This window comes from Moschus berezovskii, chromosome 9, assembly GCF_049115385.1.
Source record: "Moschus berezovskii isolate FMDL1 chromosome 9, NW_MosBer_1.0, whole genome shotgun sequence".
Classification (NCBI taxonomy): Eukaryota; Metazoa; Chordata; class Mammalia; order Artiodactyla; family Moschidae; genus Moschus; species Moschus berezovskii.
Window position 1 is genome coordinate 69,066,946 of NC_142468.1, and position 119,311 is coordinate 69,186,256.

General features: G+C 41.5%; 2 protein-coding genes and 1 non-coding gene across 7 annotated transcripts; 2 read left to right on the forward strand and 1 right to left on the reverse strand.

The window, feature by feature from the left end:
* Window positions 1-3,492: 3,492 nt before the first annotated feature.
* Window positions 3,493-7,782, forward strand: SRP14 (signal recognition particle 14). The gene is made up of 5 exons (XM_055436991.2): window positions 3,493-3,601; window positions 3,750-3,822; window positions 4,495-4,607; window positions 5,829-5,861; window positions 7,093-7,782. The coding sequence occupies exons 1-5, from the start codon at window positions 3,578-3,580 to the stop codon at window positions 7,180-7,182; spliced, it is 333 nt and encodes a 110-aa protein (XP_055292966.1). The 5' UTR covers window positions 3,493-3,577; the 3' UTR covers window positions 7,183-7,782.
* Window positions 7,783-7,920: 138 nt separating this feature from the next.
* On the reverse strand, window positions 7,921-118,457 carry EIF2AK4 (eukaryotic translation initiation factor 2 alpha kinase 4). 5 transcript variants are annotated; one of them, XM_055436987.2, is made up of 40 exons: window positions 104,682-104,794; window positions 103,615-103,715; window positions 102,610-102,698; window positions 101,517-101,619; window positions 92,584-92,736; window positions 89,920-90,000; window positions 88,314-88,462; window positions 77,955-78,070; window positions 74,739-74,896; window positions 73,039-73,574; window positions 66,593-66,699; window positions 65,844-66,001; window positions 61,743-62,170; window positions 61,129-61,198; window positions 58,927-59,010; window positions 56,778-56,900; window positions 55,404-55,508; window positions 53,206-53,263; window positions 52,384-52,463; window positions 48,548-48,649; window positions 47,130-47,183; window positions 44,162-44,398; window positions 42,218-42,293; window positions 41,553-41,674; window positions 38,686-38,735; window positions 37,585-37,753; window positions 35,557-35,673; window positions 33,778-33,843; window positions 29,018-29,188; window positions 28,457-28,591; window positions 24,963-25,070; window positions 24,275-24,403; window positions 22,733-22,819; window positions 16,054-16,166; window positions 13,099-13,157; window positions 12,110-12,207; window positions 10,821-10,889; window positions 10,098-10,142; window positions 8,626-8,744; window positions 7,921-8,163 (listed from the first exon to the last, which is right to left on the reverse strand). In XM_055436987.2, the coding sequence occupies exons 5-40, from the start codon at window positions 92,731-92,733 to the stop codon at window positions 8,106-8,108; spliced, it is 4,587 nt and encodes a 1,528-aa protein (XP_055292962.2). In that variant the 5' UTR covers window positions 92,734-92,736; window positions 101,517-101,619; window positions 102,610-102,698; window positions 103,615-103,715; window positions 104,682-104,794; the 3' UTR covers window positions 7,921-8,105. The 5 variants fall into 5 exon arrangements, 4 of the variants coding, with proteins under 4 accessions (XP_055292962.2, XP_055292961.2, XP_055292965.2 ...); XM_055436986.2 differs by lacking the exons at window positions 102,610-102,698; window positions 103,615-103,715 and adding an exon at window positions 118,230-118,456; XM_055436990.2 differs by lacking the exon at window positions 102,610-102,698.
* Window positions 98,919-99,022, forward strand: LOC129563680 (U6 spliceosomal RNA). The gene has a single exon (XR_008687418.1). It is a non-coding gene; the product is annotated as a U6 spliceosomal RNA (small nuclear RNA).
* Window positions 118,458-119,311: the final 854 nt, after the last annotated feature.

Genomic DNA, 119,311 nt, shown 5'->3' on the forward strand with positions numbered 1-119,311 from the left:
GACTGAGCAGCTGAAGTGAACTGAACTGAAGGGTCTTAAAGATAGTATTTTACAAACTCTTTAAAACCCCTATGAACTGAGTGTCATTATCACTATTTTGCTGATGAAGAGATTTAGACCTTGAGAGGTTGCCTGAGGTCACATAATTAATAAGTAGCAGAGATGGCAATTGAACCCAGACCCATTCAACTACAAAACAGGTGCTGTTAATCACTTCCCATAGAAAAAGCCCAAAGAACATTTTGTTGGTAGTTGAATTGTACTGGGCCACATGTGTTGCTAAAACTGGCAGACTATGGTATTTCTTTTACTAAGAGTGGCTTGTTCTGTCTCAGGATGGCTTGCATGATTGTTGATTCTTGAGTGGAACTGAGGTGTGACTGAGCCCATGGGAAGCAGTGAGATGTGTACACCTTGATGGCTAATCCCGACAAGGCCTCGGATGAATCATGGCCTCTAGGCTCTGTGCTCCTTGAGCACAGGGCGCTTTCCTTCACTCTGGTGTCACCAACACGAAGCCCATACCTCTAAAAAACATTTCTCAATGTTCAATGAATAATAGAGGGTCAGAGCAGAAGCATCATCATTTAGGCCAACCTTTGGATCACACAAGTCTGTAACTAGTTTCACTTAAATTCATGACCATAAATATCAAGTGAGCCCTCACATTCCTTGGCAATCTACAATACATCTTAAATATGTCTCTGATGATTTCAGTTTCTTCCAAATGTCCAGCACCTTGAAGACCTTGTGTAGCAGATATATGCTGGCTTTCAGTTCTCCAGGATCTGAACCTATTTGTAATCCTCCATTGTGTGGGTCTTGGTGAAAGGCAAGGAAGATAAAAGGGTCAGAGAGTCACTCCCTCATCTACCCCAGACCTAGGGCTCAAGCATTGTTGTTGTTTATTTGCTAGGTCATGTCCAACTCTTTTGTGACCCCAAGGACTGTAGTGTGCCAAGCTCTTGTGACCATGGGATTTCCCAGGCAAAAATACTTTGAGTAAGTTGCCATTTCCTTCTCTTGGGGATCTTTCAGACAGAGGGGTTGAACCCAAGTCCCATGCATTGGCAGGTGGGTTCTTTACCACTGAGCCAGGAGGGAAACCTGGGCTCAAACATATAATCTATAATTGGCCAATCTGGTGCTTACAACCAGGACTCTGATTTCTGAGCTAGTGACAGCAAGGCCCAGGGATCTTTAGAGGCTATTCATAGTGGTGGGCATTGCAGAGTGGTCTTGTGCTGGGCAGCTTTATCGGAAGGGTTTTCACCAAACTGTTCTAGTACCATGGGCCTATGAAGATGCCTTCCCAGTTTTCAGTTATAACTTTTACCTTTTCACGGAACTCCAAACTTGTGTATGTAGCTGCTTACTTAATAGTTCCACTTGGATATGTAATAGGAATCTCAGATATTACAAGACCAAAATAACCCCTTTCTTCTTCTCACAAAACTTTTTACCTCTCACGTTTTTCCTGTCTTGGGAAATGGCATCACCATCACCCAGCTCTCAAATTAAAAGCCTGAAGTCATCCCTGATTCTTCTTTTCTTCTTAATGTTCACAGCCAATTGTGTCTGAGTCCTAGTGACTCTACTCTTGAAGTATACACTAATCTGACTGCAAATGTTGCAAGCACCTGGAGTTTTATAATAACCTCTGGGGTCACCCCATCGCTCCCCCAAGTTATTTATGTCCCAATACCTGGAACTTGTGAATATGTTATCTTACATGTTTAAAGGACTTTGTGATTAAAGATCTCTTGACATGGGGAGATTATCCTGGATTATCTAGGACGGCCGAATATAACCACAGGGTCTTTATAAAAGGGAGGCAAAAGGATCAAAGTCAGTGGTAGGAGATGTGACAATGGAAATAAGGGGTTATAATGAAGTGAGGAAGGGATGCCATGGGCCAAGGAATGCAAGTGGCTTCTAGAAGGGCAAGGAAACAGATTTTTCCCCTGAAGCTTCCAGATGGAATGTAGCCCTGCAGACACATTGATTTTAGACTTCTGACCTCCAGACCTGTAAAACACTAAGTTTGTGCAGATTTGTTACGCAGCAATAGGAAGCTAATGCAACTGTCTAATTGGTCTCCCTATTTCCTGCTTTGTCTCCACAGTAGCTTCTTTACACCAAGACCAAAGATCTTTAAAAAATGTAAAATAGATTATCACTGGTCTGTTTAAAACTTTCTTAACAAGAAGCTTTTCTTTGTATTTGGAACAAAATCCAAATTTGTTGTAAGCACAGGCCCTGTATGAGCTGGTCAGTGGCTGCCTCTCCCAGTTCTCCATATTCCCTCACCCCTTCTTCCACATCCACTCCACCCCCACACCCCAAGCCTTAGGAACACATGTCAACTTGTTTCCCCTTTGGGGTCTTTGTTCTAGCCATTCTCTGTGTCTGAAACACTCTATTCCTAGATTTTTGAATGGCTGGTTCCTTTAGTTTTAAGCTCAAAGTTCTCCTCAGAGAGATTTCCCTGACTCCAACCTAAAGTAGTACCTTCATCAGTACTGAATCATCCTGTTTAGTTGTCTTCACAGCCATCATTATCTGAAGCTATACTTCTTTATTATTTCCTTCCTTCTCCTTTAACCCGAGTTTCAGGAAACCAGGAATTTGTCTTTTATCCTGCAGTAGCTCCAACTCCAACCACAGTGCCTGGCACAGGCTAAGAGACCCTCAGTGAAAACCCATTGCATGATTTCATACTTGACTTTATCAAGGGCTTAAGGTTCAAGCTGGCAACAGCAGGGCTGGACCTAGACCCCAGGTCTCCTGACTGCACTGAGGCGAAACTAAGACCTGGCTCCGGGCCTTCCCGCTAGAGCTGGGGCCACCGAGCCTGGTCAGAGAAGCGGAATCGTTCAGAGGACCCCCTTGAGAACGTAATACAATGGCAATGATAAAAACGACAAGAGTTAACGTTTATTGAGCAGGCTCTATGAGCCGCGCACTGTTGTGTTTAATATTAGCTCATTTACTCTTTAAAGCCACACTGTGAAGTGGATACCATTATTATAGGTTGAGGAAACTGAAGCACTGCACTGTTAGGTAACTTGCCCAACACTCAGCTGAATGTACACAGCTATAAAGTTAAAGTCGCTCTGTCGTGTCCGACTCTTTTCATGGACTTGCCCATGGAATTAATTCTCCAGGCCAGAATACTGGAGTGGGTAGCTTTTCCTTCCGCCCTGGGATCTTCCCAACCCTGGGATCGAACCCAGGTCTCAGGCATTGCAGGCAGATTCACTACCAGCTGAGCCATAACTATACATTTCCATCAAATCCTTCCGCGCTCTCACTCCCTTCCGCTGCTTGGATGATGGGATTGCTTGTCTGTGAACTCGGGCACACTCCGAAGCCCCTCGGCGTCTTCGCTCTCCCGGAACACAAGGGGGCGTCCCTGAGCGCGGGCGCGAGGTGGGTGGGGCGGGGAAACGGTGGAAGCAGGGATTGGGTGAAAGGACAAGAAACCTAACAGCGGAAGTCCCGCCCAGGCCGGCGGAAACTTCCGGCTCCTGCGGCTCGGGGCTTGTGCTGACGGAGCGGAGCCAGCAGCGCCGGGATGGTGCTGCTGGAGAGTGAACAGGTACAGCCAGAGCTGGCCTGCTGAGGGACCGATGCTGTTTGGGGCTTAGCTCGGGACCTCTGTCTCGTTCTTCGGGAGGGGCAGGGACTTGACGAGGCGGGAAGGGGGTTTGTGGTTGCCTAACGGGGCCGGGCTTGTTGTGTTCCAGTTCCTGACGGAGCTGACTAGGCTCTTCCAGAAGTGCCGGTTGTCGGGCAGCGTGTTCATCACCCTGAAGAAGTGTAAGCGGCTGTGGACGCGGCAAGGCCGGAAGGGGGCTGGGAGGCCGAGCGAAACCCCGGCCCGGGTGCCCAGTGACTGGGAGCCTCAGGCAGAATCTTTCTGCTGCGTATCCTCTGCTTCCCCTACCTTCCTTCACCTTATACTGGGCCATTCAGAGCTGAGGTGCCAGAGCTGGTGCGGCCCCCAGCACTTAGCCACCTAAGTCAGTTGCGGTTCCAGTGGGCCCCAGTCATGTCAGGGCTGTCCTTGTCAAGGATTCCAAGCCGCGCCATGATTAGTTGAGTCACTGGAAAAGAATCTGATGCTGGGAAGGATTGGGGACGGGAGGAGACGGGGGCGACAGAGAATGAGATGGCTGGATGGCATCACCGACTCGATGGACATGAGTTTGAGTGAACTCCGGGAGTTGGTGATGGACAGGGAGGCCTGGCCCTGTGCTTCATGGGGTCGCGGAGAGTCGGACATGACTGAGCAACTGAACTGAACGTGCTTTGATATTACAATGTTCCCTTCGTGGGAGTAGCAGGTAGGTTCCTAAGGTGTTGCCAAGCCATCTATGATAGCAGATAATGTGGTTAACAGAACTAGATCAGTGGAGGTGGATTATCCCTTCCCCACTTATTACCTGTTAAGTCTGTGGCTGTGTTCACCAAGGTGTGTTTTTCATGCAGATGATGGCCGAACTAAACCCATTCCAAGGAAGGGTTCTGTGGAGGGCTTTGAGCCCTCAGACAACAAATGTCTGTTAAGAGCTACTGATGGGAAAAAGAAGATCAGCACCGTGGTAAGTTGGATTCCTAATACTCCTGTTTTGGAGTTTAAAGACTTGAACTTAACTGAGGATGGGTTATGTCTGTACCAGGTTTTGGTTTTTTTTTGTAAGTTACTAAATAAAGTCTAGTGTGTAGTTCCCCAGCTATTTTGAAATCAAGATCTTTTATTACCTTGGTAATAGAAGGCCAAAGAGCAAAATTAAAAAGAAGAAGGTATAAGTCAAACACTTGTTAGAAAAAAATATTAGCATATGGGTCCTTACTCAGAGGAGCACTGTAAGGAGCAGCTGGCACATTTGAGTCCTTATTCCCTTACTGTGCTGGGGCTTCAGTGAACAGTTTCTTGGTACCAGATGCTTTTTACTTTTAAGCTGATCATTCCTTTATCGTTGTGGTTCAGGTACCAAACATGTATTATATCAGGCTTTGAATTTGAGTATGTAGCCTGGCATGCTACAATCCATGGTGTTGCAAAGAGTCAGACACTACTGAGCGTATGGCACATTGATTAAGTTTCTAGTGTTTCCTTTCAAAGTGGAAGTTGAATATGGCAAAGCAAGAAGACTTCTTGGATCAAATGAATACTTCTTTATTCTACGGGGGCAGAACCAGGCTGCCCTCTAATCAGTATAGGATATTCATGAAAATGTGGGCCATAATTAGTTGATTAATCTTCCATTACCAGTTATCTTGAGCAGATCTTTACAGTAAAGCAAGCATTTATGTGGCTTTAAAAAATAAAGTTGGGTGTCATGAAATACGGAAAACTAAGGAATCTTCAGACATAAAATTTCTCTTGTGGTAGCTTGCAGTTTGCTTACGTGGGCCTGAATTAATGGAAGGTAGGTTTAAAATAAGATGGGGAAGGTGTAATTTAAATGTATCTTGCACAGAAGGTTAAGTTCTTTGACATCTCTTAGACTCCTTAGAAAAAGTCAGTGCAGTGTGTTTAACAGATTTCAGCAGAGGTGAGAAGCATCAGCTCTTAACCAGCCCATCTTTCCCATCTTGGTACAATTCTCAAAGTGCAGAGCTACTTTACTTGTTCCTCAGGCAGAGGAAAGTGGAGTAGAAAAATAACTTTTAGGAGAAAAATGGCTTTCCCATTCCTGCAGTGGGGAAGAAATATTTTTAAAGATTAGGATGTCTTCATGAGGCTCTTGAGGTTTACTGGGTGAGGCAGATGATTTTTTTGTGGTAACAGGGGTGATCTTTTCCCCCTTATTTTCTAGGTGAGCTCCAAAGAAGTGAATAAGTTTCAGATGGTGAGTTTCTGGTGTTCTCTGTGTCCCATTTCTTGAGGCAAGAGTCAGCCTAATGTTTTAACGCTGGGTTGGGTTAAGATTGTGGTTTAAGTTCACTGCATTCCTGCTTTCCTGTGATACTGTGTTTTACCAATAGTTTACAAGTAAAAGCTGCCAAGCTACAAATTTTACTTCAACACTGACATTGTGTTTTTAGCTAAATTTTGTTTTCTTAGGCTTCATATATGCTGTACTTACAGTAGTTATGTAAGTCGCCTTCAGTCTTCCATTTTTGCTTAAAAACGTAAAAAATGTGCAGCTCACTAGTGGGTGTTGCAGAAGCTGCTATAACGTGAGGGTGTTTGCCTTACACCATATTCCTTAGGATACAGGTGTCCCACAGTATTCTATACTTTATCAGTCAGGCTTTCTGATTTTGGCAACCCTCAATCCATTATGGTAAATGGACACTACATTTCTATTGAACTTGAACTTTCTAGTCACTTGCTTTATATGTATTTTATGCTGTGTAAGCAACAGTTTTTAAAAAATGAAAACAGTTAATCATGAGCACTGGACACAACCCTGATTTTTCTTAGTTGTTTTTACCCCCTCACATCCCCAAGAAATCTGAAATGTGTTGTTTTCTGAAGAATCACCATTGATCACCAAAAATAAAAATGGAAAGAATAGCCTTTATTCATTAAATACCAGTATTGTGCGGGCATTTGGAGATTAGTCTGTAGCTGCTTAGAGAGTGATCTATGGACCAGAAGTATTGGCATCACCTGGGAGCCTGTTGGAGTCTTGGGTTCCACCTGACAGAATTAGCACAGAATGAGGAAATTATAGCCCATAAAAATTTATGGATTTACCCAAGGCCACCCAGCTATTTCAGAGAAGGCAATGGCAAGCCACTCCAGTACTGTTGCCTAGAAAATCCCATGGACAGAGGAGCGTGGTGGGCTACAGTCCATGGGGTCGCTACTAGTCGGACAAGACTGAGCGACTTCACTTTCACTTTGCACTTTCACACATTGGAGAAGGAATTGGCAACCCACTCCAGTGTTCTTGCCTGGAGAATCCCAGGGATGGCGGAGCCTGGTGGGCTGCCGTCTATGGGGTTGCACAGAGTCGGACACGACTGTAGCGATTTAGCAGCAGCAGTAGCAGCAGCAATCCATTACGCAAGTAGGGCAGATGCTCCACCAATTTGCAGCTCCGCACTAAGGTCACGCTCTGTGTCTTTTAGGCTTATTCAAACCTATTGCGAGCTAACATGGACGGGCTGAAGAAGAGGGACAAAAAGAGCAAGAGCAAGAAGAGCAAAGCAGCGCAGTGAAGGGCACCAGCTTCCCGCTGTCACCACTAACTGCTGCAGTGCTTTTTTTTCCTTTGGTTTTAATTTGTGGCCACAAAGCTGGGTTTCTGATTCCCTTGTAATGACTGTTTTCATGTGAGATTAGGGTCATTTTTGGATGGAAGAAGGGCTGCAGTGTTTACAGGGTAGTTACAAGAAGCCAGTTTATCTTAGATCTGGCTAAGTGGTTTGTGTTGGACAGTTGTATATTCCTGGATAATAGTTTACAGACTCTGTAGCCATCGGTAAAGAGCAGTGTATTATTTAACCTGTATTTATCAGCACTGACCAACTTTTATTCTTTTTCCTACCCCATAAAAAGTTTCTGGCCATAGCTCCTCATTCTGGAATGATGTGATTATGAATAGGCTTGAGGCCCTGTCTTTTGGTTTATTGGAACTGAAACCTGACAATTTTATTAAAAGTTGTGTTATTTCATGGGTTTCCCAGCTGGCTGTATAATTTTATCATTTTAGTTCCTTTAGCAAATTTGAATGAGTTTCATAGCCAAATAAGAGTTTGCTTAACCAGACTAAGGATAAACTTACTAGAGAATCATCAAGAATAAAGATTCCAAGCTAATATATTTGATTTCTTTATTCCCTTTACTTTGGACATTTTCCTGTGCTTGGTATATAGGGTGAAGAGAAGAACAAAGCTGTTTTCTTGTGTTCTAGCTCCATAAACCCAGTAGTGTTAATAGATTTGCAATTAAAAAGCAACAGATATATGAAAACATTTATTCAAAAGATAAATTTATAATATATTACACATGAAAAACCTACAAAGCTCAGCTTTGTAGGACAGCTTAGAATGTAAAGCTAATTTAAAATTACAGTGAATGTACAATGTTTTGTAGTATAAGGTCCTGTCTGTTTGAACAATGTAATGATAGTTCTTTATGATTAAAATAAGATTCTGTAGTAGTCATCTCTGTAGCTGTACAGGAAGAGCACAGACACCCTGCAAGAGGAGGGAGAAGACAGGATCAGTATAATGGCTAAATTAGAACGGGGCTGATAATTCATTTTTAGAACACAATGTAGGAGTTCTGTGTAATCAAAAACAAGATGGAAGACTAGTCACTAAAAACATTTTAGTGTTTGAAAACATGAACTGGCATTCTGACAAGGGGACATAAAACATAGGAGTTACCCGGGTGATTAAAATGATAACTGGGATAGCTTCTACTGAGATCACTGTGTTGTTATTGATAAGATCATGACTGTGATTCACAGTCCTGACATGTATTTACTGGTCATAGCAACTTGTTAGTCATCTAACCTCAACAAGACAATAACATATTTGTCACTCTAAAACCCCTTCTTGGGGAAAAACTCCTAAAAACAAACAACACCCCCCATCGCCTCCCCAGCTTGGGTTTTAACCTATACTGAAACCCGCAATGCCTAAGTGATAACTTACTTTTTTTCTACTTTGATGTTATAAATCTCATCACAGACTAATTTGAGGTATCTTTGCTTTGGCAGGCGTGACAGCAGCTGCTTCACAGTTGTGTTAAATGCCTGTTCATCAGCATCCCACTAGGAAAAAATATAGATAAGACTTAACAGGTACTAGGGTTTATTAATTGGCTTTTCCTGGGTCACTAATGAGGTGTCAATGCCATCCCCTCTCTAAGTACACCGAAGAGATCAGTTACAGGGGGAGAGAACTAATGGGGAGTCTGCTAGGGTTCTTCCTTTGAAGAACTGAATTTCTTTATAAAACCAGCTTACTAGATCCTGCCTAAGAATCCTGCAGCCCCAGTGTGTTAATGTGACTACACCAGTTACTTCTGCCAACTGTTGACTTCAGGTGAGATGGAGATGCCACCTCTGATGTGCACCCGTTTGAGTGGCTCATGAAGCAGTAAATTACCAGTATCATGCTATATGCTTATTTGCCAGACAGGAGAATACCAGTGGGGATGGAGGACAGGGGAGGGGGAAGTTAGCTTAAAAGAGAAGCTACAGGTTATATTGTACAGCACAAGGGATATAATCAATATTTTATATAAATGGAGAATAACCTTAAAATATAGCATGAAATGTCAGTTCTGGGGCAAAGTTCATTTTTCATCTAACTTAATCTGACTAAACACTCTGGATAGACAAAAGTATTCTTTGGTTAGATATGCTGCAAAAATCACATGTAGTTATTCTTACAGTTAAATATTCTTTTTTTTTTTTACAGTTAAATATTCTTATAGCAAAGATAAATATTAAATTTTTTTAAAAGTTCACTTAGGCTGTTTGATAATAAAGGTACGTACCTATTTAAAAAAAAGCGTATAAAAAAGGACCTACATTCAATTTTTACAGAAAGATCTTCCATATAGTTTTAGTTCTGCATGAGTTTCCCTAGTTGGAATGAACGTTTGTTTGAAGCAGCACAGTATAGTGGGTGAGAACGTAGATTCCACTAGTGTGTCTAGGTTCAAATCTTGGGTCTGCAACTCCCTAGTCGGGTGACTTTGAGTAAGATGTTTAACCTCTCTGCTTCCATTCTCCATAAAATGTAAAATAAGGATCTGTAAAAAGGTAATGGTATGTATCCCTTGGGGTTGTTATGATTAAACGAGTTAACATTCCTAAAGTGCTTAGAACAAGGCCTGCTAGAGCTCCACACACAGTAAAAACCCTAAGTGTGTGTTAAAAACATCTCTGAAATGTAAAAAAAAAAAAACAAAACAACACTAGAAAAGTGTGATTCCCTCAAAATCTGCCTTAGTAATACATATCACATAAAAGAAACAATGCTCCTAAATTCCTGGGACTGCTAGAAAAATACCTCATATCATAAAGAAAATAATGCCACTTTCAACTTTCTTTTGGCAAATCAACAGCAAACTTGGATTTTAAAGACTATAGTGCAGAAGAGTTCATCTTGCTTACCTCTAAAGACAGAAACTGTAAGATTGTTTCTTTGGGTAGATCCACCTGTTGATACACAAAAATGTACATCATGTCAGGGATCCTAAGCAGCACATACTGACTTGTGACTGGTGTCACTTTGGATGGAGCAGCATGAATGGGATGCTTCCGTGCTGCTTATTGAATTTGGCAGTGATGTGATCTCAGCACTCAGAACTAACACATCACACCACAAAGCTTTGGCAGCACTACCTGTAAAGGCCTGCAAAGTGAAAGAGTGAAAGTCGCTCAGTTGTGTCCGGTTCTTCTCGACCCCATGGACTATACAATCCATGGAATTCTCCAGGCCAGAATATTGGAGTGGGTAGCCATTCCCTTCTCCAGGGGATCTTCCCAACCCAAGGATCAAACCCAGGTCTCCCACATTGCGGGCGGATTCTTTACCAACTGAGCCATGAGGGAACCCCAAAAATACTGGAGTGGGTAGCCTATCCCTTCTACAGTGGATCTTCCCGACCCAGGAATCGAACCGGCGTCTCCATTGCAGGCAAAGTCTTTACCAACTGAACTATCAGGGAAGCCTGAAACATTTAGAAAAATGATTTTCGTTTTCAGTCCCCCTCTTCTCAATCTTTCAGAGGAAGAAACTAGGAGAAACAGGCCTGTATCCCAATTCTGTTGACAGTGAGCAAAAATTTGATGGTGTGAACAAAAGCCATCAGAAAGTTAAAGACAGTGACTTACAGCCAAAATTTCAATTTCGCTGCTTTTCTGATGTAAGTTAGCAAGGGAGGTCTGAAGTCGGGTTTGTACCTAACAAGAAGGAAAGTGTGTTAGAATTCAGAACCTGTCCAATCAAGCCATCTTTCTTGCCATTTCAGTTCTTATTCTAGGAAACAATCACAGGTGACAAACCAAAGCCTAAATGGGATCCCAAGTATTATATAAGGACTTGCTCTTCATCCACCTCAGTAAGATGAGTGTCTAGTGTATTATGACCTCAGGGAAAATGAGATTTTATAGCCTACCTTGATCATTTGTTTACTAATCCACTTATTTCTTTATAATTTTGAACTGACATGTAATAAAAGCTCAGTACTGTAAAACAGTGCATGCAGGAGCAGGGAGATTTTAGTATTAAGCTAAATTTAAGGGGACAGTGACAGCATTGAGAACATGGAACTGAAATATGGTAGATATGAAAAATGAGTTTCCACCCAACACACCGAGAAACAGCCAGGAAAGCTAACAAAATGAAGTAATGTGATCTTTTGTGTTTCAGTCTAATTACATTCCTAAATAATGGCTACCCTCTCATACCCTACTCCCAAATGAGGCCAGTGTCCTAACTCTGCTCATTAGCTTTGTCTACACTGTCCTTCCCTCTGTCCTTTCCATTTGGAAAACCCTCATCTTCCCTTTCTGCCTACTGAAATCCTTCAGGGATCACCTCCACGAAGCCTTTCTTGATCATCCATACAAACACTGATCTTTCTCCCCCACGTCTGTAGCATACTCTAACACTCATTCAGTATACTTAATTCAGCATCCTAGTACTGATTTTATTCTATTCTCCAACTATACGTTTGTTTCTAAGGTTATAAAATCTTTGAGGACTGGGGCCATGTCACGTGTTTCCCATTTTACCTGGCACTTAGCACAGAATCAGGCAAATAACAGATACCAAAAACATGTATGCAGTGAGAAATCTGCTACCCATCTTGTGGTAGATCTCTTCTGCTTTGTTATGTACAACAAAACCAAATGGGATCAGAAACCTTTTGTTTGGACTCAGTAATTCTGACAACAGCTGCTCCTGGGTGCCCACAGTCTACACTGAGGCCTCTTTGGAGGACAAACGGGGCAGAATCTTGGCACCTGAGATGCTTTGTGTTGGTGAAATTTTCAGAGGTCACCAAGTTCAGGAATTGGGAAGAAAAACACTTCCAGCAAACTGGTCCTTCGTTCCCTTTCTTGTTTTCTTCCTCCTTTGTGGCTCATGTTAGAAAGCCGAGAGCACTCTGACCACGTACCTGCGTCTCATACCGCCTTCTGGTGCTGGCTGACAGCTTTTCGGGGGCGACCACACTGACAATGGGAACAACCGTTGCTCCATGGATTTCAAACAAACCTGAAACAGAGTTTTAGCAGTTATGGCCTTATCTGGTTCCACTTTCTGTTACACACCACAGAGCTGGCAGAGATGATTAGAATCCACTTGGGGGTGATTCTATGGACTGGATTATGTCTAAGCCTTGTTTTCTGTCTCTGCAACTGTCTGCACTTGACCAGAAACCCAGAACCCCACTTATCCCCTCGTAGTTCTGACACTTCTGTCAGGATTACCAGCCTTCCCTCCTTCAGTGGGAGGTGACAAAGGCACAGGGAGTCAATATGAGTCAAACCTCATGAACCTAAGGAAAAAAAAGGCAAGCTTAACATTTCCCAAACTATAATTCTTTAAATTCCTCTAAGTATTTGAAATCTGACGGTGGCAGAAAGCCTGCTAACAGAAATGAACCCCAAAGACTTAATTCTCTTAAAAGTCAAGTAATGTCTTCTCGTGGACTTCACTGGGACATTTCTTTTTCACTTTGGTGGACAAATGTAGTAAAACTAATGGTTTAACTATCACCACTGTTTCCTCTTGGCTTTCATGAAAACAGATGTACATAGTGTCTCCAGGGCATTTCAAAATACTTTTCTTCAATCTTCTATATGGGGAAAATTTATCCACATTTGATCTACATAATAAACTGAATCAAAGGAAGATTAAACCACTTGTAAAAATAAGACAGACATATCAGGACCAGCAGAGTCACCAAACTCCCAGTGGTTTTATCATTTTCTAGAATGTAAGTTTCATAGGGATTAATTCTTTTTGGTATAACTAATTGTACATATGTTACTTTAAGAGGATATTACTGATGCAGTGAGTTAGCCACAGTTCTAAGTATTTAGAGCAAACATATTCACACACACATAAGCATTATTATGTTTAAGTTACAATTAGTAATTATACCTGAAGCATTAGAAAATGATCCCTTCAGATTTTGTACTGTAAGATTATCGGAAGCTTCTCTAAAAACAAGCAAACAAAAACAATTAGAATAAATAGTTGCTAAGACAAAAGCAACACATAATTTATAGTGAGCTAAACTTAGAGGCCTTCTATTAAATATACTGATATTTAATAAATATTGGTTATTAGTAGAGGAAAACAAAATTTGCACTTAATTATGCTTCTGATTAAGAGCAAATAATTATAAAGGATGTCACTTCAAATTAACATTCTTAGAGACAACATTCTGATTTATTCAGCTGGATTTGGAATACTGGCTCAACATAAGAAGCTAATTTCAATGAAATACAATGGGTGTTCTTTCTGCTGTCCTCACAATACAAGGAAACATTAGCAATGCCCCACGTTCATTATGGATGCAACCTTGGTGATCACCCACAAGAGAACATTTAGTAAATGAGATTCTTTCAGAAGCTGTGAATGGATGTTCTTTCAAAGACTGAATTAATTTATAGCCTTTGAGAGACATAATAGCACTCTATCTTGGGAAAACAGGGAAATAATCATTCACATGGAAGAAAGATTTTAAGCCCTTCCCTGCTAAAACTAAATCCCATCTGGCCTGTTAAGTGTTTTAATAATGTTTATTAAGTACTGTACTATTACTAATAGTCACTAATAATTAGTTGACTATTTTTTGTTTTCTCTTCTTAAGCTCTGCCTTTGATTTGGATTCTTAATCCGATTATCTAGAGACTTCAAGAACATTATATATATACACACATACACATATATACCCTTAGAAAAAGCCTGACAGTGAATTTATTCAAGCTAGGTGGCGATGGGCGGGGTGGGGCCAGGGCCAGGGAAGGCCATGCAAGCAAGAACATTGATTTTATATAAGCTAGGATTTCTCAGCCTGACATCTGAGTCAGATAATCTGGAGGTGGGGAGTCAGTCCTCTTCACTATAGGAAGTTTAACAGCAGCCCTGGTGTTTACTGGACTTCCCTGGTGGCTCAGTTGGTAAAGAATCCACCTGCAATGCAGGAGACCAGGTTCAATCCCTTGGTTGGGAAGAGATCGCCTGGAGAAGAAAATGGCAACTCACTCCAATATTCTTGCGTGGCAAATCTCATGGACAGAGGAGCCTGGCTAGTCCATGGGGTCACACAAGTCAGACATGACTTAAAAGACTAAACCACCACTACCCTGGTGTTTACTAGAAAACAGTGGTAGATAACAACCAAAAATGTCTGCAAATATTGCCAAATGTCCCCTGAAGGGCAAAACTGCTGACTGAGAATTACTGATGTAAGTCAAAAACAGTATTTAAAAAAAAAAAATTATTTATGGCTGTGTTAGACGTCAGTTGCAGCGTGCAGGCTGCACAGCACGTGGGCTCTGTAGTTGTGGCACGTGGACTTAGCTGCCCTGTGGCATGCAGGCTCTCAGTTCCCTGACCAGGGACTGAACCAGTGTCCCCTGCACTGCAAGGAGGATTCTCAACCACTGGACCACCAGGGAAGTCCCCCAGTAGAGTACTTTTTTTCTAAGCATAAATAAAAGACTTACAAAAATATAGAAAAGCAAGGGAAATGATCCTTTGTAATCCCACTAATCAGAAATAACTATAATGAAAAATTTGGTTCATTTCAGACCAACTATATATTTTGGTTGCAACAAAAATGGGATCATATCTTATTTGTGGACATCCTTCCTTATAATAAACTCAGCTTTATTAGAAAAATAATTTTTAAACGCTGCACACTATTTCACTGTATTTACTATAATTTGAGCAATCTTCTATCACTGAATTGCTGTGATATTATAAGTGAGGTTCCCAAAGTGTGGTTCAGAGACCCTGGAGGTCCCTGAGATCCTTTCACAGGGTATTTGCAAGGTCAAAAGTATTTTCACAATAATCGTAACATGTTAATTATCCTTTTATTTGTATCCTTTCATTAATGTGTAATGGAATTTTCCAGAGACTACATGATGTATATTATAAGAGACTGAATGCTGAAACAGACAATATAAGACAATAAAGTAATAATAATAATAAAACAATATAGTTTCTTCTACTTCTGCATTAGAGATTACAAAAATTAAAAAAACAATATCTGCAAAAAATGTAAAACAATGCTACCTTTCTTACTAAATTTATTTTGTTTTGGAAAATAGTTATTTCCATTAAAACTGTTATTTAGGTTTGCATGTAATGAATTTATTATTGTTATTTTAGAATAAGTATTTTTAAAATGTTTACATTTTAGTTTCTAACATAGAAATATTGATAGATATAAACCACATAAATGAAACTCTTAGGGGGTCCTCAAATAATTTTTAAGGGTATGAAGTGGTTCTGAGACCAAAATGTTTGAGAACTGCTGTTATAAACAATGTTTGTTGATAGACATCTTTGTACTATCTCTATGGAATAATTTTATTGTAAATTCCTGAAGTGGAATTTCTGGGTCTTTTTTTTTTTTTTAGTTTTAAGGCTTTTAACTTTGTTAAATTCCTATGCAGATGGTTGAACCAATTCGCACTGCTATGATGAGTGAGAACTTTCCCCAGAACGTTATTATTTTCCAGAATATTAGATCTTTCCAAACCAGTGACAAAACACTACTGCAGTTCACTGATTAACAGACCAAATGAGATAACGGCAGCTACACGTGGTTCCTCAGGCTTTTCAAAATGATAAAATAATCTTTGACGTGTTATGAAGGACAAATGCTGAGAGTAAGTTATGACTAGTTTTATATAATTAAACTACTGAGTTATTCAGAAGCTGTACTATGGTTCATTAAAAGTTACCCTGGGGAAAAAAAAAGTTATCCTGACCTGTCTTCATCTCCCCAAAGGATCAAATTGACATTTAAAATAAATGTATGAAAATTCTACATTGGCAGTTGCAGCTGGTTTTCTGGTCTTTTGTTTACTAAGTTACCTGGTAGTCCTCTCATCACTGACTTTAGTCCTCAGTTTCTGTACAACGTGGTCCACGAGATCAGACTCCAGCACACGTTTCTCTGTTTGCCTGTCCTTCTCAAAAGACTTAACCTTAAAAAGAATGAAACAGACCCATCATTTCTGAAGCCAACAGGCTGAAGAGTACCATAGTAAGACTCTTCAGTCAACAGTTTAGGTTGGTGGCTCTTAACCAGGGGTGATTTTGCTCCCTACAGGGCATCTGGCAGTAATTAGAGACATCTGTGGTTGTGACAGCTGTGGGGGGTGCTGCTGGCATCTGGGGGGTAGATGCTAGGGATGCAGCTCAGCATCCTACAACGGACAGGACAGCAGCCCCACAAAGAAGCATCTGGCCGAGAATGTCAAAATGTGGCTGCTAAGAAACCCTGTCCAGATTTGAACAGCTTATTATAGACGACAGAATTTAAAAAAAAAAAAAAGGCCAAGACAAACCAGCTTCTATTTCATTTGATTCTTTCACATGTTTCCCCCCCCTTAAACATCCTCGGGTCAGTCACCAAGATTTCTACAACTCCTCCCCGTCCTTTCCAAACCCTAGTCCTGTCATCCCACTTTTATGGCGCCCGTCTGTTCATCTTCACTCCCACGGCCAGTGCCCTGCCTTGGCTTGGGATAGTCTGATATTCTGCCCTCAGCTTTCCCCAGCTTCAGTCATCCCTTACTCCGTTCCATGTTACATCTCCCTGCAGGTTAATTTTTCTTATATACTCTGGTATTCCCTACTGTCCAAAAACATCCACCGGCTCCTCACTAGCTGCTAAATCCAGTTTGAATTCCCTGGTTGGGCATTTTGGCTCTCTATGATCCAGCTAGAACCATATTCTCCTGCTCAAGTGCCCCTCTGCACAATTCTGCTTCGCTCCAAATAGTTCTTTGCTGGCCTGCGTCTATCTTTGGGACCACCTACTGAAAGAACTGCCATTACCATTGTTATTCCCTTGCTTAAAAAGCCTTTTTAGTATCCTGCCCATCCATGGGGGTCCAGCATTAACTGCACCTCCACTCTGAAGACTTTTCTGCTACCTCTGTAGTAATCTCTCAGGTTGAGGAATCCTCAAAGAATTTTCTTGTAGGACTCATGGCATTGAGCATTTTCTAGCTCATAATTATGCATAAATGTCTTCTGTTCCCTACCAGATTATAGGATCCTTGACAGCAGGACCTGTGGCTTATATGTCCCTGTATCCCTCATGGCCCTAAATTCAATCCCTTCCACACTGTGAATGCTTAATATGCACTTGCTGAATGGGTGAACATAGTGATGTCCTGCCCTTCAAATATAAAGATGATGCTATTTTATATTTATAAATATACATATATATATGCTGCCACTAACAGAGGCAGAAGAGTCAAAAGAGCTGGATGAGCTGAAACAATGTACTGAAGTGAACAAGGTCACATTTAACAGAGACAAATATGAGGTCCTGTCATCAAGCCCTCACTGCAGAAGACTGGTCAGATATGGTGACAACTGTGGGAAGGCCAATGGGTTTCAGTTGATGACGAATTCAGGAGGACCAAAAGAACTACATATAAAGTTAGTTTACTTATAGGCTGTTTTAGGAGCAATGTTATCTCGGTTGAGGGAGTTTACAGACCCTCCTTGTTTAGTCAGAATATGCTGAGAGCACTTGTAGAATTCTAGTATCACATTTAAGGACAGACACTGACAAAGTTAAATGTGTCTGCTGCTGCTGCTGCTGCTAAGTCACCTCAGTCGTGTCCGACTCTTTGTGAAAAATGTGTCTAGAGGAGGTTAACTAGGAGGGCGAAGGATCTGGAAAACCACTTTATGAGGAAGGGCTTAAGTAACTGGAATGTTTAAGCCAGAAAAGAGGACACTTAAAGTGGTCCACTGCATGGCGGTGGTCTCCTAAAATTCACGCGAAGGTAGTTAAGAGAAAGAGGAAGAATTAGACTTGTTATTCTGACCATTCTAGAGGCAGAACTAGGATCAATGAATGTAAATTTGGGGAAGCAGATTTTGATTCAAGATTTTAAAATTTGCTGATCATTATGCAGTGGGTTATGATGCTGAAATTATCCAGCAGAGGCTAGACGGTCATGTCTTGGTAATATTACAGGAGCAGTCACTGCTGTGGAAGAGGTATGATCAGTAGGGCTAGGGTCATTTATGATTTTGTGACTTATCCAGCAGGCTAGCAGTGGAGACTTACAAACATTCCCATGAAGAATTAACTACTGTAAGAACTACCTTCCTGCCTTAAATGACTAGAAAACCAGACAAAATATATAAATACTGTTCTTCAGGCACTGGATAACAAGCAGTGGGGAACTGTTATCCTGAAAGGAGGGGAATGAAGTGAGCCTTTGAGGGCCCCAGATAACTGTGCTGAGGAAGTCTGCAGACTGCAGTGCAGGGAGAGGGAACCTAACCAGAGGCCAGGTGTCTTGCTGAGCTGGGGAGACAGACTAGAGCTTAGGTCGGCCAGGATGCCTAGAAACTGTGCGGCAGAGGACTGAAGAGGAGAGAGTTACACCCAGAGAAAGATTTCTGAAGCTCTGCAGAGAAATCCACTCACATCTTTGGCAGAGAACTGATCTGTGCATGGGAGAGAGAGAACTATCCAAGGCTGGGGAAACAACCAGCAGAAATGAGTAGGCATAATAGTTCCTGAAATCCACAGGGATGGGAATAGTTCTTGTTCTTACGGAGTGGAGAGACCTCATAATACGTGGAACCTAAGGCAGAATCCTCCAAAGGGCATGGCCTTAGGAGTAGGGCTAAATTCAGTTCAGTTCAGTCGCTCAGTCATGTCCGACTCTCCGCGACCCCATGAATCACAGCACACCAGGCCTCCCTGTCCATCACCAACTCCCGGAGTTCACTCAAACTCATGTCCACAGAGTCGGTGATGCCATCCAGCCATCTCATTCTCGGTTGTCCCCTTCTCCTCCCGCCCCCAACCTTTCCCAGCATCAGAGCCTTTTCCAGTGAGTCAACTCGTCGCATGAGGTGGCCAAAGTATTGGAGTTTCAGCTTTAGCATCAGTCCTTCCAATGAACACCCAGGATCGATCTCCCTCAGAATGGACTGGTTGGATCTCCTTGCAGTCCAAGGGACTCTCAAGAGTCTTCTCCAACACCACAGTTCAAAAGCATCAATTCTTCGGTGATCAGCTTTCTTCACAGTCCAACTCTCACATCCATACATGACCACGGGAAAAACCAAAGCCTTGACTAGACGGACCTTGGTTGGCAAACTAATGTTTCTGCTTTTTAATATATTATCAAGGTTGGTCATAACTTTCCTTCCAAGGAGTAAGCGTCTTTTAATTTCATGGCTGTAATCAGCATCTGCAGTGATTTTGGAGCCCCCAAAAATAAAGTCTGACACTGTTTCCACTGTTTTTCCATCTATTTCCCATGAAGTGATGGGACCAGATGCCATGATCTTAGTTTTCTGAATGTTGAGCTTCAAGCCAACCTTTTCACTCTCCTCTTTCACTTTCATCAAGAGGCTTTTGAGTTCCTCTTCACTTTCTGCCATAAGGGTCTAGACTAAAGGCTGCCCTAACAAAACTTAAAGGCTGGAAAGGATGAAGCAACAGTCAAGGATATTAACTACATCCCAGAACAAAGTCCAGCAGTATGTAAAGGAACATAAGGGTAATTCTGTCTAGTGGTTAGGACTGGGAGCTTTCATTGCCGTGGCCTGGGGTTCAATCCCCATTCAGGAACTAAGATCCTGAAAGCTGTGCAGTACAGCCAAAAAAAAGGGGGGGGGGAACGTAATAAAACACAGTACAAAAAAATGTAAACCTCATAATGTCTAATAACTACTCACAAGTTAACAGGCATAAAAAGAGGAAGGAAAATATGATTCCATAACCAGGAGAAATTCAGACCAAAATGTCAAGATGATGGAATTAAAAATGACTATTATAAAGAATATAAAGGAAATAAGAACTATGATGACGGAAGAAACGGAAGACATTTTTTAAAAAAGACACAAATGTAACTTATACAGATGATAAAACTTCAATACCTGAAATAGGAAATGCACTGGATGGGATTAATAGCAGATAAGATATTGCAGAAAAGATCAGTGAATGATCCAGAATAAAGCACATACAGAGAGAAAAAGCAAACAAAACCCACGAAAGAACAGCCTCAATGAGCTGTGCTGCTGCTGCTAAGTCACTTCAGTCGTGTCCAACTGTGCGACTCCACAGACAGCAGCCCACCAGGCTCCCCCGTCCCTAGGATTCTCCAGGCAAGAACAGTGGAGTGGGATGCCATTTCCTTCTCCAATGCATGAAAGTGAAAAGTGAAAGTGAAGTCGCTCCGTCGTGTCCGACTCTTAGTAACCCCCATGGACTGCAGCCTACCAGGCTCCTCTATCCATGGGATTTTCCAGGCAAGAGTACTGGAGTGGGTTATTGTCTTCTCCCAATGAGCTGTGGGACAATATCAAATGATTAACCTTCTGTAATCAGAGTCCCAGAAGGAAAAGGGACAGAGAAACATTTGAGGAAATAATGTCTGAATAATTTCCAAATTTTATGAAAACTGTAACTCTACAGTTCAAAGAAGCTCTGTGAATACCAACCATTAGAACATAAAGCATGACACCAAGGCACATCATATTCAAATTGCAGAAATCTAGTGACAGGAGAAAATCTTAAAAAGGCGCCAGAAGATAAAAAGATAAATTACAGACAGAGGATCAAAGCAGACTTCTAAACAGAAACTATCAGGTCAGAAGACAGTAAAACAAGACAATGTTCAAAGTGCAAAAAGAAAAACATAAATCATGAATCATATATCATGCACAAATATCTCTCAAAAACGAAGGTAAAGACTTTCTCAGACTAGTAACCGTTGAGAGAATTCATCACTTGCAGACCTGCACTAATCAGAAATAATAAATTCTCAGGCAGAAGGAAAATAAAATCAGAATGCTATCTGGCTGAACACAAAGGAATAAACAGTTCCAGGAATGGTAAGTATATGGGTAAATATAAAGGATGTGCATGCATGCTCAGTCGTGTCCGACTCTTTGCGACCTATGAACTGTAGCTTGCCAGGCTCCTTGGTCCATGGATTTTCCAGGAAAGAGTACTGGAGTGGGCTGCTATTTCCTCCTCCAGGGAATCTTCCTGACCCAGGGATTGAACCCACATCTCCTGCATTGCAGGCGAATTTTTTTACTGCTTAGCTATAGAGGAAGCCCCATAAAGGACATTCCCTCTTTACTTCAAAAACCTCTGTAAAAGGTAATTGATTAATTAAAACCAAAATACAATGTATTATGAAGTTAGTAACATATTTAGAAAACAAATTGGCAGCAATAACACAAAGGATGGTGGGGGAAATGCAAGTATTTGGTTGTAAGGTTCTTATACTACATGTGAAGGCATACAGTAGTTTTTGAAGGCAGAACGTGAAAGTTGTATACTACAAACCCTAGAGAAGTCATTAAAAAATACCACTAAAAATAAGAGTTATAGTCAGTAAACCAGCGATAGAGATAAAATGGAATAAAAACTATTTGATCTAAAAACAAAGCATGAAAAGAAAAAAAAAAGGGAGAAAAAAGAACAGATGGAACAAACCAAACAAACAGTAAAATGGTAGATTTAAGCCCAACCATTTCAATAACTGCATAACATATACATTATTTAACCATTTCAATAAAAGGCGGGGAATGTCAAAGTGTGGATAAGAAAAGCAAACCTCCACTAGTGGCTGTCTCTAAATCCAAATTTAGCAGAATGAAGAAAAAAAAGGAAATCAATAAAATAGAACACAAATGAACAAAAAACAGAGAAAAAGCAATGACATAAACAGCTGGTTTTCTGAAGACAAAACTGATAAACCTCTAGCTAGAGTGATCAGGAAAAAAAAAGGGTGGGGGGAGAGAGATAAATTACCATACCAGGAATGAAAGGGAATATCACTACAAATCTTACAGATAGTAAGAGGAATATTTGAATACTTAGGTGAAATGGAATATAAAGTACCAAAACTCAAGGAGAAAGAGGCAATCTTGATAGCCCTGTATCTAGGTCCCAGTGTTTTTACTGGTGAATTTTAGCAAATATTTAAGAATGAAATAATACCAATTCTACAACATTATCCAGAGAACAGAGGATCCAACTCATTTATGAAGCTGTAACCACTCTGCTATCAAAACCAGACAAAGACATTAAAAGGAAAAAACAAAGGGAAAATATATTGATTTTTCTCCATTTAAAAATAGAAATAAAGGTTATGAGGTAATCTATTTATGAACTTTTTTGGTTAAATACAACATAGTAAAATTGGTTAGGAAGTTAACCAGAGATATGTCTGCCAGGAGATATTAGCTATAGTTATTTTTATTTCCTTAGATGGAGAAAGGGAACAAGGGGGAAAAATGTAGAGAAAAAAACCTAGTCATAGCTTTTTAATTTTTTTTTTAAGTTCAAAAGAAAAGTGTTCAGATCTCTCTTCTTTATTTCATACACTTTCTCCAAAAAACAGGCCTAGCGATTCAAAAGGAGAATGAAATAATGGGTTTCCACCCATGCCCAAGGCCAGGACCTCAGTGGGAAGGTTGGGCGTACCATGGTTAATACAGTTTGGGAAATCTGATTGTTGAATTGTGAAAGATTTCCTCTGGTCTTTACCTTGACATGGCTTCCTTCTTTATCCGAGACAAGGGCCACATAGGTGATTTCATGATGTCTGCAGTACTCTTGTAATTCCTCTTGGGACTGAAACAAATAAACACAAAGCGCTTGGAATAGCTTCAAGTAGTTAAAGAGAATGAAAACACTATGTTCAGTGTGTTCTCAAAGTGAATAACTAAACATGTTGATCTTATGGTTTATATAAATAAATATTAAGCAAGAAGAGTATAGAATTTAAGGAGGAATTTTGTAGTAAGAGGTTTTCAAAAGCTTCACATCTTGATTGTTGCTAAATATTAACACACACACACACACACACAAGGCCTTTGGGGAAAACAAAGGCAACAAAAGAAACAGTAGAAGGTGAAAAGCAGAACTGAAGCGTAAAGCAAAGAAGTATCAGAGCAGAGAAGCCTGCAGGGTACACACACCCCTGTGCTGGGCTGAAATCACCATCACTGAGCTTATACTTTTACTTTAAGACAGAACATTTCTCTAACAATTTATGAAACAAGTAAATGGAATAGGATGCTGCTCTGTTAAAGGATTATAATTTATTGCTCAGCATACTTTTGACATGAATTTTTATATAATACAAAAATGGACAGCAGCAGCTCTTGGCAGGCAATGTGGAATAAACAGGTGGGAGGGTAGGGTTCTGTTTCCCTAGGCATCTCTTCATGCTCTGGGGCACCATGAGTGAGTGTGAATGTGTGTACAACTTAGAGGACCACCTGGGAATGCAGCCCCTTTTGTGATCTGCTTGTAGGGAAGTCAGTCATCTGAAGGCCCCCCATTCTAAAGGGCAGGCCAGGTGCTCAGTTGGGCCATTCTTCTCATCTCCACACCCAGAGCAGGGGTTAGGCCAGCTGTGGGAGGCCCGAGGATACAAAGCTAAAAACACTCGACACAGAATGCCTCTGGGAGGTGGGCTGGGCTGGATAATGGCGCTACTGAGATGTCCACATCCTCACCCCTGGGAACCTGTGACTATAGTATCTTATATGGTAAAAGGGATTTTGCAGATTGATTAAAGATCTTGAGATGGGGAGATTATCCTGGGTTATTAGGATGGGCCCAGTATAACCACAACAGTCCTGGTAAAAAGGCACAGGAGGATCAATTAGAGATGGAAGGACAGAAACGTAGTGCAGAGGAAAGAACATGCTACCCTGTGAGTCTGAAGACGGAGGAAAGGGCCACAAGCAGGCATGCAGCAGGAGGCTTCTAGGCGCTGGAAAAGGCAAGGAAGTGGATTCTTCTCCTAAAGCCGTCAGAAGGAACCAGCCTTACCAGACACCATGATTTTAGCCCAGTGAAACTGATTTCAGGCTTCTGAATTCCAGAAGTGTAAGATAATTAAGTGTTATTTTAAACCACTTAGTTTGGTAATTTGTTACTCCAACAATCAGAAACTCCTACAGGAAGCAAATGAAATCACAGAGATAGTTTGGCAGAAACTAAAGCCATAGACACTGATTTGCTGTTGGAGCCATGACTAGGGCGCCCTCCACTCACAGGCGCTTTTTGTCTCCTTACCTGTGACCAGTCATACATGATTTCTGCTGTGATTCCAGCTGACCAGAGTTTCTGGGTTAGGTTGATGGCCCTGGACATGGACATCTGACCAACACTTACAACCAGGAGGTCACAAGAGCTTACTGTAACCTGGATCAGAAACATTGATTACATTCAGAGGAGGGAGATTCCAGGCATGTATGTGAGACCATGGAGGCAGCACTCATATGAAAACAGGCACCTTAAAATCACGTACAGCAACATAAATGCACAAGTCTTTGCTTCAAAATGACGTAAAAAAAGTGACACAGAAAATTTTTATATTAGTCTTTTAAGATAAAAGACTTGAAATTATTTCTAAGTCTTTAGGAAGATATTCTTTTTCTCTGGGAAAACTAATCTTGCCTGAAACACAGAGGAGAAAACCATTTCTTTGTAGAATTATGACCAGAGGGCTTTGATATGAGTCTTAACAAGTGTAATGTCTCACATTTACATAGCATATTACAGATAAGGAGAGTCAGGCTACTGGACTAAGGTCCCCCAGCTAGAAAGCAGAGGCTAAGTATCGACGCCAACATTCAGGTTTGCCCTCACAGCAAAGACAGTCTCCCTAAACCTCAGTCTATCGCTACTACCCCTGGAGCTCCATGTGAATAACTACAAAAGGAGAGCCACCTCAGAGCTGGAAGGCAGAGCGAGTACTTACAGGCTCTTCCATGTTGAGGGCAGCCGCGGTTATCTTGTCTATGGCTATGCTGACCCCGACGGCAGTAGGAACTGGCCCCAGAGCCTGTGGTCCTCTAAACTGGGGAATCTGTGGAGAGACAGACGGCTCTGGTTATGAAATGGAGAAGGAAGTGTTATGATAGGAAAAGCGATGATTTGGGGGCATGCACTCTAATAGCAACTTATCAAAGGGTTCAACAAAATAGTGTGTAAGAGTGTGTGTGTGCGTGTGTGTGTGTAGCAAGAGAGAGAAGCAAGCATACCTGCAAATTCAGGAAATGTTAATGAATGCTGCACCAAGCTCTGTACTGTTCAATTTGGCAGCCACTAGCCACATGGGGCTTGAGCATGGGAAATGTCTAATCTGAATTGACGTTTGCTGTATATGTAAAATATACTGGTTGCAAAGACTCAGAATGGAAAAGAATGTAAAATAGCTTCTTAATAATTTTTAGATATTTGATTACATGTTGAAATAGTATTCGGGTATACTGGGTTAAACATATGCTAACTGTAAAGACTTAGAAAAAATGTAAATAGCACCTTAATAATTAAAAAAATTTTGATGCTTACATATTATTTTAGATATATTGGGTTAAATAAAATACATTATTAAAATTAATGCCACCTTTTTCTTTTTACTTACTTTATGTTACTAGATAATTTAAAGTTGCATACATAGGTTCTGGACCAAGATGGGTAGATACACTTCTCCCTGTTCTCTAAGTACAGCTAAAACCCCTGGACACTACAGATGAAACAAACGTAAGATGACTCTGAGAGTGCAGAAAGATGGCAGGCTGACCAGGGACCATGGGATCTGAGGAACCACATGTGGTGAGTTCCCTGGGTTTGGTTTTTGCCTCTTAAACCCAGGACTGAGTGCTGGGGAAACTGTCATCCCAGAAATGCCAAGCAGAACAAACAAAAAAGCCCCAAGGAAAATCTGATCTCTCTGGTCAAAAAAATGAAGAAAGGGGCAACCCAGCAAGACAGAAAATCTGTAGACAATACTGGCCTCGGTCAGCCAAATGTCACAGAAGAAGCATAGACACTCCCACTCATGATGGCTGAGTGGGGTCAAGACATTCCCCCTTACCCAGAGAGGCCCCACCAAGTCCCAGGAGTGTGGTATCTGAGAACACTGAGGGGAGCCGGGACTTTCCTATCTGTCTGGGAGTGACGCTTCCCCCAGGGGTGTCAGTGGAGACCAGGATCCCCAACTTCCACCCCACCCAAGTGGTAACAAGGTGCCCCTCCCCTCCTGGGTGGTGCCAGAGCACGCTGAATGGAAGCTGGATTTCACTACTTTCCAGCACTAACAAGGCCACCTGCCAACTCCCCAACCCCCCAGCCCTCCACTGTACTATCAGTGGAGGCCTATGGGAAGCAGTAACAAGGCACCCCTCCCAGCCTGGGGATGTAGAAGGAAGCCGAGTGAGGAACCTGAACTTCACCCCAACCGACAGCAGAAAAGTGGTACCCCCTGCCTCCTCCACCCCACCTCCACTACGCAGTATCAGAGGAGGCCTAAACCGGAAGGTCTAGGTAAGTTCCAGAGTCTAGTCACGTAAGACTCAAAATGTCCAGGATACAACTGAAAATCAGGCATCGTAACAAAAGCCAAGATCCCAAAGTGAATGAGAAAAGGCAAATCGACAGACACCAACAAAATGAAACAGATGTGAGAATTATCTGACAAGGATTTTAAAGCAACCAGCATAAAAATGCTACAACTGGAATCATAAATGGGCTTGAAACAAAAAAAGGTAAAGTCTCAGCAAAGAAGTGGGAGACAAAAAAACTCACTGGATGGGCCCAATAGCATAAATGGAGATAATAGGAAAAACAATCAGAGAAACTGAAGATAAAATCACTAAACAACAGAGAAAAGAGACTGTAAAGAAAGATGTCCCAGAACCATAGGAGCATAACAAAAGATGTAACATTTGTGTTATCAGAGTTCTAGAAAGAGAGAAAGAAGAAAGTAAAGCTGAAAAAATTGTGGAAAAAATAATGCCTCATACTATGCTGGATAGTGGTCAAAGTTCCAGCTTCCCATTCAGCTTCTGGCACACCCCAGAGGGGAGGAGGGCCTTGTTACTGCTTGGGTGAGGGTGGAAGTCAGGGATCCTGGCCTCCACTGACTCTGCTGGTGGGGGACGCACTACCCCGAGGCAGATATGGAAGTCCTGGCTCCTCACTGAACCCTCTCTGAGGCCTGCTGGCGCTTGGTAGGAGGTTCATTAGCAAAAGACAAACCTATGGATTCAAGAAGCTTGGAAAAATCAAATAACAGGACAAATCCAAAGAAAGTCCTGCCAAGACACATAACTGAACTTCAAACTAAACAAACAAACATAAAAATCTTAAAAGCATCGAGTCATCTTTCCTATAGGGGAAAAATAATTCAAATAACCCAGATTTCTCATCAGAATCCAGAAATTTTGGGTAAATACAGTCAACTTTTTTCTTTTCTTGAGTTTTTCAGAGTTCAACACTTTCAAATAACCCAGATTTCTCATCAGAATCCAGAAATTTTGGGTAAATACAGTAAACTTTCTTCTTTTCTTTTTTTTTCAGAATTCAACACTGGAAGCAAAAAGCACAACACTGTTTGATGTGGACCTCAATGTACAGTGAGGAAATAAGACAATCATATATATGGGATGGGGTAAAGGACATAAGGGCTTCCCTGGTGGCTCAGAGGTTAAAGCGTCTGCCTCCAATGCGGGAGACCCGGGTTCGATCCCTGGGTCGGGAAGATCCCCTGGAGAAGGAAATGGTAACCCACTCCAGTATTCTTGCCTGGAGAATCCCATGGACGGAGAAGCCTGGTAGGCTATAGTCCATGGGGTCGCAAAGAGTCGGACACGACTGAGCGATGGAACGGAACGGAAAGGACATAAAGGAGTTAAGGTTCTATTAATATATTCCACTGTATCTCAGCTGTGGTGGTAATTACAGGAATCAACACATGTGATAAAAATGGCCCAGAATTAGACACATACAGTATGTGGAGGTCCGTGTCCTGGGTCTGGTATTTTATTATGGTTATACCAACTTTAACCATTGGAAGAAACTGGGTAAAAAGTACATAAGACCTCTCTGTACTATCTTTGCAATATTCTGTAAACCTATTAGCTATTTACACAAAAGTTAAAAATAGTACAAATGCATTTCATAAGACATTTCTATTCCTAGTTAAAATATACATACGTGTTCAATAATACCAGTGATTCAATTTTTCTGTAGTTTCAAAAAATTTCTTCCCCGATGGTCCAGTGGCTAAGATTCAGTGCTCCCAAGGCACAGGGTCCGAGTTCGATCCCTGGTTTGGGAACTAGATTCCAGATACAACTAACAGTTTGCAAGCCACAACAAAGATCAAAGCTCCCACAGGTGGCAGCTAAGACCCGGTGCAGCTAAATAAGTAACTATTAAAATAGCAAGCTGAGGAAGAAATGCCCTCACCAGCAGGTCATATCTACCGCCAGCTGCAAGGATTTCAGATATAGCCCTTTGCCTCCGTCTGATGAATGCCACAAACTGGAAGATGATTCCGCTGTGCTGCTGCACCTTGTAAACCAAGCCCAAATTGATCAGGACCTGTCAAGGGAAATGCCACACGGATGTGTCAAGGGCTCGAGATTTAAAGAGCGTGCAATGCTGAACACCCCATTTTCCATCATGAGCATGAGAACAATCTATTTAGTATAAACAAAACATTTGGTACACAGTCTGTTGGACTATAGCGCACCAAGTAAGAGGAGCTCTGTTCTCTTCAAGAATAACCACCTCTCTTGAGGCTGACATAGTAAGAATTACCACACAGTAGGAATTGTGATGCTCACAAAGAAATTCTGATATAAGCCAAAATTATTACTCGGTATCAAATGTTCCAAAATGTAGAAAGCAGTGTTCTTCTGGAAAAATAAAACACTTAACTAGCATTAATAAAATAAAACCCATTTCCTCCTTGTGCTATTATTAACGCTACAAACTGGCGCTGCCAGAATCAAACAATTGCCAAACCTGTAACTTTATGCCAAGTTTCTTCAACAGTCCAACGACCTCCTCCAGATCTTTTAAGCCATACTTCACCAACTGGGCAACACCTGTTTTCTGTTTTATTAATGAATTTATGGTTGGGGAAAGATCTTGCAGCTCTCCCTTCTGCTCAATAAATTTGTAGAGTCGACACAGCTGGAAAGCAAGGAGGCACAGTTAGCTTCCAAAATCCATGGCAGGAAAGACTCACTTTGCTGCATGTTTCCTATACACAGGGGGAAGTGGCAGAGCTTTTGCACCTCCAAAGGGTAGATTTTGTGGTCAAGGCTAATTTTAGTCTTTTCCACAGTCCCCACTAAGGATTATTGTTTTCCAACAACTCTAAGGCACCTCACAGAAGTGCTCTAGGTCCCTACTCACAGTTCATTTTTAGTCCCACACACAGCGAATGCTGACCCCAGCAGAGCAGACCCTGACACTAGCAGAGCCTCCATTATATATACTCAGGCCAGTTTTGTTCCTCTTTGCCTTCCTCATGCTCATGAATTTATATGACTACAGGCATGTCAACGAGGCCAGGAAGGCAAAGTCTGACTCGTTCTAACACTACACTGAATTAGGATGGGAATTCCCTGTCCTCCCTTGAATGATTCCTACTTGTAGGTTTGAGATGCAGTTTGGATACCACCTCCTACAGGCAGCCCCTACTGCCTTTTCTGGCTCAGACCTTATCCCAGATCCCAGTTCTCAGCAGCTGTACTCGTCGTCTTCGCCAGGAGGGGGCAGCAGCTAACACTGATCTGTGGACGGGGCACAGGCCCTGGCCCAGTGCACAGTTAAAGGGGCAGCAACTATGATCATAAAACCAGAAAAAAAGACTCTAGGGGCTGAAGTGGAAACTAAGAGACAAAACTATGGCTACTTTGAGACTATAGGCAGATAGAACCTGGTTCATCTATAAACAGGTACATGGAATTGAAGAGCTGAATGAAGACTTATGAATGAAACTTAAGGTAGTTCCATAATCATAAATCACTTGTATTTTTAAAAAAATCCAAAAGTGTTAATAATTTCTTTAGTATCTTAAAGATAGTATTTAAAAATTTTATGTCTTTGATTTTATTTTTTTCTTAAAATTTTTTTTTAACATTATCAGTTCAGTTCAGTCGCTCAGTCGTGTCCGACTCTTTGTGACCCCATGAATTGCAGCACGCCAGGCCTCCCTGTCCATCACCAACTCCCGGAGTTTACTCAAACTCACGTCCATCGAGTTGGTGATGCCATCCAGCCATCTCATCATCTGTCGTCCCCTTCTCCTCCTGCCCTCAATCCCTCCCAGCATCAGGGTCTTTTCCAATGAGTCAACTCTTCGCGTGAGGTGGCCAAAGTATTAGAGTTTCAGCTTTAGCATCAGTCTTTCCAATGAACATCCAAGACTGATCTCCTTTAGAATGGACTGGTTGGATCTCCTTGCAGTCCAAGGGACTCTCAAGAGTCTTCTCCAACACCACAGTTCAAAAGCATCAATTTTTCGGCGATCAGCTTTCTTCACAGTCCAACTCTCACATCCATACATGATCACTGGAAAAACCATAGCCTTGACTAGACGGACCTTTGTTGGCAAAATAATGTCTCTGCTTTTTAATATGCTATCTAGGTTGGTCATAACTTTCCTTCCAAGGAGTAAGCGTCTTTTAATTTCATGGCTGCAATCACCATCTGCAGTGAGTTTGGAAACCCCCTGAAAATAAAGTCTGACACTGTTTCCACTGTGTCTCCATCTATTTCCCATGAAGTGATGGGACCAGATGCCATGATCTTTGTTTTCTGAATGTTGAGCTTTAAGCCAACTTTTTCACTCTCCTCTTTCACTTTCATCAAGAGGCTTTTTGGTTCCTCTTCACTTTCTGCCATAAGGGTGGAGTCTGCATATCTGAGGTTATTGATATTTCTCCCGGCAATCTTGATTCCAGCTGGTGCTTCTTCCAGCCCAGTGTTTCTCATGATGGACTCTGCATAGAAGTAAGCAGGGTGACAATATACAGCCTTGATATACTCCTTTTCCTATTTGGAACCAGTCTGTTGTTCCATGTCCAGTTCTAACTGCTGCTTCCTGACCTGCGTATAGATTTCTCAAGAGGCAGGTCAGGTGGTCTGGTATTCCCATCTCTTTCAGAATTTTCCACAGTTTATTGTGATCCACACAGTCAAAGGCTTTGGCATAGTCAATAAAGCAGAAATAGATGTTTTTCTGGAACTCTCTTGCTTTTTCGATGATCCAGCGGATGGTGGCAATTTGATCTCTGGTTTCTCTGCCTTTTCTAAAACCAGTTTTAACATTACATTACCCAATAATTGGAGAAGGAAATGGCAACCCTCTCCAGTGTTCTTGCCTGGAGAATCCCATGGACAGAGGAGCCTGGCAGGCCCCAGTCCATGGGATCATAGGAGGCAGACACGACTTAGTGACTAAACCACCACCACCACCCCATTAATAAACTACCAGAAGCATCAGAATTTATACCCCCCGATTCTGGTACTCAACCTGTTACCAACTAACTCCATGTAACCTGGGATAAGTCACGCATCTCTTTGGGCTTTAGGTGCCTCATCTGTAAAATATGAAGACTGGGCCAGATATTTGAAACTCTGCTGCAGCATTTCTACTCCCTCTTCTAATACTCTTAGGGTTTCCTTTTAAAATAATGAGAGTACCAAATGCCTATGCATGCTGTGTCACTTCAGTTGTGTCCAACTTTTTGCAGCCCTATAGCCCATCAGGCTCCTCTGTCCATGAGAATTCTTTAGGCAAGAATACTGGAGTGGGTGACCATGCCCTCCTCCAGGGGATCTTCCTGACCTAGGGACTGAACCCGTATCTCTTATGTCTCCTGTGTTGGCAGGCAGGTTCTTTACCACTGAGCCACCTGGAAAGCCCACCAGTGCCTATATTAGATACTAACTTTTCCATTTTGAACTAATCAACACACAACTTTGAATTAATGCTTAATATCAAATGACTGGGCTTCCCAGGTGGCGCTAGCAGTAAAGAATTTGCCTGCTAATGAGGGGACGTAAGAGACACAGGTTTGATCCCTGGGTTGGGAAGATCCATTGGAGGAGGGCACGGCAACCTACTCCAGTACTCTTGCCTGGAAAATCCCATGGACAGAGGAGCCTGGTGGGCTAGGGTCCATGGGGTTGCAGAGTCAGACACGACTGAAGTGACTGAGCATACATGCACATCAAGTGACTAATGGATAGAAATTTAGCAAATAGCAAAGAAGCTGACATTTTAGCAACCAATGTGGCTATCTTGTGCAAGCGTGAAGTATTTTGAAATGTGATATTAGTTCAGAGAACCTTTTAGGCTTGAACCATTTTAAGGAGTCACTGAACTGGGCAGTTTCTTGGACAGATTCTTTGTGTCATTTATACACGGGACTATTTCTGCACATGGCTATGTGCTGTATACATATCTAGGGTATTGCATAAATACTGTCCTTTGTACTAGAATATTATGCCATTGAGTCACTCTGTACTTATTAATACCTACTATAACAGTTAACATTTAAAATGTAATGTGGTTTAATTTCCAGAGTTCCTAGCACTATGTATCTGGTTTACTTTCCCAACCTGCAAACTATTAATATTTGAGTGAGTTCTTTAAACTGTGACACCCCGTGAAAGTTGTGAGCTGAGGGTAGACACATACTGGATGGATCCCCTCATGGCTTTTAAAGGCCAGTATGAAAGAAGAAGTTGAAAGCAGTCTGTGGACTCTTCCACTGACATCTCTTTATGTCCCTAGCACCGTGCCTGACACATGGTAGGTGTCCTAGAATCTGAATAACTCCGCCTGGCCTGTGTACGATCATATTTTATTTTATCCCATAAGTGAATTTTGCTCATTACTATAGGGTTCCCAGGTGGCTCAGTGGTAAAGAATCTGCCTGCCAAGCAGGAGACATGGGTTCCATCTCTGGTTGGGGACAATCCCCTGGAGAAGGAAATGGCAACCCACTTTAGTATTCTTGCCTGGGAAATACCATGGACAGAGGAGCCTGGCGGGACACAGTCCATGGGGTTGCAAGAGATTTAAGTGGCTAAATGACAACTGGATTATGTAACTGAGTGTCAGACCAGGTCTAGAAAGGCTCTGGGAAAGTTAAAAAAAAAAAATCTTCTCTTAAATAAATATTCAGGAAAATGTAAGAAATCCCTGTTGTCTTTTGCTTTTCAGGGACTCAGTTAAGTCGGGGTGATTGGCAAAGATCTGGGCCCAACCTCATGCTCGAAGAGAGAAATGACAAACCTATTTACCCTGTGAGATCCTCCTCACTGACAGTGAGATTTTAGGAGTAGGTAATGCCCCAGAAAACCCAGAACTATAATGCAGCTCTGAGGTGCTGGAAGACCAGGAGGTGAGGGAGGCCTGTGAGGTGGAGCTCTGGGTCACAAACGATCCTGAAGAATCCACTTCAGCAGAGGCTGAGCAGAGTGAGGTATGCGCGGCAGGAGGCTCCACCGAGCTCAGTCTTGGCGAGGAGTGTGAAGAGAAGGATATGGTGTCAGGAAAACAGCACGGAGACGCATTCTTTGATCATGGCCCTGACTTCTCTTCCCCTAATTCCAGACGTTGCCATGGCACCTATTAACACTTGAGGGAAAAACTGTCTGAGGTGGTGGGAAGCGCCGCTGCCTGACTGCAGTGAGAATTTGGCGTTTTCTGGAATTACAGCGTTACAGAGACAGCTGTAATTACACCATTGAAAGATACTTACACTATTTGATGACAAGGATAGATTACAAAATTTAGCTTCCACTTCTCTCCTCGTCAGCTTTTCTGTCTAATGGAGAAGAAGAAAGTTAACAATGAGAGTCACCACATTTGGCCGTGAACAAGATACAGTTTCCAGGCTAATTCTGACAGGTGTATCCTTCATTTTGGACAAACTGCTCCGCATCATAAGGATGGATTAACTGATTAAAAGACTTTTTTTCCCTCCACAATTCACATAAGCTATAACTAACATGGTTTTAAAATGTGGGAAAGATTGAGGGCAAGAGAAGGGGGCAAAGAGGATGGTTGGATGGCATCACTGACTCAATGGACATGAGTTTGAGCAAACTCTAGGAGACAGTGAAGGACAGGGAAGCCTGGTGTGTTGTAGTCCACAGGGTCGCAAAGAGTTGGACACGACTGAGTGACTGAACAACAATTCCTGACATACAAGAATTAACAAGGGGAGAGCTATACTTGCTGAATGGTGAGATGACCCAGAGGAAGAGAGGCTTACCCAGGGGTGCTTATGCTAGAGTCAACTGATCCATATCCCCTAACGAAAGCCACGTGCGGACAGGCTCTGAGTGCCACCCCATGCTGCCAGGCAGCGTACAGAATATGAACAAAAGTGATGGGGAGCTCTCTGCACCATCCCTGGGCTTTCTGCCAGCCTCTCACTGACACTCTGTTCTATCTGTCCCTGCCAAACAGCAGCAGCACTTTGGGAGGAGAAAAGAAACACGAAGAAGCAAACACTAAAGTTAGGACCCTTGATGTGTCCCTGAAGATGAAATAAAAGCTAGTTGAGCTTTTTAGTGTGCAAAAAACAGTCAACCATCACGAACTTTCCCAGCTTATCCTGTCTTAATCATAGGCTGTCTGGCACTGCTAGTGACTGTATCTTCTTGATGTTCTTATTTATTATAAAAATAATCTTTAACATGAAAAGAAATTAGGAAACATAAGGAAGGATTCACCTCCACCCCAGCACCATAATATTTAAGATATTCACTGTCCCCCACTTCAGGCTTTGTACAAATACTGGACAGTAATAAATACAACGATGTGGCTAAATTCAGAAGGGCAATGGGAGGTGATGCTGCCCCAGTCTCACATAAATGAGGTGATAAATGAGGCCCCAAGAGAAGTCTAAACCAGTCTCCCCCAGTCTATAAATGATTTCACTGATAAGCTCAGACAGGCTGGAAGAATTAAGGGCAGGACATAAGTCTTTTACTATCAAAACGAATACTCCCTTTCTTGGCCTCTCTAAAGGATAATAACTGTGCTTGTGAGATTAATTTAGGCAAGTTAATCTCCATAAAGGGTTTAGAACAATGCTTGGCACATATATTCTAAGCACACTGCCTGCTTAGTAAAGGCTGACTATTTTTAAACTTATTACAGGCAAGTATCAGGACCAATTACTTAGTGATTTTTTTGCCTTAAGCAGCAAGTGAGTGAAGAAGTTTATTATCTTAAAAATTAAATAAGATAATTCAATCTTCAGAAGTTACCCTTGCAAACACACCATGGAGGTCACTAGTAGCACAAGGCTTAGTACAGAATAAAAGCTCAACCAATACTTGTTAACTATTGATAGAAAAACAAAAACAAAACTGTTGGTAGAATCAAAGGCATTGGTTCTTTTACCTTAGAGCAATGAGGAGAAGGAGATAAAATTCCCAATTCAGTTTTATGGTTACATCACTAAGAAAATTCTCATCAGCTATTATTATTGTCCTTCAATATCAACTCAAACGAATTAAATGCTTACCACAGCATCATACAGAATAACATAGACTTGGCTGAGTTTATCTTCTGGGATTCCACAGTGTAAGAGTATTGCTTTCAGTAACATGGTATGGTTCAAGTAAATACTGTAATTTCTTTCCTAGGATAGAGAAATTATTATTTTCATTATAAAAGCAACACAGGTACCTGATGAAATCTAGAATCTTATCTCCAATTTACCAAACTGACACAATGGAAGGAATGAATTTTAGCATATTGCCTTCTAGTTTACTTTTTTATATATATTCTTCTTACACTGTTGTGGTCAGAGTATAATATATTAATGATTTAATCTTTATCATATACAACATCAGAAATACTTTCATTTCCAGCTACGTTCAAAAGCCTGAGCAGGGTGACACAGATTTCAAAGAGGGAGAAGACCTGGTTCGGTACTGCAGGTGCTGCTGCTAAGTCGCTTCAGTAGTGTCCGACTCTGTGCGACCCCATAGATGACAGCACACCAGGCTCCGCCGTCCCTGGAATTCTCCAGGCAAGAACACTGGAGTGGGTTGCCGTTTCCTTCTCCTAACTGACCTGTGAGCCCAGCTGGTGGAGTATAAGCACACAGTCAAGGAGCATTCACAGGGTGGTGAGCTGTGCGCTGAGCCAGGTGCATTGGGCTGCACAGACAGTGTGCCCTGAAAGAGCATGTTCTGCCTGGAGGAAACAAGTGGCAACCAGCATGTGGGTTCTCCTCTCACGTGCTGTGAGAGCTGAGAAGAAAAGGTGGCTGGACAACCAGGGAAGTTGCAGGCAGGCTCCTGGGCGCCCACTGCACCTGGGTGGAGAGGTCTACCTGGAAAGGGGCGCATGGTGACTGATGGGAGGTCACGGTGGATAGAGGAGGAGGCGCGTGTGGTGGGGCCGGGGCTGGAAGGCCGGGGAGGCAACCACTGTGCGCACAGGGGCCAGGGCGGGAAGGCCGGGGAGGTAACCACTGTGCGCACAGGGGCCGGGGCGGGAAGGCCGGGGAGGTAACCACTGTGCGCACAGGGGCCGGGGCGGGAAGGCCGGGGAGGCAACCACTGCGCACAGGGGCCGGGGCGGGAAGGCCAGGGAGGCAACCTCTGCGCACAGGGGCCGGGGCGGGAAGGCCGGGGAGGCAACTACTGTGTGCACAGGGGCCGGGGCGGGAAGGCCGGGGAGGCAACTACTGTGTGCACAGGGGCCGGGGCGGGAAGGCCGGGGAGGCAACCACTGCGCACAGGGGCCGGGGCGGGAAGGCCGGGGAGGTAACCACTGTGCGCACAGGGGCCGGGGCGGGAAGGCTGGGGAGGCAACCACTGCGCACAGGGGCCAGGACGGGAAGGCCGGGGAGGCAACCTCTGTGCACAGGGGCCGGGGCGGGAAGGCCGGGGAGGCAACCACTGTGCGCACAGGGACCTCCACTGGCTGGGAGTCCACAGAGACCACACAAAGGGAGGCCAGTTGTTAAGAGCCTGAGTGGGGGCTTCCCTGGCAGTCCGGTGGTTAAGACTCTGGGCTTCTAATGGTGGGGGCATGGGTTTCATCCCTGGTTGGGGAACTAAGATCCTACATGCCACGCAGTGTGGCTAAAAATTTTAAAAATTAAAAACTGTCGCAAATCAATTAAACTTTGATTTTAAAAAGAGAGAAAATGCATTCCATGCAATCTAAAGCAATAAAATAATTAGTACATATTTTAAAAAAAAGAGCCGGGGCATACATAGGAGGGAGCTGAGGGTTCCCAACATGCTCAAAGTAGCCTAGGATTCTTAGCTGAATTCCTCAAATTTTGGGAGAATGAATGTAGAAACTATAGCTTCCCCCCAACCAAAGAGACAAAACCAAAATTCATTCCTTTCTAGGAGGAGGTAAGAGCATGAGACCATTTCAAAAGCTACATCAAAATTTCCCAGGAACTTGAGTAACAATGTGATTTCATGGCCAGCACCATCTGAGGAGCAGTTCTGTGAAGACTCAAAACATCTGGTGAAGGACTCTGTCTAGCGGGATAACCTTGGGATGTTAGGGTATGGGAAGGAACCTGAAGTGATGGAAATTCCTGGATGATTTCATAGATGGTGTAGATGATTTCAGCGGTGGGCAGCGAGCTGTTGGTAGTAGAGGTGACAATATCAAATGCACACTCCAGAAGTTCTTTGGGATGAAATCGGTCCAATTTTCGAGGTCTGAACACACGTTCTATGCAATATCTGCAGAGAGAAGCCCGCATTTCTGAGGTCATTGCTTTCTGGAATTATATATGTATAACAGATTGTTGAATAAAAGAAATAATATGGCAAAATCAATCAGTAGTATGATTAAGAGAACATAAAGATAGATTTGCCCAGAATAGTCATGCCTTGTATCTAGGTTTCAATTCTCAGTGTTGCCACTATTAAGCAATGGGGTTTATTTATTTCTTTTTAACTCTGAAATAGACATGAAATAACACAGAAAATAATTTTATCATAAGTGCTTGCTTTCTACACAGTGATACCCACACTTTATGATTAGTAATTATTTACTTGGAATTGAGAATAAAGGCATGTAAAGAGCTTTGACTTTGTTTAGGAGAGGAATCGCAAAGTCAGGTGCCTTGCTGACAACAACATTGCTCCAATTTATGACGATCTTGGTGTTTGACCCTGTGGTATTTGAATGAAAACCTTTCCCCAGTAGTAAGTGCCTGGAGGTCCTTGGTGTTCAGCACTCCTGCTGGGTTTCCTCCACTTCTCCACAAGCTGTTTTTATTCAGTTACCTGTGCAGGCAGTTTTCACACAGAGACCACTGGCCGCTTGTCCTTTCAAGTATATTTTAAAAGGGGCCATCTGTGATCAAGAACAGCCAGATGTTTTTCCAAGCAACCATTTGTGAAAGTAATTAGTCAAGTAGCTTGGGGACATTTAGAAGGCACAGAAAAGACTGGGGGTTTCAGGTTGCTACCCAAATGCAACATTCCTACAAACAGGAGGATGCCAGTCTTGATCATAGAAAGGGGTACTGGGGCTGGGCTTTGTGACCATTTTCCAAGCTCAGTACTTTAAACTCCAAATACTTGACTGTGTAACTATCATAGTAGATGAAATGCTCTTTTTGGGCTTCTTTCCCACTTGCACCAAATGAACCCCCACTTTTTCTTACCGCTTTAAATTCAATATATTATTTCTTGCCACATATCTTGCAAAAGGAACCTGAAAAATAAAGTTTCAAAGGTCAGTATCAAGAGGTGCCAACCACTACTCCTTTTGTTTTTTTAACCTTTGAGTTGTAAGTCACATACCATAGAGTTCACCCTTTTAAAGTTTACAATTCAGTGGTTTTGAGAATGTTCACAAAGCTGTGCACTGCTCACCACTCACACTCCTTGGAATGTTTCTGAGTTGGTCAGACAGCAGCCGATCTCACTGCTGGATGTAACACCAACCTTATTCGTGGTGGCATTTCTTAGGTTTTTAAGTTTGAGAAAAAAAATCACTTTTAGTGAAATATACTCTGCCAGATTTTATTCTGTGCAAGTTATATGATGACCTGTGAATTTTTTTTAAGTGTCACATAATACTGCAGTCAAAATGGGTATTACCTCTTACAAATTTCCTGATTTTCCCATAGATCTTACAGAAGAAATTCTTAATAACCACCCACTAATAATCACCACAGCTTATAAAACCATTACCAGATTGCCTCAAGAGATCTGACGTGGTATCATTAACTAATAGGTCAAATTCTCAAAGGGCAATTATTTTTATTTGGGGGGATTTAATATATTTGCTCACAGAAAGAAAGCTAATGTTTAACAATCTGCATTTTGGTGTCCTAATGTCTAGACAATAAGGAGCCACTTTTAAGTATAGTTATGTAAATGTTTGCTCTTCTGTACTTTCTCTGATGCTGCTGCTGCTAAGTCACTTCAGTTGTGTCCAACTCTGTGCGACTCCACAGATGGTAGCCCACCAGGCTCTCCGGTCCCTGGAATTTTCTAGGCAAGAATATTGGAGTGGGTTGCCATTGCCTTCTCCTGAGCCCAAATCTGATATGCTACCTACTCACCTCTCACTCAAAATAATCCCAAACCACTTGACTTATTGCCAAAGAAAAACTAAATCCAAGGGCACAGAAGGAATTTCCTCTTAAAACTTTGCTTTCCATAAAAGCAAAACATGTTCTTGTAATATGCTGCAAAACACAGATATGAAAAAGAGACAATGTCCTGATTCCAGACATCCCTCCAGAAAAATACAGTCAAAAGTTCAAGTTTTTGACACTTCAGTCTGGGATACAAACCAGCTGCTATGTGGCATTATTCACACGCATGTGGGAGCACTGTATGTATCTCAGACATACCAGGTGCATTCAAACACACATCTTTGTGCACATGCTCAGCTGTTGTTTTTTTTAAAACTTCTTTCTTTCTCTGTATAATAAAAATGGAATTGTTAGGTAGTTAGAATAGGAAAAAGGAGTCCAGAACGAAGTGGCTAAAACACGAAGAAGGGAAAAGCCCATAAAAATAGAACAAAGGAAGGTCTGAGGACTGGAGTGAGAACCTCAGGTGAAACAAACAGCCCTCCTGGCTAGCCCAGTTTACATAGGGCAGGCTCAGAGGGAGGAGAAAAAAACATTTAAAAAGAGGAGCCAAAATTGAGCCTCTGGCTTCTCTTCTCTTTGTGTCTTTTGGGTCCGCCCGCCCTGATGCCTTGAGGGTGTATTTTCCTTTCCTTGCCAAATAAAACTGAGCTCAAACACTGAGCTGTAACACTGGTCTGTCCATCACTTCACATTTTTGCTGTGGTGAGACAGAACCGAGGAAATTACACACTTTCCTGACATAAACTGAGCTGTAACATGGAGCTGTAACACTGGTCCATCTATCACTTCAAATTTTTGCTGCGCAACCTTCCCTGAAAGAATCATATTAGAGTTCCTTTGAAACATACTTTTTTCCAGCTAACAGGATACCATGGATATTCCTACAGATCAAATATAGATATTGATCTATCTAAATATATATGCATTTTGATATTTTACCTCTTTAATATTCCATAATAAATTATTCAACCATTTTGCTACTGATGAATATGCAGTTTTCAGTTTTTGACCACCATGATAAATTGGAAATGGATGTCTTTTTAATATTTGTACCAATGTGTTATTTCTTTAAATAAATCCCTCAAAAATTGCTAGCTCAAAGTGTGTAGTATATGCATTTACTTTATTAAATACGTTCAGATTACTTTTCTTAAGGTTCAGCAACTTACATTCTCATCAGCAATATATTAAAGTACCTATTTTCCTAAACCCTAGTTATCTATGGGCATTAAAGATTTTTGCCAGTCTGAGAGGTGAAGTTCAGATACCTTTGCTTTGTGTTTCCTTATTAGTGAGGTTGAATATCTGTGAGAAGATTATTAGCCCTATGCATCTTCTCTTCAGAGAACTGCCTTTACTCATCTATTTGTAAGTGCTTTCTGTACAAGAGGAATACTAACCTCTTGTCTGTCACATGTGTGTACAGTACAGATGGGCTTGTTAGCAGCCAGCACCATGTGAGTGGTCAACCAGTAAGCGTGCTGCTGTCAAAGGAAACCCTGGTGATAAGAAAGCAAGCATGAGCAGACTTCAGCACACACACTTGGCAGTGATACTTGCTGTTACAAGAATTTGACTCTTCTAGACATTAATGTATGGGAAATGTCTGGGTTGGCCAAGTTAGCCTGCTATGATCACCTGGTGGAACTCAACACTGATGTGCAGACATGGCACCGGCAATGCAGGGCTCAGGCTTCTATATAAGCACTAAGGTGGATGCACACACGGTCAAAGGTTTACCATAATGTTCTCATGATGCTCTCACCCTGATAACTCTCTTAAGATTATGTTTCTTAGAGGTGACATTAAGAAAATAAGCCTGGGGGGGGCAAGAATGATTGGTGAGGGTATTCCTTTAATATGATACCAGCCCTGGGACCAGGCACAGCACCCACACTGTCAGCAAAGCCTCCCAGCCTCACCCGCAGGTCGAAAGGCAGCATCACCAGCATCCCGCTGTGGTCCATGAATAAGGCAGCTTCGTTGTGCTCATATATTTGTCTGTTTTGGGGAAGCAGGAGTGGGGTACACAACTGGACAGCTCCTACACCAAATAAGGAAAAATAACTGGTCCCTCTTTCTCATGCTTTCCAGACACAAATTAAAACAAACACAAACATGACAGTTAAAAATCTGCCACTGGGACTGTTGAAATCACTTTATCTTCAATTCTGTAAGTTAACTAATAGAAAGCTCATCTAAGGATAAGTTTGTTAATTTAGTCACATTTCCTTTTTTTTTGGCTGCACCACACAGTTTGCAGAATCTTAGTTCCCTGACTAGGGATCGAACCCAGGCCCATGGCAGTGAAGGCACTAAGTCCTAATCACTGGACTTCTAGGAAATTCCCTAGTCATATTTCTGACTCCACAAACCAACTGTATTTTAGCAACAAGGTTATAATACTCAAATCTGTCTCCCCTCCACAAGATGAATTATAAAAATAAGCTTGAATGTCACGGGTGTGAAGTGAGTGTAACTGAATTTAAAAGTAAAGCATGGCTGCACCCAAGTCCATTAACATGACTTTTTGAAGAGGAAACAAAATGTCTTTTGAGAAGGCCCATGTTTTTAAAAGAGGACATACCGTGTCTTTTGAAGATGCGGATGATGGTTTCACACACGTGCTGCTGTATCTTGGCTGTGCGGATGGAGAAGCTGCCCTAAAACACGACCAATTCAAGTGTCACTGAAGCCTGATCAAAGGGATCGCCCAAAATATCTTTCTGTGGCTTGTCGTATGCATTATACTGCTTATTCCCAAGATCACAAAAGAGATCTCAACGAGTCACTCCTCTTTTGAACACATTCAGGAAAGGAGAAAACCACATGTCTTCCAACATGTCCTATTTTGGGAAGGCTTCCTCAGTTCAAAGTTCAAGCTCTCAGCAATGGTGATGTGTGCCTTTCAGAGACAGCTAGTCCTACACACAACTCTCCAAAAGGACTTTCAGAGATACTGTGGCAGTCAAACATCTAACAGCATCAAACCCCCTCCCACAGACTACAATATTTCATAGTGGGCCTCTTGAAAGCTACATGGCATTTATATATTTTGTAAATAACTTTCTTTTTCATGTTTTCTTAAAATAAAAGTAGCACTGTTTCACTATAGAAAATTTATTAAAGACAATAGAGAAGCAAAAAACCAACAACTAAAAAGTCAACCAAAATCCTGTAGATATCTAAAATACCAGTGAAGAAAAACCACTTAGCCCCTGAAATCTATACTGATCTTCCACAAACCTTACCATGACTTTCTCTGCTATCCTTCAAATTCTATTTTAAGCATATGGAAATGTATCGAGAATATAACAAATATCTATTATTAACTCACCTAACTTTATAAAATTTTAACATTTTGCTATAATGTTTCAGACTGTTTTTGCTTTTAAGAAAGAAAATGTTGAAGTCTCCCAAACCTGCTTGTGCTTCAGAAGCCACCTGAAGAGCTTTTAAACTGAGATTCTTTTTGTTTATTTATTTATTTGGTTGCAGTGGGTCTTAGTTGCAGCACTCAGGATCTTAGTTCCCTGACCGGGGACTGAACCTGGACCACCTGCATTGGGAGCATGGAGTCTGAAACACTGACCACCAGGGAAGTCCCTGAACAGAGATTCTTGAAGTGCTTCACACTTATACTCCAAGTCACTGTATTGGATGTAGGGCCTGAGCCTCTGCGTTGTCAACGGGCCTCACAGGTGACATTAATGTGCAGCCAGTACTGGGAGCTGGCTATTTGACCTGGATCTGACCTGGTTTTTTCAGCGCTGGGAAGCTGGGCCAGGGCTTGGTCTCTAAAACCACTACTTCTTACCCTCTTTGGTTAGGGGGTGGATCAGGAACTCCTACAAGTAAGTGATTAAAAGTGTGGCTCTTCCTAGAATAATGTACATGCACACATTTTGCATATACAGACCTCACACTAAGAGCTTATGTTGGACCAGGACCTATGGTATAGCACAGGGAACTATAATCAATATCTTATAACTGTTGTCAGTGGCTAAGTTCTGTGTGACTCTTTGTGACCCCATGGATTGTAGCACACCAGGCTCCTTTGTCCTGTGCCATCTCCTTGAGTTTACTCAAATTCATGTCCATTAAGTTGGTGATGCTATTTAACCATCTCATCCTCTGCCATCCCCTTCTCCTTTTACTTTCAATCTTTTCCCAGCATCAGGGTCTTTTCCAATGAGTCGGCTCTGCATATCAGGTGGCCAAAGAACTGGAGCTTCAGCTTCAGCAACAGTCCTTCCAGTGAATTATTCAGGGTTGATTTCCTTTATTAAACAACCTATAATAAAATCTATAATAACCTATAATAAAAAATAATCTGAAAAAGAATAGATATATATAACTGAATCATTTTGCTATATACCTGAAACTATTACAATACTGTAAATCAACAGCTTCAATTAAAAAAAAGGGAGAATTTATGTTGGAGGCATTAAAGGAACCCAGGAAAATTCAGGAATGGACTCGATCCTTTTGTGGAGCAGGTAAAGCTCTTTCAAGCCATGGCTTACCCCACCTTCAGTATGTCACTGTCGTAGGTGTAGTCAATGGCGGGGGAGATGCGCTGGGTGAAGATCTGGCCCATCATGGTGCGGTAGGCTTTCCCATCCACGTTGGCCAGGGTGTGGTGCAGCACCTCGTGCAGCTCCGATTCTTCCATCTGGGGCGGGGGCAGCAGCTCGCTCTTGAGCAGTTCTGTGGCCGTGGGCCGCTTTGCTGGATCGTGGTTCAACAGCCAGGAGATGACAGATTTCTACAACACAATACTGGGGATGGGATGCGATGGATGGTGCTCGGGAATTCTCCCAGCAAGCTGGTGGTTGGTTCAGGTCCCAAAGGACACACTTCTTCCCCTTAGATGGTGCATTTTAGTTGGTATTTCTGAAATTTCTGAATTTGTCATTTCCCCCCAGTAGTTATAGTCACAGGATTGTGCAACAAGGTAATATTAATATAATATCTTTCTTAAAAGGTAGAGGCCCTTTTTGTACTCACTGTTATAAAGGACCAAAAAAACCTTCAACAACGACATAGAAGCAAAAGTTAGGCCTTCTAAACACACTGTTATCTAAAACACAGCTTTTTTGGTACAGTTCTTGAACCAGACAAGATATAAGAACATAAAACAAGTTATTTTTAGGTGCCTAATTTTAGTAGAAAATATAATGCTTAAGAGCTGCTGGAATCCCTGAACAGTAGAAAACATCTTGTTTTTATGTTATCTGTATTCATACCATTCCCATGAATTCTCTTCTGTTTCTCATTTATTATACTTTCATAGCTACTACCTGATTAAGCAGGGAACTATTTGAAGACACTATAACTCCCTGCTTAAACCTTTGAAAGGCCTCAGAATGATTATGTAATTCTCTTGTTTATAAGGAGTTAGAGGAGTACTTGAGATCAGAAACCTCAATATAGATGAATCTCATTAAGCATCTTTAATTACATATCTTTAAAATACCCTCCCCCACAATCCTTAACCCTGGTTGAGGCTAGAATTAAAAACGCAGGTAATTATTTTTCATATAAAGAAAGGAACTGATGTGATATAACTTTATGAATATATATGTTAAACTGGTAAAAATAATATCCTATTCAGCAAAATCGATAGTAATACTTAATTTCTGTATGTGGCAATAACTGTTATACTCAGTCAATAAGAATTTTCTATGCTGCCTTCTTACAGATGAAAAGCAACAATGTGATATGGGAGGCAGCAGTGGCAGTGGCTGCGGTGGTTAAGTTTACATAGTTTATATAAGATTAAGTTTATATATGGTTAAGTTTCTACAGCCCCAGTGCAAATGCTCCAGGATGCCCAGTAAGTCCTTGTGCTGGGAGGATAATCGCTGTCTTGAGAAATAGTTTGTGTAGTTGTGCTTATGTCTGCAGTTTAACTACAACACCACAGGAGCCACCATGTGGGAATACCGAATAAGACTGACCTCATTACAGGGAAATGCTATGATTTGAGTATTTACTTATGACACCCTAAAAAACACAGGGAACAACTCAGTTCAGATCAATGATAATAGCTAGTAAAAGAAGGAGAAACAAGATTCAGTGTATTTTTTAATGTATGCTCAGTCGCTCAGTCATGTCCGACTCTTTGCAACCCCATGGACTGTAGCCTACCAGGCTCCTCTGTCCACATGATTTCCCAGGCAAGAAAACTGGAGTGGGTGGCTGCTTCCTCCTCTAGGGGATCTTCTTGATGCAGGAATCAAAACTTGTATCTTCTATATTGGCAGGCAGTTTCTTTACCACTGAGCCACCGGGGAAGCCACTTCCTAATGGTTCTTCACTAATTCAACATTTGAGGCAGAATGGATCCCTCGAACCATAAACAAATGTCATATGTTAAACGCTACCAAATTATAGGATGTTTGTGCCAATATAAAATAAAGGATATTTAATATGTCTAGTTTACAGGGGAGGAAAATTAGTCTAAAAAAGTTAAGTGACTTGTCCATCCAGATACAAAACCAATAATCAAAAAATAGCAAATTAATGCAATATTCTAGCTAGATTTCTGTTCTCAACATTAACATTTAAATAAGAGGTTCTGCCTTGATTATAATTGTTAAGAAATCAGTTTAAGGAGTAAATTTCTACATGACAAGAGTATTAACCATGGAAGGTTCCTCTAAGACAAACAGCCAGCACTAAGAAGAAAGGCACACCAGAAGCACTATAATAAATTCACTAATAATTATTCTTTCATATTAGCCAGATGCTAATAATTTACTATGACATACATATACTACAGGGGCTTCCCAGGTTGCGCTAGTGGTAAATAACCTGCCTGCCAATGCAAGAGATGTAAGAGATATGGGTTTGATCCCTGGGTCGGGAAGATTCCTTGGAGGAGGGCATGGCAATACACTCGTGTTCTTGCCTGGAAAACCCACAGAGAATCCTAGCGGGCTACAGTCTATAGGGTAGCAAAGAGTCAGACACAACTGAAGCCAACTTAGCAGGCATGCGTGTGTACACACACACACACACACACGTATTTATAGTATGGAGGAAAAATTATTTTGTTTAAATTACTGTACCATCTGACTGTATAGTCTTCCCCTTTACAATATAAGCTACTTTAACCAATATAAGACAGTACAAAATTAGTTTTAAAATGTATTTTCTTTTTCTTAAAGTTTCAAGCTTTATCTCAAACAATGAGCTGTAAGAGTGTTCTCTTTCTTCAATAGCTAAGCCAAAGGTCCAAACAGTACTTCAAAAGCATGATGAATCACAAAAAAGAACCCTGTAGTTTGTTAATTTTCTATGCCAGCCCTTGGCACTTTTACAGTGTATTTCAAGTCTAAATAAATTTTAAGTACTCCATCTTTTGATACTTTCCCCCCACGTTGTTCCCACGACACAAGAGAATAAGTGGCAAAAGATTACTAATTGAAGAAGAAAAATAGTAATTAAAACTCCAGAGTGAGAACACAGTAATTAAAGTATCAGAAAATTACCTGCTTTGTATGCTCTCCATCATCAAAGTCTTCTGGAAACTTAGGCGAAGTGGGCTAAAAAATATTATATTCAAATCAGCAAGTGCTTGGCAGACTGCCACATTTTCACAATAAAATGTGAAAGCATTTTATTACCAGAGGTAAGAAAATCAAATAGAGAAATGAAAGTTTGCTAACAAGGGGAGACGGACAAGAAACTCATCTTGAAACCCAACGTCCATCCTTCCAAGGACATACATATTATTTTAACACTAACTTCACCCAAATGACTTCCTAGGTGACAGAAAGCACCTCGTTTGAGAACAAAGTATTTTACCATCTAATGGCTTCAGAGAAAGACAAGAGTAACCTTATTAAACAAACAAGGGTAAAAATACAAAATGGTCAACACAGAATAAGAGGAAACCAACATGAAAATCTCTACCCACCCTCTCAAATTTCTCACCTTTCTGGTAAATAAGACCTCATTCATAACATTAACCGGGCAGTTGAGATATTCTTGAAATGAGGCAACAAACATGAATTTTAGAGTAAAGAAAGGCACTTCACCAATGACATAATCCTCGAAGAGCATTCCAAGTCAAGGCAAGGACACAGTAATCACTTTGTTTCCTCTGATACATGATGAACAAAGCTGCCCACGCTGTCCTGGCAGTTAAATTATCAAACTCCTTCCTGAGATACCTCACAGGGTATTCTTAGTCACGCTGTATGTGATTAACACCAACAGACATGCATACTTGGTTCTGCTCTGGGAAGGAAGAGGAAGATTCTCCATCTCTCTTACACAGGAATATGTGAATCTAAATCTTCCTCACTCTAACCTTATTCTCCCCTCATCTTAATGCTAATGCCTATGGGCACCCTTGACCTCACACACTCCAACATTAGTCCCTTTTAGTTTGGGAAGAGGCAGGGATCAAACCCAAGAAGACTGAGGGAGATCTCACTGTGAAAATAATTCAAGGGGCTGATTTTTACCCCAGACCCCACTTCCCTTCTGGTCATAGTGGTATTCTTTAGGCATTACTGTATCCGGTCCATTCAGCTGGAACCTTTTAATTTCTAGATCTAAATATTTGCTATCCTTATAACCCCTTCCCACTGCTGTAACTATATTGTTATTATGCAAAAATTTTAAATTCCTTTGTTTTAAAATCAAGAGGAAATCTCAAAATATCTTTAAAAAGGATAACCTAGCAATATCTCCAAAAATAAATCAATTTGGGGTAAGTTTCTTATCATTGTAAGTGCATAAGCTGAGATGAATTTCCATTTACTAGAAAACATAGAAAATTACAGCAGGACCACCTCTTTCTATATTATAAATAACAGATAAATACCCGGCACTGAATGCTAATGTGCATGCTAAGATTCAGGTTACTGGAAACGAAGGCACTAAAACATCTGATACATACATCTCTGAGCTGGTTGAGAACAAAGATTCTTTCTGAGGCTGTGACCATGGGGTGATAGGACATCTCAAAGAAGATAATGCCCAGGCTGAAGAGATCCACTTTCTGAGGAGGAAAAAGAATTACATTCAGAGCCTAGATATGAAAGCATAATCCAATAGGGAATTAGAGGATGAGCACTGTTAGATGGGATAATGTTCACCTAAGTGAAAAAGAAGCCACACGAGAAAAAATTCACTCTGTCCTAAAAAGAATAACCTGTAAGTATAAAATATAGATGATATTTTTATATTTAGATGATAAAATATTTGGCATGACTTCAACATTTTTCTTAAAAATTTATTCTAACTGGTTCAGCCCTACCCACAGACATAGATAACCCCTGGCCACACACCTGAGAATAATCATTACAGAGCAAGGACAACTGACATCTTTAAGAGTTAGCTTTGCATCTTTACAGGGCTTCCACAGTGGTTCAGTGATAAAGAATCCACCTGCAATGCTGCAGATATGGAGACACAGATGCGCTCCCTGGGTAGGGAAGATTCGCTGGAGTAGGAAATGGCAACCCACTCCAGTATTCTTGCCTGTAAAGTCCCATGGACAGAGAAGCCTGGCGGGCTACAATATATGGGGACACAAAGAGTTACGACTGAGGAACTAAACAACACAACAAAACTGCATTTTTACTGATCATCTCAAAAGGGAAACACAGCACAACCTACATCTGATAGCAGATATCAGCTACTGATTGCAAAGTACTGATGAGGACAGAAGCAGAGCACAACAGAAAGATCGTGTGACAAATCCTCACAAAATATGGAAATACAAGTAAAGAAGGTAAAAGGCAAGTCAGTGCAGAGCCTCAGGTAGGCAGCTGCCAAGGTGAAGAGGATGTGCAGGAGGTCCTGTGCGCATGGCAGCCGAGCACAACCGGGCCAAGGGCGAGACTGCTCATGGTACAGAAGGCACAGAAGCCGTTTGCAAGGAAAACTTGCATGCATTTGGACTCAAGCATTAATAAGAGAGTCTCTCTAACCAGTGACCTCGAAAGTCTTAAAAACAAACATTCATTGTGTCATTTCCTACATGTTAGCTGTAGAAAAATGTGGAATATACAGAAAAGCACCAAGAATAACATAGCAACTATCCATAACCCCACTGCCTAAAGATATTTACTACTGATGGCTAAGATAGGCCCATTTTGTGCCTTTTAAAAAAATATCTGCACACACACACACTAAAACTGGAACCACAGTGTCATCTGTAACGTTTACTCTCCTAACACAAAAGAATATTTTCATGCTATAATGTCATTTTTCTAAAACGTGATTTTAATGACATGTTCAATTACATGGAAGCCCCATAATTTAAACAGTTCCCTACTTTTAATCAATTAATATTCTGCACTGTTATAAAGAATGCTATGACAAACCCCTTTCACGCCAATCTTTTTGGATGTCCCTGGTTGTTTCCTTAGGATACATTTCAAAAGGTGAAAAAGTGCCAGGCCAAATCCTTTCAAGGACTCCATTACTCTCTTGCAAGCTAAACTGGACCGGTGACACCACAAGCGCCTCTCATCCCTCAGGGTGGGCATGTCCATCTCCACACACCCGGATCCTCGCCTGGAGTTTGGGTCTCCTTCAGCTCTGTCACTGCCTGGTGCTCCCCCTGTAGAATCAAAGCCCACCCAAAAGTTGCCACCGCAAGCCTGAAAACACGCTTTGATGCAGACTGCCTGCCTCATGAATTTTAAAAATTTATCTCTGTAGGTCTTGCCCTGAGTGATCTCATCCGGGCTCAAGCTGTTAAATCCCATCTGTGTGCTGGTGACTCGCAAATTTACACCTCTGACTTTGACCTTTCTTCTGAACTTGAGTCTTGAGCAGCAGACTGGACCTCTCCAATTGGATTTCTCGTCTGGCATTTCCTTCTTAACATGCCCCAGACAGAGTTTTCTTTGCCATCCTCTCCTCCACCACCCAGGTCTTTCTTCTGGGGTTCTTGGCTCAGTCAACTACCCTTCCCCTAGCCGCTCCGGGCAGAAAGCTGAGTATTTTCCTGTTTCCCTTCCTTTTCCTCACCTAACACCCACTCCATCAGGAAAACCTGTCACTTCCCCTCCAACGTTTATCTCGTAGCTGCACACTTCAGAGACACTTTGGCGACAAAGGTCCATCTAGTCAAAGCTATGGTTTTTCCTGTAGTCCTGTATGGATGTGAGAGCTGGACCAGAAAGAAGGCTGAGTGCCAAAGAATTGATACTTTTTAACTGTGGTGCTCAATTACACTCTTGAGAGTCCCTTGGACTGCAAGGAGATCAAACCAGTCAATCCTAAAGGAAATCAACACTGAATGTTCATTAGAATGACTGATGCTGAAGTTCTAATACTTTGGCCACCTGATGCGAAGAGCTGATTCACTGGAAAAGATATTGATGCTGAGAAACACTGAGGGCAGGAGGAAAAGGGGGTGACAGATAATGAGAGGGTTGGATGGCATCATTGACTTGATTGAAATGAGTTTGAGCAAACTCCGGAGACAGTGAAGGACAGGGAAGCCTGGCGTGCTGCAGTCCATGGGGGTGCAAAAAGTCGGACACGACTGAGCGACTAAATAGCAAACCTGGTCTCTATTGCCACCACTCCAGTCCTAGCTCAGCCGCCCCTTCTGGATTTCTGCAAGGCATCCGGCAGCAGGTGGAATGAACTCTCTCGCTTAAGATCCTTCAGGGGCTGCCTGTGCTCACTCCTTATCATGGCCACGCTGGCATCACCTGACCCTGGCGTTTCCCCCAGCTTTCCTTCATGCCTCTTGTCCCCATGGCTTACCTTGCTGTAGCCAGTCTGACCTTCATTGTAACTGTCCTAAGTGCACCACGCCATGCCAGCTCTCACCCATGCTAACACACTTCTCTCTGAGGTGCTATTTCCTCTGCTTATTCCTCTCCCCTCCGAGCCAAGCTCCAGGCCCCAGCTCTTGTGACTTCTCCCTCTTTTCCTCTTTTATCAGGACAGCCGTCCTCTCGGGGAGGCTTTCTGTAGTCAGTCAATCTAAAGACGATGCTCCTTATTGTCCTCTGGTCACTGGATCCCATTTCTTTTCTTCTTAGTTCTTACATAGTTTGTGATTTAAGAATTTTTACTTGTTTGGTCCATCCATCAGTCGGACAAGCCCCTTGAAGGCTGGAATAAGATGTCTTATTAGTTGATTGCCTTGTTCCCTGTGTTCCCAGGGCCTGGCCGGCCAGTTAGTTAAAATCTTCTTTAGATGGACAGAAGGACTGTAAGCTCCTTGGCAGCAAGACTGCCAGCTTTAGTCACTGTCTTTGGGCATCATGTGTCCTACCTGGAACAGTCACTCAACAGACACATGATACAGACTTAGACTGCAAGGAGATCAAATCAGTCAATCCCAAAGGAAATCAGTCCTGAATATTCATTGGAAGGACTGATGCTGAAGCTGAAACTCCAATATTTTGGCCACCTGATACGAAGATCTTACTCACGGGAAAAGACCCTGATGCTGGGAAAGATTGAAGGCAGGAGATGAAGGGGACAACAGAGGATGAGATGGTTGGATTGCTAGACTCTACAGACACGAGTTTGAGCAAGCGCCAGGAGTTGGTGACAGACAGGGAAGCCAGGCAGGCAGGCTGCAGTCCATGGGGTTGCAAAGAGTCGGACATGACTGAGTGACTGAACTGAACCGACAGACTGAGTGAACGAAAGTTTCCTGCTATCTCGGCTGGTAACTGAACCCCGAGTGCTGTGATCTTTATATTCTTTCTTTTCTCTCTCTCGATCTTTCCTTTTCCCCCAAAACTCCTTTTTTACCTGGTTGTATGCAGATTTGGTGCTTCCTTGGACCTCAGGGCTTACATATAAGGCAGTACCAACCATCCCAGTCAAATGACCTGCATGGAAGAAGGCAGGGAAAAGGTGTCTAATAACAGGACTTAGAGATAAGGCAAATTTTTATTTAAAAAAAAGTTTCTTAAGAGTGAGACACAGTCTGTTGACACTATTCACAGGAAGAAGCAGCATACATTTCACCAAGCTGTTAACCCTAAATTGTGGATGGCCGGCCACATACCTTGGCTCTGCTGTGGTAAAGGGGCAGTGTCAGGCAGGAAGATCTCAGACAGGCCAGGTCATGAGGTAATCTCCCATTACCACCTGGGGTCAAAGTATAACTGCTTGCCCACAGAACCAAATTATTTTAATTGAAGCTCTAATTTCTTAAGAGTCCTCAAGAACAATCAATATAGTGAAGAGAGGAAAAAATTAAAGAATGTTCATAATTTTGTTAACTTAAATGAATAATTATAAATTGCTTTAGAATAAAATCTTTACAAATGAAAAACAGGTTTCAGATTGAGAAATTTTATACTGTATTGCATATTTAAAATTGTTGTTAAGTATTCTTATCACAAAATTGGTAATGATAGTAATAATACATAAGAGGGCAGGGAGAAACTTGGAGGTGATGGATATGATTATGGTGATGTTGTCAAAGTGTGTATGTACCTTGAAAGGCCTCAAGTTGTATACATTACATATGTACAGCTTTTTGGATGTTAAAAAAAAAGAGAAAAAAGGAAATTTTTTGGACTGCTTATTAACACATGAATTAAATACACAGTCTTCTGGATTTACCTGAAGGGTCTGATTTAATCAAGTGATCTCCTGATGTGTCATCTTGTTTGCCGTCAGCCTAAAAATATAAGTAAGCCAGATATCAAATTAAAATATTATTCCACAGGAGTGGATTATCATTTCTAAATGAAGACTGAATAAAAAATACTACAAAGAATCCAGGACAACTGTAATAATGTTTTTCTGAGCTATAAATTTTTTTTAGTTCAGTTAGCCTACTAACATAGGGCTCACTGGAAACCCAATGAGGTCAAGGAGAGGGGCAATTCACCACAGAACTCCTTCATGGCAGAACCCCTTAAAGTTTACCAAAACTAATTTATTTTCATATTTCAAAACAGAATCTATTTACTGGAAAGAGTAATAGAAGACTAATAACAACAAACCCACTTTCTAACTTTCCCACTGCTATTACTTTATCTGGATTGGTTTTCACTCTTCTCTCCCAGAGGCTGGTCACCAGATGTGTCCCCCAGAGCTGCGAATGCCTCTTAGGGGGCCTCCCCTCCTCCACTGCACCCGTGACAGTGCTGTCCTACGTTAACCCGGACCACTGTTTTCCTGACATCACTCCAGGGATTCCTGTTGTAAGCACTGCCACCGATAACAACAGCTGTAACATTCTGAGAATCGGGCACTGTTCCAGGGCTCGCCTAAATTCTTATTTCATTGTGGTGACAACTCTGAATCGGTACTTACAATAGGCACATGTTTTAGAAAAGATACTAGGAAGTTAAATAACTTACCCAAGGTTTCTAGCCCAGGGCAGAGGGCATCCAGAGCTTGAGCTCTTATCTACTTCATGTGCATGTGCTCAGTCGCTCAGGTGTGTCTGACTCTTTGTGACCCCATGGACTGTAGCCTGCCAGGCTTCTTTGTCCATGGGATTTCCCAGGCAAGATACTGGAGTGAGTGGCCATTTCCTTCTCCAGGGGATCTTCCTGACCCAGGGATCGAACTTGCATCTCCCACATTTTCTGCATTGGCAGGCAGATTCTTTACTACTGTGCCACCTGGGAAGGCCCCCTTCTAGGGGAGGCCCTTACATACTAAAGGCCGACAGACATAGACTGAATGTCTGTCTATAGACTAAAGCCGACAGACACAGACTGTCTATAGACTAAAGACTAAAGCCGACAGACACTGGCTATAGACTAAAGCAGAGACATCAAATTACATTCGTTCTTTTGGTCTTAGCACTCTTCGAATTCCCCGCCGTTCTGGTCAGGAACACGTCCTTACTGTCCCCCTTCCACTCCCTCCCTCTCTGTTCCTTCTAATGTCACCATCTAATTTAGCCCCTTTGGTCCTTCTCACCATTAACTTCTTCCTCTGACCACCCTTAGAATTAACTGTGTTTACCACAGACTTTGGTGCCTTAAGCTCTGGCTCATGCATGATGTTAAGTAAAATTCTTCCCCTAGTATTCAATCACTGCCAAGAATCCCCAACCTTAAGCCATCTTCTTTCATGGCTCCCCTATACCCTCATAGTTTCAACCAACCAGACAACAGGCTGGCTTTCGACAGTCATGTCTGCTTATCCCAGGGTCTTTGCTTATGCTGTTCTTTTTCTCTGGAACCCCTGACTCTGGTGTCATGAGGCCCTGCCCTCCATTCCAGCCTACTGAATTCCCACCTGTCCTTTCAGGCCCATCTGAAATGCTGTTTTCTCTATTCAGTCTTTCTTTATCCTCATAACCATATGTAAATTTTCACTGTCTTTTAATCTTATATGACTATTTCTTTCACATCATTTTAGCTTTGTTTGTTAAACTGTAACATTGTGAATAACATTAATACTTTCTGACTTATGTTGTCTAGAACTCATTCTCCTGATGTTTCATGGGTTTTGAGTCTTATTTCCTTAAGTTAAAAGTCCCTGGAGTGTAAAACATCTTGCCCAGTGACTGGCATGGTAGAACAAAATACCAAATCATTTCATGAGGTATTATATGCCTTTGCCCTAAACATAACCCACAAACTCGTAACTGTATATCTCTCAAGTGGAATGCACTCACTAAAACATATTCACAATCTCAAAGTCTGAAAGATAATTTGCAGCCACCCCTTCAGACTTGTATACTTCCTGGGGATCACACAGCAGAGTTCAGGGAACTCATGAGAATGTTAGAAGACAGGATAATCAAGGCACATGCATCCGTTTTTAGGCACACTTGAATAAAGAAAAAAACTCACAGCAAAGGCTAGATGGTCGGTGGCCAAACCAAAATCACCTATTTTGACGTGGTCATCAGAATCCAAAAAAATGTTGACAGGCTTCAAATCTCGGTGAATCATTCCCTGACGGAAGATAGTAAAGAAACCAACAATATTTTCTCCTAAGAACAGCTTATATTATTCCTGATTTCTCGTTTAAAAGGACAACCTAGTGATAAAAATTGGATGAGGCCGTCTCCTGCTGACCATGCTACTCTAGGCTGTCTGGCCTCTGCAATGTCTCCCAAATGCCTTTGCCACCCTCTTCAAGTCAACCTCCTGATCAGGTCTGATCCAAACGGTTCCCTTCGGCATCCCTCTATCAGACTTTCAATGATCTTTCTCTCTACTGCATCATATCTCCCTATTCTGGTCAGGGAGACAAACACCATTTTCATTTCTTCCTCTGTTTATAAACTAGACATCTGTAAGTTATAGTCCTGGTCTTTTAGTATAGATATAGGATAGTATAAACATTTTAAGGTTAAAGAAACTTGAGGCACAGGGGAAAAAACCATATTTATGCTAATGCATTCGACAATCTCATGTTTAAAATGTAAGCTGCGTTTCATCCTGAAGCTAGGTCCATTAGCATTTACATCATGATGACAATTTCTAGTTTTAAAGTGACACTTTACACACATGGCAAGCTATGTTACTCAGTCTCATCTCTGCTCTTGCTAGGTGACTTTCTGGTTTTCCATGTTCCTAGGAAGGGCAGCACTGAGTCAGAATCACATACCTTGGCATGAATCAATCATACTCTCACTTAATCCAAACCACTCAGGGAATCATCCTCACCTTCCATACTTGTTCAGTTATTTCCACCTAACCCAGAAGCTGGCAAACTTTTTCTGTAAAGGGTCAGATAGCAAATCTTTCAGGCTTTATAAGCCACACAGGCTCTGTCACAACTACTTAACTGTATAGCAGCAGCGCAAGCACAGCCACAGGCAACACACAAACTGTCACGGCCATGATTCAGTATAACGTGACTAATGGACACACATTTGAATTTCACAGAATTTTCAGGTGTCCTGAAATATTACCCTTCTTTCAATTTTTTTTTACAACCAGTTAAAAATGTAAAAGCCATCCTTAGCTCACAGGATGAACAGAAGTGGCTAGGGATCCTGTGGGCGCCATAGTTTGCTGACCCCTGTCCTATCCTTCAATGTTTTCTTTGAACTGTGAGGGTTTATGCTACTTTCTTATCTTTTGATATGTTCTATTTCCTGTAAAAATAAGATTATTCAAAATACCCATAATTTCCCCTCTATTTCAGTTTTTCTCAAATTTACTGTTATAAATTTTATGTGAAATATTTCAGATGTGGAATGTTGCCAAGCTTACTTTCTCATGGATATAAGCCAATCCATCCAGAATCTCTCGGAAAAGCCTCCAGAGCCTGACAGTGTCTCGATACAGTCCCTGGTCAATGGTGTCTCGTAAAGTGCTCTTCTCACAGTACTCCATCTATAGATAAGAACCAACCAGGCAGGATTTGATGACAGAGTTTCAGTGAAGGAGAACCAATGGCAACTAGTGTAATCCTATATTTTAAAACATGTACCACAGATTTTAAGTACTTACAGGAAAGGCTTATCTTTTTTTAATTAAAAAAAGAAACCAACAGTATTAAAAAAAAAAAACAACTGGGGGGAAGAAGCATCATCTTAGCACTCCAACAAAATTATTCTTATTTTTCATATTATTGTTCATTAAAAAATAAGACTTTACAAGCCTTGCCACAAGTAATTTGAAAACAGAATTAAATAAAATTTTATTTAGTTTTACAAGATCATTTTCAAGCCCACATTTTCAAGAAGGGCTAATTAGTAATTCAATGATGTCACTAGCTTCTCTCATCTGTACGTTAAATTAATGATAATGGCCTTCAAGTCTAGAGTGAAATGCTGTAAATATCCAAATATTCAAGAAAGGGCTCTATCTCATCCTGCTTGACTGTATTAATCTATCAGAAAACAATGCCATGTCATTTAAGTCTTAGATCAACATATAGCATTTGATTTATGAAACCAGACTGTATGTTTCAAACTAGCATCAAAGTTGAGATTTCTCATGAAGGATTTTTTTGTTGCTTTTAAAGAAAGTGTGTGTTAGTCGCTCAGTCGTGCCTGACTCTTTGCGACCCCATGGCCTGTAGCCCATCAGGCTCCTCTGTCCATGAGATTTTCCAGGCAAGGATATTGGAGTGGGTTGCCATTTCCTTCTCCAGGGGATCTTCCCAACCCAGGGATCGAACCTGGGTTGATCCTGCACTGCAGGCAGATTCTTTACCGACTGAGTTACAAGGGAGTCTTTAAAGAAAGGAATATGTCATTTTAAAAGACAGAAATACCCTCTCAGGCTCAGAATGACATCTACAAATTCTGACTTGTCCTCCAGAGGGCCTCTGCCTCCCACACCATGCTGGTACCCACACGTCACACACCTCCCTTACATATTTCTGCCTCACTGTAACTGTTCAGCGAGTATTAGAATGAAGAAGCTACTCAATAGTTAGCAGTCTGGGGGACAAACACTTTACCATGAGTGTGAGTGGTTTATGTTAGGAAAAACCTAAAACCAGCTGCAGCTTCCGTAAAGTAGCCACCTAACTAACCTCTTTTGAAACATCACACTTGTCTGAGGGTTCCTTCTTTGGCACAGTACTCAATCTCACATTTAAAGATCTACCTCCTTGCAGATGTGACTGAAATACTAATAATGACCCACAGTCCTGTTCTCTTGGGCCAGAGGCACGTTTTCCTCTTTGGTTTGTGGCTGTCCCTCTGCTGGCAGGCTCCCACTGTCCAGAATGTGCCCCTTGGGAGAGGGAGCAGGACAAAGCCTATAGGCTTCCCTTTAGCAATGCCTCTTTGGCGCTGGTTCTCCTATCCCTCAGGGGTTCCAGGACAAGCCACTTTCCTAAAGCCAGGCTGGTGTGTCTTCTCTGCACACGAGGATGTTATATGCTTCGTAACTTACCTGCCCAGATTTAACCTGTTAGACAGAACAGAATTTCTGTACGTGTACAGTCTAGCGCCTGTGGCCTCGGGTATGGTTCTAATTACTTTACACACATTACTGTGTTTATTCCTCACAAGTCATTAAGGTACCTGCTATTGTTTAATTTACAGGTGATTAAATTAAATTACGGGTGATTAAATGTCCCAGCATCCTGGGACACAGGATGCTGAAGAACTTTGCCTGAGCTCACATAGCTGTGGCTGGTGGGTCCAGGATGTGAACTGCCACAATCCAGGTGAGCTTAGAACTGGAAACCACTGCCTTATGCTGTCTGTTGCTCTGGTACCAGAGAGCTCAGGTTCAAGGCTGAGGGAGAGGGCCTCCATTCTGCAATCCTCTCTGGCCAATTCATCCCTGGCAGTGCTACTGAGCCCTCTTCTGCTTGCTCTCTTACTCTCATCTCCCAAAACCTACTCAGTAGCAACTACTGGGAGTTGCTGAGTCGCTGAGCTGTGTGCCAGGGCCTCACCTGGATGTAGAGGTAGTGCACAGCCTCAGTGGTTGCTGGTGGCTCACTTTCATGACAACTGTTCTTTCCGTTGCAATCTTCATCCTAACACAAGAGGAACATAAGAGAGCTCAAAATGAGGCTGAAATGAAACAAGGTCATTACTGTCACCAAGTCATTTATGCTCGCCCTACCACATACATGGCCATCATGCTGCCTTGGAGGGTAGGTCAGTGAGCAGAACCACCACTGTCCTTTTTGATGCTCACTGCACTTAAAAGGCAAGTTTGCCAATACCAGAATCTAACGCATAGTTTATAGAATACTGTATAGAACAAAGAAAGGGACAACAGGAAATAGCTATTAAAGGTGCACAATCCACAGAAAGATTCAAAGTCAATTCCTTCTTACCACTGATATCTTCCTACAGGTAAGAAGGGGTAGAATGTATATAGGTTTATATTTTAAGGCTGCAGTTTTACTGGAATGTCACCTTTGATGGTAGGCTTACTTTGGAAACAGAAGATGAGAAGTCCATCTTTAGCTAAAACAATTTAAATATGATCATGTTACCAAATGGCACACTGTCCTTGGCTACAGCACTAAAGAACCACCACCCAGCTGCCACTTAGGGTGACCAATCCCCCACACCACTTTTCCACATGGTTGTCCCCTACAGGGACAAAAATAGGGTTGTCCCCTATTTTTCTAACTCACATCCCTTAAAAAAAAATTCTTTCTTCTTCTAAAAGACATATTACTCTTTCCTACCCCCAAATATGAAAAAATATTTGGTAGTATTTGACTGTTTCTGATTTGCACTTTTTTGTGTGGAAACATTTCTCAATGTTTTATTTATTAAAGGAAAAATAACCCGTTATGGAAACAATCAAGTTCTACTCTTTTTGTGGGGGAGTGGGTGGAGGTGGATCTTAGCTTTCTGACCAGGGATCGAACACTGGGCCCTCAGCAGTGAAAGCTCAGAGTCCTAACCACTGAATCACCAGGGAATTCTCCAAATTCTACTCCTGAACTATTTATTTATTCTAGGGATTATCTGTAGAAAACTGTTAATCTCTTAGAGGCTTCTACCCATCAATTAGAATGCCTCATGGGATATCTCACTTACTTGAGCAAAGCCAGAATTGTAAATTTGGTGCCCCCATAATAATTAAATGCATAACTAATGCTTAAACCAAAGCATTTAGCTTGAACTACTTATGCTGTTATTCCTTAAACTTCCTCAGGGGTTTAAGGGGGATTTTAATAGAAAAGAGAAGTACTTACAAAAAATGCTGGCTAATGCATTCAAACCTCATTCAAACCAATTTAACTGCTTATCTAAGAGAGCCTATGTGTAGACTTACCTTTATCTACTGTGAATGCACCTTGCTTGTAACTCTATTTTTATTTTTGGTAATAAAGTCACTGTATCCAGTTCCCAGCTGCAGAAGCTTTCTCTAGCAACTACCGACAGCCCTAGAGATCACAAAGCCTCACCCTGAACTCCAAATCATCAGTACTGAGGGGCTCTGCTGGCCTGGGTGGAGGAAGATACAGAACTGAGTGGGGTCCAAGGCTTAAAGCAGTGCTTTCAAACCTTTCAGACCATGTTGTATTTTACAATACCATACTCATAAGAGACAGGTTCTATGAACAGTTTACCTGTCATGCATTTTGCATTTCAGATTCCTCTCTATAGCACTGAAAATAAAATGAAGCTGGTTGTAACCCTTGACACTGACTTTATAACCTGTTACAGGATCATGACCTAAAGTGTTAAAACACTGTTCTAGAGGATGGTTTATGAGAGTAAGCCATCAAGATTAACTGATGTGAGAGAGACCCACATAACTCCACAATTAGGCTGTTTATTTCCCCAGATAATTTGCATTCAACCCTCATTTCCAACCACATAATGTTTCCCCAAGTCCTCTAGGAAATGGTTTTCACTAAAAGCAAAGTGAAACAAAAAACCCAGCATGTCAAGTTATTCCTTTCTTCTAAAAGCAGGCATGTTTTATTTTGTGGATAAATTAAGACATGTAAGTAACCACATGGGTAGTGTATTTTAAAGAATCATGCTTTTTAAATGGAGAGTTTCTATATTTGCATGTCAGATTAGGGCTTTACTGTTTTACTTGAGGTGTATAACATCAAACATTTGCTATATCCCCAACCTATGACGATTAAAATGGTTATCACTTCCATTTATATATTTACCTGATTCTGGCTTTTACTGTTCTCATCTTCATTGTCAAAGATGATATCACTGTCAGAATCTGAAGCAGGTCTTAAAAGAGAATTAGAGAAACACTAAAGAAACCAAATTCCCTGTTATATATAACTCAATAGCTAGGGGTCATAATAAACTGCATCCAATCAGATACAATGAAATAAAACCACAAATGTAAATAACTAGGATGGATTCTGAGATGAATTAAACTTTATTTTAGGACCATTAATTGTTGGTTCTGTAACCCTTTTTAGAACTGCGGTAGGCCCCATATCAAGACTCCAAAATTAGTTCCTTTATTTCCAGAGTTAGAAGCCCTTATCTAAAAAGAATACTCTTTTAAAAATCCTATTAAATGAATTAACAGGAAGAATTGGAAGAAGTTACTTTTCCTTCTTTCAGGACTTGAATTTTGGAGATCTTCTGAAGATAGCAGAGATAGCAGGTGGTAAAAAAAATCTTTGGACTGAATTTGATTCCTTTCTAAAATAAGTTCCATGTACATATATCCCACATGGTCTACAGGGCTGGATTTCTAACCTAGTTCCCCCTTCCCCTGCCTGGGCCTGGTAGGGAGGCAGGATGCGCCGGGAGCTCTTACAGGAAGGACTGTGAGAAGACGCCCTGCTCCTCGTCGTCGTCCTCGTCGCTGCTGGAGTCTGGGCCGGCGGCGGGGAAGCGGGTGCTGGCCGAGCGCTCGCCGGACGTGCTCCACTCCACCGAGCTGCTGAGGATGGGCGGTGGCGCGGCTGCCTCCACGCTGCCCGGGCCCTCGGGGTCGCTGTCGCCCGCTGGCTGGACTAAGGCTCGTCCGTCCTGGGCCTGGGGCCCCGAGTTCGGGGGTGGGGTCGCCGGGCCCGCCGGCCGCTCGTGTCTCTCGATCCAGGCATTGTAGTAACGCACGATGTTCTCATGGTGGAGGCGCGACAGCAGCGTCACCTCGCCCTTGATCCTGCGGAAGTGCCTGCTGGCCGGGTTGATGGGGATACGCTTCACCGCATAGCAGCAGCCGTCCAGCTTGTTCTGCACCTGCCACGCGAAAGGGAAGGAAGAGGGGTCCAGCAGGTCAGCCACTCGGAACCGCACATGGATTGGCATTCCTACTGCACCAGCCTGCCCCTCCCAAGGGGAACCCCTTAGCCAGAATCCACAGCTACAGTCAAGAACCACACATCTGAAGCTCTTACGCTGAACAAAGTTGTGACTGCCAAAAACTCGGAAAACATCTCACCCCAAGCTCGATATATTTAGCTTGCTAGGAGACTCTGAGGAAAAACATAATATCCATTTTACTGTATTAGCCTTTTTTTGGGGGGCGGGAGGGGTGGCACACACCATGGCAGGCAGGATTCATGGCACCAGGGATGGAACACATACCCCCTGAAGTAGAAGCATGGAGTCCTAACCACTGGACCACTAGGGAATTCATAATCTCCATTTTAATTTATTTACAATGACACCCCTGCCTTTCCAATATCACATCTGCTATCTTAATTTCCAAGTAAGCCTTGTTGCTTTTCCAACTTTGTTTTTAAAAAATTATTTTATAAACTCAGTATAAAGTTTTAGAAGGTGATTTTAGTTTCTTTCCAATATTTTTTTTTTACACTTAAAGTCACTAAACACAAACTAAACTCCAATAGTTTTAACAGACCTGCATGCAAATTCTAAACATCAGCTTATAAAGAATTTGGGCAAATGACAACTGCCTTGAAATTCATTTTTTTAAACTATAAAATGGAACTTATACCACTGTCCTTACCTAAAAGGTGACTGAAGATTAAATGAAGGGATGTGAGTGAAGCACCTGTATCAAGGCCTCACAGAGAAAAGTGCTCAGTAAATATTAATAAAAGTAACTGGCAATAACACATTTACTGCCCACTGATTTTTATTACTAAGATTGAAGATTTACAATTGATGTTATGTATGTAGGAAAACTAGAACAATACAATTAAGAATAAAAGAAAAATACAAGAAAACATTTCAAAGGCAAATCTCCATATATTACATAGAGGCATCCTTACCCTGGGCAGTTTCACTACGCAACTGAATTGACTGAAGAATTTTATTCAAAATTTTGTTTTCTGAACATTCCAATCCCAACCATGCAGGTCAACTGAAGTGATAAAAACTAACCCATAGCAACTTGCCCATAGCAGAGGGAGAAACTAGTTGGTTACAAAAGATAGCATCATTCTCTTGCTTGGCTCATGGGCTTCAATTTCTATACCAAAACTACTTTTAGGAATGAGAAAGGAACACTATAAAAATGAGCTTCAGATTTATCTTTTTGGGGGTATGAAAAGTGGTACAAAAGATGTTTTTGAGTAAAACAGGTCAGTCTGAATGTTGGTTGATATCTCTTAGTGATGCATGTAACCTCAGGCAAATGAAATAACTTCTCTGAGCCTCAGTTCCCTCATCTGGAAAATGGGATAATACCTATTCTATAAGAATATCACAAAATTAAAAGACAAGGTATGTGAGCCACCTAGCACAAGCCTCACATAGGGAATGTGCACTCCAAAAATGACAGCACTTTTACTGCCATGCTAATAGAGGGGAGGATGGTGGGAAGTTTTGGTGCTGTCTTTCAACCTCATGTCTCAGTATATATCACACATATCACAAACCAAGCAGGGCTCCAAAGGGCCTTCCCAGGATAAATCAGCCCGTGATGTCCCCAGCCTGCCTCTTGTTTGTAGAAAAGTTTTAGTCTCCCAGGTCTCCCCTGAGTCACAAAAGGCTGCTCAATAATGACTGAAAGAATGTGAACACAAGAGTGACCAAAAAACAGTAGTTGGGCCAGGAGAACTGGAACGATTTAAAAAGTGAATCAGCCATACAGCAGTCACAGAATCTTTAGTTCTTTCCTGAAGGACATAGATAACAGTGTCTGAAGCACATTCTTGAATTTTTTTTACAGATACTAAAACCCCCACCAGATGGAAGAAACTAACTGCATGATGAGCATTAGCATGTAGCCCCCCAGACCAGATGGAGTCCAAGGACTTAAGATGTTAAGTCCTGTGACACCACCCTGTTACCATGTCATCAACCAATCAGAAAGCTGTTCATGAACTGATCACTCACCCTACTGTTCTTTCACCTTGCCATTGAAAAATTGCTTCCCTGGCGAGTTTGGGTCTCCTGGGCATTAGCTACCCTTACTCTTTGCTTGGCGCCTGCACTTTCCCTCACTAAATCCTGGTGTCAGTAGATTGGCTCTACTGAGAGTGGCTGAGCTGACCCAAGTTTGGTCTGGTAACACTGTGAGTCACTGGTTGTGGTGTGGGGCCTGGAACTCTTAGGAATTCATTTATTAAAATGCAGAGGGGCATGAACAGTAACAGCTCCAGTTGTTAATGAAATGCCAGACCTCTGAGCAGAAAGCCCTACCTTAACTTGAAAATAGAGATGGGGTGTGAGGGCTGTGAGGTTCTCATAGTGAGAAACCACAGGAAAAACACGGGGCTTAAATTACTAAAATGTTTTTGTTATATGAGTTTACTAATCACTCCAGAAGGTAGTGAAGGACAGGAAAGCCTGGCGTGCCACAGTCCATGGGGTTGCAAAGAGTCGGACACAATTTACCAACTGAACAACAACAACAATCATTTTTAAGTACTAATAAGGAAATGAAGTTTGATCATGTTTTGCACTGAAGAATCTAAATATAAAGAAGTTAAAGAAGAAGATCAAAATTATGATGTGAGTTAAAAGGGTAATACATATTTCAATCATCCACTCCTCTTAAAGATAACTGTGATTACCTGATCAGAATACATCTGCCCAAAGCAGATTTATTTAGTCATCTAATGTCTATACTTTCAAGAAAAAAGTTGAAAATTTTCCATGATATTATGACTTTGTTTTTTGGAAAACTTGCTGAAGTTTGTCTTTCTGTCCCTGATTATGACAGAAAAACTCATTTGCTTCTTTTTTCAGGATAGAAGGCCTTCCACAGTGAGACAGGCAAAGCTTCTTAATAATACTCTCAGGCTCCTAAATAGACATCTGCTCTATTGATGGTGGGCTACCTTCTTATGGGTAAGATGACATATTTCTCATATGGATTTGATAATGGTAATCTGGGTCTGTTAAATTCTAACAAAATAGTTAAATTACACAAAAAAGAACTGAAATCTCTCTCTCAAGGGGAAGATGATAATAAAAGTTGCCCAAATAGCCTGGAATGAGGAAGGCAAGACCTAACAGCAGCATACCTTAATAGCGTATCACTAGTTTTCCATCTCGGTAAGAGCTGGAAAATAAAAGCCATCAAGACCATCTGGGCCATTTCCCAGTTTGAATTCCATCTCAGTTCTAACCTTGTAACTCTCTTAGCTACAGCGACTCTAAAAGCAAATGGGAGAAAAAGAGAACAATCTTCTTTCTGTAGCAAAGCACACAAAAATATTCTTCACACAGAGGTCTTAACTCCACTTGAGGGGCTGTTACAATCATGTAGTTATCATGTTAATGCACTGCATCAAGCAAAGGAAGAGGAATGATGCGTTCTTAATGTGTCTAGTGTAACTTTAAATAAAGCCTTTAACTACATTAAAGGGAAGACGATCATTGTTTCAAATAGTTGTATTCACTTTCCTCCCTACCATCAAAATAGAAATCCTTACCTCTACAGAGATGGAACAGGGAAAGAGCTCTAAAAGGGGCTGGGGACAACTCTGTATCACACCTTGATGACGGCTCCAAAAGCTCCTTTGCCGAGAAGCTGTAATTCTTCAAACTCAATGAAATAGCGGGAAAACTGTCTCTGGGTCTCACTGAAGAACGCAGCACTGGGTAGCTGGTTGCTAGGAATGACAGTCTCCACGTAGTCCTGTCCTCCAGAATCTGAGATAAAACCAGAGAGGCAACGGAGGCATTGAAAATAGAGGAAGAGCTGCTATCCAACCACGACGCAGGTGTGGGAGGAAGGGGCCCCAGCCGAGGAGCTTTAAAAAGTACCTCTTACCTGGCTTACCCTTTCATACTTTCCTCACCTCGTATTCCTTAAAGTAGGTAGAAATATTTAATTAGCCCAAGTCTACAGGGAGGGGGAACTGAGGGTAAAGAAATGACTGAGCAACACAGCCAGGAGTCAAACCCAGGTCTCTTGATCATCCCAGTCTCTACTGAGGCTCCTTCATCTGCTACTTGAGTAACGGCAGGGAAATCTAGTTCCAAGGCAGTGAGGGTGATATGATAAGGGCGAATCCACATGAAGAGGCTACACCGCCAGACATTCCATCAGAGGAGACATGAAAAACCAGAATGGCCAAACACCTCCATGTACACAAGACACAATCAATGAATGGATTTATGTATAGCTCAGCATAAAATAGATAAATGATCCATGCAGTCCTTTCCAGTCTTAGGTTTATGTAGACTTTCAAAATAATTTATGTTAAATAGGCTATCAGAAAAGAATGGTAACAGACTCACCTTCGGGACTTTGTTCCAGTAAAGGTATTTTAGGCTGAGGATTTATAAAGCTGTGTTTTAACAACTGCTGAGGACTCCATCTTTCCTTGTCATCTAAGCAGACACACCTCAGTGAGAGGGAAAAAAGAATTTCAGCAATGCACAAAGTAAATGCTAAATAAAGTAATCCAAGGCTTTTAATTATGGGTTTATCTTTCAAAAATACACATTAGAGAATTCACATTACTTGCGGACCAAAATGTACCCCTAAGTGAATTTAATTTAATAAACATTCTTGCAGGATTTATATGCTAAGCACCAGGCTGCATAAGTGGGAGAATAAAAAAAGTATAGTCTCTAGAGCCCAGAAGACTGACTCATTTTTTAATATTTTTAAAAGTCTAGGATAATATAGCACAAATAGGTTATGAACTTTCACTCCCACTAATAGCTTAAGGACCTGCCATACTACACTAAGCCTTTCTGGGGACCAGTCATAAGAGTTCCCAAACGAAAAGCAAATCAGACAGCTAGCTGATGCAGGGTTGGGGCCCAATATGACAAACTTTAGATGCAGCCTGTTCATCATAGTTTGAAGTATGCTGGTAACAGTTAAGACCAACTTTTCAAAAGCCCCACATTTTATCACCTGCGTATGTGCCCAGTCACTTCAGTTGTGTCTGACTCTTTTCGACCCTACTGACTATAGCCTGCCAGGCTCCCCTGTCCATGGGATTCTCGAGGCAGGAATGCTGGAGGGAGGTGCCCTCCTCCAGGGATCTTCCCCACACTGTGTCTCCTACATTGCAGGCAGATTCTTTACCTACTGAGCCACCTGGGAAGTCCATATTACCACCTAGTTTCTTTTAATTATCATTCCTTGAGCCTTTTTGTTTAATGTTCTAACAAACAATTTGTTTAATAATGAAAACAAGCCATACCTTTAAGCTAGTGTTTTTCAAAGTGGGGCCCCTCGAACAGCAGCATCAGTATCACCTGGGGAATTTGTTAGAACTACACATTTTCTATCCCAGTCCTGGTAAATCAGCAGCTATGGGGGGTTGGGCTGAAATCTGTGCTTTAACAAGCTCTCCAGGTGGATTCAATCCAAAATAAAGTCTGAGAATCACTGTTCTAACTAATCCAATAAGCTGCTTGGCTTTCATAACAATGACCCAAGTAGCACTGCTTGGTAGCACGTGGCCCTAATTATAAAAAGGTATTTAAAACAATCAATCATCATTGTGAATTATGGACTTAAATTTATACCTATGAAGTGGTGACAGCAACTACCATAAAAGGTAATATTTAATTTTCTCATGGCACAGTACTGAAAAGTAAAGCACTCCTAATTTCATACTTTGAGAGGGAAGAAAAGATTGCAATAAAAGCATGTAAAAGATACTGTATTGTCCCCTAAATTAAAAATTAACTTTAATTACATCAGTATGTCAAGGTTGTATATTGTCACCCTGCTTATTTAACTTATATTCAGAGTACATCATGAGGAACGCTGGGCTGGAAGAAGCACAAGCTGGAATCAAGATTGCCAGGAGAAGTATCAATAACCTCAGATATGCAGATGACACCATCCTTATGGCAGAAAGTGAAGAGGAACTCAAAAGCCTCTTGATGAAAGTGAAAGAGGAGAGTGAAAAAGTTGGCTTGAAGCTCGACATTCAGAAAACTAAGATCATGGCATCTGGTCCCATCACTTCATGGGAAATAGATGGGGAAACAGTGTCAGACTTTATTTTTGGGGGCTCCAAAATCACTGCGGATGCTGATTGCAGCCATGAAATTAAAAGACGCTTACTCTTTGGAAGGACCAACCTAGATAGCACATTAAAAAGCAGAGACATTACTTTGCCAACAAAGGTCCATCTAGTCAAGGCTATGGTTTTTCCAGTGGTCATGTATGGATGTGAGAGTTGGACTGTGAAGAAAGCTGATCACTGAAGAATTGATGCTTTTGAACTGTGGTGTTGGAGAAGACTCTTGAGAGTCCCGTGGACTGCAAGGAGATCCAACCAGTCCATTCTAAAGGAGATCAGTCCTGGGTGTTCACTGGAAGGACTGATGCTAAAGCTGAAACTCCAATACTTTGGCCACCTCATGGGACGAGTTGACTCACTGGAAAAGACTCTGATGCTGGGAGGGATTGGGGGCGGGAGGAGAAGGGGACGACAGAGAATGAGATGGCTGGATGGCATCACCGACTCAATGGACATGAGTTTCAGTGAACTCCGGGAGTTGGTGATGGACAGGGAAACCTGGCGTGCTGTGATTCATGGGGTCGCAAAGAGTCGGACACGACTGAGCGACTGAACAGAACTGAACATATGAATACTTTCTCCTTGCAAATATTAAAACATTACTGATAAGGATAAAGTCTTGGACAACCATTCAAACAAAAGATATAGTTTTAATTTGTGAACACAGTTTAAAAAAATGACATCATCCTCTACGTATTTTTCATCAACTGCTTTCTTCATTTGACTACATAAAGGGTTTTGCACCCAATTTTACTGAGGTGAGGGTGTATCCCCACACCAAGAAGCAATTTCCCAATACCAGTTGGGTGTTATACAGCTCAACTCAATTCTGACACTATCTGCCTAGAGACAGTATCAGATCCCAGAGGTTAGCGGCTCAGTCTAATGAGACTTTCCTCCCTACCCTGACTTGAGACACCGATAACAAGTCCATGTTGTCACCTGTGCTTCTGACCAGTGGGCAACCGATGGAATGGATATTCCAATGACCTCCTCCTTGGGTTCAATTAACTTGCTAGAGCAGCTCACAGAACTCAGAAACATTTTACTTACTAGTTTATCAGCTTAATGTAAAAGGCTGTATAACTCAGGAACAGTCAGCTGGAAGACATGCAGAGGGCAAGGTATGTGGGAAGGGGGCTTGGAACTTCCTTGCCCTCTCTGGGCCACCACCCACCCATCACCTCCGTGTGTTCACCAACTTGGAAGCTCTCTGAATCCTGTCTTTTTGGTTTTTAATGAAGGCATCACTAGGCATGAACAATTAAACTACTGGCCATTGGTGATCCATTCAACCTCTAGCCCCTCCCCTCTCCACAGAGGCTGGGGGTAGGACTGAAACTTTCAAACCCTAAATCAAGTGGTTGGTTCTTCTGGCAACCAGTCCCCATCCTTAGTGCTTTCCATCCTTAGGTGTCTTGTGTTATTTGCTATTATCCCTGTCTTTTGGAGAAAAAGACTCAGAGTAGGGAGTTTAAGTCACTCAACCAGTGAGTGATAAAGGTAGAATATGAACTGAGCTGTCTGGCTTCAACTCTGGGCTCTATCCTATCACAGAGACTAATGTGAAACAAAACCTTTCTTCAAAGGATGTTCACCAATAAGTAAAAATGCAATTACAAATGAAATGCTGCTACGCTTGTCTGGGAATGATTTTTTTGTTGTTGTTGTTAACTGGGGTTAGACAGCAAAGGTAGTAAAACAATATTGTACATCTGCTTCTTAAATAAGCGATCTATCAAACCACTCTAGGAAGACAGAGAAATATATGACTCAATCTAAAGGACAACCATATTATTAACAGAATAAGAAATGGTGCTGATCTCAAGTTCAAACCTCACAGAACACAGAACTGTTCTCTAAGAGGAGAACTACGAAAGTTTTGGCTACTGAGTCCTTCATTTTACTATTAAATATGAAAGATATGTTCTACTTAAGTTTCCCAGTGTTGTTTGTTTATATTACTAACCTTTACTAAATTATTCTTGACAAAGGAAGAAGGGCAGAAAGCTAAAGGTGACATTCTGAAGGAGGAAATGAATCTTTCCATCAGTGGTTCTATCCCCATTTTCCCTCTGATGTCATTTTAGTCAACTTCATCATCAGGGTGCTTTTATAAATAGTTAAAAAAAGTTCTACTGCATTAAAGAGAAATCATAAAAGATTTCTTTAGAAATTTTATTTTATTTTTTTTTTATTGGAGGCTAATTACTTTACAATAATATATTGGCTGGTTTTGCCATACATTGACATGAATCCACCCCAGGTGTACATATGTTCCCCCTCCTGAACCCCCCTCCCACCTCCCTCCTCCCCACATCCTCCAGCCCCGAGCATCCTGTATCCTCCGTCAAACCTGGACTGGTGATTCATTTCACATATGATAATATATATGCTTCAATGCCATTCTCCCAAATCATCCCACCTTCACCCTCTCCCACAGAGTCCCAAAGACTGTTCTATACACCTATGTCTCTTTTGCTGTCTCGTATACAGGGTTAAGGTTACCATCTTTCTAAATTCCATATATATGCGTTAGTATACTGTACTGATGTTTTTCTTTCTGGCTTACTTCACTCTGTATTATAGGCTCCAATTTCATCCACCTCATTAGAACTGATTCAAATGCATTCTTTTTGATGGCTGAAAAATACTCCATTGTGTATATGTACCAAAGCTTTCTTATCCATTTGTCTGCAGATGGACATCTAGGTTTCTTTAGAAATTTTAGATGTTTATATACTTTGAGAGAACACAGCATCAAGAATCGTTAGCCCCTTTCTACAACTTTGTGTACTGCATCTCTTCTATTTCTTAATTAAATTATAGGTGATCTACAATGTTGTGCCAATCTCTGCTACATAGCAAAGTAATTCAGTTTCACACACACATACATCTTTTTAAAAATTATTCTTTTCCACTATGGTTTATCCTAGGAGATTAGATATTGTTCCCTGTGCTAAACAGTAGGACCTTGGTTTTATCCATTCTATACATAATAGTTTGCATCTACCAACCCTAAACTCCCACTCCATCCCTGACCCTGGCTATCACCGTCTGATCTCACAGTCTGTGAGGCACATCTACTTCTATTTTGGTATACATAAACTATCTATTTAAATATAAGTGCAGCTACTTTCACTTCTGTAATGGGTAAGAACAACTGAGTGACAGGAAATAGTAATATTATAGGCCAAATGGCAGCTGGAATAGATGGGAACAGAAGAAATGTAAAGGGTAAAAGAAGTGTAGGGAGTGATGAAGTGAGTAAAAGTGAATGGTTGGGGAAAAAAAAAAGGTGGGAAATATGATAGTGTCAGAAAGGGAAGAAACCGTCCAGGTTCACTTCTGCAGGACCAGGGGAATGTCTAGAAAAACGCAGACTAAGGGATCTTATTTTATAGAGAAACTGAGAGAACCGAGGTGTAGCTTAGACAGAGGCAAGCAAAATAAGGAATCACTGAATTGAAGGACCTGGCCAAACACTTTTGGCCAGAGGAAAACCTCAGTAAGTATCTAAGTAAGTATCTCAAAGTAGATAAAACAGACAGATTAGAGGTATGGTTTTAAAAGATACAAACTACTATATATAAAACAGATAAACAACAGATTTGCAACAGATAAGCAACAAGGATGTACTGTATACCCCAGGGAATTATAGCCATTGTCTTGTAATAACCTACCATGGAGTATAATCTGCAAACATCCTGAATTACTCTGCTGTAGACCTGAAACTGGGCTTCCCTTGTGGCTCAGTTGGTAAAGAATCTGCCTGCAATATTGGAGATCTGGGTTCGATTCCTGGGTCGGGAAGATCTGCTGGAGAAGGGATAGGCTACCCACTACAGTATTCTTGAGCTTCCCTGGTGGCTCAGCTGGTAAAGAATCTGCCTGCAATACAGGAGGCCTGGGTTCGATCCCTGGGTTTGGAAGATCCCCTGGAAAAGGGAAAGGCTACTGACTCCAGTATTCTGGCCTGGAGAATTCCATGGATTGTATAGTCCATGGGGTCACAAAGAGTCAGACACAACTGAGTGACTTTCACTCACCATACCTGAAATTAACACAACACTGTAAATCAACTATATCTGAATTAAAAAAAAAACAACAACATTTGGCTCTGTAATTAAATCTGTAACTGTAATTTACAGATGTTGAGACTCCTCTGACTAGGGCAAGGAAGTCATTTGTTTTCTATAACTTGGCTGAATGGGACACTGCTAATGAGCGACTGAACTGAACTGAACTGAATGAAGACGAATGGTTAAGAAAAACCAGGAGCAGAGTCGTACTCCTAAAGCTGTTTTCTAAATGGGAGGTGTCGTCTTTGACCCCTTATGAACCAGCAGTAAAAGTGGCCCTTACCATTCAGAATACCTGGGGCATTTCTCCCCCTAGCAGCAGTCCCTACTGACTTCTTAGCATATACCAGGCAGTCCCCAAAAAGTAGTTTGAAAGTCTATCATTAAGCCCAAGTGAATTTAGAAGAATGTAGGAGTTATGAGAACAATAAACCTAAGTGAGAAAATAGAACATATGTGGCTGGGAAAGGGCTGGGAGAACAAAGAAGTAAGTTGAAACCTGTTCTTCACTCTTCAGATTATACACATGACTTAAATATTAAGCACATTCAAGCACAATCAAAAGTAAAGGAGTAAAATGCAGTTAGAGAAAAATCTCAATGATACTCACTTCTTTAGAAAATCTTGAAAATCAGCTGGTAAGTCACTAGGGATGGTCACGGGATACTCTTCACACTCTTGTCCTTGGCTGAGGGAGAGCAGCAGAAGGCCGAGATGCCAAATATCCCCTTTCTTCCCGGTTTTATAAGGTAGGGCACTGTCACTGAAACGAACCCGGGTCTGCTCAAACACATCCTCCTTGCAAATGTCTGCCAGGCGCTTAGAAATGCTGTAGTCCGTAATCTTGACGGTGCCCTCTGCATCCACCAGGACATTCGATGCGCTCAGAACTTTGTGTACTACAGAATTGCTGTGCAAGTAATCGAGGCCTGACAAGAGCTGAGCTGCATATGTGCGAAGCTGATGTACCGGGACGGGGCCTGAGTGGCCCAGGTGAGCTGCAAGGGAGATCCCATTCGTGTGCTCCACTAAAATATCCACCACGATGGAATCGTCTTGCTCTTTGAGGTTCATCGCAAAGTAGCGTACTATGTTTGGATGGCTCAGTTTCACCAGTGAGCTGAATTCCGTTTCTGCCCCTTGAATCTGGAATGCAAAAAAAACAATAAGATGATGATAGCTGGGCTGGTCAGCATTTACTAGTGTTTCACCGCAAAAGTGAAATATTTGAATAGAAAATGTACTTTCGACAGCAAGGAGAAGGAACATGCCCTGAACTGAGTCCTCCCCTAAACCACATGGTCAATTTGCTGCTGCTGCTGGTGAGTCGCTTCAGTCGTGTCCGACTCTGTGCGATCCCATAGACGGCAGCCCACCAGGCTTCCCTGTCCCTGGGATTCTCCAGGCAAGAACAGTGGAGTGGGTTGCCATTTCCTTCTCCAATGCATGAAAGTGAAAAGTGAAAGTGAAGTCGCTCAGTCGTTTGACTCTTAGCGACCCCATGGACTGCAGCCCACCAGGCTCCTCAATCCATGGGATTTTCCAGGCAAGAGTACTGGAGTGGGGTGCCATTGCCTTCTCTGATGGTCAACTTACTAGTTCTTAAAGATGGACAAGTTTCAAAAGCAGCTTCTTTTGCAATATGGCCACCAGAAAAAAGAAACATTAATTTTAAAATAAGTTTTCCTGATTATAAAGATTCACTGTCAAAATTTTAATAGGTATTAATACAAAAGAAAAATCCCACAATTTATCTTTATGGTCACCACTCAAAGACAACTGTTATGACTTTAGTGTATTTACTTTCAGTTTTTCTTTTTGTGATAAATACATATTTCCAAACACGATGCTTCACCTGTTTTATAACCTCTTTATTTATTATGTAGCACTGCAATATTAAATGTTCTCCTTAAGCTAAGTATTATGAATCAATTATACAATTCTCCAGTCCCCTAAAATGCAGTTGTGAATATTTCAAGAGACTGAGAAAATGCAAATGATTGCAAATAGCACAGTTATGAAGTACTCTTTCGTCCCTGTTGGAGAGAGCGAGCTATTAATGGAATAATAAGAGCAAAGAAAGGAGGTTGAGAAGCAGTTGCAAGAGTTTGGACCACGCTCTGAAAGTTCTGAAAGAGGTAGCAGGGTCGGGGAACACTTATGATCCTCCACCATCCCCTCTGGTTGAACAGATCTCATCACATTCTGGGTCTTTTTTGCTGGCCAGTCAAATGCTGAGTTAATTTGTTTTGTCATTACCTTAAACTCCAGGTTAGTCCTTTTGCTCAGTGAGCCATCTTGGATGCCTACCTGCTTTTTGCACTTATCAATCTTCTCTTTTTCTTGACTGGTAAGGAATGGACCCATTTTTTTGTGCCATTGAAGGACCCACTCATACAACAAGACAAAGCTGCCAGTAGCTGTTTCCAAAGCATTGTAAACTAATTTTCCAAGCTGCTCATCACTGCCTGCACATTGAAAGGAAATATAATTAAGTATCGCTGGCACATTTTCTGTGGGCATTAAAAAATAAAAACAGGGAATAGTCATTTGTTCAACAATGGATACCATGTACTATGAAAAATGTGATTTCATGTAATACATGCTCTTTTGTAACCAATTTTTGGTGTTTTAACAATATACTCTGAACTTTAAAATATTAAACTTTACAAAGGGACAATATTCAACAGTGAGACCTTAATATCAGATCAATGTTTTCTTCCACTAGCTGGTATTCATAATGTCATTTTCATAACCACCTCTGACAACTGTGCCTGCTAGTGTGGTAGCGTAACCTTCATATAGCTAAATACCAGCTAAAATTGACAGAAAGAGTTTGGAACCAGGAATGCTCCATCAATGGATTAGCGTGCATAGTGAAAACAGGCTTTAGTAACTCAGAAATGTGAATACATCAATGATCTTCTAACACAAAATCTGACACCCTCTTCTAAACACAAAAACACCCTCAGTAAATACAAAGTGGCCAATGGCTTTGAGGGAAGGAACAAGTCATGATAGTTTAAATTTGAAGTGCTTGAGAGAGACACTATGCTTGGGAGAGCTAAATTTTTGTAATGCCCCAAAATTTTTTACAAAAATCTAAATTTTTATTAAAGACTGTAATATAAAATCACCAAAAAATTGGAAGTGGAGAAAAATATCACCCACAATATCACCAATTTGTCTTTCTCTTCTAGAACCTTCTACTTTCCCCCTAATTTACCAAATTGTAGCATATATAACAGGGTTTCTCACCCTCGACACTACTGACATTTGGGACCAGAAAACCCTTTGCTGAAGGGGGTTGTCTTGTGTACTGTAAGATGTTTAGCAGCAGGCCTCCCCTCTATCCATGAGATGCCGGTAGCACCCCGACCCTAGTGTTAATCATCAAAATATCCAAATGTCAACTAATCACCCCAAATGAAAACAACTGATCTATTCTTTTTCTTTTACTATATAAATAATAGTTTTCCATGATGTTACATTATCTTCATAATGCAAAGTAAAGTAACCTGTATACATAACACAAAGTAGTTTTCACAAAAATAATCTAGAGAAATGTGGCTGAACTAACTCACTGAGAGAGGCAGTGTTCCTTCACAGATATGCTGACAATTTAAGAGATTTTTAATTTTAATTGAGATGATCTGTTATACTAGTTATAAATAATTCTGGACATTCTTAGCTAAGGGAAAATAAAAATAAAAACCCCTAGTGTTTGAAAACCTGTCAACCAAAGAAAGCAACCTGTGGAATGTCGGATCTATGCAGCACATGTTGGAGATACAGGGTAGTAAATATTAACGGGATGGAAGGTGATGTGATGCACCCAAAGCCTAATTAAATTTGTGAATTATGTGGCACAATGTTTTGCAATATATATATCCCCAGCTGGGACTAAGTGGGTATTTCATAATTGCTGGCTGCATTTTTTTTGTATTATAATTCTATTATTGCCACCCAACTTTTGTCACTTCTGTGTTGTGGGGATAATAAAAAGGACAAAAGAACACACTGAAACAAGGCTGAAGGAAAATGTTACCATAAGAGCTCAGACTGATACTCCACTGTGTGACCATTTATATAGAAGCCTCTCCAGTGCTTTAATATTAATATATAGGGAATAATATCTGGGGAAATTCTTGATTCCCTCTAGTTCCAACAGCTTTAAATTGAAAAGCAAATGTTAATTAGCTGATCCTTCACAAAAACATTTCTTCAAAAATCAGGACCCATTTTAAAAATTAAACCCATTGTGAGAAAACAAAATAAATAATTTACTTGGTGGTTTTACACTAAAAAAAGTTCAGATTGCAAATGTGTCTCCTAACGAGGGTATTAACAAAGGTGAATTTGTCTAATGAGTACCAAGGAGACGAGGAGGTCATGGTAAGGTAATACACAGTTGGATTGATTTGCCTTCCTGATTTCCCCAGACCATTAAAAGTAGTGAGATTTATGTTGCCAATTCATGAGTCAGAAATGTGTTAGAGTCAAGGACAGCCTCAAGACCAAAGCAAATCATCTCTACCAAGGTCTTAAACCTTCCCAAATGGCAGCTGTGTCTGAAGAGGGCAGGCTCTGTGTATATGCAGAATCCTGCATGGTCCATGCCGCCTCCATCAGCCAAGGTTACGTGTTCAGATCATGGACTCTTCAGATGCTTGGTTTCTTTTCCCTCTACCTGTTGCCCTCTCCCTGGCAATTTCCCTTTCTGTGCACATCTCCTCAAAGAGGAAGGGAAAAAAGATACCTTTAAAGGAAAGCAAACTTGCTTTAGGTAATTTAGCTGCCTATTAGCTCTGCGAAGAATACTCATGGGATTAGAAATGAAACTTAATTGTCAAATTCACCATATGCAAGTGATCCCTACACCAATTAGTGGCTGTATCTGTATGACTGATAAAAGATGATGTAATTTAGAGCAAATGAAGTAGACATGGAAAACTTGATTTTAATATAAACAATTCAAATAAATTTTTGAACGAGATTTACTACAAGTAGCCATCTGCTAAATAAGATGGCTAAACTGCTAAATAAAACACATAGAAAATAAAGTGAATTTCCTGGTCTGGTACAGGATGCCAAGCAAGAAAATGCTAAGCTGGTGGAGAGCAAATTAAGAAAATGAGACTTAACCCTCAAAGATCACAGGCATTAGAACTCATTTTGCTATACATATTTCTTCAGTAACAGATGTACATGATGCAAAATTCCAGATTCATAATATTTCAACCAATTTGGTTTTGAAAATTTTGGCTAATTCTAACGATGACAAATTTTGTCTTTCTGCTAACAATATTTCCAACAGCCTGAGGTTTTATTTCCATCTTACAGAAGTGGAAAGCTGAGTGACTTCTCCTTTTGGTTATCAGGAACGGGAGCTAGAATGACTGTCAGCTTACAGAGTTTTCCTGCAAGCACGCTGGTCTAGACGACGTAGTGTCTATTCTCCCCTGTTCCTTCATGATTAACTTGCATAATTAGAATAATTTAAACGAGTTTAGCCAGTTTACTCACCAATACATTTCCCTTTGTGCACCATGAGCTGATCAGGACTACCCACAGAGAAATACAGGATTCCACAAGAGCCAGGAGAATCTTCGCTACTACACATAGAATACTGACGTTCTCGCCTTAAAAATAAATTTGGACAATGATTTTTTTTTATTTAAGATTAACACAGGAAATTTGTGCTCCTCCATTTTCTTCTGCTTACTAGTCAATTCGCTGTCCAACAGCAGTCTCTGATGGGAACTGAGCTGAAGGTGCTAATGGGAAAGATGTCCAACCCCCCATTCGCCATGGAGTCTTCCCCACATGAACTCTACAAACCCTGTTCCAGATGGGCGCTGCCCTGTATGGTAGCCACACATGGCTACTTAAATTCAATCACAACTAAATTAAATTAAAAATTCAGTTCTTCAACTTGAGCGGGCACAGTTACGTACAAGGATTCCTCATTATATCGTGCTCCACTTTACTGAACTTCACAGGTACCATGGCGGCTTTTTTTATCTTTAACAAATTGAAGGTTTGTGTCAACCTTGTGTTAATAAGCAAGTCTATCAGCACCATTTTTCCAATAGCATTTCCTCACTTCATGTGTCTGTGTCATACTTTTGTAATTCTTGCAATAGTTAAAACTTATTCATTATTATTATGTATTTGTTGTGATCTGTGCTCAGTTACTACTATGACTCACTGAAGGCTCAGATGTTTAGCATTTTTTTAGTAATATTTTAAAATTAAGGTATGTAAACTGTTTTTTTTTTTTAAAGATACAGTGCTATCGCACGCTTAACAGACTCCAGCATAGTGTAAGCATGACTTATATGCACTGGGAATCCAAACATTCAAGTGACTCACTATACAGTGATACTCATTTCATTGTGGTGGTCTGCTCCTGCAACATCTCTGAGGTATGTCGGTACTCAACAGCCCTAAGTGACTAGTGGCTACCACAGTGGGCAGCACTGATCGAGAACATTTCCATCATCACATTTCTATGGAAGTGATTTACCTCAAGTCCATTTTGACCCCACATCCTGAGTACACGCACATCTGGAGAAAGCTGCAAAACTGGGGCTTAAGAGCACTACAAATTCCTAGTCACTAACTGGGTCTCCAAATAGAAAAAGGAGTACCTCAAGGCTGTATATTGTCACCCTGCTTATTTAACTGATATCATGAGTACATCTCAAGAGTACATCATGAGCTGGGCTGGAAGAAGCACAAGCTGGAATCAAGACTGCCAGGAGAAGTATCAATAACCTCAGATATGCAGATGACACCACCCTTATGGCAGAAAGTGAAGAGGAACTAAAAAGCCTCTTGATGAAAGTGAAAGAGGAGAGTGAAAAGGTTGGCTTGAAGCTCAACATTCAGGAAACTAAGATCATGGCATCTGGTTCCATCAGTTCAGTTCAGTTCAGTTCAGTTGCTCAGTCGTATCTGACTCTTTGCGACCCCATGAACCACAGCACGCCAGGCCTCCTTGTCCATCACCAACTCCCGGAGTTCACTCATCAAGTCGGTGATGCCATCCAGCCATCTCATTCTCTGTCGTCCCCGCCTCCTCCTACCCCCAATCCCTCCTAGCATCAGATTATTTCCAGTGAGTCAACACGTCACATGAGGTGGCCAAAGTATTGGAGTTTCAGCTTTAGCATAAGTCTTTCCAAGGAACACCCAGGATTGATCTCCTTTAGAATGGACTGGTTGGATTTCCTTGCAGTCCAAGGGACTCTCAAGAGTCTTCACCACATTTCAAAAGCATCAATTCTTCGGCGATCAGCTTTCTTCACAGTCCCATCACTTCATGGCAAATAGATGGGGAAACAGTGGCTGACTTTTTTTTGGGGGGGGCTCCAAAATCACTGCAGATGGTGACTGCAGCCATGAAATTAAAAGATGCTTACTCCTTGAAAGGAAAGTTATGACCAACCTAGCAAGCATATCAAAAAGCAGAGACATTACTTTGCCAACAAAGGTCGGTCTAGTCAAGGCTATGGTTTTTCCAGTGGTCATGTATGGATGTGAGAGTTGGACTATAAAGAAAGCTGAGTGCCGAAGAATTGATGCTTTTGAACTGGGGTGGTGGAGAAGACTCTTGAGAGTCCCTTGGACTGCAAGGAGATCCAACCAGTCCATCCTAAAGGAGATCAGTCCTGGGTGTTCACTGGCAGGACTGATGCTGAAGCTGAAACTCCAATACTTTGGCCACCTCATGGGAAGAGTTGATTCATTGGAAAAGACCCTGATGCTGGGAGGGTTTGGGGGCAGGAGGAGAAGGGGACGACAGAGAATGAGATGGCTGATGGCATCACTGACTCGATGGACATGAGTTTGGGTAAACTCTGGGAGTTGGTGATGGACAGGGAGGCTTGGCGTGCTGCGATTCATGGGGTTGCAAAGAGTCGGACACGACTGAGTGACTGAACTGAGCTAGGCCCCACACTATATAATGCCCAACCCCCCACACTCAAAGCCTAATCCTTCTTTCTCTCTTTCCCTTTTTTTCTGAGTGGAAAGCCAGATTACAACACAAAAATTACAACTAAATTAGGAGAGCTCTGCAGGGATGAGGCAAGGAAGAGTACCCTTGATGGTCAGGATTGGACACTTGTTAGAAATGCTATGATCAGGCACAGATCTCTAGGAAGCAGTCCTCTCACTGTGAGTGTGATCCTGACCTCCACTTTCACTGAGAACATGAAGCAATGAGCAGTGAACCCCACACTTTCTGCAGGTCCGCCTAGAAAGTTACTTGGCACCTGAGCCATTTTTTTTTTTCTCAGACTCAGAGGAAGGAAAGCTACCCTGTCCTCACTTCCATCCCTGAAGTCTCTTCTGGGACCCTGGTCCATTGGTTAGTCCCTCTCTTCTTTATGTTCAATCTATCCCTCTCCATTGGCTTCTTATCTTCAGCCCATAAATCTCTCCCATGTCCAGTCTCCTTTCCCTCAATCTCTTGCACTATCTTGTTTTTCATTTTCAAACTTCTACACTTACTGTCTCCATGACTGTCCCTTCCATTTACTCTTCATGCTACTGCAAAGTCAATGAAACTGCCACCTACCCCTACTCATTCTCAATTGGATTTTTCTCCTGGGCTCTTTTTTTGGTTGGTGGCACAGTCATCCATTCTGTCTCACTAGTCAAAATGTACACGTCTCTCTGAGCTCCTAGATCTCCTGCAACTATCTGATTCCTAAGTATGAGCCTCTCTTCTCCAATTTCCCTGCCTTGTTCAGGTCATCACCAAATTTCCCCTGGACACAAAAGATACCCCATTATTAATTGGTCTTGCCACTTTCAATTCCCTCCCCTAACACCTTCCCACACTGCTGAGAAAACCTATTACGATTTGGGTCTCTTGCACTACATGTGTGTCCACAAATTCTTAAGGCCAGGGAATGATTAAGGACATAGACAGTGAAGTTGCTCAACAAAGGCAAAAGTGCATCCGTGAAAAGCTGGGCCAAGGGGCCACGTACTTGAGAATCAAGCCTTTAAGCTCTTTCTGCTAGAAAGGTCAGGGGTTTTCTGTTCTCTTTCTCTTGTTTTACACAGTGGAAACCCTCCATTACATAAAGCCTTACCAGCTTTGATGTATCCCACACAAAAAAGAAAAGCTGAGCTGCCCTGGTTAAAGAGACTGCAGACCCTGCCAGGGCCATAAAGACAGCCTCTCCCTTTCTATCATCCTTCCTGCCTCCCTCCCTCTATCAGATGTTTACTGAGCACCTACCCCGTCCCAGGCAGGCACTGTGCCAGGCCCTGAAAAAAACAGACGCAAGAACCCCATACTTTCACAAAAGGAGAAGACAATTAAAAAGCAAACAAATGAGTATGAAGTTTAGCTAGCAGTAACTGCTATGGAGAAATTTAATAAAGCAGGAAATTGGAGAACAAGTAGCTAAGGTGTGGGGTACTCAGGGAAGGCATCGGAGATCACGTGTGAGGGGAGAATTGCGTGATGAGGAGTCGGCCACGCAGAGTAAACTGAAGGAGAGCATTGCAGGTAGAATAACTGGGGGAGGCCATGAGATGGGAAGGAGCTCGGTGTGCGCGAAGGACTGGATGAGGAGCGTGGCCACCGTGCAGAGGGTGAGGGAGAGGGAGAGTGGTATGACACGAGAGGCATGAGCTGTTCCTCTACTGTTCGCCCCCACTCTCCGTTCTCCATGGCAGCCTGGAAGAACTTCACTCAGCATGGATCAGATGATACCTCAAACAGCTTCTCAGTACACCTGAACTCCTGATTCAACCAACAAAGACCTCACTTGTGATCTGCCCTTGCTGCCCCCTTGAACCACTGTCTCCACAACTGGTCATTCTAGCCATACTGCCCTGGTTGATGAGCTCTGGGCAGGACCAGCCTAGGTCAGCTTGGGGTCTTCTATACCGGCTGTTCTTTTCAGCTGAGCAGGTGGCTCCTTCCCTTCATCCAGATACAGTATATGTGCTCCTCAGTTTAAAGCCCACTGTCCTTTAGTCACTCAGGAACCAGTCCTTGGACTTTTTCCTCCAAACACCCTATCTAAAGTAACAATTCAGTCTTTCTTCAAGACAGCCAATTAAATTCTCTGCAGAGCACTAGTCTTTATCTGTCAACTTCTGGTTTGTTTGTGGACAGTGTCTTCCGACGAGAATACAAGCTCTGTGAAAACAGAGTCCATCTTGATCTTATTTACTGAATCCCTAGGACTCAGAACAGTGTCTGGCTTTTAGCAAGTAAGTCCTTACCAAGTATCTCGTTCTAGATTGTATTGCTTTTAGTCACAGCCACGTCGAATACTGACTGCTGACAATGTTCATGACAAGGTCATGTCTACTAACTCTACCGAACGTATCTTCTAGTTGAAAGAATAAAATGGAACACTCTGCTCATTTCCTTTGGCTTTCCATTTAAAGACTAGTGAATAGCAGGGAAGAAAAAGAATAAAGAGTATGTATGAGATACTTCAGTATTATCAAGGACTTTTTATTTCTTAACCAAAGAATTATGTAAACTATAAGAAAGATTCATTCTTTTCTAGTCTGTAGGTGATATAGTGCCAGAGCTCCATACAGGTTTGTACAACAATCTTGGCAAACAATACATGAAAATGACTTCATGGATGCTTGTGGAAATGTCATTCTACCCAAGAAATACTAATGTCCCTTTATAAGTGCTACATAAAAATCTGTTCTACCTGGGTCAAGGAAACAGAGAATTTCCCATCCTTCCTTGAATAAACTTGCTAATAATTCAGTTCAGTTCAAATCATTCGCTCAGTTGCGTCCGACTCTTTGCGACCCCATGAATCCATCACCAACTTCCGGAGTTCACTCAAATTCAAGTCCATTGAGTCGGTGATGCCATCCAGCCATCTCATTCTCTATCATCCCCGTCTCCTCCCACCCCTAATCACTCCCAGCACTTTTCCAGTGAGTCAACTCGTCGCATGAGGTTGCCAAAGTATTGGAGTTTCAGCTTTAGCATCAGTCCTTCCAATGGACACCCAGGATTGATCTCCTTTAGAATGGACTGGTTGGATCTCCTTGCAGTCCACGGGACTCTCAAGAGTCTTCTCCAGCACCACAGTTTAAAAGCATCAATTCTTCGGTGATCAGCTTTCTTCACAGTCCAACTCTCACATCCACACATGGCCACTGGAAAAACCATAGCCTTGACTAGACGGACCTTGGTTGGCAAAGTAATGTCTCTGCTTCTTAATATGCTTGCTAGGTTGGTCATAACTTTCCTTCCAAGGAGTAAGCATCTTGTAATTTCATGGCTGCAATCAGCATCCACAGTGATTTTGGAGCCCCCAAAAATAAAGTCTCACACTATTTCCACTGTTTCCCCATCTATTTGCCATGAAGTGATGGGACCAGATGCCATGATGTTTGTTTTCTGAATGTTGAGCTTCAAGCCAACCTTTTCATTCTCCTCTTTCACTTTCATCAAGAGGCTTTTTAGTTCCTCTTCACCTTCTGCCATAAGGGTGGTGTCATCTGCATATCTCAGGGTATTGATATTTCTCCCGGCAGTCTTGATTCCAGCTTGTGCTTCTTCCAGCCCAGCGTTCCTCATGATGTACTCTGCATATAAGTTAAATAAGCAGGGTGACAATATACAACCTTGACGTACTCCTTTTCCTATTTGGAACCAGTCTGTTGTTCCATGTCCAGTTCTAACTGTTGCTTCCTGACCTGCATACAGGTTTCTCAAGAGGCAGGTCAGGTGGTCTGGTATTCCCATCTCTTTCAGAATGTTCCACAGTTTATTGTGATCCACACAGTCAAAGGCTTTGGCATAGTCAATGAAGCAGAAATAGATGTTTTTCTGGAACTCTCTTGCTTTCTCCTTGATCCACTGATCTCAAAAGCAAGTCTAATCTTGGACCCACTGTTTACAGTTAGCCACAAAAATGGAAATAATTAAACTTAAAAAAATTGCTTTTTATACAGCCTTATTCATGGCATTGATTTATTTCCACCATTTCTAACACAGTTGGAATTTGTTAGATATTTCCTAGTGGAATACTCTGACAGCTTCAAACTATGTTGCTTAATGGAAGCCCAGTTTCAAAAATAATCTAAATTGGTATAAGGAGTTATAATCTTAAAAAGAAATCATTACCAGAAACTGCATTCAAGAAAACATTTAGTTCACTTTAACAGCAGGTGCTGCTACTGCTAAGTCACTTCAGTCGTGTCCGACTCTGTGTGACCCCATAGACGGAAGCCCACCAGGCTCCCCCATCCCTGGGATTCTCCAGGCAAGAACACTGGAGTGGGTTGCCATTTCCTTCTCCGAAATGTTAACTAACAGCAGGTTCAGTTCAGTTCAGTTCAGTCGCTCAGTTGTGTCCGACTCTCCGCGACCCCATGAATCACAGCACGCCAGGCCTCGCTGTCCATCACCAACTCCCGGAGTTCACTCAAACTCATGTCCACAGAGTCGGTGATGCCATCCAGCCATCTCATTCTCCGTCGTCCCCTTCTCCTCCCGCCCCCAACCCTTCCCAGCATCAGAGCCTTTTCCAGTGAGTCAACTCGTCGCATGAGGTGGCCAAAGTATTGGAGTTTCAGCTTTAGCATCAGTCCCTCCAATGAACATCCAGGACTGATCTCCTTTAGAATGGACTGGTTGGATCTCCTTGCAGTATAAGGGACTCTCAAGAGTCTTCTCCAACACCACAGTTCAAAAGCATCGATTCTTCGGCGATCAGCTTTCTTCACAGTCCAACTCTCACATCCATACATGACCACGGGAAAAACCATTGCCTTGACTAGACGGACCTTGGTTGGCAAAGTAATGTCTCTGCTTTTTAATATACTATCAAGGTTGGTCATAACTTTCCTTCCAAGGAGCAAGCGTCTTTTAATTTCATGGCTGCAATCAGCACAGCAGGTAGTTAAATGTTAATTATCAAAATGATTTCTGAGCTGATTTTTTTTTTCAAAGTAGATAATTAGAGAAAGAAGTGAAACGACTCCTGCTTATAAACAAACTGTAACCCAAAAGATTATATAAGCTTTTAGTTTGGTACCTAAATTGTTGGTTTTAAGTGGTGCTTAGATTATCACAAGAGATAGTTTAAATACATATAGAAGCTGAATGACAATACCTGTGCTATTTGATCACCCACCTAATCACAGAAAGGAGTTCTGTACTAAAATTCCTTTCTGGTCTACAGTGGGAGTCACAGCAAACATAGAAAGTCCCCTTCATACAAACAAGTTCCATTCTGACAGAGTTGATAAGTCCCATTTGTTCATAAGTCCTACAAAAATAGCCTGGGTATCCAGCTAACAAAACTGGCTATACAGTGCTATACTATAATAGGCTTATGATACCTTTCACATAGTAATATATAAAAAACAAATACAAAAAATAAAAGAAAACACATGCTAAATCTTGTAGTACAGTACCTTGAAAAGCTAGAAGCACAGTACAAGAGCTGGCATACAGGGGCTGGCACTGAATGAACAGCCAAGAAGAGCTACTGACTGGAGGAAGGAGTGGAGACGGGAGACGGGAGAGCTGAAGCATCGTCAGTGCGCCGAGAGGGGGCGCAGGCTGCAATTTCGCTCATGCCTGACACTGACCGAGTGCACATCTGCATCGTTCAAAGTTCCAAACCTGAAGGTTTGTATGCCGGGGACTTACTTCACAGGGAAGGCTCAATTCTTTAGTGGAAAAGGATGTGGAGGAAGAGACAGTATCTTTCATGTGACCTTTGCTGACAGGGAACAACCCCGGAGCCCACCTGCTGCGACAGGGAAGCCCAGTGTCCTCAGCAGCAAGGGGAGGGGAGCCCTGGCAGCAGACTGGGGCTCCCGTCCTCACGTAAAGGATCGCCTACATCTGTGCCCACTGTGGTGCTCTCCCCACATCTGTGGCGAGACCCAAGGCGTTACAGATCGAAAACAGTGTGAATCTGACTGGATGATGATTCTGATGGAAGAAAGAGTTTTTAAATCACTTACTGAATAATTGGGCTTCCCTGATGATGCTGTGAAAGTGCTGCACTCAATATGCCAGCAGATTTGGAAAACTCAGCAGTGGCCACAGGACTGGAAGAGGTCAGTCTTCATTCCAATTACAAAGAAAGGCAATGCCAAAGAATGCTCAAACTACTGCGCAATTGCACTCAACTCACACGCTAGTAAAGTCATGCTCAAAATTCTCCAAGCCAGGCTTCAGCAGTATGTGAACCGTGAACTCCCAGATGTTTAAGCAGGTTTTAGAAAAGGCAGAGGCACCAGAGATCAAATTGTCAACATCCGCTGGATCATGGAGAAAGCAAGAGAGTTTCAGAAAAACATCTATTCTGCTTCATTGACTATGCCAAAGCCTTTGACTGTGTGGATCACAATAAACTGTGGAACATTCTGAAAGAGATGGGAATACCAGACCACCTGACCTGCCTCTTGAGAAACCTGTATGCAGGTCAGGAAGCAACAGTCAGAACTGGACATGGAACAACAGACTGGTTCCAAATAGGAAAAGGTGAACGTCAAGGTTGTATATTGTCACCTTGCTTATTTAACTTATATGCAGAGTACATCATGAGGAACGCTGGGCTGGAAGAAGCACAAGCTGGAATCAAGATTGCCGGGAGAAATATCAATAACATCAGATATGCAGATGACACCACCCTTATGGCAGAAAGTGAAGAGGAACTCAAAAGCCTCTTGATGAAAGTGAAAGAGGAGAGTGAAAAGGTTGGCTTGAAGCTCAACATTCAGAAAACTAAGATCATGGCATCTGGTCCCATCACTTCATGGGAAATAGATGGAAAAACAGTGGAAAAAGTGTCAGACTTTATTTTTTTGGGCTCCAAAATCACTGCAGATGCTGATTGCAGCCAGGAAATTAAAATACGCTTACTCCTTGGAAGGAAAGTTATGACCAACCTAGATAGTATATTAAAAAGCAGAGACATTACTTTGCCAACCAAGGTCCGTCTAGTCAAGGCTATGGTTTTTCCCGTGGTCATGTATGGATGTGAGAGTTAGACTGTGAAGAAAGCTGATCGCCGAAGAATTGATGCTTTTGAACTGTGGTGTTGAAGAAGACTCTTGAGAGTCCCTTATACTGCAAGGAGATCCAACCAGTCCATTCTAAAGGAGATCAATCCTGGGTGTTCATTGGAAGGACTGATGCTGAAGCTGAAACTGCAATACTTTGGCCACCTCATGCGACGAGTTGACTCACTGGAAAAGACTCTGATGCTGGGAAAGGTTGGGGGCGGGAGGAGAAGGGGACGACAGAGAATGAGATGGCTGGATGGCATCACCGACTCTGTGGACATGAGTTTGAGTGAACTCCGGGAGTTGGTGATGGACAGGGAGGCCTGGCGTGCTGTGATTCATGCGGTCGCGGAGAGTCGGACACGACTGAGCGACTGAACTGAACTGAACTGAACTGATGGCTCAGATGGCAAAAAATCTGCCTGCAGTGCAGGAGACATGGGTTCTATCCCTGGGTTGGGAAGATCCCCTGGAGAAGGAAATGGCAACCCACTCTAGTATTCTTGCTGCAGGATTCCATGGACAAAGAAACCTAGAGGGCTACAGTTCATGGGGTCACAAAGGGTTGGACACGACTGACCAACTAACATTGAATAGTTAGATCATCAAAAGTCAGATCAAACTGCACTGGAGGCAAGACTGTTAAGGTTAATAACTGTTATATAAAAGGAAATAAAACTGGCTTTGTGAAAGATACTTGGAAAGTATTAAAGCAAATGAAAAATTTCATATTACTAATATATTAAGATGCACAGGCTTTGAAAAAGTTATTAAAACTGTCATCTGACAACTCAACCAAATTTCACTACAAGTTGTTTTCAGGGACTGGAAATCTCAGGGACTTACCTAGACCTTCCAGAGGAGTTGGTCCTATGTTTACCATTTCCTACAAAGTCAGGAGAGCCTCCATGAAGAATGGCAGCTGTTCTGTGTCCTCCCGGGTCTTTTCTAGAGGTATGATCTTGGTTTGACAAACTAGCTATTTCTAAACGTTCCTTAAAAAAAGAAAAGTAAAACCTACTTTAGACCTAAATCATAATGGTAGACAATCGTGGTAAATAATCATAAATATGTAGAGCGTGCAAATTTCATTTAAGCTGAAGATTTTCAAGTGTAATAAAGGTGAACTCAACTTTTAAAAATTTAGTGTCCAAATATGTACTGTTTCAAGAACTGAAGGTCAAGGTTACAGTTTTAAGAGAATGTGAATTTTATAAAGACTTAGAATTATGGAATATGCGTGAAAAGTTAGGGAGAAGAGCAAGAGATGAACAGAAGGAAGCATTCAAACAGAGCACACTCAATGTCCTGTAATAAACATATGGAAAAGAAAAAAATGTTCTAGTGCCATTTGCAAAAAGGGCTATCCTTTCTCCAGAATTATCTTTGTACCTTGCTCAAAAATTATATATAAATATATGGGGTGGGGGTCTATGTTTAGATGATCTCTTCTGTCTATTGACAGAACTAGTAATGCTTTATTATCTATCTTGACTCCAGTATTAAATTATTTTGAACACTGTTTAAAAAAAAAGAAAAAACAGAGAGCAGAGTGGCTGTCAGGAAGTCAGATTAGATGTAAGGCAAACAGTCATATCAACTTAAATTTGTATACAGCTTTGTACATTCACAAAGGGTGGTACATTTTTCTGTAGGAATGGTCACATAAGACAGGAAAGCATTATCTGTGCCACATTAAGGGGTGAAGAAAACAAGCTCAGAGTGTCACCTGTCAAGGTCACCAAGCCAAGGCAGTAAAAAAGCCAAAGCTTTCGGCCAGGTTCTGTTTACTCGTACATCAGTACCTCCTCCCACTGCACCTCACTATTTCCCTTAGGGCAAATGCCATTTCTTTAAAGGAGAATGAGCAACATTCTCTCTGGATTTCTCCAAACATGTGTAACTGGTTTTCTGATTGAGCTGGACTCAGGAAAAATACAGGACAAAAGACTATATCCTTTTTCCACCACTGCTTTTTAAATCTGTTTTCCATCACTGAATGAAACCTCAGGCAGATACATCTGGTTTCCATTCACTCTTCAGTATGAACAAATAGTTTTGTTTTTCAAGTATTAAGAATTCCAGTCTGGGTTGATTATCAAAGCTTCAATCTCTCCTCTCCTTCAACTCTGTTGATAAACTACTCTAGCTGCATAAGCCTAAGTCTTCTACAGATAATATACAACTCAAAGTTTGGCAACTATCTGGAGACTATAAAATACACAATGAATGATATCTGGGAGACTTCTAAAGTGCCTCATTTTAAACTTTACCACTGATAGCAACAAAGGAGGGAAAAAGGAAGAATGAAGAATGAAGGACAGAGGTCCTGACTTCTGAGATATTCAAACATTATGAAGATATAGTAATTCAAATACCATCAATGGAAAGAAAAAGATTGTATATTTAGCAAAACGTAAACTATTTGACTATGGCAGAAATTCTAGAGTACCTGCTTAGCCATTTCTTTCCTTTTTTTCTCCTCTTTTATCTCTTCTTTCCTTTTCTGAATCTCATGAAGGATTTCACGTTGCTGAAATGAATCATACCGCCATCAAATGCTGATCTCTGAAACCCATCAGTTCAGTTCAGTTCAGTAGCTCAGTCATGTCCGATTCTCCACGACCCCATGAATCACAGCACGCCAGACCTCCCTGTCCATCACCAACTCCCGGAGTTCACTCAAACTCATGTCCACAGAGTCGGTGATGCCATCCAGCCATCTCATTCTCTGTTGTCCCCTTCTCCTCCCACCCCCAACCTTTCCCAGCATCAGAGTTTTTTCCAGTGAGTCAACTCGTCGCATGAGGTGGCCAAAGTATTGCAGTTTCAGCTTTAGCATCAGTCCTTCCAATGAACACCCAGGATTACAACACACAAATTCTGAAATCACAAAAAATCTTTTGAATTTCAGTCCTAAGAATATGTAGAACCTTAGTACATACTATAGTTTCACCAGTTTTATCAGAGTTCTTATGCAGTAGGCTTCCCACTTGAATGGGTGTTAAGACTGTGTGGGGAGGGACCCTTCCTCCCCACTTTTATGTGCAGGGACTTGATGTGGAAGCTCAGAGCCCTAACTACTGGACCACCAGGAGATTGCCACAGTGGGGGGGCTTTCACTGTGTAACAGCTCTGACCTCTCACTTCTCCCCACTCGTGACTGAGCCCCTCCTGTTTGGTGTCTGTCTGTCTGCAGAGAACATGCACTTGCACCTACTCTTTGCCCAGGTGGAGGTGGACTGAGCCGGCACCACACCCGTAAGTCACAGACCTTCAGCTGCACTCCCCAACCAGCTTTCTCATTATTAGAAGTGGCATTTTGATCTATTCATTTGACCCATGTACCTATTACTCAAATGATTCTGAGTTTATGTAAAGTAGCGTTTTTATGAGCCTCCTAAAATTCCAGGTTATAAATATCAAAACCATTGAGAGACTGACCAGAAACAATTATAGCAATAATATAAAATGTAAAAACATACCCAAAACTTACAGGTAGTTACAGCAATACATTGAAACAAGACTGTTAATCAAATATCTTTATCTTCTAATTAAAATGTGTCTGCCTAAGAGGTAAGGAACTTTAAACTTTAAACGATAACTAGGCTACGCAATTAAATAGGAGATAAACGGTAACAAAATGGATGGAACTCATAAAGACAGTGCTAACACAAGCAAAGGATGAACGAAATGAAGCAGGAAAAAAGAGCAAGGAACAAGAACCTAAGAAAAGTAGGAGTAACAAAATCCTAGAAGTAACTGTAACATCTAAGGGGAGAAAACTAAAAAGCCTCACTGAGAGAGAAAAATATATGGAAAAATTATTCCTGGATAGGAAGTCTGAACTTTGTCATGATGTAAATTCTGCCCAAATGGATATATAAGTACAATTTTACTCAAAATGCCGGAGGCTTTGTTTTGATCTTGAGAAAGTAATCCTATCATTTCTCTGTAAGAATAAATGTGTGAGGATAGCTGAGGAAAAAAAAAAAGAACAATGAAAGAGGAAGGGACAGGGGTCCTGACTCCTCAGATAGTCCAATGTTACAAAGACACAATAATTCAAAGATTGTGGTACAGACCTGAAAAAACAAAACAGATGAATTGAACAAAAGAGATAATTCACAAATAGAAATTAGTACAAATAAGTAGGTAAAATACCCTTTAAAGGAAGTATTACAAATCACCTAAGAATGAGTGATGATTTAATAAATGTGTTAGGAAAATGTCTGGGGGCGGGACTCAGACCCTCATTTTAACAACGTATACCAAAGTAAGTTCTAGATAAGAAAGTTTATTAAAAGACTAAATAGAAGAAAAAGAACAAAAATCAAGAAGGAAATTTAGATACATATATTATGTTTGATTCGGAGAAGGCAATGGCAAGCCACTCCAGTACTCTTGCCTAGAAAATCCCATGGATGGAGCAGCCTGGTAGACTGCAGTCCGTGGGGTCGCTAGGAGTCGGACACGACTGAGCGACTTCACTTTCACTTTTCACTTTCACACATTGGAGAAGGAAATGGCAACCCACTCCAATGTTCTTGCCTAGAGAATCCCAGGGATGGGGGAGCCTGGTGGGCTTCCGTCTATGGGGTCACACAGAGTCGGACACGACTGAAGTGACTTAGCAGCAGCAGCAGCATTATGTTTGATTAAAGGATTTTTAAAATAACACAGGAGTGTACATTCTTATGCAGACTAAGACTAAAGAAAAAATACAAATGGTGAGTGAACAAAAAAAAAAACGTTCAGTCTCTGGCTTTGGCTACTTGTCTGGGCATGAGATACTTGTCCCACAGAGGGAAGAAGGTAAATAGCCTCTGAACTCCTGCACAGCTTTACAAACACACAAAGAAGTTTGCTTAAACTGACTTTTTCTTTCATTTAAAGACCAGGACTAAGGAAGGGTTCTAGGGGTAGCACTGAATCACTCATAGTGTTTACTTCTTGGTTACTCTGAGGGCTTCCTTTCACATGAATTCATGGTTCCTGGATCAAATGCTGAGCCAAACTTAATAAATATGGATAAGTATGTAGGCAGAGAAAGAGATTAAAAACTTTCAGGGGCTCTCAGTCCTCTGGCTGGCCACCGTGGTGACATGGGTCTCACCTCCTCTTCCTCTTTCCGCTTGGCCTCTAACTGCCTCCGCTGTTCCTCCTGAGCTCGCCGTTCCAGCATTTCTTCATGAAAAGACTTGGGAGGGGGCTTGTTGTGCTCGCAGAGAAATGACTGCACATGGTAAGCCAGTTCAAATATCATCACCTAAACACATGGATGGAAATCAACCACAAATGGTCAAGTGATGCGAAGACAGGGTCCAATGGCGAGACTACAGAAAAACATGCAGACCATCCGAGACCATTCACAATGATGATATTCATTTTTTTTAAGTAATTAATTTATTTTTTATTGGAGGCAAATTATTTTACAATATTATATTGGTTGGTTTTGCCATATATTGACATGAATTCGCCCCGGGTTTACATAAGTTCCCCCTCCTGAACCCCCCTCCCACCGCCCTCCTCCCTTTATCCTCCCTCTGGGTCATCCCCGCACGCCAGCCCTGAGCATCCTATAACATGCATCGACCCTGAACTAGTGATTCGCTTCACATATGACAACATACGTGTTTCAATGCCATTCTCCCAAATCATCCCACCCTCACCCTCTCCCACAGAGTCCCAAAGACTGTTCTATACATCTGTGTCTCTTTTGCTGTCTCGTATACAGGGTTAGATGATATTCATTTTGATGCAACACCTTCTAAATTAGTTACAGGAGGTAACCACGGCAGGAAAAAGCTTTTCAGCACTCATTTCATTGTGTTGCTATCAAGACAAATCACTATCTAAATAAATAAAAAGCATCACTTTTGTAGTCCTATTCAATTTATTGGCACTTTCTATATAATAAATCTTCTAAAATATTTTTCTATATAAATAAATCTGATAATATATTTAAGATTTTTAAGATTGCATTGAAGTAAAAACTACATTCCTGACTGGAAAACCTGCCTATGTAATGACAGCTGAGCAGAGAATAATCATTGCTAACAAGAGTGCTTTCACCTATTCATGAAGCCTACTGAAAACATCCTAGTGGGGTACACACGCAAATATTTAAAGGCCTCACTCTCTTCCTGCTAGCAATGGGCCAGCAGAAGGCAGATCAATACTTGGAAAGCATTTCATTTCCACTTAGGGAAGCATTCACAGTACCACAAGGAGAAAGCCTCCCCTCTCAGACATCAGATGTGAATGTAGGAAGCCACTTTCCCCAGCCCCTTGGGAGTCATAAATTGTAGCTTGGTTGGTAAATCAACAGAACACATGTTTCTGGGACCCACACAGACCAACTACCCCAACCCCAAAGAGGTCAAGGCTGCCAAGTGCCTTCTGCAGACGAAGACCACCACTCTGAAATTTCTTTTTCCTAAATGAAAATGAAGCAGATGGAAAGTTCTTGTTTCCAAAAGGACTTAACAGGGTGGTAGAAAGTAATAGATGTCATTGTACACAAAAATATACAGTTTTCCTGCTGTTCACCTTTCTCTTTTTGAGAGTAATCACAGAGATTGTTGGCAGCACATATGTACAGCACTGACTGGAGGAAGTTGTATTTTTTTATTGTACTAGAAGCTATGGCTTTCACTGGATATATTTCTATTTGCAGTTGCGAAACACTAGTCTAGAATCTAAGAGGCAAACTATTGTATGAAAAGCTCTCTTACAGAAAGCTGGTGAAAGAAGGCAGTCTCTATTACAAAACCATTTCTACACCAGAAAGAAGCCGGGAGCCAAGTAGTGGAGGACTTTTCTTTTGCTAATCTATATAATTCACTAGTATTTTCTATACAAATCTGATAAATCATATAAGGTTGGATGTAAATAAGAGCTACTCTCCACACTGACCCTCGTCCTCCTCTTCCCCACATCTACAGAGTTCACTGGCTTGCTTCTCACAGGCCTCTGCTCAAATGTCACCTTATCAGGGGCCCCCCTCAACCTCCTTGTTTACAGCAGCTACTCTGCTTCATGGCATAGGACACGTCTCTATTAGTCAGGGTTCTCCAGAGAAACATAACCAAATAGAAGGGGTATGTGTGTGTGTGTGTGTGCATCCACACACAAAGTCGTCCCTTGGTATCCACAGATGCTCAAGTCCCTTATATAAAATGATGCAGTATTTGCATATCCCCATGCCCATCCTCCCATCTACTTCAAATCATCTCTACATTACTTACAATACCTTCTAGAATGAAAATACTATGTAAATAGTTGTTGGCATGCAGCAAACTCAAGTTTTGCTTTTTAGGACTTCCTGGATTTTTTTTTTCATGAATATTTTCCATCTGTGGTTGCCTGAATCCAACTGCTAATGGGTGCTGATGGAGCACCCACAGATATAGGCAATGGATTATATGTTGTAGAGAAAATAAGAGAAGAAGAGAAGAAAGACAGAGAAGGGAAAGGGAAAAATGGATTGAGATTAATTTTAAGGAATTGGTTCATATGATTATAGAAGCTGCTAAGTCCAAATTCTGCAGGGTAGGCCAGCAGGCTGGTGACCCAGGGCTGAGTTGATGTTGCAATTCAAGTCCAAAGGCCATCTCCTGGCAATGCCCTCTTCTTCCAAGAAGGCCAGTATTTTTAAAACCCTCAACTGATTGGGTGAGGCCCACCCACATTATGTAAACTGCTTAACCAAAAGTCTGCTGATTAAATGTTAATTTCGTCTAAAAAATACCCTCACAGAAACATATAGAATGTTTGGTCAAATATCTGGGTACCATGGCCTAGCCAACTGACACATAAAATTAACCAACACAACTTCTATTAGAAGAGCTAAAATAAAAAAGTCACAACATTACATGCTGGCAAGAATGTGGAGAAACTGAATAACTCACATATTGCTGGCAGAAACGGAAAATGGTTAGTCAATCTGGAAAATCTCGGCAGCTTCTTAAAAAACTGAACACGTAGTACCATACACCCACAACTGCACACCTGAGCATTTATTCTAGAGAAATGAAAACATGTTCACACAAAACTCTGACATAAATGTTTAGAGCAGCTTTATTTCTAACACACGCAAACTGGAAACAGTTCAGATGTCTTTCACTGGTGTATGGCAGAACAAACATCTTATATAGACACAAGACGGAATACTACTCAGCAATAAAAAGTAACAACTATTGACACACGTGACAATCTGGATGAGCTTCCAGAGAATGATGATGAAAGGGGGGTAGCCAATCCCAAAGGTTATATACTAAGATGCTGCTTATATAATATCCCTGAAATGAGAAAGTTATGGAAATGAAGAACAGATTAATGATTGCTGGGTATCAAGGAGGGCGTGGGGACATAAGGAAAGGAAGTGAAAGTCACTCAGTCGTGTCCGACTCTTTGTGCCCATGGTATTTATATATAGTCCATGGAATTCTCCAGGCCAGAATACTGGAGTGGGTAGCCTTTCCCTTCTCCAGGGGATCTTCCGAATCCAGGGATAGAAATGAGGTCTTCCACATTGCAGGTGGATCTTTACCAGCTGAGGCACAAGGGAAGCCCAAGAATACTGGAGTGGGTAGCCTATCCCTTCTCCAGCAGATCTTCCCAACCCAGAAATTGAACTGGAGTCTCCTGCACTGCAGGCGGATTCTTTACCAACTTAGCTATCAGGGAAGTGGGGATATAAGGAGGTGGCAACAAAACGGATCTTGTGGTGATGAAACTATTCTGTATCTTGACTATATCAATGTCAATATCCTGTTTATGATATTATAATACAGTTTTGTAAAAATGTTACCATTGGGGCAACCTGAGTAAAGATACATGGCTTCTCTTAGTATTATTTCTTACAAGTGCACGAGAATCTACAATTATCTCAATATAAAAAGTATATTTTAGGAGAAGGAGGCGAAGGGAGGAGAAGGGGACAACAGAGGATGAGATGGTTGGATGGCATTACCGACTCAAAGAACATGAGTTTGAATAAACTCTGGGAGTTGGTGATGGACAGGGAGGTCTGCTGTGCTGCAGTCCATGGGGTTGCAAAGAGTCGGACATGACTGAGCGACTGAACTGACTGAAAAGGTATAATTTATTTATTTTTATTGGATTATAGTTCCTTTACAATGTTGTATTAAGTTTCTGCTGTACAGAAAAGTGAATTAGCTATATGTATACATTTATCTGCTTCATTGACTATGCCAAAGCCTTTGACTGTGTGGATCACAATAAACTGTGGAACATTCTGAAAGAGATGGGAATACCAGACCACCTGACCTGCCTCTTGAGAAACCTGTATGCAGGTCAGGAAGCAACAGTTAGAACTGGACATGGAACAACAGACTGGTTCCAAATAGGAAAAGGAGTATGTCAAGGTTGTATATTGTCACCCTGCTTATTTAACTTATATGCAGAGTACATCATGAGGAACGCTGGGCTGGAAGAAGCACAAGCTGGAATCAAGATTGCTGGGAGAAATATCAATAACCTCAGATATGCAGATAACACCACCCTTATGGCAGAAAGTGAAGAGGAACTCAAAAGCCTCTTGATGAAAGTGAAAGAGGAGAGTGAAAAGTTTGGCTTGAAGCTCAACATTCAGAAAACAAAGATCATGGCATCTGGTCCCATCACTTCATGGGAAATCGATGGGGAAACAGTGGAAACAGTGTCAGACTTTATTTTTTTGGGCTCCAAAATCACTGCAGATGCTGATTGCAGTCAGGAAATTAAAATACGCTTACTCCTTGGAAGGAAAGTTATGACCAACCTAGATAGCATATTAAAAAGCAGAGACATTACTTTGCCAACCAAGGTCTGTCTAGTCAAGGCTATGGTTTTTCCCGTGGTCATGTATGGATGTGAGAGTTGGACTGTGAAGAAAACTGACTGCCGAAGAATTGATGCTTTTGAACTGTGGTGCTGGAGAAGACTCTTGAGAGTCCCTTGGACTGCAAGGAGATCCAACCAGTCCATTCTAAAGGAGATGAGTCCTGGGTGTTCATTGGAAGGACTGATGCTAAAGCTGAAACTCCAATACTTTGGCCACCTCATGCGATGAGTTGACTCACTGGAAAAGACTCTGATGCTGGGAAGGATTGGGGCCGGGTGGAGACGGGGACGACAGAGAATGAGATGACTGGATGGCATCACCGACTCGATGGACATGAGTTTGAGTGAACTCTGGGAGTTGGTGATGGACAGAGAGGCCTGGCGTGCTGTGATTCATGGGGTCACAAAGAGTCGGACTTGACTGAGCGACTGAACTGAACTGAATACATATATCCCCTCTTTTTGGGGACTCCCTTCCCATTTAGGTCACCAGAGAACATTGAATAGAGTTCCCCATGCTATACAGTAGGTTCTCATTAATTATCCATCTATCCACACTAGTGTATATGCCAACTCCAATCTCACAATTCATCCCACCACTCCCCTTCCCCTTCTGGTATCCATGTTTATTCTCTGCATCTGTGTCTCTACTTTTGCTTTGCAACTGAGTTCATCTGTAACATTTTTTTAGATTTTATATATATGCATTCATATACTATATTTGTTTTTCTCTTTCTGACTTACTTAACTCTGTATGACAGTCCCTAGATCCATCCACATCTCTGCAAATGACACAATTTATTCCTTTTATGGCTGAGTAATAGTCCATTGTATATACATACCATATCTTCTTTATCCATTCCTCAGCTGATGGACATTTAGGTTGCTTCCATGTGAAGGCTACTGTAAATAGTTCTACAATGAACACTGGGATACATGTACCTTTTGAAATTTTGGTTTTCTCCAGGTATACACCCAGGAGTGGGATTATTGTGTTATATGGTAGTTCTATTTTAAGGAACTTCCATACTGGTCTCCATAGTGGCTGTACCAATTTACATTCCCACCAATAGTATAGGGGGGTTCCCTTTTCTCCATGCCCTTTCCCAGCATTTATTGTTCATAGATTTTTTTTGATGATGGCCCTTCTGACCTGTATAAGGTGACACCTCATTGTAGTTTTGATTTGCACTTCACTAATCATCAAGGAGATCCAACCAGTCCATTCTAAAGGAGATCAGTCCTAGGTGTTCATTGGAAGGACTGATGCTAAAGCTGAAGCTCCAATACTTTGGCCACCTCATGCGAAGAGGTGACTCACTGGAAAAGACTCTGATGCTGGGAGGGATTGTGGGCAGGAGGAGAAGGGGATGACAGAGAATGAGATGGCTGGATGGCATCACCGACTCGATGGACATGAGTTTGAGTGGACTTCGGGAGTTGGTGATGGACAGGGTGGCCTGGCTGCTGTGATTTATGGGGTCGCAAAGAGTCGGACATGACTGAGTGACTGAACTGGACTGAACTGAATAATTAGTGATGTTGAGCATCTTTTCATGTGTTTGTTGGCCATTAAAAAGTATAATCTAAAATAAAGACAATGTGCTGTCTTCAGCAGAACATACGCTAAAACTGGAGAGATACAGAGATTAGTATGGCCCCTGTGCAAGGATGGCACGTAAATCTGTGAAGCACTCCATGTTTTTTGGTTACCAAGGAAGAAAGAGAGGGGGGAAGGAGGGATGAACTGAGAGACTGAGACTGACATGTACACACTATTACAGATAACACAGATAACTAGTAAGGGCTAACGGTATAGCACAGGGAACTCTTCTCAAAAGTCAGTAATGACCTGTAGGGAAAACGAATCCAAAAAATAGTGGATACTGTATATGTAGCTACAAAGATCAGTACAACATCGTAAATCAAATCAACTATACTGTAATAAAAATTTGAATAAATAAATAAAATAAAGTAAAAAAAAAGGTGGGGCTGGGGTGAGTGGGACAACAAAAGCAGAAATAAACAAGTGGGACTAAATCAAACATTTCTGCACAGCAAAAAAAGGAAAAAAGATTCTGCACAGCAAAGGACACCATCAAGAAAATGAAAAGGCAAACTATACATTGGGAGAAGATATCTACAAATCATATATCTGATAAGGGGTCAATATTTAAATATATAAAGAACTAATACAACTCAGCAGCAAAAATAAAAAGGAAAACCCAAACAATCCAATTAAAAAATGGATACAGGAACACAACAGACATTTTTCCAAAGAAGACATACAAATGGCCAACAGGCACATGAAAAGATATATAACATCACTGATCATCAGGGAAACACAAATCAAAGCCACAATGAGCTATCACCTCACATATCAAAAAAACAATGAACAACAAGTGTTGGTGAGGATGTGGAGAAAAGGGAACCCTGGTACACTTTTGGTGTGAATGTAAATTGTTGCAGCCAGTCTGGAAAATAGTATGGAGGTTCCTCAAAAAATTAAAAACAGAACTACATATGATCTAGCAATCCTACTTCTGAGTATATATTCAAAGGGAATGAAAACAAAGGATCTTGAAGAGATATCTATACTCCCATGTTATTGCAGCATTATTCACAATAGCCAAGCTAAGTGTCAATGAAAAAGTGAATAAAGATGTGATACAAATATACATACACAATGAAATATGCAACCATGAAAAAGAACATCCTCCTGCTTGCAGGAACACAAATGGAACTTGAGACATTATATTAAGTGACATAAATCAAAGACAAATACTGCATGATACCATTTACCTGTAGAATCTAAAAAAACTGAAACAGGGACTAGAATGGTGGTTAGAATGAAGGGAAGATATGTAGGTCTGAGTATACATACTTTCAGTTATAAAATAAGTAAGTTCTGGGGATCTAATGTATAGTATGATGATTATAATACTGTTGTTCAGTCGCTAAGTCATGTCCAACTCTTTACAACCCCATGGACTGTAGCACGCCAGGCTTCCCTGTACTTCACTATCTCCTGGAGTTTGCATGATGATTATGCAACAGTTATATTATATAATATTGCACTATAAAAATCAAATCAAACACAGCAAAGAATTTTACAAAAAATGACAAATCATGAATCCAAGAAATCAGAGGATTCCGTAGCTGAATTTTCAATGTAACTCCATATTATTTTTCAGTTAGACATTAGACTACATTAGAAAGAACTTAAACTAGAAAGAACTCTGCAGTAATTCCCAAGGCCTATTTTTTTGTCCAAGCTGTTCTACAATCACTTTATGTACCACAACAATCAATGAAGTTCTTGGAAACACAACTTAGGTGGGCAAAGATTTTAGAGGCAAAAAGCACCCCAGAGGGCACACTGTAACTCACTGTGTTATGGAATGCAAGTGAAAAACTGTCCAGTCACTTTCCTAGAGACACAGAGGCCTAGGGCTAGTCCTTACGTAACTCTCCTCAGTTTTTATAGGACAGGATAAGTTAAAAGTGATGTGCATAGGCAAAAATACTGTACAATCTTATACAAAAGTGAGAACATGGATTATACCTAGGATACTCAGTGGGCTTAAGGAACAGACTGTAATACTCGCCCTAAGAGGTCACCCAGCCTGGCCCTCCAGAGAGAGTTCTCACCCAAGGAGAAGCTCATGCAGACCCTGAGGTCAGAGGATTAAACAAGCGTCAGTACTGAACTAGGTGTAAATGCTCAGGTATAAAAGGGACACTGATGGAGGACAGTGAGTCCCTATTTATTGAGAAGTAAACAATTAGTTCTTCTGATATGAAAAGGGGAGATGTGGCAAAGTTTGGTCAGAAATCACTTGTTTGTAAACATTTTCCAACGTAAATGTTCAAGTCAAGATGAGGTCATGGTACCAGGCTCAAAGTGTGCGAACAGTCTGGTCAGTTTCATATGGAGTGTTTCCAGAAGAATTAAGTATCAACAGTACTGTCTGTACACACTCTACAATTCGTAATTCATAAGTACTGTTAATTAAAGCAATCCAAACAGCAATATTCCCCTTTGTAGATAGCAATAAAAAAACAGAACATTCTAGTGAAAGCTAGATCTGAGGTGCAATGGGAAAGCCTTTAAGCCAAAGAAAAGGCTAGAAGGCAAACACTAGTGAACATGATGAGATTTTTATCATTCTGTCATAATTCCAGTTTTACAAATCATACCTCGCCACAGTGTTTTTTGGCCACTTCTTCTAGGCGGGACTTTAACAAATTAACACTTTCATTTGACAGACCTTTGGCATTCTTTAATTCTATTTCAGGGACTCTGGAAAAGAAAAAAAGTACAGATTGTTTGCATTAATATTTGCTAATTTTCAAGCTTGGAGCCTGGGTTTTCTGTAAGGACCTCACTTGTGAACTTCTCTGTACCCCTAGGAACATTTTCTTTCATCTCAAAAGGATTTCAACTTTACCCCAGCAACTCAGTTGACACAGCACTCAACATGGAGTCACCTGCAGCCTGTAGGGCAGAAATGGGCTGGCCAGGTGTCAGGGTGGGCTTTCAAGTGCCCTGTTCCCCAAGAGGACCAGACTTACTGGGGCTCAATCAGGTGTCTCTCCAACTCCTCTGTCTCTGATTTCAGCTTTACAATCTGATTCAAATTTCTAACATCAACTACTATTTACTGCCTTTTAAAAAATCACTCCAGCTCTGTGTGTGATTCTAGCCTAGTAACTTCACCATGCACTCCCTTTTATGGTAATGCTCAATCCTGGCTTGCCCCCTAACATCAGCGAACTCTGACAGCTCACCCACAAGGGTCTAAGCACCCTGTGATCATCTGTCTGCTCCTAGCATAAAGCAGGATAAGAATAACTATGTGTGAGATGGAGGCACAGTGTTCTATCTAGTACTCCTACAACAGGCTGTGTCCCAGGAACTCATTCTGCTATAAATGAGCTCACTCACTCATGTCATGCACACTCTGCAAACTCTGCTATTCCAAGGATGCCTACCACATGCTCTTCTTCATCTCTGTAGGGCACAACTAACGGTCAACACCTTCTACCCAAGGAAAATACCATCAGCCCTCCCTTGGGGTTCCTCTTATTTCCAACCACAACACATCCAATAACAACTCTTGAGATTAAGTAGGCTTTATTTAATTTTACAGATGAGAAAATGATCCATCACTTCCCACCAAGCATTTCTGAGTAACTCATGGCATTTTACCTTGGTGAAGCCTTTACTATTCACTTATCTATGCATTCTCTCAGTGCTTCATTATGACAGACTACTACAGTCATCATCTACCTGGATAGATGGAAATCTTAGAGAAAGTCTTCGTAAGGTCCATTTAATCCAGGATTCTCTTTCTCACAGTGGTATAAAGGACTATTTTGCTGAAAAGGAAAGTTTTCCTGCATGATATTATTTCAAAAGATAGGAATGTTTCCCCAAGTAAAGACTTACATAATTTTTTTTAAAAAATCAAGCAGTCATTATATAGCAATATTAACAGAATAGCGAAAAATTCGTCTGCAACACTAATTAAACACTGTAAAACTTCCAATGTTCTCCTCACGCCCTTGGTACATAATTCATAAGTTTATGTGGCTGATATTACAATGTTTACTTTTTAACTTTTGTAAACACTTGCATGCTATTTCTTAAATGATATTTTTATCAAGTGGACATATCAAGATTTACCTGATGAGTTCTCTAACATAGTGGTTCTCAACCAGGGGTAATTATGTCCCCCCTCCAAGGTGACATCAGTCATTGTCAAGAAGGCAAAGAAGCTCTGTGCCCCTCTACATATTTCTTGCCTAAGTATCTCTTTCATCTGGCCAGTCCTGAGTTGTATCTTTGATAACAAACCAGTAACAGTAAGTGAAGTGCCCTCCTGAGTTCTGTAAACTGTTCTAGCAAATTATCAAACCTGGGGCAGGCGGGGGGTGGGGTCACAGGAACGTGCAAATTTATAGCCAGTTGATCAGAAGTACTGGGACTTGCCACTGGCATCCACGTCTTGTCATGGGACTAAGCCCCCAACTCAGCTATCAAGAACTATGGACAGTTAATGTCATAACTGAACTGAATTGTTCAGACACCCAGTTGGTGTCAGAAAAGACACCACCTTTTGATGTCAGGAAAAATAAGACCCAGAGAGGCACTGTCTTATTTTTCTTTCATAAAATCAATTACCTTTCAATTAATACATAAATTAACTTTCTGAATGTCTACTATATTCTACTCCAGGCACAGAGGTTGGGCTAAAATTGGGTTACTAACTTCAGGGAGCTCATCTTGACCTACCTGTATTTTCATAAACTCCATCACCTCTTAAGGTAACAAATTTACCACCCACTGGGTAAGGCAGTACATCCTTTTACTTGTCACTTTCCTTCACTGGCTTCCTGCACAACAAGTTCAATTAAAAAAACATCATCCAGGCCAAATCTGCTTTTCTGCATGGAATGTCTGGGAAAAGATTACATGGAATATGCATGGTACCTGAAATGAAGAATACTTGAGCCTTGACAGCTACTGCTTTCGTTTTACTACTGGATCTGAACCCGAGGGGGTATTACCTTCAGGGGGAGTTTAGAAATACACGAGGCTTTTTGGCTGTCTCACTGACTGGAAAACTCTTTAGGCATTTAATGGGTAGAGGCCAGCAATGTTACACAACCTGGCATCTTCCCGACCCTGAAAGAGGGCGACTAAATCCTCTTCTACTTGGAAGTCAAGGTCCCACGAGGCTCGGAAGGCTACTCTAAGTCCTAATGTAAACTGTACTTTAAAACTAAGTACACAAGGCTTTTATAGTCACTGCAACTTTATCTTTTTTCCCCTAAAGGATTCCTCTTCCTAGTTTGTGAAAAATTAAACAAACAAAAGTTAACACAACAGAAGAAGCAAACATTAGTCATGGAGCAAACAGTACCACCCATAGAGACTATTAACTAGAAGCCAACCTAACAGGAGACAGGCTTCATGAAAACATCTATTGCTGATGTAGGTCTGGTGAACTGCAGGTGATAGGAAATAAAATTTTAAATGGAATAGGGGACAGAAGGAAAAAATACTATTAACTTTAACCTGTTCCTTTGTTTTCAAAACAGAGAACTGAAATCACATCAAAGCTATTTATAAACAGACTTCCCTGGTGACTCAGTCGGTAAAGAATCTGCCGGCAATGCAGGAGACCTGGGTTTGATCCCTGGTTTGGGCAGATCCCCTAGAGAAGGGAATGGCAACCCACTCCAGTATTCTTGCCTCGGGAATTCCATGGACAGAAGAGCCTGGTGGGCTACAGTCCACGGGGTTGCAAAAGTTGGACATGACTGATAGACTAATACACAGTTTATAAATGAACTCACACATCTGGATAGGTGGGTGGGCATTTCACTCTCAAATCCACTTTTACGTACACTTCTTCACCAGTCAGGCCTTGAGGGTACAGAACTAAATTGATTTCAGGAGGCTCTTTGACCTAAAAGAGAAAAAGAAAATTTTTTTTTTCCTTAGAGAGCCAGTCATTCACGATTAAGATAATAATTATTTCAGCTCAAAAGTTCTACTTTTAAAATATTACATGCAGTTTTATTTTATACAGGTGCTTTGGTCACATTTTTCAAAAGTTCTACTTTTAAAATATTACATGCAGTTTTATTTTATACAGGTGCTTTGGTCACATTTTCCTAAAGCATGGTTTAAAATCAAAACTTGTACCAGAGAGAGTACATTTTCCTTTTCAGTTTTCTGAAATGTCCCACGCAGCCTCCATTTATTCAAGTAAGCGGGTGCTGCCCTAGAGACTGAGGGTGCAGGGGCAAATCTCGATAGACAGGAAGCCAACTAGCTGACACAAAATAGAGGACATATAAATATTTTCAAATAGTGACCAGTGTTGTAAAGAAAGCAAAGCTGAGTCATGGAACAGAGCGGTGGAAGAGGAGAAGGTATTCAGACAGGTGGGTCAGAGAAGGCCTCCTGAACAGGGGCTACTTCAAATACTGAGACAACACGTGAAAATCTTGACAAGGAGAAATCTGATAGCTCTTCCAAAACTGTGTATGCTTTCAACAAACTGTTTTTCCCCAAATAACTAAATATTCCATTATCCTTTATTTATATATGCTCTTCCCAAAAAGGATTTGAGGCAGTTTATATAATTTATAAATATAAACCTACAAACTCTGTGAGGTAGGTGTCATCTCCACTTTATAGACAAGGCGGTTCAGGCTCAAAGTTTCTTCCCCATAAACACACAATGCTTTATGTGTCCAGCAAGGCTGGACTTCAAATCCAACTAAGACACCCAAACCTGTGTCTTTCCCATCAGCCCTCTAAGCCAATCCTGAGTTGCTGGATTGCTAGAGTAAGGAGTTGAAAGGAGCTGAAGCCTGCCTTTGCCTTGGAATGTCCAGGCAGCCAGGGCAAAAAGAGAAATGTGGCATTATCAGAAAAGAGAAAGCATAAAATTTCTTTCAAGGGTGACAAAGTATTGAGGAACACTAAATTCTGACAGAACATGAACCTTACATGTGGCACTCTGAAGTATACAATCAGCTGTGTATATAAAATACATAAGCTAGGTTTTCATTTACAATAATTCTTGATTTCTTTTTAAAAAGCTACTGTAAAAATTCAGTCTGCGTTGGTGCAAAGGACAGAGAAGAAGGTGGATTTGAGATAAAGCTGACAGAGAGACTGGGCCCTGAGAGAGGAAACCAGAAGGCTAGTGTCTTGCAGATCTCTAGCTCCGTGATGCAGAGTAGGATGAGCAAAGAGGCCATCCACTGAGAGGAAACACGAGGGCTGCAGGTGGCCTTGCCAAGAGCAGACCCCAGTATGAGAGGGGTGGACGCTGGGTGAGGATGAGGCCACAGCAAGTCTATGACAACTCTTTCAAGGAGGCATGGGTTTGGGTTAAATTAAAGGAGACAGAGAGTGGGGCCACAGACTAGGGGTGGGGGGTGAAATCAAGGGATGATTTATTTTGTTCTGTTTTAAAGACGGGAGATACTACAGAGTGTGAGGATGTTGATGGAAATATTATAGAAGAGCGGGAAGGACACCAAATTAGGATCCGAAGTTGATGGATCCCAGGCAGAACAGAAACAGGCTAGACTGATTGCAGGAGGGGCTTTCCTTCATGAATGACAGGAAGATGTGAGGGGGCGGGGAAAGCAGGTAGAAGAGGCTTTCCTCTGAGGATCCTCACAGGAGTGAGAATGAAACTGAACCTGTTAGATTCTGTTTCCTGTTTCCTCTTCAATCAAGACACGCTGGCTGTTGTCTGCTGTAAAGCAGATACAGATCATATCACACAGAATTTAACGGGGCAAGCATTTATTAGCTGAAAGCAGAAAAAATACCAATTCTCACTTGCTAAGAAGAAAAGGACAAACTATTACCTTGACCAGTCTCCTAAACAGCCACACTTCTGGAAAAGCTTTTCAGTATGAAAATTTTCAAACAAAGCTAATAATGATATAATGAACTCCATGTACTTACCGGCCAGTTTCAATAATGACCCATTTACAGCCAATCTTGTGAATCTATATGTGCCCTATCCCCACGTGCCACGCTGGATCATTCTGAAGTAAATCCTATCAACCAGTCTTTGCCTGTGTTCTTATTATTCAGTTCCCAACATCAATCCAATGAAGTAGAAAAAGGTATATATCTCCATTTTAGAGATGGAAAAACTAAAGAGAAAGGCTAATTAGACAGACTCAAAATTTTACCAATGTTTTCTCCACCAGGTCGAATCTTTGGAAATTTCTCATCTCATAGGCCACAAATTTTAGAGAGACACTACAGTCGCCAACTTACACTTTTGTCAAGAAAATACTTTTTTGCTCCCTCTCTGCTGTAGATATCACTTTAGAAAATAGAGAATATTTCAGTACCAGAAGTAGGAGAAAAGTACAAAAACAGAATAAAGTGTAGTCAATTTAGCTTATATTACTTTGTCTTCACATATACATTATTCTGCCTTTCATTTTCTAATTTGGCTGAAGACCAACGAAAACTATATTTTAGAATGCAGATGGGGATGCTGCTGTAAATACATAATGACCCACATAGCTTAAAGAGTCAAAATAAACATGAAAGTAAGAATATATATATACACACATATACACATATCTGTAACTGAGTCACTTTGTTTTAAGGCAGAAATTAACACAACATTGCTAATCAACTATACTCTAATAAATAAAAAAAAAGGAAAATGCCATATTAGATAATCTTCTTAAAGTAAAATATCCAAGACCCTGCAGTCCCAAGGAAAAGAGGTGAAAGACAAGGTGTTAAAACACAAGCACAGTATCTAGGAGCAATAGCAGATTTTCTGTTTTGAAGCAACAACACTGCAGTAGTCTTCTATAAATGAAAGGAGAAGAGTCACCTAACTACTAATATATAAGCAAGTTGTGTAAGTAGAAACTACGGATACAAACCAAGGGATGAACTTTCCTGGGCTCGGTATAGAGATAAACTTGTAACAAATAGACAACATATGCCACATGAAGGGGGTTATCTCTGCACATATACGATAACAAATTTGGTTTAGCATTCCCTTTTCTCTTTATGCAGGAAGTGCTGTGTGTATCTGAATGTAACTGACCTTCTCAGGAAACGGTACAGGGAAGCCCACATTTCATGTCTGGAGTCACTACAGCAGAAGCCAGCTTCAGAAAAGAGAGGCCTTTGGGAGATTACACATTTTGAAGATATTCTTTAAGAAGTGAAAGTCTCTCAGTCGTGTCTGACTCTTTGTGATTCCATGGACTATACAGTCTACAGAATTCTCCAGGCCAGAATACTAGAGTGGGTGGCCTTTCCCTTCTCCAGGGGATCTTCCCAACCCAGGTCTCCCACATTGCAGGTGGATTCTTTACCAGCTGAGCCACAAGGGAAGCCCAAGAATACTGGAGTGGGTAGCCTATCCCTTTCTAGTGGGTCTTCCCGATCCAGGAATCGAACCAGGGTCTCCTGCACTGCAGGCAGATTCTTTACCAACTGAGCTATCAGGGAAGCCCATACCATTCTTTACTAGAGGGGATGCTTAAGGTGATGCTTAAGAAGGAACAAAGAATCAAGGTAAAGACTTCTGGCAAGAATCAGGGAAGGAGGTCTCTCTCAGTCACAAGGGGACCACCAGGCAGAACATCAGTATAGAAAACAATGGCCTAAAAAAGTGGTTAGGATCCTGCAAACATTCCTGGGCTGACCCAGCCTTAGGACAAATGCAGGTCTAGTGTTCCAGTTACTTCCATCGCAGAGCAACACTAGCAGGACAACGGTGATAACAGTGGTGAGCCCAGATAATGCCAAAGCAAACTCTGAGAAAAGAGGAAAGAGTTTGGATACAAAGTGAAGACACTCCTGGATGCATAAAGGTTTCAGTTTCAGGAAATGCATGAGTCCAGTTATGGTGGTTTGGATGAAGGAACAGACCCATGGATGCTGATGAACGACATATGTTGGACAAAAATCTAACAACTTGTCCAGTTCTGAGTACCAAGTGAGATCAACCCAAAGAGCAGGACATTGAAGCTACCAGGGGACTAGCTACTTCTAAAGCTTTCGTCCTTGGCTGACAGCTTGACTGGGCCAGAATGATATTTCTCTTCATGAAGTACAGACTGTGGAGTACTGTTTCCCCAGTATCCACTCACCTTTTATTTCTTTGTAATAGAATCCTCAATTTTTTTAGCTGAATACATGTCACAACTTGTCTGCAGCTCAGTGTAGCTACTGGATTAATTTAAAGCCAGTAATATGAAAGACTCATTTGAAAAGACCCTGACGCTGGGAAAGACTGAATGTGGGAGAAGAAGGGGACGATAGAGGATGAGATGGTTGGATGGCATCACCGACTCAATGGACATGAGTTTGGGTGGACTCCAGGAGTTGGTGATGGACAGGGAGGTGTGACGTGCTGCAGTCCATGGGGTCACAAAGAGTCGGATACGACTGAGTGACTGAACTCAACTGAATATGAAGGAACTCTAAGATGCAATTTCCAGGAATTGACCTTTATTAAAAGAAAGGGATGAAGCTTTTTCATCTCTTTCTCCTTCCAGCTGGCTGGAATGCAGACGTGATGACTGGAGGCCAGACAGTCATTTCAGACCATGTAGGGGGCAGTAAGGTTGGTAGAACAGTAATTCAGAAAAAGCCCTCAGCTCCAGACTTTTACATATAAAAAAACAGACTTTGTTGTTTAAAGTTTTCTGTCATATGTAGCTAAACTTAATTTTAACCAGCATAGGCTCACTGGGGAAAAGAAAAAAAATGACAGTCAGGGAACAGTGCTTTCAGAGGTAAGAATAGAAAATTCATCAGGCTTTTCTCAAGCAAACCGAGAGGCTCCCCTACATGTAAAGAGGCTCTTATGCAAAACATGTCTAGGATACCAAGCATTAGCTCATATTAGGACATTCAAGGATTCCTGGAATTGAACAAGATTTCATTAAAAAGTTCAACAACCAAGATATATTAAAGATTAAGACTGGGTAGGGCATCTTCCATGCCTTTAGAAGATAAACTGTCATTAGAATTTAATGTTGATAAAATCTTTGATTTAATCTGCACAAGGAAATAATGAATTGCTGGAAAAAATATTTGTAGACAGAAAAATACATAGTAAGGGGTAAACAAAATTTTTTGAGAGCATGTAATGAGAGGAAAGCAATGCAGAACATATTGCTACAAAATATACAAAATTCTACATGAGGAAAAAGATTTGAAGACTGAAAATATAAGTGACACGAAGTAGTCATGGAAAGAAGGCCACACTATAATGAAATATGAGTAAAACGCTTTTCAATGAGATCATGAAGTTGGATACTCGTCTGAAGTATAATACTATACAGGTACTCAGTTGCTCAGCTATGTCTGACTCTTTGCAACTCCTGGTACTATAGTCCACCAGGCTCTTCTGTTGATGGAATTTTCCAGGCAAGAATACTTGAGTGGGTACCATTTCTTTCTCCAAGAGTTCTTGACCCAGGGATCAAACACACATCTCCTGCACTGGCAGGCAGATTCTTCACCACTGGGCCACGTGGGAAGCCCTTTAATACTACAAAACAGTCAAAAAAATTCTCAAGGTATAAAATGTTAATGAGTAATACAAACTAAGTCCTAAAATATGAAAGGTAATACTCTAGACTAATTCACACCAGAGTTAAAAAAAAAGACATTAGCTCTTCAAGAAATAAACCCAAGTACATTACTACATCCACAGGACTAACAAAACTGACCTGGAGGACCCTCTTTTCAGCACAGTGCATACCACCTGGAGAGGTGCCCAGCCAGTGCCAGCAGAAGCCCCTGTTTCTCAGTCTCAATATGCTTTTCGTGGGTACCTCCTCACACTCACCCCAAAATAAACGGGTATAAGCATGTGTCTATTTCTGCTAAAAGTACCGAAATGAAGGATGTGTGTGTGCTCAGTCGTGTCCGACTCTTGGCGACCCTATGGACTATAGCTCACCAGGCTCCTCTGTCCATGGGATTTTCTAAGCAATACTGGAGTGGGTTGCCATTTCTTCCTCTAGGGTATCTTCCTGACCCAGGGATCAAACCCTCGTCTTCTGGGTCTTCTGCATTGCTGGTAGATTCTTTACCTGCTGAGCCACAAGACTATTAAAAAGAATTTTATTGGCTATTCCACATAGGAGCACAACTTCTGGTTCCAAGGCATGAGGGTTAATGACAGCCTGTGATTAAAATTAATTGGTTTACAAGATGAGCAGCAGAGTGAGGACAAGGTTTGGGAAATTAATTAAAAATACTAACACAAGAGGGAAAAGGATGGGCTGGGAATTTGGGGTTCAGTTCAGTTCAGTTCAGTTCAGTCGCTCAGTCGTGTCCGACTCTCCGCGACCCCATGAATCACAGCACGCCAGGCCTCCCTGTCCATCACCAACTCCCGGAGTACACTCAAACTCATGTCCACAGAGTCAGTGATGCCATCCAGCCATCTCATTCTCCGTCGTCCCCTTCTCCTCCCGCCCCCAACCTTTCCCAGCATCAGAGTCTTTTCCAGTGAGTCAACTCGTCGCATGAGGTGGCCAAAGTATTGCAGTTTCAGCTTCAGCATCAGTCCCTCCAATGAACATCCAGGATTGATCTCCTAGTAGACGCAAACTATTACATAAACAACAAGGTCCTACTGTCTAGCACAATGAACTATATCCAATTTCCTAGGATAAACCATAATGGAAAAGAATATTGAAAAAAGAATGTATCTACGGTGTAAAACTGAGTCACTCGTACACAGCAGAGGCTGGCACAACATTATAAATCAACTATACTTAAAAAAAGAAAAACTAACACAATTTTCAATTAACCACGTAAATACACTGAACTATACACTTAAAAATTAAGTTAGTATATTTTATGTTACGTATTTTTATCCACAGCATATAAAAGAAGCTACACAATTCAAACCACTTTCAGGTGTTTGGTCTAGAATTGTTATCTAGACTCTGCTAGTCAAATCCCCCTTAAATTTTGATGACAAGACTTGGTTCAGCATGGCCCCATGTTTATTATTTGCTTCTGTTCTCATATCCCGTAATGTGGGAAAGAAATTAGTCTGTGTAAAAAAACAACAAATATAGAAATAAAGTAATATGTGAAAGCTAGATAACCTGGGCAAGTCTTTAGTTTTAAGTCTGTAAAGATGCCAAAAACAAAATAATAATGATAGTAAAAGCTCTCAGTTACTTTCTGTAACCGACCTTATAAAAATCACCAAGCTCATTCATTCATCTTCTGTTCTCAAGCATTTGCCTATTTGTCAAATGGCCAAGAACAAAAAAACAACAAACTGCTAGATTCCTTAAAGTTTAATAACTATGACTCCATTTTAAACAAACATTAAAATATTCAAATCTGAGTTCTCCCCAAATTAAATACAAGTAATGTAAGTGGAGGTGACAAATAGATTCAAGGGACTAGATCTGGTGCCTGAAGAACTATGGACAGAGGTTTGTAAAGTTGTATAGGAGATGATGACCAAAACCATCCCCAAGATAAATGCAAAAAGGCAAAGTGGTTGTCTACGAAGGCCTTACAAATTGCTGAGAAAAGAAGAGAACTAAAAGGCAAAGGAGAAAGGGAAAGATATGCCCAACTGAAGCAGAGATCCAGAGAACAGCAAGGACAGAGAGATAAGAAAGCCTTCTTAACTGACTAATGCTAAGAAATAGAGGAAAACAATAGAATGGGAAACACTAGAGATCTCTGAGAAAATTGGAGATACCAAGGGAACATTTAACGCAAAGATAGGCAAGAACGAGCAGAAGAGATTAAGAAAAGGTGGCAAGAATACACAGAACTGTACAAAAAAGGTCTTAATGACCCAGATAACCATGATGGTGTGTTAACTCACCGAGAGCCAGACATGCTGGAGTGTGAAGTCAAGTGGGCCTTAGGAAGCATTACTACAAACAAAGCTAGTGGAAGTGATAGAATTACAGCTGAGCTATTTCAAATCCTAAAAGATGATGCTGTTAAAGTGCTGCACTCATTATGCCAGCAAACCTGGAAAATTCAGTAGTGGTCACAGGTCTGGAAAAGGTCAGTTTTCATTCCAATCCCAAAGAAAGGGAGTGCCAAAGAATGTTGAAATTACCGTACAACTGCACTCATTTCACACCCCAGCAAGATCATGGTCAAAATTCTTCAAGCTAGGCTTCAGCAGTACATGAACCAGGAACTTCCAGATGTACCAGTGGATTTGGAAAAGGCAGAAGAACCAGAGATCAAATTGCCAACATATGCTGGACATAGAAGAAGCAAGAGAATTCCAAATAAACATCTACTTCTGCTTCATTGACTATGCTAAAGCCTTTGACTGTGTGAATCACAACAAACTGTAATATTCTTAATGAGATGGGAATATCCCTGAGAAACCTGTCTGCAGGACAAAAGCAATAGTTAGAACTGGACATGGAACAACGGACTGGTTCAAAATTGGGAAAGAAGAACGTCAAGGTTGTATACTGTTACCCTGCTTATTTAACTTATATGCAGAGTACATCATGCAAAATGCCAGGCTGGATGAAGCACAAGCTGGAATCAAGACTGCTGGCAGAGGCAGAAATACCAACAACCTCAGATATGCAGATGACACCACTTTAAGGGCAGAAAGTGAAGAGGAACTACAGAGCCTCTTGATGAAGGTGAAAAAGGAGACTGAAAAATCTGGCTTAAAACTCAACATCCACAAAACCAAGATCATGCCATTTGGTTCTATCTCTTCATGGCAAATAGATGAGGAAAATGTGGAAACAGTGTCAGATTTCATTTTCTTGGGCTTCAAAATCACTGCAGATGGTGACTGCAGCCATGAAATTAAAAGATGTTAGCTTCTTGGAAGAATACACTGTCTACAAACCTAGACAGTGTATTAAAAAGCAGAGACATCACTTTGCCAACAAAGTTCCATCTAGTCAAAACTGTGGTTTTTCCAGCAGTCATGTATGGATGTGAGTGCTAGACAATAAAAAAGGCTGATCACCTAAAAATTGTTGCTTTCTAACTGTGGCGCTGGAGAAGACTCTTGAGAGTCCCTTGAACCGCAAAGAGATTAAACCAGTCAACCCTTAAGGAAATCAATCTTGAATATTCATTGAAAGGACTGATGCTGAAACTGAAGCTCCAATACTTTGGCCACCTGATGAGAAGAACTGACACACCGGAAAAGACCTTGATGCTGGAAAAGAATGAAGGCGGGAGGAGAAGTGGGCGACAGAGGATGAGATGGTTGGATGACATTACTGACTCAATGGACATGAGTTTGAGCAAACTCAGGGAAACAGTGAAAGACAGAGAAGCCTGGCATGTTGCAGTTTATGGAGTCACACAGAGTTGGCCAGGACTTAGTGACTGCACAGCAATAACAACATTATTACAGTAAAAATGCCAATATAATTTTTTAACCAGGCAAATTAACTCTAAAGTTCATAATGAAAAACCAAAATAAAATTTAGTTCAGTCGCTCAGCTGTGTCCGACTCTTTGCGACCTCATGAATCACAGCACGCCAAGCCTCCCTGTCCATCACCAACTCCTGGAGTTCACCCAAACTCACCTCCATCGAGTTGGTGATGCCATCCAGCCATCTCATTCTCCGTCGTCCCCTTCTCCTCCTGCCCCCCAATCCCTCCCAGCTTCAGAGTTTTTTCCAGTGAGTCAACTCATCGCATGAGGTGGCCAAGTATCGGAGCTTAATTAGTCAGGAATATTCTGTCAATGATGACTACATTAAATACCAAAGCTGGTTATAAATCTACAGTAAGGAAAGCAATATGGTCACAGAACCTAAACAGATTTCTGGGATAGAGTGTCAAGAAATACACCCAAATACAGTTGGGAATGGAAGCGGGGTCCCCTGCATTGCAGGCAGATTCTTTACCAGCTGAGCAACTAGGGAAGCGCATATCCAGCAAACAACCAAACAAAAATTGAGAGCTGTTTACCAGTCAGTAGGCATGTAGGTGTGAATAATCGTGAGAGACTTATTTTTTGGGGTTCCAAAATCACTGCAGATGGTGATTGCAGCCCTGAAATTAAAAGACGCTTGCTCCTTAGAACAACAACTATGACAAACTAGACAGCACATTTAAAAGCAGAGACATTACTTAGACAACACAGGTCTGTCTAGTCAAAAATACGGTATTTCCAGTAGTCATGTACGGATGTGAGAGCTGGACTATAAAGAAGGCTGAGCGCCAAAGAATTGATGCTTTTGAACTGTGGTGTTGGAGAAGACTCATGAGAATCCCTTGGACTGCAAGGAGATCCAACCAGTCAGTCCTAAAGGAAATCAGTCCTGAATATTCATTGGAAGGACTAATGCTAAAGCTGAAACTCCAATACTGTGGCCAACTGATGCAAAGAACCAACTCATTGGAAAAGACCCTGATGCTGGGAAAGATTGAAGGGGGGAGGAGGAGGGGACAACAGAGGATGAGATCGTTGGATGGCATCACCGATGTGATGGACATGAGTTTGAGTAGGCTCCAGGAGTTGGTGATGGACAGGGAAGTCTGGTATGCTGGAGTCCACTGGGTCACAAAGAGTCGGACACGACTGAGTGACTGAACTGAACTGATCCTTATGAAGCCAGTCTACTCTTAGGCAATGTAAAGGTGGCATTTCACATTAGTAGAAAAGATTCATACTCAGAGGTAAGAACTTAAAAAAAAAAGTTGAAGGAAGCTTTTAAAAAAGTCATGAAAGATTTAAAAGAAAGCCTTGAAGAATCCATTTTTGGTAACACTGGAGCAGGGAAAAAACAAACCACAGGGACCACGTAACAACAATAAAGAAAAAAAGAATCATTTTGATTATATTGACTATAAGTTTTAAAAAATTGCATAAATTACCTAAATATCAAAATACATAATCTTTAGGGAAAAATATTTTCAATATAATAACCTAAAATGCTAATTTAACACATAAATTGACATATAAATGGTATGCCTCAAGATATAAATAAACCTGACAAATGAATGCGAAAATAGACAACAGTGTGAAAATAAACAACATCAAAAAGTTCACAGAAAAAAAAACCACGGCGTACAGACAAAGGTGGTCCTAATACCTTATAACTAAAGAAGTAAACATGTTTCATCTATTTATTGGCAAAGATGAAAAAGTCGGACATCTACAATGTTGGTGAAGATGTAGGTAAAGAAGTACTTATATGCTACTGGTGGGCCCAGAAACAGAAGCAAGGTTTTAGGAGGGAGGTTTGTAATAGCTATCAAATTATAAATGAGCAGGCCTTTGGCTGACAGAAAATTAGCCAAGATAAATAAGTTAACAATACATTTATAACTTCAGAGGAAATTCTATTTTAAACTAGCAGTATCCAAACTTTAGTATGTAAAACAATTTTTAGCATGTATTCCCAAAATGTTTATTTATTAATGATATATATATGCTACTAAACCAAACTCTACATTATAATACATCTCCCAAAAAGAAGTTTAAAAAACTTCAGATGTTTAAGAAATTAAAGTTTACTCAGGTCAATAATCCTGAGCTAAAACTTACTGGCAGCAAATTTGGCCTGAACTGACATGAGGCTATTAATAGTCTTTATACATCCCATTGAGGGTGAACACTTGAATATTCACACGTTTCACTGCGCTTGACTGAGGGAAAGAAAGTGAAGTTGCTCAGTCGTGTCCGACTCAAGTATAGTTGATTTACAATGTTGTGTTACTTTCTGCTGTACAGCCAAGTGACTCAGTTATACACATATATACACTCTTTATATTCTTTTCCATTGTGTTTTATCCCAGGATACTGAAAAGAGTTTCTTGTGCTATACAGGAGGATTTTGTTGTTTATCCATTCTATATGTAATAGTTTGCATCTACTAACCCCAAACTCCTAGTTTATCCCTTCCCCATTCCCTCCCTCTTGGCAACCACAAGTCTCTTCTCTATGTTGAAAGACTACCTTCTGATTCATCCTTATGACTACCAGTTAGCTGCTTATGGGGACTAGCAAAGTGTTAAGGATATCTGCCCATGTACCTCAGGGTACAGCTATCTGAATTCTTCTACCTGCCTCTTACAGTCTTGGTTTTATTTACTATACTATCTTGTTATAAAGGCCACCAGTCATAAATTGAGATTATTGGTATCGCCACAGGCAGTTCCCTGTTCTTTTCTGTTTTCTTGCAGTCTTAGGACCAGATAATTAAGCTGTGTAAACTAAATACACTGTCTCTGAATGAAGTCTTAGGAGTTTTGTATTGAGTCCCAGTGTATACTTTGTGACACATATTTTAGTTACACTTCCTAGTTCTCAAGGGAACTGAGAGTTACCAGATCACCAGAAAGTTACCTTATTATAAGTATGTATAAGGGGAATATTAACATTTCTACTATTTCAGTCTTAAAATAACTCTTGAAATTAAATACTAGGAAAGTAAGCTCCCTGAAGGATGAGGGTTTGGTTTGGTTTGTGCTGGACTATATTCCGAATACCTAGAACAATAAATAGTTAAGGAATGAACATATTGGGTGAGAGGGAGAATGTTTTGCCCTGACAGTTCCAGAAGATCCTAGATCTTGAGCAAATCCTGCATGTGCTGATAAAGTACATGTTGTAAAATGCCAAGACTTAAAGGCAGATGAAGAAAGGTACTACTTTTTAAAAAATACTATAGATAACAAGTTTGGTAGATAATGCTTCAAGGATGAGGGAAAAACTGTATCAGCAGCTTAAAATGTACCTTATTTCCAGACAAAAAGGAAACTATTTTAGCCAAATGCCGTTTTAAAAGGTTTGGACTCAGCACACTCCCTCTTCATTACAGCTGAGAATATATTCCATACTCTTGAAGGAAGGCATAGAGGAAAGTTCCTCCACACCGCACAAAAGAATGAGGATGCCTGAGGTGTACAGGGTAATTACAAGGCTAACAGTTCTGAACACAGACCGGAGGGTGAGACTTCTGATTAAGGACATCAATAAGATCTGTGCAAGAACCCTCAAAGCGTTCCCAAAGTTCCAATGGGTCCCCATGAATGCACTGTTGTATCAAACCCAAGGAGAAAAGCCGTAAGGAGGCAGGTATGTTATGGAATGTCAGTGGGAATAAGAAGTAAGGCCAGGTAACACGGGAGCCGATTTAGGGGAAAGGCTGTAAGAGAACTTGTCCCAGGCAGGGGTTCTGGAGACCCGCCGTGCGGCTGCGGGTGCAAGGACAAAAAGTGAGCGCAGATGGGTCGCGAGGGATGAAAGGACTCCAGAATCCGAAGTGGGGGGTCGGGTGTTCGCTTCCGGAAAGGCCGGGAGGGCCTAGCCGAGGTAGATCGCGCCAAGGGAGGCTGGGCCGCAGCACGCCAGCCCCGACCAGACAAGCCAAGTTCCTACCCGTCCGCGCGCGTCCGGCCGCAGATCCTGGAAGTCGGCGCCATAGATGGCCTCCAGGGCCTGCAGCTCGTGGTCCTGTCGTTGCGGGTAGCTCTCCGGCGGCTCGTCCCGGCCACGCCCGGGGGCCCCGCGGCCCCCGGCCATAGCGGTGCGGTGAGCCAGGCAGCACGGCCTGGCGGTAGCGGGTGGGCCCCAGGCTCCACTCCGGGGCCGGATCGTGGGCGGGGCTTGCAGCCGGGGCGGGCCTTCCAGCCGGGGCGGGCCTGGGGCGAGGCTCAGAGCCGGAGGCGGGGTCAGGGATGAGGTTAGGCGCTCCACGCTAGCCGGAAGGATCCGAGCAGGAGCTCCACGCCCCGAGTGGGCCTGTGGGCGGGGCGGTGAGCCGGGGGCCCGGTCAGGGTTGGCGTGGGTCCCTCCGGCGCGAAGACTAATCTAGTACTGCTGTGTGCTCAGTCGTGTCCGACTCTTTGCGACCCCATGGACTGTAGCCCACCAGGCTCCTCTGTCCGTGGGATACTCCAGACAAGAATACTGGAGTGGGTTGCCATTTCCTTCTCCAGGCTAGTACTGTTAGCGCGCTAACAGCTGTGGTGTGTGAGCGAACCTGCGGGAGTTTGGCCTAAATTTCTCCGGGGGAACCCGAGCGGAGAAATGCAGGAACAAGAGAGAACAGATTAATCAGAGTGGAATGATAATGCCAAAGGGTATGGTTTTCACGAAGTAAGTCTCTAACAGAAATGGCTGTTGGAACTCCTTTACTCTTGCAAGGGTAGGAGACGCAACAAGATTCAGAATTTGATGGATTTTCCAGTCGCATTGATTCAGCTTAAGCCTTCCCAGAAGATGACCAGGAGTAAAAATTGTTACCAATACTCCTTCGCCCCTGTTTTATACCCTCACACTCGTCCCCTTAATCATAGATTCAATATAGTAGTACATGTTCTTTGTCCCTGTCTGCCCACCCTGTACCATGCACTTTCATCTGAGAAATGTTGTTCTATCTTATGAGCAACATTCCCAGGAAGAGAATTATATTGCTTGCCCAGTTTGCTTGATGTAAATTTAAGAGGTCTCTCTGTTGT

Excerpts from the sequence above, each read along its gene's own strand:
- SRP14 (XM_055436991.2), top strand. The coding sequence starts at position 3,578 with ATGGTGCTGCTGGAGAGTGAACAG. Across the intron at positions 3,823-4,494 it reads GTTCATCACCCTGAAGAAGT|ATGATGGCCGAACTAAACCC; the intron begins GTAAGCGGCTGT and ends TTTTTCATGCAG. Across the intron at positions 4,608-5,828 it reads AAAAGAAGATCAGCACCGTG|GTGAGCTCCAAAGAAGTGAA; the intron begins GTAAGTTGGATT and ends CTTATTTTCTAG.
- EIF2AK4 (XM_055436986.2), bottom strand. The coding sequence starts at position 118,373 with ATGGCCGGGGGCCGCGGGGCCCCCGGGCGTGGCCGGGACGAGCCGCCG. Across the intron at positions 104,795-118,229 it reads GGCCGGACGCGCGCGGACGG|GTCAAAGAGCCTCCTGAAAT; the intron begins GTAGGAACTTGG and ends TTTCTCTTTTAG. Across the intron at positions 12,208-13,098 it reads ATCATTTTCTAATGCTTCAG|GTTTGTTTGAAATCCATGGA; the intron begins GTATAATTACTA and ends ACTCTGTTTCAG.